The 144,179-nt window shown below is 47.7% G+C and overlaps 1 protein-coding gene across 2 annotated transcripts; it reads left to right on the plus strand.

Moving 5' to 3' along the window:
- The first annotated feature begins 32,985 nt into the window (after positions 1-32,985).
- On the plus strand, positions 32,986-117,968 carry LOC119969044 (T-cell immunoreceptor with Ig and ITIM domains-like). 2 transcript variants are annotated; one of them, XM_038802204.1, is made up of 6 exons: positions 32,986-33,125; positions 65,592-65,915; positions 107,498-107,527; positions 107,988-108,097; positions 115,917-117,218; positions 117,387-117,968. In XM_038802204.1, the coding sequence occupies exons 1-5, from the start codon at positions 33,086-33,088 to the stop codon at positions 116,070-116,072; spliced, it is 660 nt and encodes a 219-aa protein (XP_038658132.1). In that variant the 5' UTR covers positions 32,986-33,085; the 3' UTR covers positions 116,073-117,218; positions 117,387-117,968. The 2 variants fall into 2 exon arrangements, with proteins under 2 accessions (XP_038658132.1, XP_038658134.1); XM_038802206.1 differs by lacking the exon at positions 107,498-107,527.
- The last annotated feature ends 26,211 nt before the right edge of the window (positions 117,969-144,179 follow it).

A 144,179-nucleotide genomic window follows, 5' to 3' on the forward strand; every position in this document is an offset into this window, starting at 1 on the left:
ACCCTTGTGTGGATCAGGCATGCTATTTTGGAGTTGTGTGACCGGGGGTCACTCTCGTCATTGCGGACAAGTCTGTAGGAATTGTCCCTGTGCCATTGTGTAGCGTCGAGTGTGTTGTCGGGGTAGTCGGGGTCGGGTGGTGGTTCTGGGTTTTTGAGGTAAGTGAGTTCCATGGGGTCACTGGAGTCGGGGTCGTAGTTGGTGCAGTGTGGGCTGTATGGCTGTGTGGTGTCGCTGTCTTCAGAGTCAGTGTCTGTCCTACTGTCTCTGCTGTGGCAGCTTGTGGGCGTGTCGGGGCGTGGTCTGTGGTGGTCTGTGGGCGGAGTCGTGGGCGAGTCCGTTGATGAACTGGTCTGTGAGGGGGATGGTGGAAAAGTGTCTCTGGTGGGCGGGGTGAAGTGTTCTGCTGCGTCTAGCAGGACATGGTGAGCATGGTTGGCCTGTGTTCCATAAGCCTTTAACTGGTTTATATGGAACCACGCGGTCTTCCCATTAGGATACTTTATCCTGTAAACGGAGGGGCTAATTTTGTCCGAAATTGAGTAGGGGCCGGAATATTTTGGAGCCAAAAAACTGCTGGGGTTATAAACAGATAACATTACCTGTTGCCCAACCTGGAATTCTGTGGTGTGTACGGTCTTATTGAAACAGGCAGTCCGTTGCTGTCGGCGTTTCCCTAGCTGGACTGCGGCTGCGAGCTGTGCAGACCTCACAGTCTCAACTAGTTCTTTAACTGCCTTTTCATGTGTGAGGGCCGTCACTTCGGGGCTTGTCATGTCCAGTCCTAAAAGGAATTCTGTACCTTTCATAGGGCGTCCGGTCATGAGTGTATGTGGTGTGTATCCTGTAGATGTGGAGACAGTGTTCCTTATGAACATAAGTGCAAAGGGGAGCACTGAATCCCATGTGGAATTGTTCTGTTGAACCATTTTCCTAAGGGTAGTTTTTAGGGTCCGATTCATGCGCTCCACAATCCCGCTGGACTGTGGATGATACGCAATGTGGAAGTTCTGTTTGATTCCGAATATTGTCAGGACGTTCCTCATGACCCGTCCTGTAAAGTGAGATCCCTGGTCCGAATCGATACTTCGGGGTAAACCCCATCTCGTGAAGATGTGGTGGGTCAGGATCTTTGCAGCTGTCTTAGCTGTGTTTGTTCGCGAGGGAAATGCCTCTACCCATTTGGTAAAGGTATCTATCACCACCAGAACGTATTTATAGCCATTCCGACAAGGGGGCAATGGACCTATAAAGTCGATCTGGAGGTTTGTCCAAGGGCCGTTAACTGGGCGAGTATGCCGAAGTTGTGCCTTCTTAGAATACCGCTCCGGGTTATTCTGAGCACAAATCAGGCAATTCTCAATGTAGTGCGTTACATCATTCCTGAGATCAGGCCACCAACAGAGTTGCCTGAGGTGCCTCGTTGTTGCATCAATTCCCTGATGCCCGTGTCCGTCATGGAACAAGGCAATCATCTGATTCCTGTCCTGCTGTGGGACCACATAAAGTCGGTCCTTAATGATCACACCCTCATGTGTGGTCAGTGCGTGTTTAAAGTGCTCGTAAGCAGGCACAAAGTTTCCCTTGAAAACCTCCCTGAGGTCTCCGTCCTGTTTTTGTGCTGCCACGAGATCTTTAATATCAGTCTGTGAGACTTGGACTGCGCTCACAGGGGCGCTAGCTGGTGCGCTAGCTGGGGGGGTCCATAAGTGTCCTCTCCTGGAACCTGCCTTAGCCAATGCGTCGGCCTTTACATTCCCAGGGGGTGATGACCTATGGTGACTTCGAACTTTTATAATGCCGAAGGTCCTGTCCTTCGCTTTCTCTAGGATATGCTGGAGTAAGGGGGCTGATGGAAGGGGTTTTCCGTCTGCGGAGACAAAACCTCGTGTCCTCCACAGGGGCAGAAAATCGGTCAGACTGTTACAGACATATAAGCTGTCTGAATATATGTCTGCTGGGCTGGGGAAAGAATCGGGGTGGTCCACTATGTACGCTATGGCTGCTAGCTCTGCTGCCTGCGCGCCTAAGTGACCTGGTAACTTAAGAGCGATTTCTTCGAGAGCGCGACCCTGCGCGTCCTCTACATAGATGCCGCATCCTGTGATACGCTCACCATTTAAAACTGTGGAGGAACCGTCTACATAAATCCTCAAGGGTCCACACGTGTCTGTGGGCTGGGGGCTTTGTTTCGGGTTCCCTATCTTCCTGGGGGGTGTTTTTGCTATAAAGGGTCCTGTGTTATGCAGGGGAGCTACAATTTCACAGTCATGGGGCTGTCCGGGGTATTGGAGGTTGTCTGCTAAGTATGTGTGTGTGCGTGTCCGTTTCACTGTAATGTCCCGTCCTTGTAAAAGTAGGGTCCACCTAGCTGCCCTAATCTGGCTAACTGAACCGTCCTTCAGTCGACCGTCTAGTAGTAGCTGTGTGGGTGTGTGTTCGGTCAGAATAGTAATGGGGTTGAGTCCGGTGATGTATGAGAAATACTGCACTGCCCAGAAGACAGCAAGGAGGTGCCTCTCACAGGCCGAAAATCCTTGTTCTACCGGGTCTAACAGTCGGGAGGCATAAGCCACTGGTCTTAGCTGCTCGTGCCGTTCCTGAAGCAACACGGCCGAGAGGGTCAGATCGGTGCTCGCTACCTCTATTGCGAAAGGGGAAAGTGGGTCGGGGACTAGCAGCGCGGGTGCTGCACTAAGGGCTCGTTTCAACTCTTCCACAGCGCCTGTATGCTGCGGAAGCCATTCCCAGGGGGCTCCTTTCTTAAGGAGGTCTGAAAGTGGGGCGGCTTTTGTCGCGAATCCGTCGATGTGGTTCCGACAATAGCCAACCAGTCCTAAAAACGACCGGAGGGCTGATACATTCTGGGGAAGGGGCAATTTGACGATCGAATCAATTCTTTTGAATTCGATCTCGCGTTTGCCGTGCGTGATGACTGATCCCAAATACATCACTTTACTTTCCAATATTTGGGCCTTTTTCGGGTTAACTTTACAGCCAATTTCAGTTAAGAGTTCCAGGAGTTCGGCCAGAAGCGAAATGTGCTCTGCCTTTGTGTCTGTCTGCAGTAGTAGGTCGTCTACATACTGTACCAGACATTCGGGTCGGGAAAATTTTTCTAATCCACTTGCCAGCTGTCGGTGGAAAATGGAGGGGGAATTGTGGAATCCTTGTGGGAGGCATGTCCACGTGTACTGCTGCGTTTTAAAAGTGAATGCGAATTTGTATTGGCACGCTTTTGCCAATGGTATTGACCAGAATCCATTACTGATGTCCAATACCGTGAAGTACTTGGCGTTGAGACCCTGCTTGAGCATGGTCTCGGGACTAGTAGCTACCGTTGGGGCTACTGCGGGGGTTACTTTGTTGAGTTCCCGATAATCGATGGTCAGACGCCATGATCCATCGGGCATCCTCACTGGCCAAATAGGGGCATTGTTGGTGGAGGCTACCGTTCTCAGTACACCTTGGTCCAACAAGCTGCCTATAACTTTTTCTATTTCCACCTCTGCTTCAAGGGGAAATCTATATTGCTTTTGCGGTCGGGGGTCCTGTCCGGTAACATGAACTTGTCCAGTCATTCTGCCACAGTCATGACGGTGACTTGCAAATGCTGTCCTGTGTTTGTTTAGTAGGGCCTTAATTTGTCTGTCGGTGTGGAGTGTAGTCAGGTCGAATGAGTACTCTCCCACTGCGCTAATCCGATTAGCGTAGTCTCCTACTGTGAGGGTGGCTGGGGCTCTGTCTGATCTCGCCATTCGCCAGACACACTGGTTCACTGGGTCGAACGACAAGCTGTGAGCGTTCATAAAATCTATCCCCAGGATGTGCTCTGCTGTCCGGGGAAGATTTACTAGAACTACGGGGTGCCTTGTGCTAATGTTCCCTAGCTGGATCGCTACGGGTGCTGTGATATGTCCCTGCTGCGAGTGTCCGGTGAACCCGCTAAGTGTGATGGTGGAGGTGGTCGGCCACGTGTCTGCGTGTGCCGTGGTTGTGGAGTTAATGGTGGTGCGGGAGCCTCCTGTGTCCCACAGTAACTCTATGGGCTTCCCTTTGACTTTTGCCGTGACTACGGGCCTCCCTGATGAGTCCCATAGTGTGTCACAGACCCAAGTGGGGGAGCCCGAACACCGTCAGTTCGTCTCGTCCACATTGGTGGGTCCTGACTGTACTGCTACATTGTGGATGGGTTTTGCTTTGTTGCGGTTCAGAGTGCCTGTCTGCTGGCCTCTCTGAGATCGCTGGGGTGCATTACACTCTTTTGCCCAATGCCCTAACTGTCCACAGTTATAGCATTCCTGTCCTTTCTGTTGAGGGCTGCTCTTGCCTTCGTTTACCCATGCGGGCTTCTGGTGCTCTCTGACTGCTTGGATATCTGCAGCAGCCTGAGCCTCTTCTGGGGATCTAACCTTTGCTTTTGCCTGAAGCGATTGCTCCCAAGCGCGGGACAATCTTTTGAGGACCCATTTTTCGTTATGGGCCTCTTCTGAGGGGTCGTAATTATTGCAAGCGCTCTGTCCTGCTTCTGTTGCGTGTGAGATAATTGTGCGCGTCCACTTAACCATGTTTTCACGGGTTAAATGCGCTCTATCTAGCTGTCCGAAAACTGCGCTGAAGTGAATCCACAGCCTTCCTGCGAATGCTGTGGGGTGTTCGGATCTCTTCTGCCTGCACTTATTCAATCCTTCTACGGGGTCACCTCTATTGTACCCGATGGCATCTAAAATGGCAGTGTGCATCTCCTCTAGGCTGCCTCCTGCCACGTTTTGTGGGTCGGGGAGGGCTGCCACTACACTCTGGTCTAAGCTCAGCACGGTGAGCTTAACCTGCTCTCTCTCATCCAGGCCGTACATGGTAGCCTGCTGTTTTACTTTCGCAAAGAACTGGTGGGGGTCTGCGGTGGGGAGGAACGGAGTGATCTTTTCACAAGCGTCCCTTAGCTGGGTTACTGTTAACGGGGTGGTGTAAGTTATGTCTGGGGCGCCTTCTGATTCGGCTTTCCTCTGTGTGGTTACGGGATTCATGGGTGCGGTTATGATCTGAGCTGTGGGGGGTTGGGGTGCCTGTCGTTTCTGCTGAGCTGCTGGCGCACATGTTCCCTGAACATAACGCTGCGCTGTCTCGCTTAATTCCTGCCAATCTGGGGCGTTTTCCCCATCTAACTGAGCTCCAAAGGTGCTTTGGAAGCCATTCTGCACCGAAAGCAGAGATTGCAGTTCCGCAATCTGTTTTCTGCATTTCGCGTGGTCAACTGTGCTTTGTCTTTGTTCGGTCGTTGCAGCGTGGAGTGCTCTCAAAGCTGCTTTGAGATCCGAACATTGCCTCTGCAATGCCTCCACCTGCTTCTCCGATTCCTGTCTTATCAGAACGGCACGTTGCACGTCCTGATAGGCTTTCTCATACTGGGTCTGGGAACTGTTCAGATGAGCTAGACAAGACTGGTGAGCCCTCTTGGCATCATCCACCTCTCTATCCTTCTCTGCCAACTTCCCTTTTAATTCCAGGTTTTCTTTCTCGATGTCCCTGACATCGACCTTACTCATTCGGTTCCTTTCCTCTAAATCTGTCCGGAGCGTCCTGATGACCTCCTCTGCGCCTCGCAACTGTGCCAAGCAGGACACAATCACCATCGGCTTGCGTGCTTTACTTAAACTCTTTTTGTGTATCTGAGAGAGGTTCTCCCACCAAGTATGACCTATACTTCCGGGACCTGTCTCCTCATTTGCACAAAACTCTTTCCAAAGGGGCCATCCCTTTCCTTGTAAATATTTGCGGAGTTCCAGCTCCCACGTGGGACACTGGCCTACCCTGCTACTGCTGCTGGTCGCTGCGACCACAAACTTTGCTGGATCCATCAGACGTTCCATTGCCTGCATGGCCATTTCCTCTGACTCTCTTTTTATAATTTGGAACAGGGGGTTGCTGGGGTGGTGTTTTGAGAAAAGGGTACGGCTTACGCTATTTTCCGATTACAAAACTACCGAAAGTTTGTCGCAACAAAAAGCTTTCAGTTTTACCTTACAGCCCTGTTAGTACGCATGCACTAAAACACACTTCCGAATTTCGCTTATTATTTTGAACACCTTGAATACTTGTGATCTCTTTCTTTCTCTGCAATTTGGAGTTCTGATTCAAATTTCAGGGTCCTGGACACTGTGGTGTTTCCACTTACAACAGGGTCCCGGCGGAGTCGCCACTAAATGTTGCACGTTTTACTATGGGCGTAAAACGCGTTTATTGGAGTGTATTAACACGCCTCCGAGTTCGACGTGTGCTTAACACTGCTAGGCTCTGTTCTATGTAATTATTTAAGCTCTGGAGTCGCCAGCTGCCGTATAGGCAACGTCACAAGTATTCCAAGGTCAAATTCAAAGTAATAAAGACGATACACCGATTAGTCAAGTTCAAACGATCAATATTTATTATACAGTTAATAATAAATACTCATGCACACACACTAAGAGACTAAGCTACAACTAAACATAAGCAAACAGAATACTTATCTAACAGGAACAGGCAAGGTCAGAGAACGAGGCCTTCGTCCTGGTTTTGTCTGCAGCCTTCAGCAAGCGTTCTGGCACTTGGGAGTCTAGCGGGCTTGGATCGCGTAGCGAGCGTTGAACTTACGGTTTTCGGCGGCTGGTGCTCAACGGCTGGAGTCAGGATACCAGGTGTCAGTCGAGGCCGGAGCACAGGTTTAACAGACCGGACAACACGAGGTCCCTATCTTTTATAGGGGTTCCGTTGTCCTTCCCTCTTCTCGGGCGGGCTCTACCTATTGGATCAATTTCTTATCGATACTGGATTAGTTCCCCAATGCGAGGGGGTCTCCGTGATGGAGGGGGCGTTTCTTATGTCCTTTTGTTTGGAGGTTTCTGGTGCCTCGATGTCTGGGTCTTGATTGGAATGTGTCCATTCAGAACCAAATGTATCTATTGTGTGGGTGTTCAAGTCTGATGGCCTCATTAGCATGCAAAGCGTTTTGCCATTTGCACCTAGCTAAGGTCTCTTCACCTGAGCCCAAACTGGTTTCTGCTACTGCAGAATGCAAACTGCTCTTTGCAGACTGCTGTTCTGGCTGAACTGTCTGTTTCTCAGCAGCCTTCCATTTTAGTTTGGCTCAGTGTCCATTTTGCGTGGCCAGCATGGCTACACAGGCAGCATGTATAGGCGGTCGAGTATAGCGAGGGCTTCGGTGTACGAGTCGGTACTATCGAGTTGCGTAGAGATGCGATGGCTGACCCGTGCGTGCAGGAGACTGAGTTTCTGCTCTTCTGTAGTAGCGGAGGTAGTCGACGCAGCCAGGTAGGCCTTGAAGCACCGAAGCCAGTGCAGAAAGATTTCCTTCGCTTCTGCGGCCTGCGGATCGAGTTCTAGTCGATCAGGTTTGAGGGCTGATTCCATGGTGGTTTTTCTGGGGAAGGGGGCCACCGCACTAGCGGGAAAGCTAGCGCCAAGGGTATGCAGCACAGCAGGGAAGCGGCGCACCCCCAACAGGGAGGACAGCCCCAGGCAGTGGAGTGGGGGGGAAACACACAACAAGGACCATGGAGCAAATGGGGATAGGAGCAGGGGGAAGGGGGACAAAAGGGGGGAACACGGGAAGAGGGGGAGATAAGCGGGGGGGGGGAAGGGAGGGAGCGGGGGACAGCACAAGGAAGGGGGACAAATAGGACTAAAGCAAGAGCAGCAATAAGGCTACAAAGGGCCACAACCAGGGGCCTTCTTCGAGGCAATGTCCAAAGTGGTAGGGGTGAGGGTGGAGCTGTGCCCGAAAGTGGCGGTCTTCGGGGTATCTGACCAGGCAGATCTCTTCATGGGGAGGAGGGCACACACCCTTGCCTTTGCCTTCCTGATCACCTGCTGTAGAATCCTGCTCAGCTCGCAGCCAGTAGCACCACCCAAAGCTGCAGACAGGTGTCCAACCTATTAGAATTTCTCCAAATTGAGAAAATCAAATTCACCATCCGAGGGTCGGATAATGGCTTCTTCAGAACATGGGAGCCATTCACCCAACTGTTCCAGGACCTGTTTATGGCCAACAAGCAAATAAAGTAGCCAAGAGCCAGAGAAAGTAGCCAAAACATGAGAAAAGAGAAGGAAGGAGGGAAAGACCCCAGGGGTGGGAAACAGTGCAAAAGAGGGTAGCTAAACTCAACAGCAAAGAAAGGTGATCTTCAGGGACTGAGAGGGAGAGAGGTGGAGGGGGGGAGAGGAGGGGGGCAGGGAGGGGGGGGAAGAAGGAAGCTACAGGGGGCAAAGAACAATAGAGCGTTAAGGGGGGGGAGTAAGACGGGGGAACACAAACTGGAAGGAGAGGACATGAAATGACAAAGACCATGACAAACACAGCAACAGAGAGTAAGACAGTACAGGAGGAAGAAACGACGAACGGTTGAAGCAGAAGCAAACGCTCAACAATATCGAAAACTGACCGGGAAAAGCAAGGAACATCAGGCCACCCAGATCTATTTTGTATCACTGGTGTTGTATGTACTCCCTTTGTTAAAAAAACGGAAGAAAAAGAAGGGGGTAGGAGGCTCTCCCCCCCCCCCAACCCCAGACACATATACAGGTAGACTGCAATTGTCTCTCCATTACCTCGATGTATATACACTTCCCCAGTTTTTACTTCCCCACACCTTGGTTTTTTACTTTTAATTTAAGTGATTTTGCTAACTGTACAGCGTTGTTTTTATCTTGTTTGTATTACTATGTTCGAAAAACCCAATAAAAAACATTTATAAAAGAAAAACAATTAATCAAAGAGCTGGCTCATTTTAAAGCTTCAAAGAATTCAGATGATAATCTTCTGTATAAACTGTCTATAAGTATATCGAAATAGCATATTCTCAGTTCAGTTACTAATGAGTACGAACGAGTCCAAACTACAGACGTACCGTAAATGATAATCTCACTTAGAAATTTACTCATGATTGCTGTTTCAAAATGGAGATATCATTGCTACAGTTTGAGCTGCTGATCTCAGACCACAGTATAACGGAACATTCACCTCAGCTATGCCTAATCTTGGAAGCATTTCATTTGCACTAGAAAATTGTTCTGTTTCCCAGCACTAACATCAATAAAACTGATGACTACAAAGGACAATTGTGAGAGTCTTCTTGTATATTTCATTTATTCACTTTCTTTTAATTTAGTATTTTTTATTCATGCATCGATAATCAGGATGTGCCTTTCAGCAGAAGAGCGCTTGCCAGGACAGTGTGTTCCTAGGTCTTGAATTTTGAAGCGGACAAACCGACTCGTCAGCACCAAGTAAAGCTTTGGAATCGGTTTTGATAGAGGCATAGAATCATAGAATTCCTACAGTGCAGAAGGAGACCATTTGGCCGATCGGGCCTGCGCTGACCCTCTAGATAGCACGCTATCTAGGCCCACTCCCCATCATATCCCCGTAATCCAGTTACCATACCTAACTTTTTTTTTCATTTTTTGGAAGAAGTTGGTTCAATTGGCTAACTGGCAGGTTCAGTGTTCTGCCTGACAACAGTCAGCGATTGGTTCCTGCCAGGTGGTTTCCTTGAAGAAAACCTGCTAGAAGCTCTACCCTTGAAGGAAGAGGAGCTGTGTTTTCTCCCTCTCTGCTGCTGGTTGCTTATAGTCTTTATGAGTCTGCAATGAAGATCATTACAATCTGAAGGAAAAGAAAGTACAACACCAGGTTAAAGTCCAACAGGTTTGTTTCAAACACGAGCTTTCGGAGCACTGCTCCTTCCTCAGGTTGTTATTTCGCTCCCCTTTCACCACCCTTCCCTTCTGTGTTGTTTGTCTGTGTGTGTAGAGGGTGGGGCAAGTTAGAAAGTGAGTGTTGGGAATCAGACAGTAGATAGCCAGTTGTGCTTTTTGCCTATTATATTATGATTACTGTTAATAAAAGATTACTTGTGTTTAGATTGTGCAAACCTGGTCACTGTAGTCAATTTAACTCAACCAAAGCCACAGGTATTAATATAAAATCTAATTTCACCTGTATTGCCTGTATTACCTGTATCCAGGTAAAGGGGCTGGATTTGACAACGCACTAGCCCAGGGGGTCACGTCACAACAATGGAAGAAATATGTATCTGAAGAATACAAAGTAATTGTGAAATGGCAACTGGTTCACACAACATTGCTGATATTAAGGCCATTTAAAATGCTGCACTTTGGAATCAATTTATTCAGTAACTTAGAATTGGATTTTACACTCCCCCACCAGCTGTTCCAAAAGCACAGAGGGCACATAAAATCCAGCAGGTAATCTTCAGGCCATCTCTCAATAGCCAGCTAATGGGCACTTAAGGGCTTCGCCTTACCCTAAATGTATTTAAGTCCAGTAGGGACGCCAACACCAGTTTGGAAGCCTGACAGCTTTAGCTGAGTGGCCTAGTGTAAGGTGAGCAAGCAACCTCCTTTGTGGGCTTTCTAGATCCAACGAAGACAACTCACGCCCATACCACCACCTGCTGTTATTCCCCCACCCCCAGCGTATCTGTAGCCCTTTAATCCCAGCCGCTTGAAACCAGCCCCAATCCGCTCATCCATTTAACCAAGACACCCAACTCAGGACTTACCTGGGCTCCTTGGTGCAATGGGACTGAATGTAATGGCTACCACTTCCAGCTCGGCTGCTGGGGTTACAGAGTTTCTAGCCATACAATTGGTTGGGCAGCCTGCGAAAGCGGGACTTCCAGCCAAAGTAATGATGAAAGTGTTGGCTTAAAGTAACTAACACTGTTCCCAGCATTAAATTGTACAGGACAACATTCAGCAGGTATGCCAGCCAGATTTGTGGCCATGCGCGGGAGGTGGGAAAAGTGTTCGAGGTGGTAGGTAGGCACTGTGGTGCCCGTAAAATTGAGCCCATGGTTTAGAGATTCTAAAAGATGGCGGTGGGCTTTTGGACATGTCTCCATAGAGCAGGGGGCCATGTTTGAACTCTTGATAGAGTTCAGATAGAGTAAATGAATAGAAACTGACCGAAGGTTCAGTAAACAAAGTACACAGATTTAAGGTGATTAGCAGAAAAAAACAGAGGTGGCCTGAGGAAAAACTACTTTGCACAATGGTGGTTAGGATTGGGAACATACTACCTAATAGGATGGTACATATAGATCCAAGAGCAGTCTTTTAAAAGAATTTAATAAATATTTGAATGAGAAAAATTGCAGGGTTGGGTGTATGTGTGTGCAATTGGAACTGACTGGATTAATCTTTGAAAAAAACATGCAAACTCAGTGGTATCCTACTGAACTGTACTGTTCTATGATTTATTAATTCAATGTTAATTGTATTTTCTTTTATTTCCTTTTCTTTTCATGTACTTAATAATCTGTTGAGCTGCTTGCAGAAAAATACTTTTCTCTATACCTTGGTACATGTGACAATAAACAAAAATCCAAAATCCAAATCCAATTCCTGACTGACCAAAACAAGATATTTACAATCCATGACAACATGCCCTGGTTATGCGCATTTGCTGTTATCCTCATTTGTTGCAGTAAATAAGATATTGTTGGGTATGTATTTGACAATAACATTTTCAAATAATTTGTGGAAACACTGCGGGAAAATGTCATTGTAAGAACGACTAGCACATATCATAACCACACTCTGAATAAGGCTGTGTCCAGTTATCTTACTGAGAGAACAACTATTGTTGGAGGTGAGAATTCAAATGGAGGCAGCAAAACAACACAAGAAAGCAGAAAGCAGAGCAAAATAAACAAGGATATCCAGAAAGCTAAAGGAAAATAAACCTTAAGAAACAGATCAGAGGAATGAGGGATAAAAGTGAATATGGTTGCCAAACAGGCAGATTTGAATTGTATGTACATAAATGTATCAAGTATTGTGAATACAATTGCTGATTTTGAGGCACAAATTAAGTACAGTTACAAATGTGGCTCAGGATAGAGTAGGAATGAAACCCAAATATTCTCTTAGAAAATATTCAGGAGATTTAGGAACTAAGTGAGGAGAGGTGGCAGATGCCATTACACCCCACTAGGAATTAGAGATGATGCTGAAGCATAGGAATAAATTTCTGCAGAGATTCTCCCATTCATTCATGTAAGAAGAGCCACAGGGAGGGTGCATGCGTGTATGTTTACACGCATGTCTAATTTAATTAAACTGAAGACAGTTGAAATGCAAGGGTTAGGACATCAAAGGTGTGGCTTGAATGGCATGAATTTGAAGTAAATATGGCAAAGCTGGGTTTTCTATAAGTAAATAAGCATTGGGTAGAAATTAGCATTAGGAGATAATGAAGAGTTCTTGGTTGCGATTTAATGGAAATGAAACAGAATCCCATGTCTCTGCTTCATTTCTGGTGAGGAACACCACACTGAGGTTGTGCATAATCCCATTTACAAATGGTTCCCTGGACCCCACACCGCCTTCGGACGCATCCCATCTTATAAGGACAAGGCACCCCTGGGCCTGCCAGGGTGGCACTGCCAGGGTGCCCAGGTGGCATCAAGGATGCCAGCGTAACAGCGGGCTCAGAGCCAGACCACCTAGGGACCCTCGATCGCTTCAGAGACACCTACAAGTGCCAGTACTCCTAGTCCATGTTTGTTGAAAAGTTTGTGTGAAACGCCACCAGCTCAGGGTCTCTGAGTTGAGGGTGTTCAATGCCGTGTGCTGGGTGGACCTGGCATAGATATATTCAAGTGAGATTAACCGCTCACTTGAATACACAAGGGAGATCTCATTTGATCTCACAAGGCATGACGCAGTCTGTAAATATCGCGAAAGGTGTCTCATGAGATTTACTGGCTCTTTTGAGCACCAAGTCAGGCACAGAAAGGCCAATAGACCATGCCCCTTGATTTCAATTGTTAAATTTCAAATGGAAGTAACAAGGGTTTACAATTTTCAATGATTTTCTAATAATAATAATCTTTATTGTCACAAGTAGGCTTACATTAACACTGCAATGAAGTTACTCTGAAAAGCCCCAAGTCGCCTGCTCAGGTACACAGAGGGAGAATTCAGAATATCCAATTCGCCTAAAAGCACGTCTTTCTGGACTTGTGGGTGGAAACTGGAGCACCCGGAGGAAACCCACGCAGACACAGGGAGAATGTGCAAACTCCATAGAACATAGAAAATAGAACAGTACAGCACAGAACAGGCCCTTCGGCCCTCGATTTTGTGCCGAGCTTTGTCCGAAACCAAGATCAAGCTATCCCACTCCCTGTCATTGTGGTGTGCTCCATGTGCCTATCCAATAACCGCTTGAAAGTTCCTAAAGTGTCCAAGTCCACTATCACAGCAGGCAGTCCATTCCACACCCTAACCACTCTCTTGAGTAAAGAACCTACCTCTGACATCCCTCCTATATCTCCCACCCTGAACCTTATAGTTATGCCCCCTTGTAATAGCTACATCCACCCAAGGAAATAGTCTCTGAACGTCCACTCTATCTATCCCCCTCATCATCTTATAAACCTCTATTAAGTCGCCTCTCATCCTCCTCTGCTCCAAAGAGAAAAGTACTAGCTCCCTCAGTCTTTCCTCATAAGACCGACCCTCCAAACCAGGCAGCATCCTGGTAAATCTCCTTTGCACCCTTTCCAATGCTTCCACATGCTTGCAGTTCTGGTCAAACTGCACACAATATTCCAAGTATGGTCTCACCAGGGTCATGTACAGTTGCAGCATAACCCCCCGGCTCTTAAACTCAAGCCCCCTGTTAATAAACGCTAACACACTATAAGCCTTCTTCACGGCACTATTCACTTGAGTGACAACCTTCAGAGATCTGGGGACATGAATCCCAAGATCTCTCTGTTCCTCAGAACCCTACCGTTGACCCTGTAATCCGCATTCAAATTTTTCCTACCAAAATGAATCACCTCACACTTATCAGGGTTAAACTCCATCTGCCATTTTTCGGCCCAGCTCTGCACAGATCCACACAGCTCCACACCGATAGTGACCCAAGCCGGGAATCGAACCTAAGACCCTGGAGCTGTGAAGCAACAGTGCTAACCACTGTGCTACTCACAGTAAGCAAGACAAGGTTATTACATTTCATTCAGACCAAAAGTGGGGCTATAGGGAGATACGAACAATTTTTATATTCAAGATGAAAAGGAAAAAGTATACTTAAGGAGAGGTGCTGAGAGCTTAGGGTAACACACTATCCTAGGAAAAGAGATATGAAGAGGTAAAGTGAGGCAGTTTTCCAGCCAAGCCAGAAGGCAGTTTTTCAGGAAGCTGTTTTAAATCAGCTACCCAGTTAACCCAGAAACGTCTTGGGGCTGCAAATAACAGTCTGGTGTCTGTAGTTTTGAATTTACACAGCAGAGTGGAATAACACAAGGATGAACGAGAAACAGCACAGATAGAGGCAGACCTGGCCAGTTACAACAATGGGAGACGGGAGAGGAGACTAAGGGTGCAATTTAATGGCCACGTTGTGCTTAAGCGAGAGCATGACAAGGCTGTTAAATCACGGGAAAGGCCAAAAACGAGAAACGCACTGGGTGCCAATCTGTTTGCGATCTAACCACCCTGCTCCCATTGGCGGAATCAATATCCCACCATAGCATGGCAAGAAACCAATAATTACCACTGAAGCCCAATCTCCAAACAATTAATGGGAGCGACACCCTATCCAACGGTCTCCCGTGATCGAACGGCCTCCTCTGCGAGTTGTCATGCGGGTGTCGATTAGTTTTTTTTTAAACATGTGAAGCTGATGGAAGGGCTGCTTTGGGGGCCCGAGAAGGTGAGTAGCCACCTTCCCTCACAGGCTAAGAGGCCAGGGGCACTGGAGTTGCTGCCCCGGTGCTTGGAGAGGGGTGGGCAGCCACCAGCGGCCAATCTCGGTCGGGGTAGTCTGCCATGGGGGAGGGGGATTGCGGAGCATGGGGGGAGACACGGGGGGAGATGCCCTTGGCCTTGGTTGGGTAGGGTTGGGAGGGTGTCAGTGCCTGCCAGTCCACCATGCCAACCCCTGGACCGTGTGGTCCTGTTCTGTGGGCAATCTAGCCTGTCTGCCCACTGACCAGCTATAACTCCATTGACCATGGAGACATCTGGCCATGCAGCTGAAGGCTATTGCTAATTGGGATTTGGCAATCATAGTTAAGTGACCACCTCACATTTCCCAAGTGGATTCCTGTGGTTAGGCGTGCCATGTAGCATGTGGGAGTTACTGCCTAGCATCCCAATCAGATCGTGTTGCCTGGACACTGTGCCTGAACACTGCAGGAAACAACATCATGAACACAGTGGCCAACATCTGAACACCAAGCGGCTGGGGCCCAGCACACCGCGGACATTTCACCAGCTGAAGGTAGGCGAGTGCACTGGGGAGGGGACCTGCACCCTGTCCAGGTAATGTTACATGCGAGTGTCTGGGGTACAAAATGTGGGGTCCAGCGAGCAGGGGCCTTCACTACGGCTGTGGATGTGGGCAGGGCGTGCCAGGTTGCGGGGAGGGTAGCAATGGGAGGGGGCTGGAGGATCCTGGAGTGGAAGACACATGCACCCTCCGCCAATTCCTTACAGATATTACACAGTCTGGATGTTATCTTGGACCCTGTAGAACTGGCCTAGTGGTGCTGCTGGCAGGGCAGCTGGTCAGACGCTGGACGAGACGGCAGCAGCAGCATCGACAGAGGAACAAGGCGGAGGCCCATGTGCAGAGCCCTGCCCACAATGGGCCATGGTGTACAGGCGTCGCTTGTCTTTTGAACAGGTGATGGACAGTGTGTGCCGCAGGAGGCTCTGCCTGAACAAGAGGATGGTGCGGCATCAGTGCCATGTCCTCACGGACTTGGCACTATGTAGAGGAGGATGGTACCTGTTATAACCTGCCTGCTTACCACTGGCTGGGGACTAATGGAAATCCCACAATCCTTTGGGAGTATGAGCTTCCCCAATGAGGGGGGCGGAGAAATCATTAGCAGATTCCCTGCATAAACAAAGTTGGACGAGAGTGAGCAGCAAGGGAAGTTGCTGCTGCTGTTGTATATATATGTTATCGCTGCTGTTGGTTATTATCAGGCCCATCCATTTTGCTGACTGGGCAGCACCAATTGCACCTGTAATGAAGCCAGATGCCACAGTTAGCTTGTGCAGCGACTATAAACTTACAGCGAATATGGCTTCCCGACTCGACCGATATTCAATGCCTTGCATAGAGGATCTCTGCGTGAAGCTTGCAGGCAGACACTCGTTCACGAAGTTAGATATGAGTCACACCTACACTGGAGTCCGTTTACATCGCACAAAGTCCGTCTTTCAGGCAAAGGAAGTAGTCTACCTGGGTTATTGGGTGGGCCGCGAAGGTTTGCACCCTGTTGCAGAGAAGATGCGTGCAATTCAACCGGCCCCCGTCCCGGCTGACACTTTGCATCTTCGTTCTATTTTCGGCCTCGTAAACTATGACGGGAAGTTCCTCCCCAATCTGGCAACTACGCTGGCCCTGTTGCACCTTCTGCTAAAGAAGAATCACACCTGGGTTTGGGGTCAGCCACAAGAAACTGATTTCCGGCGTGTAAAACAACAATTGTCGTCGCCTGGGTTACTAACCCACTATGATCCTGGAAAGCCTTTGCTCATCACATGTCCTACATCCCCGTATGGTACTGGGGCCGTCTGTCCCACCAGATGGAGAACGGGGCCGAGCGGCCAATAGCTTTCGCCTCGCGCACATTGACTGCAGCGGAAAAAAAAGTAAGCGCAGATCGAGAAGGAGGATCTGGAAGTGGTCTTTGCGGTAAAAAGCTTCCACCAGTACGTGTATGGCCACAACTTCACTATTGTGACTGATCATAAGCCTCTGCTGGGACTTTTACGAGAGGATAAGCCAATACCGCCCATTGCTTCTGCACGGATCCAGCGCTGGACTTTCTTTCTCGTTGCATACGAGTATTCTCTGGAGTACAAACCAGGAATCCAGATAGGGAATGCCGATCCACTGAGCTGATTGCCTTTATCGACCGGCCCCATGTCGACTACCACAACCGGTGAGGTGGTTGCAACCCTAAGTTTTATGGACACCTTACCTGTCACAACATCACAGATCCGTGAGTGGACCCAGACGGAGCCAGTCCTGTAAAAGGTTCAGCACATAGTCCTGTATGGTGGGCAGCATAGACAGCTCCCAGGCGAGTTGCAGGCATTTTCCTCCAAGCTGTCAGAATTTAGTGTGGAAGACGGTATCCTCTTGTGGGGGACGCGTGTGATTATCCCGGAAAAAGGACAGGAGCTGATACTGAGAGACTTGCACAATGGGCATCCAGGTGTGACCAAAATGAAAATGTTGGCCCGGAGTTATGTCTGGTGGCCAGGCCTCGACACCGACATTGAGAAGGTGGCCCAAAACTGCTCCATTTGCCAGGAGCATCAGAAGCTTCTGCCGGCCGCGCCCCTGGGAATGGGAATGGCCAGGACGGCCTTGGGCACGCTTACATGCGGATTTCGCTGGCCCTTTTCAAGGATCCATGTTCCTTCTATTAATTGATGCCCAGTCTAAATGGCTGGAAGTGCATAAGATGGTAGGCACAACGTCGTGCGCAACAATCGAGAAGATGCGTTTCTCTTTCAGTACGCATGACCTCCCCGAGGTGCTGGTCACGGACGACGGCAGTCCGTTCACAAGTGAGTTTGCAAGGTTGATGAAGATGAACGGCATACGCCATATCCGCACTGCCCCATACCACCCGGCTTCAAATGGGTTGGCGGAGCGCACACTGCAGACATTCAAACGAGGCCTAAAGAAGCAGTCTTCCGGGTCAATGGATACGAGACTGGCTCGTTTTTTGTTTTCAAATAGGACCACCCCACATGCGGTGACTGGGGTAGCTCCCGCAGAATTCCTAATGGGCCGAAGACTTCGCACCCGCCTTAGCATGGTTTTCCCCGACATTGGCGCAAAAGTACGCCGCACACAAGAACGGCAGGGACATGGTTTTTCTCGGCATCGGCCGATTCGGCAGTTTGCACCTGGTGTTCATTCGAAATTTTACTGCTGGTGCCCAGTAGGTCCCTGGCATTATCTTTCGCTGAACGGGCCCTATCTCTTACCAGGTGCAAGCCCAGGGTCGTCTCCAGCGCAAGCATGTAGACTACGTTCGGTCCAGAAGACCATCCATTCCAAATATTCACTACCCCAGGAGCTCAATTCTACAGCCACAGCGACCAGGCACAGTGGAGAGTATTCCTCACAATCTTCCTCTGATGCTGCACTCAAAGCCTGCGCAGGTCGTTGCAGAACCGCGTGGAGATAGAGACGCCGAGATGACGGAGGCTGCAGACTCTGACTCCGAGATGGAGACACAGGATGCCTCAGAGGGGGAATCCTCGGGCCCACGGGCCGTGAATGTACAACCGTTACGCCGTTCATCACGGAAGCGCCGTTCTCTATCTCGTTACACGCCACCCAATCCAGCACCTCATGCAAATAGTGTCCGGCTTGTGGCAAAACGGGTCCGACGCCCTCCTTCGGTGGATTCCTTGGACTTTGGGGGAGAGGGTTGTTATAACTGTCATAATAACCACTCATGTATATCATGAGATGCAGACAGGCAGTAATTGACACACAGGATAACCAATGAACACACACGACATAGAACAATCAATCACCAGACAGGTCACCACCACTATAAAGCCCACTCTCTCTCACAGGACACGGCTAGGGAGATAGTCACAGTGCTCAGGCCAATGAACATCATCACCATGTGATAGAGAGCTAGTCTGGTCAAGCCAGTAGGAGGTTATCAGTTAGGTTAATAGAGTGTCAACCCACAGCAGATTATGTACAGCAATCGACAGGTTCAGTAAAACAGTGTTGGACCATCTCCTGTGTTGGAAGCCTGTTTTTCGTTTTACTGCATCCAGTTGCAGTCGATGATAGACCAGCACAGATAACACATCAATAATCTACCTGCTTATCACTGGCTGGGGACTAATGACAATCATAGAATTTACAATGCAAAAGGAGGCCATTCAGCCCATCGAGTCTGCACCGGCTCTTGGAAAGAGCACTCTACCCAAGCCCATACCTCCATCCTATCCCCATAACCCAGTAACCCCACCTAACACTAAGGACAATTTGGACCCTAAGGGCAATTTAGCCTGGCCAATCCACCTAACCTGCACATCTTTGGTCTGTGGGAGGAAACCGGAGGACCCGGAGGAAACCCACGCAGACACGGGGAGAACGTGCACATTCCACACAGACAGTGACCCAAGCCGGCATTCGAACCTGGGACCCTGGAGCTGTGAAGCATTTGTGCTAACCACTATGCTACCGTGCTGCCCTTTGGGAGTATGAGCTTCCCCAATGAGGGGGGCGGAGAAATCATTAGCAGATTCCCTGCATAAATAAAGCTGCCCAGTTTGGAACCGGCTGGAGGAGAGTGAGCAGCAAGGGAAATTGCTGCTGCTGCTGTTGTATATATATGTTATTGTAAATAAATGTTATTTCTTTCTATCCTTCAACTCGTGCTGGATTCTTCGTGGCCCTCACAAAAGTACCCACTCCTTGTGGCCGTCAAGGTTACCAGAGCTCTGAATGACTACGTCTCAGGATCATTCGAGTGGGGACTTGTGCAGCATCTCCAAAGATGCAGCCTGCAAGTGTATCCGTGAAATCGCGGATGCCCTGTTTGCCCTGGAAGAAAACTATATAAACTTCAACATGGACCAGATCCAACAAAATGCCTGGGCAGAGGATTCTCCACCATCGATGGGATGCCCCAAGTCCAGGGACTAATAGATAACACGCATGTGGCCTTGCGCTCACCGAGCAGTCTGGGAGTGCTCTACATCAACAGGAAGGGGTTCAACTCCCTGAACATCCAGCTCGTATGCGACCACCACATGAGTGTGCATGACAGCTACATCCTGGAGCAGTCGGACATCCCTGGTGTCTTTGAGGACCACCCAAGGATGGCCAGTTGACTCTTGGGGGATAAGGGTTACCCGCTTAGGAGCTGGAAAATGGCACCAGTACAGAGGATGGTGACCGATGCAGAGATCGGATACAACAAGGTCCATGCAGCCACTCGGGCTCTCATTGGGCGGTGCATCAGACTCATCAAAATGCGGTTCCGAAGTCTTGATTGCTCTGATGTGGCATTACTGTACCCCTCGCCTCCCAGAGGATTGCCCGTTTTCTGCTGGTCTGCAGTACCGCCCACAACCTGGCACAGCAGTGGGACGATGTTCTGGAGGTGGGGGAATATGTGGACATCTCTGAGGTGGCTCTGGACCAGGATGGGCTGGAGGACCAGCCCAGGGAGGACACGTAGGACTAGCCGGAGGATTGAGTGCAGGCGGCAGTGCCGACGGCCCAGCAAGCCCGGGGAGCCATGGAGAACCACATCCTCGTCTGCTTCACATAGAACGTTGCCTCATCCGCCATTCCCCCTCTCTCCAACCACCCCCTCCTGCCTTCCCCCTCCTCCCCTTCTCCATCTTCACCCCCACCCTCCCCATTTCACACCCTCTCACAGTCTGTGCAACATCAATCCAGGATGATGGGACTGTTGGCACTGTCAGCGGGTTACGGTTGAGGGCAGGAGGGTGGTGCTAACTGGCAGAGTGTTGAGCGCTGATGCTCATCATTCACTCCCACTCCTGCCTGTCTGCTATGTGCCCGCTCACACTCATCACCTGCATGTGGTATGCCGGGGACACAGCAAGGGGGAGGAAGAGGCCGGAGGCGGGTTGGCATCCTCTGGGGGCTCTGGGGCCGGAGGGCCCCACTTGCAGGCGGCACATGATCTCCGTGCTGACCTATTTGGGTGCTGACTGAGAGATGTGCCTTTGTCAGTGGAGTGGAGCTTGGGGAAGCTGATGGCCACCTTCGCCACTCCATAGGTTGGCACCCAGAGCCCCCTTTTCCCAGTCAGTGCCCATGGGGCCTGGGGTTCACCTTGGGATGGAAGGACAGCAAGATTGAGCCCTGGCTACCCCTGCATTATCTAGCTCTATTAGCCCTGGTGGTTCCCCAATGTCTACAGCATGGTTTTGATGTCATTGGTGATGCTCCTCAGTGACTGGGACATGGCCTGCAGTGCTTCGTCTTGAACAACCTGAGACTGGGACATGCCCCACAATGCCTCATCAGGGTCCACCTGGTACTGAGTGACGTTCCCCAGCCACTGGGACAAACTGTTGAGGTGCTCAACCATGCCGTCACCGACTGAGCCACACCTTGGACACCACCCATGCTGCCAGCGTCGTACACCAGGCTCTCCACTGCGGTTGCCACCCTAGCAGTGTTGACCTCGGTGCCACGCATTGCCGGCGACATCTCCCACACCCATAGTCTCTGGGACTCCTCCATTCGGCTGTGGAACGGCTGGAAGATCACTGGCATCCCCTTCTGAATCTCATGGCCGCACCCTGTGATCTACATCAGCTTCAGGTAAGCCTGTTCCAGAGGCTCAGCATCTGACTGGGACCCAGCTAGGTCTGGAATCGAGAAGACCTCAGACTGCTGTTTCATCTGGGGTTCCTGACTCAGCAACTGTGTGGTGCTCAGCAGAATGTGCCCCAGAAGCCTGACCACTACCGTTGCCCGCCGAGGTGTTGTTCTCTGTGCTGGAACCCTTTCTGCGCTGTGAATTATAAAGGCAGAACCCAGAAACTTTGCCAAAAGTTTTTCCCTCTCTCTCCGCGCGTTTTTCCTGTTGTTGTGAAACTGATCTGAAATCGCAGAGGCTGAAGCTGAAATAGACAAATCCAGACACATCTCCCACCCCGGGATCCCAGCATTTCCCTCTGCATTCTAACCAGGCAATATTCCTGGGTTTAGGCAGATTGCAATATACTCACCAAAGCCCTGCTCTCAGCCAGAGGATGGACGGGACTCCCTCTCTCTGTCTCTCTCTCTCTGTCTGTCCCCACAATCTCCCCCTCTCTCTCTCTCTCTCTCTCAAACAAAGACAAGGCAGCTTGGAGGAAGGGGAGCCTTGAGGAAGATCTGTTGATGCCCCCATCCAATGGATGCCCGGGGCCAACGCACCGTCGCCCCCCGCCCTGCACGCCGCTGCCCCCTACCCCATCCCCCTACCCCCCACCCCTACCCACCCCCACCCACCCCTACCCCCCCACCCCTACCCCCCCACCCCTACCCCTACCCCCCACCCCTACCCCCCACCACCCCTACCCCCCACCCCTACACCCCCACACCCCCACACCCCCCACCCCCCCACCCCTATATCCCCCCACCCCCCCCACCCCTACCCCTACCCCCCCACCCCTACATCCCCCCCACCACCACCCCACAAACGCCGGTACTCTCCCCCCCCCCCCACCACCACCCCACAAACACCGGTACTCTCTCCCCCCACACCACCACCCCACAAACGCCGGTACTCTCTCCCCCTCCACCACCACCCCACAAACGCCGGTACTCTCTCCCCCCCCCACACTCGATGTAGGGTAGGTAACTGAACGGCGTCAACCATTAATGATGGTTGACGCCGTTATAAACCTACTGTGATTTTCGCCGACGTGACCTGTGGCCACGTCGGCGGGACTTCGGCCCATCCGGGCCGGAGATTTGTTGACAGTAAAAATTAAATGACATCCCGCCGGCGCCAGCTGTTCTCAGAGGCTACCGGCAGGATTTGCACAACGCCGGTTTTTGGCCGCTCGGAAAATTCAAAACCCGGCGGGAGCGGGAATAACGCCGCCGCCGGCCGATTCTCCGACCCTGCGTGGGGTCGGAGAATTTCGCCCCAGATCAGCTACATTTTCCTCCAAATCATTTATTTATACTACGAACAACAAATGTCCCAGCACTGATCCCTGCAGAGCACCACTAGTCACAGCCTTCCATTCAGAAAAGCACCCTTCCACCACTATCTGTCTTCTATGACCAAGCCAGTTCTGTATCCATCTTGTCAGCTCACCTCTGATCCTTTTGTACCTGACTGCCATGCAGGACCTTGTGAAACGTTTTATTGAAGTCCATGTAGACAGTATCTACTGCCCTTCCTTCATCAATTGTCTTCATCACTTCCTCAAAAAATCCAATCAAGCTAGTGACACACAGGCCAGGATTCTCCGAGCCTCCGTGACAAAATGGCACTCGTTCCGGGGGCAGAGAATGGGCCCTCAGACCCGCGATCGGGTCCGACGGCGGATGCAATTCTCCAGCGATCGGAGAATCGTCGCGCGCGCGCAGTCATTGCAGCGCCGGTCGGAGGCCATTGAATGAGGCCCCCGTGACGATTCTCCACGCTCAACTAGCCGAGTTCCCGCTGGCATGGTTCACGTATGGTTCCACCCAGCCAGAGCTCGGCGTCGCGGCTGTGGTGGCCGTCCTGGTGGGCGGGGGGGGAATCAGTCTCGGGGGGGGCCTCCACGAAGATCAGGCCTGCGATCAGGGGCCACCGATCGGCAGGCATGCGTGATCTGGGGGGGACCTATCTATCTCTGCGCCGTCCTGCTGTGTGGCTCCGCAATATTGCGCGACGTCGACGCGCAAACGGCCGCCACGCACATGCTGCTGACCGCTGGCAGCTGGCAGCAGGAGCAGCGCAGAGCACTCTGGCACCGTGCTGGCCCCCTGTGGGCTACAAAATTGCTGGGCCAAGAGGCCTGTTGATGCCGGCGTGAAACACTCCAGTGTTTATGCTAGCGTCGACACATAGCCGCGTTTTTCGAGAACCCCGGCACGACCTCCCCTTCACAAACCCATGCTGCCTATAAGTCCATTGAAGAACATAAGAATTAGGAGCAGAAGTCGGCCGTTTGGCCACTCAAGTTTGCTCCGCCATTCAATAAGATCATGGCTGATCTTTTGTGGGCTCAGCTCCACTTACCCACCCGCTCACCGTAACCTTTTATTCCTTTACTGTTCAAAAATCTGTCTACCTTTGCCTTAAAAACATTTAATGAGGTAGCCTTAACTGCTTCACTGGGCAGGGAATTCCACAGATTCACAACCCTTTGGGTGAAGAAGTTCCTCCTCAACTCAGTCCTAAATCTGCTCCCACGTATTTTGAGGCTATGCCCCTAGTTCTAGTTTCACCCACCAGTGGAAACAACCTCCCTGCTTCTATCCTATTTATTCCCTCATAATTTTATATGTTTCCATAAGATACCCCTCATTCATCTAAATTCCAATAAATATAGTCCCAGTCTACATCGTCTCTCCTCATAAACTAATTCTCTCCACTCCGGAATCAACCTAGTGAATCTCTTCTGCACAGCCTCCAGTGCCAGGACATCCTTCTTCAAGTAAGGAGACCAAACTGTCCACATTATTCCAAATGTGAGTTTCCAAATGTGAGTAAATCCGAAGAATCTTTTCCAATAATTTCCCTACCACTTATGTAAGGCTCACCCACCTATAATTTCCTGGATTATCCCTGCTACCCTCAAACAAAAGAACAACATTGGCTATTCTCCCTGCCACCCAAGAGACCATCTTGGAGGGGAGCTTCGAAGAGACCACCATCGACGTGTCACAGCTATCATCTCAGCCATGGTCGATGCTGGTAGAAGATATCTTCTACCAGCAGAGATACCCACCTCAGTGGCCAACATTTGTAGACAAGCTTCTGAGACACAATCTGGTGAGCGCACATAGTTGCTAATGCACATCAGGTGGAGGCATGAAAATCTTGAGGAGTCAGCAGTCAGAGGTCTGCTGGATCCCAGAACTTAGCTGAGTCCCAATCAGATGTTGAGCCCCTGAACAAAGTTATCCCAGAGCTGAAACAGATGCGAGGACACAGCCGTGATATTTATGAGGACATGTGAGCGACATTCCAGCCAGTGTATAGCTGATTGCAGGAGTCCTAAAGGTACCGGCACAGGAGATGATGCCAGCAATGCGTGGCACCAAGGCCAACATTGCTAGGCTGGCAACCGCAGTGGAAAGCCTGGAGTACGACATTAGCACCTTGAGTGGATAAGTCCAAGGCATGGCTCAGTTTGTGACGACCATGGCTGAGGGCCTCGACATCATGTCCCAGTCACTGAGGGACATGGCCCCAACGCAGGTGGACATGCCGAGGCACTGCAGAGCATGTTCCAGTCGCTGAGAGATGTGTCCAAGACACAGGTGGACATTGCCGGGGCACTGTGTGACCCAATCATTGAGGAGCATCGCTGAGGGGGTCGATACCATGGTGCAGACAATGTGGAGGTGCCAGGACTGACCAAGCCAGATGACGCAGAGGCCTCTAGAGCTCACTCCATCTGCCCCTCCATCCCATAGAGATCCCCAGGTCCTTACGGACGCCATCAGGGAGGAGGAAGCATTGGAAGCCAACCCAGGGCCTGCCATCAAGGACACAGTGGCGGTCTCCAGTTCTTCCAAGTCCCTCTCTCCTGAACCAACGCATCTCAAGGGCAGCAGGAAAGACAGGATGGCACAGCAACGCTTGTGACACAGGTAAGTCGGCCAAGGCCCTGCCGCTCCAGGCCCTCCAGAAGAAGTCCGCCAAGGCTATCAAAGGTCACAGAGCACAGAAAGCAGCAGGCTACCTCCACCTCTGATGTGCAATCTGGGGATGCACTGGGGAGGCGTAACAGTTGACCACGAAAGATCAAGAAGAGAGAGGACTATGGAGTGGGCACTAGGGTGAGGGAGGTCACTATCTGTAGCTAGGGGGAATGGAAATGTCCAATGTTCACTATTAAAACATGTTACACCTGATACATGTGAAGCCTCTTTCAATGTTAATCTTCACAGCGGGCCTGCCTGCACCCCCACCCCCTGATGCCCTCCCTCCCCCTGGGCACAGTGGTCCAAGATCAAGCGCCCCGATGCGACCCCGTTCAGAGGATGGGTGTGAATGCATTCTCAAGAGTAAGGCAAGAGTCAGACTTGACATTAGATGAGGAGTACCTGAACTTACCTCACAGTGAGTTATCATCACTGGCTTGTATATCAATCCACTGATAGTGCTGACACAGGTCCATCAACCTGAAGTGATGTCACACAGACCCTGGGAGGGTGGAACAGGGTAATCAGGGGGTTGGGAGGATAGATCAGGAAATGGAGGTGGAAGGAGGGGAATGGGGGAAGGAAAGGAATGAGGGGAAAGGGGGAGGGAGGGGAATTGGGGGGGAGGAGGGTAAGTGGGCGAGGGCCTTGCTGGTCCTCCTGGTAGGCCGGTCTCTTGCCTCCACCTGTCCTCCACCTTCCGACTCCTCCTGAGGCTCTCCCTGTCATGATATGCAGGCACACACACACACACACACATAATGATATACAGACAAGCAGCTAATGGACACAGAGAACAGGACATGACCATAAGCAGGCAGGACACTCAGGGGTGGGATCTGACTATAAAAGACCCAAAGCACTCACATTCCGCCTCTTTCCACTGATGAACATCTAGAGAGTCAGTCAAGGTGTTGTTACAATCTCACACCCCCACCACGTGGCTAAGAGCTAGTCTGGTTCAATCAGACAGAGCAACCACACTTAAGTTAGAAGAGAGTCAAACTCACAGAGAACTGTGCTAACTGCTATTAGTCCAATAAACCTGATTGAACTAACTTCAAAGTCTGGAGTTTCTTTCTGATCTAGTCTGCATCCAGTTGCAGCCAGTGTTAGACCAGTGTACCTAACACGACACTCCCCGGGCTCATCACCCTCCCCCATCCTGGTCTGCCTGTCCCTCCTCCTCCTCCTCCAGCAAGTTGCCCTGCTGCTTTGCCGGTTGTGAAATTTCAGAGCCGTTGGCAATGATCTTTTCGTCCTCACTGTCAACAGAGGTGGTACCAGGGGATTGGAGAGTGGCGAATGTTGTGTCCCTGTTCAAAAAAGGGAATACGGATAACCCTGGGAATTACAGGCCAGTTAGTCTTACTTCGATGGTAGGCAAAGTCATAGAAAGGGTACTGAGGGATAGGATTTCTGAGCATTTGGAAAGACACGGCTTGATTATGGATAGTCAGCACGGATTTGTGAGGGGTAGGTCTTGCCTTACAAGTCTTATTGAATTCTTTGAGGCGGTGACCAAGCACGTGGATGAAGGTAAAGCAGTGGATGTGGTGTACATGGATTTCAGTAAGGCATTTGATAAGGTTCCCCAGGGTAAGCTTGTGCAGAAAGTAAGGAGGCATGGGATAGTGGGAAATTTGGCCAGTTGGATAACGAACTGGCTAACCGTTAGAAGTCAGAGAGTGGTGGTGGATGTCAAATATTCAGCCTGGAGCCCAGTTACCAGTGGCGTACCGCAGGGATCAGTTCTGGGTCCTCTGCTGTTTGTGATTTTCATTAATGACTTGGATGAGGGAGTTGAAGGGTGGGTCAGTAAATTTGCCGACGATACGAAGATTGGTGGAGTTGTGGATAGCGAGGAGGGCTGTTGTCGGCTGCAAAGAGACATAGATAGGATGCAGTGCTGGGCTGAGAAGTGGCAGATGGAGTTTAACCCTAAAAAGTGTGAGGTTGTCCATTTTGGAAGGACAAATATGAATGCGGAATACAGGGTTAAATGTAGGGTTCTTGGCAATGTGGAGGAGCAGACAGATCTTGGGGTCTATGTTCAAAGATCTTTGAAAGTTGTCACTCAAGTGTATAGAGCTGTGAAGAAGGCCTATGGTGTGCTGGCGTTCATTAGCAGAGGGATTGAATTTAAGAGCTGTGAGGTGATGATGAAGCTGTACAAAACCTTGGTAAGGCCACATTTGAGTACTGTGTGCAGTTCTGGTCGCCTCATTTTAGGAAGGATGTGGAAGCTTTGGAAAAGGTGCGAAAGAGATTTACCAGGACGTTGCCTGGAATGGAGAGTAGGTCTTATGAGGAAAGGTTGAGGGTGCTTGGCCTTTTCTTATTAGAATGGAGAAGGATGAGGGGCAACTTGATAGAGGTTTATAAGATGATCAGGGGAATAGATAGAGTAGACAGTCAGAGACTTTTTCCCCAGGTGGGACAAACTATTACAAGGGGACATAAATTTAAAGTGAATGGTGGGAGATATAGGGGGGTTGTCAGAGGTAGGTTCTTTACCCAGAGAGTAGTGGGGGCATGGAATGCACTGCCTGTGGAAGTAGTTGAGTCGGAAACAATAGGGACCTTCAAGCGGCTATTGGATAGGTACATGGATTACGGTAGAATGATGGGGTGTAGATTAATTTGTTCTTAATCTAGGACAAAAGTTCGGCACAACATCGTGGGCCGAAGGGCCTGTTCTGTGCTGTATTTTTCTATGTTCTATGTTCTATGAACTGCACAGCAGATCACCACAAAGCAGGTGTCCCCCTGGGAGCTGTATTGCAGTGCACCATCAGAAGAGTCCAGGCATCAGAACCGCATTTTGAGCAGTCTGTGGTGCTGACTCTTCTAGAGGTTAGGCAAAGTTTTCAAGCTCCAAGGTTTGATTGAAATGCAATGCAACAATCATTGTCTGAGACATAGCAGGTGTACCCATGAGAATCTACTTGAGTAATATTTTATTGACAAAAACTGGCAACATTAACAATTTGAAAATCAACTACGTAACATTCCACATATCACACTAACCAGTAAACAACAAGGAAATGTCATCGCTCCATATTGTTACCAATACAAAGCTGTATCAGCTCATTTTCACAAAAAAGAACACACTCATGATATGATCCCTCACAGGTTCCTCAACAGAAACAGAGGGTAAGACTGAGAATGTTTTATCATGTCCAGAGGTTTGTCATAGAAATGATCTGTTCATCAATGCATTACTTGTTGATTGTTCCACGTATCAATGCTATTCTCCATCCATGTGCAGGCCCTCCCACACAACCCAATCTCACCGGAACCAAATCCTGGCATTCATATATTGTACTGGCGCTCATGGTGCAGTTGAACGTCCTTGACTTCCAGCGTGTGTAACCCGTGGTGAAGTGCCATTTACATGCAGCACTCACCACACCAGCAACAAAAGCATCAGCAATTTGCAAAAGCATTTCTTCAAAGTCTGCAGCAGGTTGCACATTTGGATCAATGCCACGTGACAGGTCCCGCAGTGTTTTCTTGCTGCAAACCTTATTGCCTTCTGGATTCATTCTTCTCCCTGAGCCTGGTGTTCCAGGTACAGAAAAAGAAAGAAACAGCAGCCTGTAGGAATTTGCAGCTACAGCAGCAGCAAACACAACCTGCACATATTTTAGGTTATTGACAGTATCAAAATACAAAAGACAATACAATGAGGACACCAATCACTTAGCACCCAGAACACACTCCCAACCCCCTCTCCCCACAACACCCCTCCCCCGACATCAGCGGAAAGGCTCACCAGTCCAGCCCACCAAAAAAGGCCACTCCAACATGGAGCACATGGAGGAGAGAGAGAAAACCATTCCACCCTACCCAAGAGGGGCAGAGTTCATCCCAGAACAGGTCCAGCACTTATAAACCAATGTGGAGCACATTATAAACCAAACCAAATATAGAGCAACCACCGAAGGAAAACACAAAACAGGCAGGAAGACAATGAAGACACCAACCGCACACAAGGACAAATGCCAAAGCAAAAATCAAATAACCAATGTCACCAGCTGCCGAGTCGCTTGATGGCGCTCTCCCCACCCCCGATGTAGGTCTGATACCGAGGCCTGTGCGTTGTGTGGGGGGGGGGGGGGCAGGGGGGCACCCACAGGCCCCAGTATCAGCACTACATCGGGGGAGAGCGCCATCAAGTGACTCAAACAACCGGAAAAGGACACTGACACAGGTTCAGCTTAAGAAGGAGAAAGAACACCCCAGCCCCAGCAGCATGTGCTGAAGGAGAACACAAAACAGGCAGGAATATAATGAGGACTCAAGCTGCACACCAAAGCCAAAAAGAATAGAATACCGTCAGCTTTCCACACGCCTACATTGGTGGATAGGCACCCAGTGCATGTACAGGAAAGCTGGTGTGTAAATGCCAGTGTATGTATAAACCATAGTGTGTGTGCATCAAGAGTATCGGCGTGAATGACTACGCGTGCTTACCAGCTAGAGTGCACGCGCATTGGAATGAGCAGCACAGATGATCAGAAAAGGTCATGCCGACACAGGGCATAGCGGAAGAAGGAGAGAGAACACACCACCCCCCTCCCCCCCCCCCCCCCCCCCCACCCCCCACCGTTTTCTAGCACTGATAATTTTCCGGGATCCAAGCAGTAAAAAGCAAGAGGAGTCGCAGCACATAAGCACACTGACGCCAGGTAAAAGAGAAATACACGACCAATGGTGCATAAGTGACTCATTATATAGATTGGAGAGGTTAGGGCTGTTCTCCTTGGAAAGGAAAAATCTGAGAGGAGACTTGATAGAGATGTTCAAAATCCTGAGGGGGCTGGATAGAGTGGATAAGTAGATAAGAAGCCCACTCGGAAAAGGATCAAGAACGAGAGGCAGATTTAAAGTGATTTGCAAAAGAAACAAATGTGACTTGAGACAATCTTAAGGCTCAAGTCTGGAATGCACTGCCTAGAGGTGTGGTGGAGACAGATTCAATCAAAGCATTCAAGAGGGCATTGGATGATTATTTAAACAGAAACAATGTACAGGGTTATGGGGAAGCGGAATGGCACTAAGTCATGATGCTTGTTTGGAGAGCCGGTGCAGACATAATGGGCCAAATGGCTTCTTCTGCATCTTAATAATTTATGCTATGTAAATGAGCTACTAACAAAAGCCCTCTTGTTTCCACTGGGCAGATTGGGTTAAAATCAGGGATGATATGTCAACAGCCAAACTCCCCCCAACAAACACTGAAACATGCACATTTTCCCTAAACCCTAAGGAACAACACTCTAAGTTACCAGAAACTTTCCAAAAGGTTTACCTTTTGCCAAGGTCTGGAAGAGATCTTGCGCCTGAAGACTGTCAAAACGTTGTCTGCATTAGCAGCCTAATCTAACGGATTATAGAATTAGCAACTTTCCGGGATCCAAGCAGTAAAAATCCAATTATTCTGGGAACTTTTATCCCATCCACAGTGAGAATTTCTTAACAGCATGGTTTCTCAGTGGGGCTATGGTTCTTTGCCGTTGTACTGGAAAAGGATGGGGAACAACAGGAGATGATTTGATTTGATTTCACTTTTAAAAAGGCCAATCTGTTTTAGAAAGCTGTGACGGTAGGTATGGGTGTGCCCATGGCTGCTGGGACAGTAGACAGCGGTTTGGTGGTTTCCTGCTCTAACCGACCATAGAATGCATTGAGTTCATTGGGAAGGGGTGTGCAACTGCCAGGAATTAACAGGTCATAGAATTTACAGTGCGATAGGAGGAATTCAGCCCAACAGGTCTGTACCGGCCCTTGGAAAGAGCACCCCATCCTGTCCCCGTAACCTATTAACACCACCTAAACTTTTGGACACTAAGGGGTAATTTATGATGGCCACTCCACCTAACCTGCACTTATTTGGACTGTGGGAGGAAACGGGAGCACCCGGAGGAAACCCACGCAGACATGGGGAGAAAGTGCAAACTCCACACGGACAGTCACCCAAGGCCAGAATTGAACCTGGGACCCTGGAATTGTGAGGCAGCAGTGCTAACCACTGTGCCACCATGCCGCCCCATAGACTCATGGAAGCAACATAAATTCTGCAATGGAATTCTGTGTTAGATAAGTATACTGCTTTAAAGAGGCAATGTAGGAGCTGTAGCAGCGAATGCATGAGGGCCTACACCACAATCTTCTGCCTGTATGAGAAGGATATGGCCGTCACAACCTCAAGTAACACTTTCTGGTGTCTGGTCATTCCAGCTAGTCAAGTGGGTTGTCTGTGCAATATTAGCAGGGCTTTCAATCGAGCATGTTTTCTTCTGGAGATCATCCAGCGCATGGAGCGGAAATTCTATAAAACCCAGTTCAGGTTGCCCTGGGCCGAATATCCAGTGTACCTCAGGATTATCTGTCCTGTAAAGGGATAATTTGCAGCATCCAGACCAGTGCAACCTATAACTAGGCCGATCAATCTAGGTTCTGCTGTGTTATTGGGCCCATATTCTTCTTCAGCACATTACAAAACACATTCTCAGCATATCTACCTTCAAATGCATGTGTAAATGAAATGGCACCTGGCTTAAGAAGCTGCCTCATCTCACCCTCAGCAAACACATTCAACTTTGTGAAGTACAAAAATAACCCTGATACAGTTTTTGACAGAAGTTTTCCTCCAACCCAAATCAGAATCCATTGTTTCACATTTCATTGACAGGAAGATTTTGTTTTTTCGAGGTGAAATCGCACCACTTGATACTAACTTTCAGATACGCCAACACGCTCATATGTTAATATAATGCAGTGCAATGTGATCTAATTTGAATCATACTACCTAAAAGAATGCATTGCTCTCTATATTTAAACTGTGGGGAAAGAAAATCTGCAGGAGAAAACGGAAATGTTTTAGGCTCCATGGCACATTGAGTGTGGCACATCATATTTAAAGCAGGATTCGGTGACGATGCCACTGTCTATTAGAAATTCCAGAGGGCAGCACGGTGGTGCAGTTGGTTAGCCCTGTTGCCTCACGGCGCCGAGGTCCCAGGTTCGATCCCGGCTCTGGGTCACTGTCCGTGTGGAGTTTGCATATTCTCCCCGTGTTTGCGTGGGTTTCGCCCCCACAACTCAAAGATGTGTAAGGTTGAACATGCTAAATTGCCCCTTAATTGGAAAAAGTGAATTGGGTATTCTAAATTTATTTTTTTAAAATAAATATAAATACCTTCCACTCTTCTAAGAGGGATTACCCATCACCATGCCTCATAGCACCACCCAGCACCCCAGGCAACCACCTCAAGATGAATTTATACCCAAGGGAAAAGCAGAAATATTTAAGGTGAAGCTGATATTTACAGTCTTAAAAAAAAACGTTACTCAGGGAATACTGCATGAGATTAATTATGATGAATTATAATTCAAACAAAATAGGTATCTGGACTTTGACATCTTAACTGAAGAAAAAGTAAACTCAGTTGAGGTCAGGCCAGAATGTACGGGTACAAATGTAAGGTTAGGGATATTTTGAACAGCCAGCGCATACGAGTCTGTGGTTTCTCTTTAATCAGAGCTTCCTGTTATTGCTGTTGTTTTACCTTTTAAGAACCAGGCAATTCCTCTGCCAGAATAATTCTGAGACAGTTGTTCAGAAACATCATGATAAGAACAGTTGTCGTTTATCTATTGATTGTGACGGGTAAGTCTGTCATTCTTACTGTTGGGGGATATTTTTTAAAGTGGCAAAGGAATCATTTAGCCCAAAATGAACAAATAATTCTGTGAAACCAGTCAGAACAGGACGTCTGAATTCAGGAACTCCTCATAGATTGAAAGTAACGAGCATATGGATTGCCATACAAAGGGTTTTATAAATGTAAGAGCCAACTCCAAAACGCGGTTTGTGGAAACTATTTAGAAAGCATGTTACAGCAGTGAGATGCAAGTTTATATGGTTTCTGTAAATGGGGATTATTGCGTGTGCAGCAAGAGGTATGTTTAAATGCAAGTATGCCATGCCATGATATTATCAACAAATATTATAATCAGGGCCAAGTGAATTAACTTCCATTTGACAAAGGTTCCTGAGATCTAAGAAAAATCCTTTCAGAATTTGAAGGCTTGATTTATTCATTAGTTTTGATCACCCAGTCATATGATGCAATCTGTGATTTACATTGCAATCTATGCCATTTTATGGCTCATTTTTCCCATAATCCAAAATTTCCTGGAAAAGTAACCTGAAGAAGCAGATCAATGGCTGACTTGAAGTCATTGAATTCTGAATTTCAAATCCTTTCACTATATGGAAGTGAATTGTGTGAGTTGTTGTTGTATTCCATTTTCAGCAACAGTCTAAATGACCAATTTTTAAAATCATATATTTAGAAGATGACATTCATCATTTAAGCTCCCAGGGAGTTAAATTGTACCTTCTTTAATCAGTTTCTTGGACAGGAAACAAAGGTTCAAAGATCCAATGTGACAGATCTATGTCCTGCCGCCATGATGCCATATGAGCTCAGGCAAGAACAGATATGCCTGTAAACACTTTATAGGCATTAGTTTGTTTGAATATGGCAATAAGGGATCTTTTGCTCATCAGAGACTGCTCTAGTGGGACATAGAACATAGAACAGTACAGCACAGAACAGGCCCTTCGGCCCTCGATGTTGTGCCGAGCAATGATCACCCTACTTAAACCCACGTAACCCGTATACCCGTAACCCAACAATCCCCCCATTAACCTTACACTACGGGCAATTTAGCATGGCCAATCCACCTAACCCGCACATCTTTGGACTGTGGGAGGAAACCGGAGCACCCAGAGGAAACCCACGCACACACGGGGAGGACGTGCAGACTTCACACAGACAGTGACCCAGCCGGGAATCGAACCTGGGACCCTGGAGCTGTGAAGCATTGATGCTAACCACCATGCTACCGACAGTCCATTCTTTCCCAGAATCTCAAGATTTAGGAACTGCTCACCTTCCACAATTTTCTCTTTCCATGTGTACTAGCCTTTAAACCTCATATATAGAGTGATCTGATGATTAAATTACATATTTTGTCTTCTCCCCAATTCGAGACCAAATCTTTTAAATCTTGTTAATATCCTCATCCCCTAGATTCCTTCATAAAAAATACCTAATTATTATTATACACCAACCAACCTTTATAAGGTGTTAAGTGCAAAAAAGCAAGTGCATACAAGAGCAATCATACAGTCACATATATTTATATATCTGTTTAAGGGTGGCACGGTGGCGCAGTGGTTAACCCTGCTGCCTCACGGCGCCGAGGACCTGGGTTCGATCCCGGCTCCGAATCACTGTCTGTGTGGAGTTTACACATTCTCCCCGTGTCTGCGTGGGTCTCACCCCCACAACCCAAAGATGTGCAGGGTAGGTGGACTGGCCATGCTAAATTGCCCTTTAATTGGAAAAAAAAGAGAATTGGGTACTCTAAATTGTTATTTTTTAAAATTCTGTATCAGTTTCACGTGTGCATCTAGCCAGAGGTGGACATACAAAGATACCCACAGCATTACAGTGCGAAGCCCCGGGCAATTGGGGGGCCAATTATGAAGCATTCAATGAGGTGAGGCAGAGGCACTGGCTACAGGCCATCGATGGGAGCAGCAGGGTGACTCTCAACCTCCAGGCCAGGGCTGGGGGGGGGGGGGGGGGGGGGGGGGGGGGGGGGGGGGGGGGAGATCAAACAAAAAGAACATAAGCCACCAAGCCAGAAAGCCAGCAGCAGCAAAGAGGCAGACAGTCAGCCAGGAGTACACACAGTCATCGAAGGTCCAAGCTCGAGGCCAAGCCACCTAAGCGAGAGCCAAGTGGTGAGCAGAGCAGCAGTTGGGAGGCGCAAAGAAGGCCAGGCAAACACCGGTGTCATGTCTCAGGAAATCAGGGAGCAGCTACCAATGGGGGTGGGGTGACTCGGCCAGAGCCAGGAGTCAGCCTGGCAGCTGGGTAGAGAGTGAGAGGGCTGGGCTGGGCAGCAACTGGGCTGGGCAGCAATAGCAAGATTTTGGGTTTCTGTGCCTTGCATTGTTTGAGTTGAGGATGGGTAGTATCAGGGCGACATTGACGAGATCAGGGTTGGGCTCGACATCATTATGGCAGAGTTTGATGCCATTGGGGGAAGGACCTTATATCATTGGTAGCGGGCCACCATACTACCAAGGGACGGTGCGTGACATGGGGCCCCTACAAGGTGGGGAGCGTAGGGCCCCAAAGCTGTAAGTCCATCTCTGCATTTAGCTTTTCTGCTTAACTGCTTAACGCATGTTGGGTTGTGCACTACTCTTGTTTAATGTATGGTGTGTGCTTGCAAAGTGTGCTTCTGTTAAGACATAAACTGTTTACTTGCAATTCTGCATTAATCACAGTCTACCTCAATGAAAAATGTGAGAAAACAAATTAAGCACATTCGAGACCAAATCTCATTTAAGGAAGCATTCAATCAAAACACAATATGGTGTTAATTTGCCTGTCTCAAACGTGTGAAGAAGAAAAAAGAATATTCTAGGTTTGGTTTATTTCGTAATTCAATATTTTAATGCGTAGCTAAATGTTGTCAGTTAAAACAAATTTATAGTACAGGTGCATTTATGCCTTTTTCACATATGTATGACTGTTTCCTGCATGCACAGATTTGTTTCCCTCTTTTTACTTTTTTGACTATACCTATTATTGAAGTATAGTTTGCACTTCAGCTCCATGCTCCTGATCTATGGGCATCCGATGTGGAGAGGAGCAGGGAAGGAGGCGGACCTCCTTGTGAACCTGCTCCTGGCCTGGTGAAACTGGCCATTAACAGGTCCAGGTAGCGGGCGACCGAGGGGTCACCTAGCCTGACTATCCTTCTTTGGTGGCTTCATTTGCATCCAGGTTTCTCTGCAGAGGAAGCATGTGGTGCCCACAGGCACCATCAAGGCCTACCATGCCCAGTGGCACCACGAGGTCTGGGGTGCTTGACTGATCCTTTTAGACACCTTTTGGTTTAAGTTTTTAAGTTTCATTTGTTCTTGGTTTTTGTTTAAGGCAGTGCCTCTTTAAGGAATGGCCCCTTTTACTTGTCCCTCAATTTGTTGACTTAGTTTAATTTGATGAACCTAAAATAGTTCAAAAGTGTAAAGAAAAATTAAAGGATATTCTAGGTTTTTTTTATCCCACAATTCAATATTTTAATGGGTTAATAGTTGCCATTTGAAAGGTGTTTACAGTACAGGTGTATTAATGTATTTTTCACATATATAAGACTGTTTCCTGCATGCACAGGTTTGTTTCATTAATGTGTACATAGATCTGTACATGTTCATACCCAAGTAATGGCCAATAGTTCAGTATAGCACTAAGGGAATGCTGCATCGTCTGTACCTTTCAGATGAAGTATTGAATAGAGGTCTTGTCTGTGACTGCCTGTATTTTGGGTGGGCATTAAACATGAGAACATTGGAACTGCTGGTTGAAAAAGATCTGTTCACATTATACCATCCTGGAATTAGCAAGAAACAATTACAATGGAGTTGCTAACTAATAATCAATTCCTATCAGATAATCTACAACAGACCCAGAAATGAGCAAAGAATAATAATAATCTTTATTGTCACAAGTAGGTTTACATTAACACTGCAATGAAGTTACTGTGAAAAGCCCCTAGTCACCACATTCCGTCGCCTGTTCGGGTACACAGAGGGATCATTCAGGATGTCCAATTCACCTAACAGCACGTCTTTCGGGACTTGTGGGAGAAAACCAGAGCACCCGGAGGAAACCCAAGCAGACACAGGGAGAACACGCAGACTCCACACAGACAGTGACCCAAGCCGGGAATCGAACCAGGGACCCTGGAGCTGTGAAGCAACAGTGCTACCCACTGTGCTACCGTACTATCCAATGGTGGAGAGCATTGGGAACCACAGGTCCAAAATCACTGTTCCTCCCAGGCAAGAACTTTTAACTCCAGAAATGAATGAAACAATGCCCGATCTTGCTCTCTGGTTCCTTGAATGACTACTGTCACCTTCTAAACTGACCATACATCATAGCGAAACAGAAGAGAACAAAAAGTTCATCCCATAATCAACACTACTAAATCATCACATAATCAACACCACTAAAACAACTGAATTGTCTCATTGTTTATTGGATATTATTGGTGCAGAATGATTGAAGTGGCTGAATGTCAAAATAATTAATTGCGTGTGAAGCAGAAGATGTTTTGATACAATAAATGTCGACAAAGTATTCCAAGTATTATTATTATTGTACAAAGAATGACAGAAGTAGCATATCAGGAGAGGGATTCTCCGACCTCCCGCCGAGTCGGAGAATCGCCGGGGGGGGGGGGGGGGGGAGCGGCGTGAATCCCGCCCCACCGCTCCGACACCGGCTGCCAAGTTCTCCAGCACCGGTTTTTGGGTGGGGGCAAGGATTCTAATACTGATTTTAACATTACAAACAATTAAACATTCTACTGCTACTCATAGAAACATTACAATAAACATTTGCAATCCGAGGCATAATCCGGTACTAATTGTCCATTAGTGCAAATAGCCATCTTGGTGGGTCTGTCTGTGATTCGAGCGTGGGCCCTACATTTTGCTGCTGCACAACCTTTGCTTTCCCTCGCGGCAGGTGGAGCAAGCCTCAGGTATCAGGGGCATAAAACATTAATGTTGCTTGGGATGTCCTGTGTGTTGATCCCAATGACGAATGCGATGAGGTAGATTCCGGGCTGCATCTTCACCATTGTCCGTCGTTGTCCTATTTCTGTTGTTAGCATGTCCAATATTTGCTGCATCTATGTTTAAATGAGTTTAAACTATATGTGGCGCCCTCTCCCCCCTTTTTTTGTAAATCCACGAGTCATGGCGTGGTCGGAAACAATCTTATTTTAACTGGCCTGCAAAATCAGGATGGCCTGTTTTATTTTGCAGCAATAACTTGATTTACTTGAGAATAACTCAATTTACTTGAGAAAGGACGTACTGGCGCTGGAGGGTGTGCAGAGGAGATTCACTAGGTTAATCCCAGAGCTGAAGGGGTTGGATTATGAGGAGAGGTTGAGTAGACTAGGACTGTACTCGTTGGAATTTAGAAGGATGAGGGGGGATCTTATAGAAACATTTAAAATTATGAAGGGAATAGATAGGATAGATACGGGCAGGTTGTTTCCACTGGCGGGTGACAGCAGAACTAGGGGGCATAGCCTCAAAATAAGGGGAAGTAGATTTAGGACTGAGTTTAGGAGGAACTTCTTCACCCAAAGGGTTGTGAATCTATGGAATTCCTTGCCCAGTGAAGCAGTTGAGGCTCCTTCATTACATGTTTTTAAGGTAAAGATAGATAGTTTTTTGAAGAATAAAGGGATTAAGGGTTATGGTGTTCGGGCCGGAAAGTGGAGCTGAGTCCACAAAAGATCAGCCATGATCTAATTGAATGGCGGAGCAGGCTCGAGGGGCCAGATGGCCTACTCCTGCTCCTAGTTCTTATGTTCTTATGTTCTAATCACAAGGCCTGGGGTTTAAATGGCATGTGGAGTCCGTCTAGTGTGACTGGCGAAAGTTGGTATTGGAGCGTGCTTTGGGACGTGGGCTAGGTAGGGTATCCCTGCCATGAGGGACTTGCATGTTTTAAGGCGAACCATAAGATAGTAACTTTGTCATAGCACTCCTGCACTGGCTGCACCTCTTGAAAAGTGACAAAATGAATCAGCTGTGTGGGCCGTTTCTTTTGGAGCTTTGGCAGTACTGGTGGGTACAGCAAGGGATATGCCTGCTACACGAACGGATATTTGTCTGCCAGACCGTATGGAACTGAACACAAGTCATGTCCAAGGTGAAGTGGGGGAGTCTTCATTCTGTTCACAAAGAAAGGGAGAAACAAAACAAAACTAGGGGAGTGGTGGACACATTGGTCCCGTATTGGCAGTGAGCCAGCGGATTGAGTTCATCAAGATTTGAGGAAGTAGATGGCTGGTGATAGATGTGGCATATTGTGCCATGAAGAATTAAAATTCTACACTTGATGATCTTAAAATATAGAAAACGCGGGCAGCGCGGTGGCACAGTGGTTAGCACTGCCGCCTCACGGCGCCGAGGTCCCGGTTCAATCCCGGCCCTGGGTCACTGTCCATGTGGAGTTTGCACATTCTCCCCGTGTCTGTGTGGGTTTCGCCCCCACAACCCAAAGATGTGCAGGGTAGGTGGATTGGCCAAGCTGAATCGCCCCTTAATTGGAAAAAAAGAATTGGGTACTGTAATTTTTTTTTTAAATATTAAATAATCAACAACATAATCATAAGGAAGTAACGTCCAGGATTGGAGAAAAATTGCAGTTTAAATGGCAGGATAAAGACACCATCCACCTTGCATGAGAAGATAAAGGATAAGCCAAGTTCAGTGAGCACTCTTCTGGATCTCTCAAGGATTCCATCAATCAGAGCACGAGACACCACCACTTCCATCATGCTATCTAAATTGCCCCTTAATTGGAAAAAATTAATTGGGTATACCAAATTTATTTTTTTTAATTTAGAAAACTGCCTCGGAGAATCCAAGAAAAATAACATTTTAGCAAGGCTGCCTTGACCTGGTTATCAGACCTGGTTACTCCTACTAGTGATAACTGCTGTCCATCAGAAATTCTTGTACCATGCAGTTGCTTGTAAGTAGGCTGAATCTCACCTTCTGGAGCAGCTTAAATATCCACACTCAACATCACATTCTGCAAATCACCCAACAGAGACTCATCATCTGAATCATTTATCTCATAGGGCTCCATCAAAGTTTGCAGATGATACCAAGTTGGGTGGGAGGGTGAACTGTGACGAGATGCAGTGATCCTACAGTATGGTCTGGGCAGGTTGGGCGAGTGGGAAAATCAATGGCAGATGCAGTATAATGTGGATAAGTGTGAGGTTATTCACTTTGGGAGCAAAAACAGGAAGGCAGATTACTACCTGAATGGCTGTAAATTGGGAAAGGGGAGTGTGCAGTGGGACCTGGGTGCTCTTGTTCACCAGTCGCTGAAGATAAGCATGCAGGTGCAGCAGGCGGTAAAGAAGGCTAATGGTATGTTGGCCTTCATTGCGAGAGGTTTCAAGTACAGGAGCAGGGATGTGTTGGTGCAATTGTACAGGGCCTTGATGAGGCCACACTTGGAGTATTGTGTGCAGTTCTGGTCTCCTTTTCTGAGGAAGGATGTTCTTGCTCTCGAGGGAGTTTAGCGAAGATTACCAGGCTGATTTTAGGAATGGCGGCACTGTCATATGAGCAGAGATTGACGAGATTGGGATTGTTCTTGCTGGAGTTCAGAAGAATGAGGGAGAATCTCATAGAGACGTATAAAATTCTAACAGGACTAGACAGGATAGATGCAGGGAAGATGTTCCCGATGATGGGTGTGTCCAGAACCAGGGGTCACAGTCTAAGGATTCAGGGTCAGCCATTTCGGACAGAGATGAGGAAACATTTATTCACACAAAGAGTGGTGTGCCTGTGGAATTCATTACCACAGGAAGTAGTTGCTGCTAAAACATTGAATATATTCAAGAGGCGACTAGATATAACACTTGTGGCGAATGGGATCAAAGGTTATGGGGAGAAAGCAGGATTAGGCTATTGAGTTGGATGATCAGCCATGATCGTGATCAATGGCGGAGCAGGCTCAAAGGGCCAAAAGGCCTCTTCCTGCTCCTATCTTCTATGTATCTATGCATCTATTCACCTGGTTTCCAGACTCGTATCTGTTCATTGGGCCACACAGTGGGATTTGTAGCGGTATTCGGGAGGTCGCTGTCCTCATCCCCTATCTTAATTAGTCTACGGGTCCAATCCCTTACCCAGGAAGGGGATGCGCTGTGGGGTGTAATCATCAAAGTGGTCCGGAGTTGTTTAGTCAAATCTGGGCTGTTAAGCTTGGGGCGAGTGGGGATTATGCTTACAGCGAATCGATAATGTTGTGAAGCCTGGTGTGTAGCATTTTGCGCAGTCTTCCAGGGTGCACAGGTTTCTTGCTCTGTCCTGGTCGATTAGTGCACCTAAGGGCACTTTAGGTGTGGAAGGGGCTTTTGGCTGTGGCAGGGAAGTGATATCAGAGTCATTTTCCGCTATCCCTTGTCTAAGATTGTGGAAGTGATTACTCTGAGCTCCATGTACTTTTAGCTGGTTCACATGAAACTATCCCGACTTCCCGTAAGCGAACAAGATCTTATTTACTGAGGGACTTATTTTTTCTTTGATGATGTACTTGCCTGAATATTTTGGGGACAAGAAAGAACTGGGATTGTAAAGGGCTATCATTATCTGCTGTCCAACCGCGTATTCTTCGGGGTGTAACTTCCTATCAAAATATGCCTTGCATTGTTTATTTCTTGCTCCTGATCGGACACCCGCAGTTAACTGGGCAGCTTTAATGTTCTCGGTGATCTGCTGAACAGCCTTCTCATGCATGAGCCCTGTGGTAGCTGGCTCCATTAAATCAAGCTCTTATAAATATTCAACTCCCTTCATGGGCCGGCCAGTCATTAATGTGTGGGGGGTGAATCCAGTCGAGGTGGAGACAGTATCATGCATCATCATGAAGGCACTGTATCCACGGTTGTGTTATTTTGCTGCACAGTTTTCCTGATGATCCCTTTTAGCATTCGGTTTATTTGGTGATGTGAAAGTGTTGTTGATGCCAAGCATAGCAATGACGTTCTGCATCACCCGCACGGTGAAATGTATCGCTTGGCCAGACTCTATGCTGCGGGGAAGACTCCATTGTGTAAGTACCTGTTTGGCTAGTATTTTGGCAGTGGCCTTAGCTATATTGGATCTAGTGGGGAATGCCTCAAACCATTTGGTGAAGGTATCTATTATTACCAGAACATACTTATACCCGTTCCTACAAAGTGGAAGTGGGCCAATGTAATCAACCTGGAGATTTGTCCAGGGGCCTTCTACTGGGCGTGTGTGCCTTAGCTCTCCTTTCCTGGCGTGTCTATCGGGGTTATTCTGGGTGCAAATTAGGCAATTTTGAATATAGTGAGTGACATCGCCGAGCAGTTCCGGCCACCAACATAATTCTTTTGATCAGTCAGTTGTTGTCTCTGCGCCCTGATGTTCCTACCCATCATGGAACTGGTAGAGGAGCTGGTTTCTATCTTGGGTGGGGGCTACATATGTGCCTCTCTTCAGAATTGAGCCATCATGAAATTATATTCTATCCTTCCATTTCTCGTATGAGGCTGGGTAGACTCCGTCTAAAATCTGTTTTAGGGAATCGTCAGTGCGCTATCCTTGGACCAGGCCGGCTGTATTGGTTTGGCAGACGGCCAAAGCGTTTACTTTCTCTCCTACGGGTGGTTGCCAAAAGCATCTGGTACAGACGCCGGCTTTGACTAATGCGTCAGCCTTACAGTTGCCAGGTGGGGAGGTCCTGTGGTGGCTCTTAACTTTAGCGATCCCATATCTATGCCCATCGGTGGCCTTCAGGATATATTTTAAATAGGGGCTGATGGTAGGGGATTCCCATCTTCAGAGATGAAACTTCTAACTTCCCAAATTGGGAGGATCACGTTTGAGCTGTTGCACATGTACATAGTAACGGAATAAATGTTGGCAGTGGTGGGAAACAAATCTGGGTGGCTGACTACGCATGCGACTGCTGCTAGTTCGGCGGCTTGGGCACTCAGGTGTCTGGGTAATTTGAGGGCAAGTTCTATTAGTACCCTCCATATATATTCCACATCCTGTGATTCTGATCCCACCCTCTATTGTGGATGAGCTATCTACATATATCTTTAGTGCTGTGTCTAGTTGCCCGGAGGCAGTCTGCTTTGTCCCTGACCGTGCCTCCTGTTGTTTTGGGATAAACGGACCCGTGGGGTCCTTTGTGTCTATGATTGGCACTCAGGTGGGTCTCCCCCATAATGCAGATTATCTGTCAAGATCTTTGACACTTTGGTTTATTTTATGGTGATGTCACTGCCCTGTAATAGTGGCGTCCAGCGTGCGGCACGGACCTGGCTTACCAAGCCATCTCTAAGTCGGATATCCAGGAAAAGCTGGGTTGAGGTGTGTTCAGTGAGGACAGTGATGGGACTTAATCTGGTAATGTACTCAAAATGCTGCACAGCCCAAAATACCACGAGCAGGTGCCGTTCGCATCCTGAGAAGCCCTATTCGACTATACCCGGGAGGCGTAGGCAACTGGACCTAATCTACCGTGTCGCTCCTGCATTAGTATTGCCGAATGCATGAGGTCAGAGGCTGCAACCTGTAAGGCGAATGGCAGATTTGGGTCTGAGACTAGTAGGGCTGGTGCTGTGGCGAGGGCACGCTTTAAATCAGTTACTGCAGCTGTGTGCTGTGCAGTACATTTCCAAGTGATGTCTTTCTTTAGTAAGTCAGACATTGGGACTGCTTTGGTGTCAAAGTCATCTATATGGTTCCGACAGTACCTTACCAGACCTAGGAAAGATCGGAGGGCACTCACATCCCTGGGTATTGGTAGCTACATTATGGAATCTATTCTTTTCTGTTTGATCTCCCTCTTCCCATATGTGATGACTGTACCTAGGTACAGACTTTTGATTGCCTGACTTGGGCCTTTTGCAGGTTGATTTTATAACTTATTGAGTGGAGCAGTGTGAGCAATGTTACATGCTCCTCTTTGGTGTTGGTCTGCAACAGTACGTCATGAGAATCAGGGGAGAATTGTTCTAATCTAATTGTCTGTGAAAAATGGAAGGGGAATTATGGAAACCCTGTGGTAGGCAAGTCCAAGTGTATTGTTGGCCTTGGAAAGTGAAAGCAAACTTGTACTGGCAGTACCAATTTAACGGGATGGACCAAAAACTATTGCTGATATCCAGCACTGTAAAAAACTTTGCCTGTACCCCAAGTTTCATCATGGTGACGGGATTGTAGCTACGGTGGGGGCTGTGAGTGGGGTAACCTTGTTTAACACCCTATAATCTATCATTTAGCGCCACTATCCATCTGGCTTTTTCACAGGCCATATCGGTGCATTGTTTGTTGATGTGACTGGTCCCAACACCCCCTGCTGTAAAAGGCTGTCAATCACTTTGGCTATCTCTTATCTCCGCCTGTCTGGGGAAACGGTATTGTTTCTGTGGTTTCAAATCTGGCCTCTCAATGAGAACCTCTCCAGCTATCTGGCCACAATCAATGGTGGATGCTCCTGAACTGCCTGCTCCCAGACTCTAGCTAGCAAGAACCCATGCTTAATTGTGTGTGGGCTCTGCAGGGTCAAAATTAATGCAGGCTCTCTTGCCTTCCTCAGTAGCGTGTGAGACTAAGGTCCTAGCCCATACAGAGGAATCGGCTTCATCGAATCTGGAGCATTCTAAATCCCCGTATACGCCCTTAAATCGGATTCACAAACAACCGGCAAAGGCGGTCGGGCGTTCCCCTTTTCTTTCATTGCATTTATTTAGCCCGTCTACGGGAACCCCTTTATTGTATCCCACTGCAGTTAATATTGCCTCCTTCATCTCATCCAGGCCACCCTCCCTGACGTTTTGAGGGGCTGGCAGGGCCGATCGTACAGACTTGATTAAGCACATAACAATTAACTTTATCTGCTCCCCTTCATCTAGCCCGTGCATTATCTTTTGCTGCCTAACATCCTCAAAGAAGCTGTGTGGGTCAGCAGTTGGCTCAAATGTTGTACTTTTATTGGAAATGTCGGCCAATTGTACCACTGCAAACGGGGTTGTGTGGGTGACAGCCGGGCCTGAGGCATCCTCTACCCGTCATTCGGTTGTCACTAGGTGCATGGATACTGGAGATGGATCCAAGGCGCAGTGGATATGACTTGCTCTCGGAAGGATGGTGGCGCAGGGGGTAGTGCCTCCTTTGGGAAAGACCTCGGTTCTGCACTCTCTGCCTCCTCTTCCTCTACTGTCCCAAAGGTAGACATAAAACCGTATTGAACCAAGTGTAGGGATTTTAATCGTGTAATTTATCACTGGCACTCAGAGTAATAAGCGGTTGCTAGTCTATGCTCTTTGCTAGCTTGATGGAGCGCTTTTATTGCCACCTGCAGATTGGTGCACTTGGTTTCTAATCGAGTCACCATGTGCTCAGCTTCACCTTTGGCCAAGACAGCGCGTTGGGTGTCTTGGTAGGCTTTCTCATATTGGGTCTGAAAACTACCCAGATGTACTAAGCTAGCTTGATTGGCTTGTTTTAAATCATTTATCTATCTGCCCTTGTTTGCTTCTGTTTGCTCCATCCTCTCCTACTGCTGTTCCTTTAGTCACTTTTCCCTCCTTTAGTTTCCTAACCATTTCCTCTTTCAGCTTCTTTATTTCTTTCTCCCTTTCTCTAGCTTTTCAATGTCTTCCTCCTTTTGTTTCTTTTAACTTTTAAATCTCTTCCTCCAGTTTCTCCTTTAGTTTCCGAATTTCTTCCTCTTCCTCGTCCCGCAACTGCTTTGATTTTTCTAACTCCTTGCGAATGATGTTTAATAACCACTCAGTTCCTACTAGCTGTCCTAAGCAGCTCACGATGGCCGTTGCCCACTCATATTTGGCTGCTCGCTTTCCCTGAGCCTTCATTAAATCATCCCAGTATTTCTTTCCTAAGACTTCGGTTCCCGTTTCAGAATTCACATAACATTCTGCCCATAGGGACCACCCTTTCTGCTATATGTATTCTCGTATCTTTTCTTTCCATATGGGACAATTCTCTACCTGCACAATATCTCCTGTCATTCTGTCCTCAAGCACAAGGGATAGGGAGTTGATTGGACTGCGGGTACGGCTTATTGCTTTGTTCTTGTCCTGATCCCTCTAATGTTAAACTTATGAAGTTTACCGGGCTCAATTCTCCGCAAATGCGGAGAGTCGTAAAGGCTGCAGTGAAACCAGCCGTGTTTCACGGCAGCCTCCGCGCCCCCTCCCGGGACCCGATTCACCCCCCCCCCCGGTCGGGGCTAGCATTGCGGCCCCGGGAAGACCGGCAGCGCGGGCTTAGCGAACGTTCGCTAAGCCCGGCCGCCAAGACTCACGGCGGCATATGCGTCAAACCCGCGCATGCGCGGTCCGTCATGCCCCTCAGCCGCCCCGCGGACTGATCCTGTGGGGACAAAGAGTGCGCGGGAATCGGACCCGCTGCCCGCGATCGGTGGGCACCGATCGCGGGCCCATGCCACCCTTGGCACGGCCATGGTGCGGCCGTGCCAATCGGTGGCATGGTTGTGCAGAACAGCACTTTGCGGCCGTTTTCACGAACTGTGATAGCAGGTGTGTTTAAATTCGTGAAAACGGCCGTAAAGGCCTGGGAAATCGACCCATCGGATAGGGAGGAATCGCTGCTCACCGTAAAAAAACGGCGAGCAGCGATTCGTGTCGTGGGGCGGCCGTGGGGAGGGGGGGAGGTCGGGAAGGCAATTCTCTGACCCGTCGTGGGGGGCGTAGAATCGCGCCCACCCTATCCACACTGGTAGTAACAATACATGCAATACACTGGGCGCGATTCTCCGCTCCCCACGCCGGGTGGGAGAATCGCGGGAGGGCCGCTCTGGCACCCCCTGCGATTCTCCCACCCCCCCAAGTTTTTCCTGGCCACCGGCGATTCTCCGGCCCGGATGGGCCGAGTGGCCTGACGACCCCGACGGGTTCACGCCGGCAGCAACCACACCTGGACATCGGCGACAGGTAAGTGTGGGGCTTGTGGGGGGCGGAGAGAGGATCGAGGACCACGGGCGTGCTCTTGAGGTGACTGGCCCGCGATCGGTGCCCACCGATTGTCAGGCTGGCGTCTCTAAGAGACGCACTCTTTCCCCTCTGCCGCCCTGCAAGATCAAGCCGCCACGTCTTGCGGGGCAGCGGAGGGGAAGACGGCAACCGCACATGCGCGGGTTGGAGCCGGAGACGTCACTTAGGCGCCGCCGGCCGCGTCATTCTCGGCGCGCTGCTTTGACGCATTTTTAATATTCCAGGAATAATGTCAGTAATAATGACCATGAAACTACTAATTGGCACAAAAAAATGATATGATTCATTTGTTCTCCCCGTGTCTGCACGGGTTTCGTCTGGGTGCTCCAGTTTCCTCCCGCGGTCCGGGGATGTTCAGGTTGGGTGGATTGGCCATGGTAAATTGCCCTTGGTGTCCAGGAGCGGTTGGGTGAGGTTGCTGGGTTGCGGTCATGGGATGGAGGCGTGGGCTTAAGTGGGGTGCTCTTTCCAAGGGCCGCAGACTTGGTGGGCCGAATGGGCTCCTTCTGCATTAGAAATTCTATGATTCTATGATTCACTAATATCCTTCAGGGGAGGAAATATGATTTCCTGATCCACTGTAGCATATATATGACCCAGATCCACACCAATATGATTGACTCTTAACTGATCTCAGAGACAGCCGAGGCTAGTCACTCAGTTGTTTGGAATGAGCGATAAGTGCCAGTCTTCAGAAACAACCACATCCCATGATTGAATTAAAGAAAATAATTGGAGGAATATCTGGTTATTTCTTTAGATACACAGGAACAGAAATAGACCATTCAGCCCATCAAGCCTGTTCCACCATTCAATACACTCATGGCTGATTAGACACTTCAATGCCTTTTACACACTCAATCCCCATAATTCTTTACATTCCTGTTAATCAGAAATCGATCAATCTCTGCCTTAAACATACACAATGACCGAGCGTCCACAGCCTCTGGGATAGAGAATTCCAAACCCTCTGCGTCAAGGAATTTCTCCTCATCTCGCTCCTCAGTGGCATCCCCCTTATTCTGAAATTGTGCGCCCTTCACGAGGATATCGTCCACTGAGTTCACACTGCTCAGGAATGTTGGGCTGAAATTTAAGCTCTCTGTGGTCAGGTGAGCAGGGAAAAAGAGCTGTAAAATTTGACTGCATGCCATGGGTGCCCACCTGCCCCTCCTCGCTTCAATTTCACCAGCTGGGAGGCATCAGTAGGCCCGCCCACCCATGGATACATTTAGGCCCTTAAGTGGCCAATTAGTGGCCTCTTTAAATATTCGTCCCACGGATACTGGGGTTTAACCAGTAGGGGACGAAGATAGATAGATTTTTGTTTGATAAGGTAATAAGATGGCATTTGGCAAAGAGAGGAAGGTTAAACTGCAGATCAGTCATGATCCGATTGAATAGCAAAGCAGAATGCAGTATGCTAACAAGTCGACTCCTGTTTCTCATGGTCCCAACCAAGGGAAACACCTTACCTGCATCCGACCTGTCTATTCCTTTAAGTATTTTGTAGGTTTCAATGAGAACACCTCTCATTCTTCAAAACTTTTGAGAATACAGACCCAGTTTGTCCAAACTTTCGTTAAAATGGCTTGGATCTGTTGTTTACCTCTCAACTGAACTTTTTCTTCTTGACCCAGTATTTTTGAAGCGCTTAAGCAGAAAATAGAAAAAATGATTGCATTTATCCGACTTGGGCAATAGTCTATATAATAGGCTCCAACTTGCCAAAAAAAAACAAAGTCACCAAGCGAGCACGTTTAGCCATGTGTTTCCTGGCACTCGCCGTGCCGAGAAACACATAGCTGTTCAACGCGACTCACTTTGAAAAAGGGGCCTGAAGGGGGAACGCGTGGCTGAGATCGCAGATAGCCCCGTTTTTTACAATGGGGACTTTCGCTCTACGGAACTCCCTGTGTAGCTAGAGAGGCTGCCAAAAGAATCCCGACCACCCCGCAAGGCAAAAAGAGAGGGCCCACCAACTCCCCCCCACCCACCCCCGCAACACCCATCCAAGCAGCCCCGGCCCAACTGCGCGTGATCATGCAGAAAGCCTTGGTTGTGCCAACCTGTCATCTTGAGAGTGCCACTGCCAGGCCGCTAGTGCCAGGCTGCCACTCAGGTGGCACTGCCAGGCTGCTAATGCCAGGCTGCCACTTCCAATAGGTTGTGGCACCAGCAGTTCCAGAGCATCAACCTGCCCAAAGGGCATGCAGCTGGGAGCCTCCGATACCCTTGGAGACCCCTATGAGTGTCATTCCATCTGTTCCCAGTTGTGGGGACCAGTGCCAAATGGTACTCGCCTGAGGTCCCCGAGGCAAAGGGGTTGAATCCCAAAGCCTGAGGTACCTTGGGAATCTGCATATTAGAGAAAGGCTTACTGCCTCATTATAATATGCAGATTTGCAAAAACATGATCCCGCCCATTGTGGTCAGGACCCTTGCAACGTCTTGCAAGATTGCATTGAATTTCCCGAGGCGTTGTGAGCGGGTTGATCCCGGGACCTGAATGTCCTGGCTTTCAATGGGCACGTTATTCCGCGGCAAGCTGCTTTTCCGGCGCAGCATGGCTGGAGGATCGCACAGTATATCAATTTCAGTGTGTATTTTAATTATAAAAACATATTATCAGGAGGGGAGTTGCCAAAATATCCAATCAACACTTTTATTCAGAGATCTAACCAATTTAAAACATAATGGATTTTTAAAAAAAATTAATTAGTTCATACAATTTTAACAGATAGTCTTAGAGATTAACTGAAATTTTGTTTCTAATTTCAAAACGTGTGAGCAACAAAGCTACAATACAAAGAGATTTCTCTGACTCAACCACAAGAATTCAAGATCTTTCCATCTACAGTCAGAACAACTTTGCCACAAGCCAATACGATTCACAATAAATTGAAACAATGGCACACTGGGGTACATCAGCATCAAGCGCTATCAGTAACCATAGCAACTCACATTCACCAACAGGCAGTGAGCACTCTGTGGCATCAGTATTGGAGACAAACCAAATTGGTACCACACAGCTAACACAATGAAATAAAGAAAATGCTGCCTCTCAGTATCAGTGCTCATGCTGCCTATCACTAAGACAACCATAGAATCAAACACTGTACTTCCCTCTATGAAACACAGTATACAGGGCCAAACAACCACAGCAAATGATACGTTTATTTAATGTTCTTAATAAAGCATGAACTTCTGGTAGCGGCATGTAGGAGGAGGTTGTGCACTAGGTAGCTTCCACCAGGGCACTTGTTTTTTGGCCATTTTTGCCCTATTCCCGGGGTTTTTTTGGTGGACAAGTTCTACCCATATGAAAGTAGAAGGAACCTGGAAGGATGTCAAAAAAGGTTGGAAGTAAGAAGTCTGCAAGTGGAAATTCTTAGACAGGCTCGGAGGTTTCGTGTGGCACCTCAGCAGGGAAGATGGCGATGGCGATGGCGATTCCTGCGAATGCAGCCCCCTCGATCATGGCAGACATGCTAACTGGGGTACTAGCAACTGAATTTGATAAGCATTTCGAGAGGCAATGGAGAGGGATGTTTGAAACCCTCCATAAATCGATTGAGGAGGTGTTGGGTCCTGTGCGAGAAAGGTTGAAGAGAACTTTAGAAGCTGTGAAGGAGCATGGTGAGGTTTGAAGGGGATAGAGATAGCTCTGTCAAGGCACAGCGACCAAAATGCCTGGAGGCCGAAATGTCATTGGTGTCAGAAAAAATAAGTGAGGTTGAAGCTGAGTAACCTGGAGAACCAGTTGAGGATATAAAACCTCACAGTCATGGGGTTGCCGGTGAGTGTGGAGGACCCAAATACCACAGCATATTTCTCGCAGATGTTCGGTAAGATGATGGGGGAGGGTGGACTGGCATCTCCTACAGAGCTGGACAGGGCCCATTGAACACTCCGGCAACGCATGGAGTGGGATCAGGTTAAATGGGCTTTGTGGGACTTTACTAGTCGTTGATGGGAAGGGTTTTGGGGGTATTTTGTACTTTATATATATTTGTTGTTATTTCTTTGTTCTTGGGATGGGATGGGAGTGTTTTGCATAAGTTGCATGGTGTGGGATGGGGGGGGGGGGGGGGGGGGGGGGGGTACCTGTTCTGAGGAGTACTGTTAAAGGCAGTAGTTTTGGAAATATATGGCTCCCAGTGGGATTTTCACCTTTGCCGGGGTGTTGAATTTTGTTTTACGTTTTGCAGCCGGGCGAGTAGGGGTGTCTCTTTCTCTTTCTTCTGTCCTGGGTAGTGGCTTCTTCATTAGCAGTAAATTTTTAACTGGCGAATGGGAGCGAGTTGGGAGGAGGGGCTGTAGCCTGTTGGACCTGTTTTTTCTGGTTCAAAGAACATCGCATTTTTGTTTTGTTGGGGTTGGTTAGTCAGGGGTATTGTTCTTTGGTATGCAATAAACAGCTATAATAGAGTGGGGTCTGGTTTCAGGGGAGGGTGATGGGTGGGGGGAAGCGTTACTTTTCGGATGGTGGGATTTATATTGTTTCACTTTATGGGTGAGTTTGGTGATCATCTTGAGTGGGCCTTGGGCCTACATCCTTTGGGCAGGCAATTGATAATCCTTCACGGTGGAAAATGCTGATTCTGGGTCGAGAGGGGCTGAGAGGCCCCCTATTCGGATGGTCATCTGGAACATTTGGGGGAAGGGAGTCCCAGTAAAAAGGTTGAGAGTTTTCTCGCACCTAAAGAATCTGAGGGTTAATGTGGTGTTTATGCAGGAGACTCATTTGCCGGTGAGGGGGCCAGACTAGATTGCAAAATTGGTGGGTGAGCCAGGTCTTTCAATCGGGTTTCCTATGGAATTTCACAAGAAGATTGCTGATCAGTTGGTCCTGTTGCTGGCAGGCATGTTTAATGATTATTTTTCCCTGTGGACCCTGCTGTTTACATACTCGCAAGCGTCTATTTCCCTTCTGTTGAAGAAGGGTAAAAACCCCACGGAGTGTGGGTCATACCGGCCTATTTTACAGTTAAATGGGAACACCGAATACTGGCTAAGGTGTTGGTGGTGATGCTGGAGCCCTATCTCCCTGAGGTGATTGTGAAGGATTAGAAAAGCTTTGATATGGGGCGGCAATTGTCAGCCAATATTTGACAGCACTGAATGTTGTTCTATCCCCGTCTGTTGGGCCTGAGCCGGAGTTTATTGTGTCTTTGGATGCCAAGAAGGCATTTAATAGGATGAAGTGGGGGTGCCCTTTTTGAAGTTCAGGAGAGATTCGGTATAGGGCCAAAATTGATTTTGTTATTGAATAAGGCCCCCTCACCTAGGGATCGCACCAGCGCTTTGAGCGAGTAGTACTGCCAAGTGAATAGGGGAACAAGACAGGAACGTCCAATGTCCACCCTCCTATTTGCATTAGCGATTCAACCGATAGCTATTGCTTTAAAGGCTTTGGGTAAGTGGAGGGGAAAAAAGAGGCGAGGGGTGGAACATAGAGTGTCCCTATATGCTGATGATCTGCTTTATGTTGTGGACTGGTCCCACTATGGGTGAAATAATGGAGCTACTGTGGAGCTTTGGTACTTTTTGGGATACAAATTAAATTTGGAAAAGAGCGAGCTCTTTCCGGTTAATCCCCAGGAACGGGAGCCAACTTGCCTGGCTAGCTTCCATTTGAAGGATAGGGATATAATTCAGGCAGCACTTTACGTTTGGATCCATTTCAAGAATGACCCCTATTTGTGTAAATCCCCTATTCAAGATTTCGAAACTGGATGCCAGGTTTGGGGTCTGTGGAGGGAAGGGGCTTGAGAGATTCAGGAATTGACTTGTGGAGGATAGGTTGGGTAACTTGAAGGAATTGTCGGTGAAGTTTGGGCTTTTAGGGCCGAACACGTTGAGGTACCTCCAGATAAGGAATTTTGTACGAGGGGCCTGCCCGACATTTCCCGTGGCACCACCGGCGATTCTGATGGAGAGGATTCTTTCGCTAGTGGGATCAGACAAGGGTAGCACGTCCATCACTTAGCAGATTCTGTCGGAGGATTGGGACAATAAGACCATAAGACATAGGAGCAGAATTAGATCACTCGGCCCATCGATTCTGCTCCGCCATTCAATCATGGCTGGTATTTTTCTCATCCCCATTCTCCTGCTTTCTCCCCTTAACCTCTGATCCCCTTCTTGATCAAAAACCTGTCTATCTCTGTCTTAACGACACTCAGTCATTTGGCCTCCACAGCTTTCTGCGGCAAAGAGTTCCACAGATTCACCACCCTCTGGCTGAAGAAATTCCTCCCCATCACTATTTTAAAGGATCGTCCCTTTAGTCTGAGATTGTGTTCACTGCTTCTAGTTTTTCCTACAATTGGAAACATTCTTTCCACGTCCACTTTATCCAGGCCACGCAATATCCTGTAAGTTTCAATAATATGCACCCTCATCCTTCTAAACTCCAACGAGTACAGACCCAGAGTCCTCAACTATTCCTCATACGACAAGCTCTTCATTCCAGTAGAAGAGGTGAAGGCGAAGTGGGAGAGAGAGTTGAGATCTATACTGGATGCTGCGATGTGGAGCGAGGCCCTTCATAGAGTGAACTTCATGTCTTCATGTGCACAGCTTGGTCTGATCCAACTTAAGGTGGTGTATTGGGCACACATGACCAAAGCTAAGATGAGTGGCTTCTTTCCGAAGGTAGAGTACAGGAAAGAGCAGTGTTCCAGGGGGCTGGCTAATCACACACACATGAATTGGTCTTGTTCTAATAAGCTGATACGCTTTTGGGTCTCCTTCTTTAGCACCATGTCAGCGATTCTGAATGTTGATCTGGAGCCTTGTCTTCAGGTGGGCATTTGTGGAGTGTCAGACTTGCCAGGGCTGCAAACGGGGGCCGAAGATAAAATCTGTTGTTATAGAGGTCTTCTGCTCTGCCCAGTACCTCGATATGGCAGGGTGACCAAATGGAATTCTTTTACCTGGGGGGGAAAGTCAAGTACACCATTAGGGATCTCTTTGTGGATGAGGTGGCTATGGATAGTTGGGTTTTTGATATATTGGTTTAGTATAAAATCTGCTGTGTGTAATGTGGGTTTGGTTCGAAAATATATTGAAAATGGAAAGTTTTTAATAAAAATATATATTTTGGAAGTTCTTAATAAAGCATTGTGAAGTTAAAATACATACATTGTAGAAAAATACTGCAACATATTTATTGGGCTGGGTTCTCCACTTCATGACTCCGGAAATGCGATGACGATCAAGCATAGTGCCAGAATCGAGTTTTGCGCCCAATGACAAGTTCAGCGCCATGCTCCGGTCCCATCTCGTGGCAAAATTGAAGTTGGCACCCCCTACCAGCGGGCCCATGCAAAACCATCATTTATATGGATTTAAATCTATCACGAGCAATGCTTCTCCCCTCTTAGGCAGAAGTCACGGGTGCGCAAATTAATACAAGTATTTACAAGTGGCACCTTGGTGCCATAGCTGCTGAGGGAGAGCAAGAAGGTGAGATTATTTTAAAGAAGTGTCCAAACGTGTTGGGTTTTCTGTGGGGTGGCAGTCTGGGACAGGGGATTCGCAGGGAGCGACTTGTTTACAGGTCCGTAGACTCGTGGTTCCCCCCCTCGGGATCATGGTGGCACGGCTCAGACTGCCATTGCTACAGTATGTGTTTAGTGCCACATCTTTGACGCCACTTACAGGCCCTTGGCTGTTCACTCTGCTGACTTCTCACTGTGTCCTGTAAATGTTCATGAAGGGCACGATCCAATGGCCACGGTGTGCCCAAATGCAGCTCACCGTGGTGCAACGTGGCCGATAGAAGTCTGGAGACCCCATTCACGGGATTTACCTGGCACGCAACGCCTCACAAAATCTCACGCGGGATCACTCCATTGTGGGCGGGATCACTCTTTCACAAATCAGCATATTAATGCGAGGGAGCTCGCAGACTTTAATGTACAGATCCCGGAGTCATCCGAGGCGAGGATAACTCTCTGTTACCTCGGAGACCTCGGGTGAACGCCATTCAGCACTGGTCTCCAGAAACAGGGATCAGATGGAACAGTATCAGTGGGGGTTTCCCAGGGGAAACGGAGGCCCCAGGTGCATGCCCTTTGGGCAGGATGGTACCCTGGAACTGCTGGTGCCACCCAGGTAGCCTGGCACACTGGTAATGCCACCTGGGTGCTACCTGGGTGTACTCTATGGGACTCTGTTTCCTTTTAGTTGAATCACGCCCTGGGCCTATGGTCACTTGGGTGCTCACCCATCAGTGGCATACCAGGCACTGGCACTCCTCAGTACACTCCTCAGACGCCTTGCCCACTGCAGGGGAAGCAGGGGAATAGCAGAGCTCACTCCAAATAATGGGGAATGGCTGAGGGGTGGGGTGGTGGGGAAATGTGCAGGATGGTAGCACTGGCTCATTAGGGAGTGCCCATCATCAATAGGAAGGGCTTCCACTCCCTGAATGTGCAGTTAGTGTGTGACCACCAGTTGCACATCATGCACGTCTGCACTCAATACCCTGGCAGTGTGCACAATGCTTCCATCCTGGCGCGCCCGTTGGTTCCTGGCTCCTTTGAGGCACTTCCTCAGGTGAGAGGTAGCCCTTGGCGCTAAGGATTACCCGCTGATGTCTTGGCTAATGACGCCTCTCCGGAGGGCCCAGACTAACGCGGAGGTCCATTATAATGACACACATGCAGCAACCAGGAGAGTCATTGAGCAGTGCATCTGCACCCTCAAGATGCGCTTCCAATGCCTGTCCCACTCTGTTGGGGCTCTCCAATATAGCTCCAGGAGGATCTCTAACATCGTGCTGGCCTGCTGTATCCTGCACAACATAGAACAGCAGTGGAGGGACATGCTGGAGGAGGAGGAAGAACACCAAGCCGCATCTGATAAGGAAGATGAGGAGGATTTCCAGGAAAAATTGGGTGCGGAGCCGGGCTAGCAGGCAGGCCACCGAACATGTGTTCCAGGGCCCCCGCACATGGGACGACCTCATTGCATCATGATTTGCCAACGAAGAGGCCTGGCCACTAGCATCTCTGTCACCCTGTCCCACCTCTCCATTCACCCCACCCCACCCTACCAAGTTGTACCCCTTTCCCCATAGCCACTCACACCGTCCCCGTCCCTCCTGTCTTCACAGCATCATCCCTGTCCCTCCTCCCTTCACTGCGCCTTCCCTGTCCCACTGGCCTTCACTCTATCCCACAACCCCAGCTCCCATTCCCTTTTTCAAGGGTCCTCGCAGCATCACTACAGGCTGTTGGCCCTGAACAGGCAGTATCAGCAGGTCTTGTCTGCAGGACGGAGGATGATGACAACTCGCTCTGAGATGAATTCCGTTCTCCACATTTTTTGACAAAGTCTGACTCCTGCCTTTAGGATCACCATCTACTGTCTGCCTCGGTGTTTCCCTGCATATGTGTGGGCCATTCCATCTCACGGGACCATATATCCTTTGGTGGGGAGGGGAGGGTGGGGGTAGTGGGGTGTCGGGGGGGGGGGGTGGTTTCTGGAGATGGTGAGCGGTGACGGGTCACTCACTGGGTAAGCTGTCCTATAAGGTGGCCTCACACTTCTGGCCTGCCACCTCTCCAAGTGTGACCCCATTTGGGATGCTCATGTATTCTGGGGGCACTGCCCCGTGCCACCCTCATACACCACCCAGCCCAACTACCCCCACCCTCCCACAACCTTCACCCGGCACACCCCTACACTCAGCCCATCCCTAACATCCTTCAGACAGAGGACTGAGGTAGGTTGGAACCTTGGTGAAAAAAGTGTTTACTGGTGACAATATACATTGTTGTGCCCTGACCCCTAACTATCTCCTATGTGCTGCACCCATGGTGTCCAACTTTCTAATTATATGTAGCCTACCACTCCTTCTATGTGTTACCACAGACAGCACATCAGACTCAGAGGCGGCCTGCTGAGTTTCCCGCCCTCTGACCTGATATATTTTTGGTGGATGTCCTTTGGAGAGCCTGGGCCTGAATGTGTCCGGCCAATGTTTGAGTATCACAGGTGACGAAGTGCCACCCTGTTCTGAGGTGAGGTGTTCCAGCAATGGCATGGGTGTTTTCCCTGCCTCCTCCTGCAGGATAGTCGATGGCCCTCGGCTACTCCATGGGACGGAGGTGAGATCGAAGTGAGCTTCGAAGGCTCCACCCTCACTTGGTGCTGCCAGTCTTGGAGGTCTGCTCTCATCTCAGCCATGGTCTCGATGCCTCAACCATGGAACAATGAGACTAGGACACATCCCTCAGCGAATGAAACATGTCCCTCACTGTTTTGGTCCTGTCGCTAACTGCCTCTGATATGCCCCGCTGTGACTGTGATATGTCCGTCTGTGACTGGCCAAGGTCAGTCAGCATCTGGCAAATGCCCTTAGCCATGTCCCTTTGTGAAAGGGCCAAGTTCTGAAGCGCAACAACAATGTCCATATGGGCCCAGGACATGTCTGCCTGTGATTGGGACCCCCTGTCCTGCACCACAGCCATCGACTGCACAGTGTGCCAAAGCCTTGGAAGTCTTGATTCATGGTTCTGACGGCTTGCCCCAGGCCTCTCACTACGGACACCACCCAGTCAGTGTTCACCTGGGAATCACACATTGTCGGCACCATCTCCTATGTCTGAAGGTGGTTAGACTCCTCCAGCTGCACCTGCAGGCACTGGAAAGTTGCTGACAACCCCGCTGATAAATCCTGTCTCTGTGTCTGCACCTGTATCTGCGATGGGATCACAATTTCCAGAAGCACGATACCTGTCCCGTCTACTGCTGTTTCCTGACCGCCCGCTACCTCAGGTGTCCCTGTCTCCACCTGATGTGCTGCAGCATGTGTAAAGTGTGCACCAAAAGGTGACCCAGGAGCCTCTTCGCTAAAATATCCCACAGAGGTGATAGTTTCTGCGATGGTGGAGGCCTGTAGGGGAGTTATGTAAGAAGTGAGGGATAGGAGTGATTGCAGGGCACAGAGCCGATGACTCACCTAGGCTACCTGAAGGAGGCCATTCATCTTCTTTCGGCTCTGGGTTCCAATCCTTCTGATGAGGCTGGCAGCACCGAGCACCGCTGTCACCTCCTCCCAGGCCTTGTTTATGATGGATTGGATTGGATTTGTTTATTGTCACGTGCACAGAGGTACAGTGAAAAGTATTTTTCTGCGAGAAGCTCAAATAGATCACTTGCTACATGAAAAGAAAATACATGATAAGGCAACACAAGGTACACAATGTAAATACATCGACACCGGCATCTGGTGAAGCAAACAGGAGTGTAGTATTAATCAGGTCAGTCCATAAGAGGGTTGTATAGGAGTCTGATAATAGTGGGGAAGAAGCTGCTTTTGAAACTGTTTGTGCGTGTTCTCAGACTTTTGTATCTCTTGCCCGATGAAAAAAGTTGGAAGTTCAGGAGTAAACCAGGTGGTAAGGGTCTTTGATTATGCTGCCCGCTTCCCCAAGGCAGCGGGAGGTGTAGATAGAGACAATGGATGGGAGGCGGGTTGTGTGATGGTCTGGGCAGTGATCACGACTCTCTGATGTTTATTGCAGTCTTGGACCGAGCCATACCAGTCTGTGATGCAACCAGATAGGATGCTTTCTATGGGACATCTGTAAAATTTGGTAAGAGTTAGTGTGGACATGCCGAATTTCCTTAGTTACCTGAGGAAGTATAGGTGCTGTTGTGCTTTCTTGGTGGTAGCGTCGACGTGAGTGGTTCAGGACAGATTTTTGGTGATGTGCACACCTAAGAATTTGAAGCTGTCAACCATCTCCACCTCGGCCCTGTTGATGCAAACAGGGGTGGGTACAGTACTTTGCTTCTTGAAGTCAATGACCAGCTCTTTAGTTTTGCTGGCATTGAGGGAGAGCTTGTTGTAGTTACACCACTCCACCAGGTTCTGAATCTCCCTCCTGTATTCTGACACATCGTTGTTTGAGATTGAACCCACTATTCTTGTGTCGTCAGCAAACGTGGAGATGGAGTTGGAACCAAATTATGCCACGCATTTGTGTGTATATAGGGAGGATAGTAGGGGTCTAAGTACACAGTCTTGTGTGGCCCCGGTATTGAGGACTATCATGGAGGAGGTGTTGTTGTTTGTTCTTACTGATTGTAGTCTATGGATTAGAAAGTCGAGAATCCAGTTGCAGAGAGGAGCCAAATCCTAGGTTTTGGAGCTTTGATATGAGCTTGGCTGGAATTATGGAGTTGAAGGCGGAGCTGGAGTCAATAAATAGGAGTCTGATGTAGAGGTCCTTGTTGTCGAGATGCTCCAGGGAGGAGTGTAGGGCAAGGGAGATAGCGTGCTGTGGACCGGTTGCGGCGGTATGCAAATTGCAGTGGATCTAGGCAACCTGGGAGTATGGAGTTGATGTGCTTCATGGCCAACCTCTCGAAGCACTTCATTACGAGTGAAGTCAGGGCCACCGGACGGTAGTCATTGAGGCACGTTGCCTGGTTCTTCTTTGGCACTGGTATGATGGTGGTATTCTTGAAGCAGGTGGGGACGTCAGAGCGGAGTAGGGACATGTTGAAGATGTCCACGAATACATCTGCCAGCTGGTCCACACAGGCTCTGATTGCACAACCAGGGACCCAGTCCGGACCTGTTGTCTTCTGAGGGTTCACTTTCAGGAAGGCCAATCTGACTTCAGAAGCTGTAATGGTGCGTATGGGTTTGTCCGGGGCTGCTGGGGCAGACGACAGCGGATTGATGGTTTCCTGCTCGAGCCAAGCATAGAATGCATTGAGTTCATCGGGGAGAGATGTGCTCCTGCTGGATATGCTGCTTGGCTTTGCTTTGTAGCCAATTATGTTGCTTAGGCCTTGCCACAACCAACAAGAGTCTTTAACGCTAGTCTGTGACTCTAGCTTGGTCTGATATTGTCTGTTGGCATCCTGGATTACTTTGTGGAGGTCGTACCTGGATTTCTTGCATAGATTTGGCAGGCTTGAGTATCCTGTGCACCCTGGGGAAGAGGGTGCCCCGCCTCTCCTCCACTGCATCCAGCATTCTCTCAAGCTCAGTGTCAGTGAACCTCGGAGCCGATCTCCGTGGAGCCATCCTCTTGGTTGGAATAAGTGTGTGTGGGGAATGGAGTGCTTCGGAGCAGCTCCAACTTGTCAGGCTCTTCAGTGCCAATTCCAACCCGAGCAAATCAGACACTAGCAGGAATGGGAATTCACATGGGCAGAGTGCTGTCCCATTTGCATAATCTTTTTTTTCTTTTTAAACTTAAAGCACTAAATTCTTTTTTTCCCTATTAAGGGCCAATTTAGCATGGCCAATTCATCTACCCTGCACATCTTTTGGGTTGTGGGGTTAGATTCAAGTAAACACAGGGAGAATGTGCAAACTCCACATAGACAGTGACCCAGAGCCAGGATCAAACCCAAGTCCTCACCGCCGTGAGGCAGCAGTGCTAACAATGGCGCCACCATGCCACCCCTCATTTGCATATCCTGAATCAATTCCCGCAGTATTTCAGTCTCAGCATCAACACTTAGTCTCCCAAAGGCAGAACACGTTTGTCACATACAGGAGATTTGTATCAAGCCTCTATTAGTATTGAATAACAATTTTGCCCTTCAGAATTTACTAACTGGCATTGGCTGTCCTGCCAGTCACCCACCTTCACTCCAATAGGAGCCCAGTAGTATGGTCATACAAGTAGCTGGTTCCAAAGGCTTGATTGTTCTTTCCAGCAGTTCCTAATGTCTTGTGAAAGTCCAAAACCTTGTTGGACCCTTATAATGCAAATAACAGAGCAGAGGGAGAGCAGTGACTCTCTATATTTGGAGCTTCCATTCTGGGACCCAGTGCTTGCAAACCCCCTTTCAATCCTCACTGTGGATCCTGACGACGGGTGGTGTGCTGTCTTCACGGTTAACCAGTCTTGCATCCGATTTAAATTGGACACTGGCGCATCTGCAAACCTCATATGACAGGGAGTGGGATAGCTTGATCTTGGTTTCGAACAATGCTCAGCACAACATTGAGGACCAAAGGGCCTGTTCTGTGCTGTACTGTTCAATGCAGTGACAGCCGGTACGCCCAATGAGATGAAGCATATTGTTTCATGGATGCTGACCAGGCTACGATATCTATAAGGAAAAATGCTTACATAAATATAGATGGAATATCTAATTCAGAAATAGCACCTCTGACAGCGCAGAACCATCTCACTACTGCATTAGTGTGTAAGAAATGTGTGTTCAAGTCTCTGGACTGGGACTTGAACCCACAACTTTTTGATTCATGCTATCAACTGAGGCATGGCCAAAATACACAAATAAAGTTTCTTTGTGCTTTATTGTTAATGCATGCAAGGCTCTCAACTCTATGTATGGCACAAAGTTTCCACATGACCTCATTAGACATCCATCTGGATGTGTGCAGTTTGCAACAGCAATCACAAGACAGTGATCAGAAGTGATGATGTTTTTTCTTTCTAACTCTAATCTGCAAAAGTCAAATTCAGTGCAGACCCCAATTGCTCCTTAGTTTTGACCAACTCTTTCAGCACACAGTGGGTATTGAAATCAGGATTTTCTGACTTACTGGTGAGCTGTGTCATCACATTGATTCAATAAATAAATGCCAATTTCCAATTCCATATCCTGTCTATAGTCAACTACAGCCTGAGTATCAGCAGGATTCAATGGCGGCAACTCACCTCTCTGTCTCAAGATCATTGGTTTAATCCCAGGATTTGAGAAGACATATTCTGGACTGACATTTCAGTCAATGGTTGAAGGTGCTCTATCCTGAAGGAGGTGTTAATGGAAGCCGCATCTGTCTCTTCAGATTGATATGTGAAAAGAAATCAGGGGCGAAATTCTCCGACCCCCAGCAGGGTTGGAGAATCGCCTGGGGCCGCCTAAAATCCCGCCCCCGCCGTGGCAGAGATTCTCCGCCACCCGGGAAGTGGCAGTGGCGGAATCTCGCCACTCCGATCGGAGAGGCCCCTGCGGTGATTCTCAGGCCCGGATGGGCCGAAGTCCTGCCGCTGGGAGGCCTCTCCCGCCACCGAGGTTTGAACCACCTCTGGAACGGCGGGATCAGCAGCGCAAGCGGGCCCCGGGGTCCTGGGGGGGGGCGCGGGGCGATCGAACCCCAGAGGGTGCCCCCACGGTGGCCTGGCCCGTGATCGGGGCCCCCCGCTCAGACTCCGGGCCAGTGCCCTGGGTGCACTATTTTCTTCCACGGCCGCCATGGCCTTCGCCATGGCAGAAGCGGAAGAGAACCCCACATCGCGCCGCTGACGTCACTGCCGGCACATGCGCCGACCGGCGAAAGCCTTTCCGCCAGCCCCGCTGCCGGGGGCGCCGGTTTTTTGCGCCAGTCTTCTGGTGCAAACCGCTCTGGCGCGGGGCTGGCCCCCAAAGGTGGGGAGAATTCCCGACCTTTGGGGAGGCCCAACCCCCGAGTGGTTGGCGCTACTCCCGTACTCCGGCACCCTCCGTCACGCCGGGTAGGGGAGAATGCCGCCCCAGTTCTCCCGTCAATTCGATTCACTTTTCCCAATGGCAGTACGTCCACCTCTGTGGGGTTCCAAGGGGCATTGGTTGGTTACAATGGGAAATCCCATTGACAAGATAGAATCCTGTTGCCAGCGAACGACATGCCGCCTAGAAACCCATAGCTGGGGGGCTGGATAATTCCATATAATGGGTTAAACCCACGTAGGGAGAATAGGGGTGCGATTCTCTGCCCCCCATGCCAGGTGGGAGAATAGCGGGAGGGCCTCCCGACATTATTCATGCCCTCCCGCTATTCTCCCCCCCCCCCACACCCGACCCACGCCATGAATCGCCGCTCGCCGTTTTTTACGCAAATGCGAAGAATCGTAAAGGCTGCCGTGGGACAGGCCGTGACACACGGCAGCCTTCACGGCCACTTCTGGGGCCGTTTCTCCCCCCCCCCCCCCCCCCCGGGCGAGGCTAGGAGCACGGCCCCGTGCGTCACGGCGGCGCGGCCTTGATGACGGTCGTCAAGGCCGCATGTCAAGCCCCGTCACGGCCCCGTGCGTCACGGCGGCTGATGCGGCCGATGACGTCAGCCACACATGCGCAGTTGGCGTCTTTCTCCTCAGCCGCCCGGCAAGACGTGGCAGCTTGATCTTGCCTGGCGGCGGAGGGGAAAGAGTGTGTCTGTTTTGGACGCTGGCCCGACGATCGGTGGGCACCGATCGCGGCCTTTCTCCTCCCGAGCACAGTCGTGGTGCTCCCGTGCCAATCGGGCCTCTAGATGCCCCAAATGGGCATCTGGTGCCCGTTTCACGACGGCAGCGAGCAGTAAAAAACGGCGAGCGGTGATTCGTGGCGTGGGTCAGGCGTGGGGTGGGAGAATAGCGGGAGGGCGTGAAAAATGTGGGGAGGCCCTCCCGCTATTCTCCCACCCGGCGTGGGGGGCGGAGAATCGCGCCTTAGGTTTTGCAGAACAGAGGCTAAACTTCCTGTTCCAGTGGTAATTTTTCTTAAAGAGCAGTAAATTCTCCTAGTGACTTAACCAACTTTCATTGTACACCCAAACCACTAAAGCAGATTTTCACATCATTAGTCTTTGTGGGAACTAGAGTGTGGAAATTAGCTGATGCATTTACACAGGAGAGATATTTCCTTGGAACTGCTCCCACTCCACTGTAATGGTTTAGAAAATCATAGAACTATTGATGCACATAAAGAGGTCATTGGACCCATTGACTACATATCGGTAGAACAATTTAGCTCCCCAACTCCCACTCCCCAACCCTTTTCCCATGGGCCTACATTTATTTTCCATCTCAAGTACAATTCTCTTTTGAATTCCACAATTGAAACTCCATCTATCACAACCTCAGACAGTGCTCTCCAGATCCGAACCACCTATTGTGTAAATAAAAAATATATTTTGTGTGCTTTAAGTCATTGGCCTCTGACTACAAACCCTTCCACCAATGGAAACAGTTCCTCACTATTAACTCTGGCTTGATCCCTCATGGTTTTAAACACCTCGATCACATGACTGATAGGTTATTCACATGACTGCATTCTCTTATCACTGGAATCATTCTTATATTTTTGTTGTGCACTCGCTCTAAAGTCTTCATATCCTTCCCAAAGTGAGATGTCCAGAATTGGACAATTACTCCAGCTTGAGCCAAACCAATGTTCTAAAAAGGTTCATCATAGATTTGTTGCTTATATACTCTATGTTCAATTTAGCCCAAGATCATAGAAGTTACAGGGCAGAAGGAGGCCATTCGGCCCATCGAGTCTGCACTGGCCCTTGGAAAGGGTACCCTACCCAAGCCCACCCATCCACCCTATCCCCATAACTCAATAACCCCACCCAACCTTTTTGGACACTAAAGGTAATTTATCAAGTCCAATCCACTTAACCAGCACATCTTTGGACTATGGGAGGAAACCGGAGCACCCATAGGAAACCTACGCACACACGGGGAGAACGTGCAGACTTCACACAACTGCTTTCTCATCCTGGTCCACCTCCTTCACTGATTGGCACAAATAGGAAAATAAGAATAGGAGTACGCCATTCAGCCCCTTAACACTGCTCCAATGTGCAATGAGATCATGGTTGATCTGTGCTCTCACTCCATTTACCTGCCTTTGGCCCATATCCCTTTATATCTTTGCTTAACAAAATGTATCTATTTTAGATTTAAAATTAACAACTGATCTGGCATCAATTGCCATTTGTGGATGAGAGTTCCAAACCTCTACCACCCTTTGCATGAAGAAGTGCTTCATAACATCTCTCCTGAATGGCAATTTTTAGACTATGCCCCTGATTCTAGAATCTCCAACCAGTGGAAATAGTTTATCTTTATCCACCCTGTCTTTTCCGGGTAATATCTTGAAGACTTCGATCAGGTCACCCTTTAACCGTCTAAATTCTAGAGAAAATAGCCTAATTTGTGTAATTTCTCCTCATAACTTAACCCCTGAAGTCCAGTTATCATTCTTGTAAACCTACGTAGCACTCTCTCCAAGGACAAACTTTCCTTCCTAAGGTGTGGTGACCACAATACTGCAAGTGAGGTCCAACAAGTTTTATACCCCAAGGTCCCTCCAGCATTGTACCCATTTGTTTTTATTGTCTCTCCTCTCAACTTTGCTGGCTGTACATGATGGAAACACCTGTTTGGGCAAATAAATAGGTTTTCGGCAATGTTGCTGCAAAGGAGTAGAAACAATTCTGAGGAAATGCACAGCCCTAACAGTCAATCACGATTACTGTTCAAAAGTACATTCCTGGTTATGTGACAGACAATATCTGATGATGTGAGAGGGATTTATATATGTACAATTATTTCTGCTACATCAGTACCCATTCTAATTGTGTCTGGGTTTATTATGATAAATATCATTACAAAGTGAATCAATAATATGTTCATTCTCTTTCTCTGCTTAGGTGTCCAAACAATAAATCATATAACTAAAGAGAATGTAACCATTGTGAAAGGTGATTCAGTTACCTTACGTTGTGACTCCTCTGAAGAAAATGGCACGATCGTATTGGTTGAATGGAGTAAATACAGGAACAAAACAAAACTTGCCGTTTGCCATTCACCCAGTACTCATCATTTTGATCAGCGAATAAGAATGGAAGTTAAGGATCAACATTCCACAATCACAATCCAAGAAACTATTCAATCAGACACAGGCTGGTATTTCTGCACATTCCAAACCTTTCCAAATGGAAAACAGGAGAACCAAATATATTTGGATGTAAAAGGTAAAGAAACATTTTGGAAAATTTCTTATGTTTATAACCTCTGGATGATATGAAGCATTGCAATAATGAAGCATTTCGTAATGCGAAAAGCAAGAAGTTATATGACTGGCTATTTTTTGGGTTAGTTTACATACAAAAGAAAGTTTGTTAAAACTGTGTGGTTTGTGCTAATATTCAAAGAAATTTAGCTTGCAGCCTTCTATGTCTAGCGGGTATATCTTACAAGATTGCAATTACTAGTCTTGGAAAGACATTTACCCAGGCTTGCTATTCTGTGTTTTCATTGGAGGCAAAATGTCTCTCTGTTGTAACACTGAAATAGAAGAGGACTGATTTGTTCTGCTGTGTTGGTGATGGGGTATTCCAAATATAAAGGAACTCAGTGAGCCAAGTTTGATATTGAGATGGTAAACCAAGATGCATTTAATTCAGGTCAATACAGGAGCCTGACAGTAAAAGCAAAGCCTGAAGCCAGAAAACTCCTCATAAACCTGGGAGACAGGAATGAGGGGCAGATTCTAGGAGAAGGGCCCTGCACAGAAGGCCATACCTGTAATTCATGGAGGAATTTTCATACCTGCATTAATTTCACCCAGGAGGCTGTTACTGAGCTATGTCATTCTGCACTGTCACCACAGCCCTTACTCTATGCACAATTGGTTTACTCCAGGCTCCAGTAGATAGCATCCGCAACTTAAATTTATATAACATCTTGAAAATAAGAAACAGGCCCCAAGGCCCTGCTGCAGGACCCTATAAAACAAAATAAAACACAGATCCACTAAAGAGACATTAGGGTAGATTACCAGAAACTTGGTCAAAGAGGTGGATTTTAAGGAGTGTCTTAAAAGAGGAGACAATGGTAGAAAGGAGGAAAGGATTAGGGAGGGAATTCCAGAGCTTAGGTTTAAGGCAGTTGAAGGTTCAGTGCTTGGTGGAGTGATTAAAATCAGGGATATTCAAAAGGCCAGGATTAGATGAGTATCTCTCGGAGGGCTGTGGGGTTGGAGATTTCAGAGATAGGGAGGAGCAAGACCAAGTAGTGTTTGGAAAACCAGGATGAGAATAAATTTGAGTTTTCAAAATGCTTGACCAGGAACCAGTTAGGACAGCTAGTACAGGTGGTGGGTGAACAGGTTTTCATGTGGGTTAGAAAACAGGTAGCAGAGTTTGGGATGACCTCAGGCTTATGGAGGGTCAAATGTGGAAGACAAGGCAGCAGTGCAGTAGAATGGTTCTGTCTAGACATAAGAAAGGCATGGATGAGGATTTCAGCAATGGATGAGCAGGGCAATGTTACAGAGGTGGAAATAAGCTTTCTTAGCGATGGCGCAGATGGCATGGATATTTGGAAGGAAGCTCATCCTGGGGTCAAATATGACACCAGGGTATGAGCAGTCTGGTTCAGCCAGAAAATAGTTGCCAAGCAGAGGAATAAAATTAGTGACGAGAGTGTAGAGTTTGTGACAGGGACCAAAGCCAATGGTTTTAGTTTTCCCAATATATAATCAGAGGAAATTTCTATTCATCCAGTACTGGAGGCCGGTTGAGAGAGGCGATGGTGAAGTAGAGCTGGGTGACATTCATGTACATGTGGAAACGGTCCTGTTTTTGGAGAAGTGAAGTCTCACCCAACTGCATGATAGTGGAGAGGGATTGGAGGAGAATGGTGTAATCAACTATGTCAAAGGCTGCTAACAGGTTGAGAAGGACGATGGGGAATAGTTTAACTTTTGGTACTGTGACAGGGGCAAAGTCTGATTGGAGGGATCCCGTGTTGGCTGGACATGGATTTGGGAGGTGACAACACATTCAAGGACTTTAGAGAGAAAAATAATTTTGGAGGTGAAGCAGTAGTTTGCAATTATAGATGTGTGAAGGATTGTTTTTGTGTAGGGGTGACAATGGCAAAATTGAGGTAAAGGGAGGAAACCTGAGGAAAGATACCAGTTAACAATAATGGCTAAAATCGGAACCAGGGATGGAAGTTGGATTAATAGTAGTTTGGCTGGGATTCAGTCGAGAGAGCAGGTGATGTATGTCTTGGACAAGATGAGCTCAGAGAGGGCATGGCGGGAGATAGGAGAGAAGCTAGAGAAAGGTACAAGTTCAGAATTAAGGTGGGTTAAATCTCAGAAAAAGTTTAGGATTGTGGGTTAGGGAAAGTGAGGGAAGTGACATAGTCTGTAGATCGGATGACCTTGATCTTATTGATCTTTGAGCATCTCCCACTTGTTGGGGGTGAGGGTGGGGGAGACAAGGGAGAGGGGCTTAATTAGATAGTTTGCAGTAGAGATAAAAAGCTTGGGGTTTTCTTAGCATTTTTAAATGATCCTGAGATGGTGAGCAGTTTTTAAAGGTGAGAGTAGGGACTGATAGTGTTTTGTGTAGTCCAACCAGATCTGGCAGTGGATGGCTAAACCAGTCATCCACCAGATCTTTTCAAGTCTGCATCCTTTGGACTTAAGGGAATGGAGATGAGGGCTGGACCTCAAGGAAAGTCAGTGTGAGAGAAAGAGTCCTGTTTTGAATAAGGATAAGCGTGTCTAAGGTGGAGATGACTGTGTGATTGAGAAGAAAGGTAGCTGAAGAAATGTGTGTCAAATGGAGGGCTAAAGGCTGGAGAGTTTGAAAGGGAAGCAAAGGTATTTACAGATTACTTTTCACTCCTGTATCAAGGATGTCACCGAGGCTTTTTACACCAGGCGATACACGTACATCAATCTGCCCATGGAAAGAGCGAAGAACAATAAAAATGAATTAATCCTCTGCAATACCCAAGATGGAACAGATTCCATCAACATTGCCTTGCATGCTCCCTATAAGAGCCTGGTGTCTCTAATAATGGAAAGGAACACCACTCCCTGAGTGTGTACTTTGTTTGTGACCCCAAGTAGCAGATCATGCATGTTCCTGGCACACATCATGGTTCATTTATCCAGTCTTAGCAGTTTGAAGGCAAGTTCTTTGGGATGGGAATTAATAATAATCGCTTATTGTCACAAGTAGGCTTCAGTGATGTTACTGTGAAAAGCCCCTAGTCGCCACATTCCGACACCTGTTCGGGGAGGCCGGTGCGGGAAATGAACCCGCGCTGCTGGCACTGTTCTGCATTACAAGCCAGCTGTTTTGCCCACTGAGCTAAACCAGAATTAGAGATTATTATGCTACAGGGAGTATGATTAAAAGTTTGTGGAATTGGGAGAGCAGATCTAATCCTCCTAGTTCCATTGAAACCTTTTTACCTGATTGTGGCTGTTGCTTCGGCCACAACTGTTGCTTAAGAAATCAATCATGCCCACCTCCTATAATGTTTATTAGACTGCAAGGAAGCTAAAAACAAGGGGCCGATTCTCCCAAATGGAGCTCAAGTGTTCGCGCCGTCGTGAGGGGGTGGGGAGCGGGGGAGAGGCCGATTGGTGGGCCCCGATCGCGGGCCAGACCCCATCTGAGCCCGGGGACGGAGCCCCCCTCCCCGCCCCCCACTCCGCCCCCTGATACCTTTACCAATGTAAGGATATCTAAACTGGAGGAGCATACCAGTGTTATATTGTCCCCTCACACAATTCACCCCTCCCTCTTCCAGATAACTCAATAATGCAGAAGAGCAAGGAGTAATCGATAGTAAAACACATAAATTAGAAGAGAGTGGAATGAGAAGGGATCTAACCAGGATAAAATGGAACACTAGTTGAAAACAATTGATGATCTTTAAAGAGATACATCAGATACAGGTTAGGTACATTCCAACAGTGGCAAAGAATATAGAAAGGAAAGCAGGTGCCCATGGATGATGTGAGGGAGGTAGGGAATATGATGAAACAAAAAAAATAGTATATGATGCCTATCAGGGAAATTCTTCAAGTAAGAAGTCCAGGCCAAATACAATAGGTTGAAAGGGAAGTGAAGAGGATTTTTTTTTTAAATCTTTCACCGGAGTTTGGGCTTCACTGGCTGGGCCAACAATTATTGCCCATCCCAAATTTCCCTAAAGAAAATGATTGTGAGCCACCTTCTTGAACCATTAGAGGCCATGTGGTGAGTACATCCACAGGGAATTCCAGGATTTTGGCATGATGACAGTGAATTTTGATATAGTTCCAAGTCAGGATAGTATGTGGTTTGAAGTAGGGCTTGCAGGTGCTGGTGTTCCTATGCATCTAATGCTGTTGTCCTTCAAGGTTGTAGGGTTGGAAGGATCCTTGGTGAGTTGTTGCAGTGCATCTTATAGATGGTACAAATGGTTGCCACTGTTTGTCAGTGGTGAAGGGAATAAATATTTATGGAATGGATGCCAATCAAGAAGGCTACTTTGTCCTGGATGGTGTCAAGCTTTCTGAGTGTTGTTGGAGCTGCACTCACCCAGGCAAGTGGAGAGTATTCCATCATGTTCCTGACTTGAGCCTTGTGAATGGTGGACAGGCTTTTGGGACTCAAGAGATGAGTTACTTGGCACAGAATTCCCTGCCTCTGACCTGCTCATGTAGCCACAGTATTTATATACTTCAAGTTCAGTTTCGGGTCAATGGTAACCCCCAGAATGTTGATAATGGAGGTTCAGCAATGGTAACACCATTGAATGTCAAGGGGTGGTGGTTAGATTCTCTCTTGTCAGAGATGGTCATTTTCTGGCAATTGTGTGGAATGAATGTTACTTGCTGGAATACTGTTCCAGGCTTACTGCATATGGATATAAGAATGGCAAAGAGAGAATATGGGAATAAAATGACAGTCAACAGAAAAGGAAACCCCAAAATGGTAAGTGGATGGGGAAAGATGGCATGGCTTCTCTTAGGGACAAAGAGGTTGTGTCAGTTTTTACCAAGGAAGAGCAAACTGACAAAATATCAGTAGAAGCAGAGACAGTGAAAGTAGTGGGGTGAAATTTGTGGGGATAGAGGAAAGGTTGGTTACACTTACAGATACATCCGCTGAATCAGGTGGCTTCCATCCCAGATTACTAAAGGAGGTGGGGTTGGAGTTAATGGAAGGGCTTATCATACTCTTCCAATCTTTCATAGATATGGAAGAGGTGCCAGAGAATTGGAGAGTGGAAAATGTGACACCCTTATTCATGGAAAGGTCCAACAACACTCCCAGCAACTAGAGGGCAATAAGATTAACGTCATTAGTGGGTAAAGTTTTGGAAACAATAATCAGGGAAAACAATCAAAAGACACTTGGCGAGGTTTGATGTCATTAATGATAGCTAACACAGATTTGTAAAAGACAGATCATGCTTCATGAATCTAATTGAGTATTTTGATGATGGAACAGAGGAGGTTGATGAAGGAATATGGTGGATATTGTCCACATGTATATGAAGAAAGCATTTGATAAAGGACCACATAAAAGGTTGGTTAACAAAATAGAGATAAGTGTATTTGGTAGCACAGAACAGAGTATTGCTGAAAAAAGAGACTTTTTTGTCAAAGCTTTTTGTTTTGCACTCACCAGGACAAATTCACAAGAATGCCAATGTGAGGAAGCAACACATTTATATTGTATGAGAAGAGAGTGTTGATTGGTTGGCAAGTGATCTCTGATTGGTAAAGGCATTACCATGGAGAATACACCCATTGATGGCAACTGACAGTTAACTGACAAGCATTGTTTGCATTTTAAATCAGACAGCTTGACTCTGATTGGTCAATGTATTGCCCTTAAGAATGAACTAGCAACTGGCAAAGAAAGGGATTCTCCCACAATGCTCTGCCCCGATAGGCCAAGTTCTTGACTGCACGGGATGTGGTCGCAGCCATGCGGGAACCCAGCATGGCAGCTGCGGAATGTGTCCAGCAGTGCCACACTTGGCCGGGATCTGTGCTGATGACCGGTGGGGCTTCTGCGAGGGCTGGAGGGACTGGTTGGGGGGTGACCGGGGGGGTGGGCTGTGGGGTCGCGGATGGCAGGTCGGGTCCGCGCACAGCCTGCACCATATTGATAGAATAACTGCTGCAGGTCGCCAGCCATGCGCATGCGCGGCCAAGGACCTGGCAATTCTCCGGTCATTTTTGGTGTGGGAGCCAGGAGTTTCACCCAGCACCGGTGCTAGCTTCTCACTCCTCCCGGAATTGGTGAGGGTTTCTCGCAGATTTTTTGGCCGTAAAAGACCGCACAAGCTCCTCTAGCATCAGCACTTAGCTGCTGATAAGGAGAATCCAGCCCCATGTGTTTCCATTAGCTGATGGAACAAGGACTAGGCAATACATGTTTAATGTTTTGGGTGCAAGGGGGACATGAGGAAAAACATTTTTACACATGGGTGGGTCTGGTGGAAGCTGGGACAATCGATGATTTTGAAAGGAGGTTGGATGGGAACTGGAAGGGAATAAACTACAGAGCTGATGATTGAGGGGAGAAATATGGTTGACTTGATTGCTCCAGGGAGACCCAGCATAGGCCTGATGAACCAACTGACCTCCTCCTGTGTCATGAATGATTCTAGGATGCTAAAGTCCATTTAGTATACTAAATTTAGCTAATTGGCTCATCAGATTTAGAAAGCCCCCAGATCACCAGAATTTTCAATTCGTAGCTATTTTCTGCATCGTACCATGACTATATGTGTGCATAGAGGATTTTGATTTCAACAGTTCTCTTTCATATGTCAACATTAGTTTCCTGTTCTCATGGTTGGATGCTTTACAGCCATAACCACAACTTTAGCAACAGAGCTAAAGGCTACTTTTTCTATTCTCTTTTAGAAGAGGTACAGTTGATATTTGTCTTGGACAGTCATTGAGGTCAATGGCAAAGAAAATCAGACAGAGCGTAAAATGGAAACCACTCAAGAATTACACCTCTCTCTGGGTTTCAAAATATTTGCTTGCCCATTCTTTTTCCCAATTTCAAAAGGAATTGATGTAGCTCATGTAGCTCCATGTAGCTCCATGTAAATTCAGTTACCATCCGAATGTAAAAAGACATATTGGAGGCTGCTCTTAATGCAGCGCGCGTGTGTGTGTGTGCTTGTGCCTGCACATGTGCATGTAATGCAGTAAAGGTATTTATTGAGGAATTTTGGGTGGGAGTCATTTCCGTTGCTAGTGTCCCATTAAAAGACTTCCCCAAAGTTCCCATGTGTCCTCACTGGCCTTGTGGGCATTAGTCAGTGTGAGAACACATAGTGTAAAGACTGCAAATTTCCTGAGTTTGCATCACTAATTCATTTGGGGTAATATCAACAGAGACTTAGAAGATCAGCTGATCAAGGCAGAAGTGAGAAGTTGCTGAGATGGAACATTGTGTCTGGGAGAGAGGCAATTGGTATGTTGGTGACTTTTGGGAAAAAGGAAGATAGGACAGGATGAAGCAACAGCCATTAGTGAATGTGCCGTATCTGCTTTCTCATTGTCCCCATTCGCAATGAAGCACAAAAATATTCCCTAGCTCCACCTACCCCTCCTTCGCTTTATCATCATTTCCTCCTCTGCCACCCTTCACTGCATAGATCTGCCAGCAAAGAGGATAAGGTAAAAGAATATGTGAGCATTACCCTTTTGAAAATGAAGAGACAGAGAAAGAGGGTCGTGTTCTACCTGTGTGCTACTTCAGAGGGATCCCAAGAGAACGGTGTAGATGTACAATTGCTCACCTGGCGTTGGCAGACTGTTGCTGATTTATCCATCACCCACAGCAAGAGCTGTCGGGTCTGAGAGGTTTAATGGTGGCCTGTCTTTGGCATGCATTGTGTTTCTATTTGTCTTGCAAGAATATAGAGAGAATGAGATTAGGGGTAGCTGTGGGGTTGAAAGCTGTAACAATTTGATGCTGCTAAGGCAGAGGAAGGGGTTTAAACATGTTCATGTAAATAATTGGTGTGACGGGATCAGCCATTCTACAAGGTGTTGAAATAGAGCTGCCCGAGACAAGAATATAGAGTGGATGGTTAGTTATGGCAGATTTTCTTCAAGAAGGTGAAGGGTGTGCTGGTGCCCAGGATGGGTAAGGAAGAGAAGAGTCTGCCCAGTATGTTACCATGCCAGCTTCAGTAACGTCCTTAAACCCTCACAAGCCTGGTGGTAAGGATATTGATGCTTTCAGAGTTAATAACCTCTCTCCTCTCTGTCCAGATAGCATGAATAGCTTGTAACTTACACTCAGAATTCTGTGCTTTTTGCTTTCGATTTCCTCAGAGGACTTGGAGGTCTCAATTCCTGAAGTTCTGAGCTCTTCTGTGGTTTGGTGTCCTGCCCCATCCAGGTGGTGTCACCACTTTCTCCAAGTGTAGTAAAAGTGCTGCCGTAGATGAAGTTACTCTGGAGTGAATTGAAAGAACCAATCAATGGTTTTTTTACATATTTACCTTCAAGTCTATTGTCTCCAAATAGTTCAATAGCTTCCATCAATTTTACCCCACTGGCTGCTCTATTGAGAGTACAATTGACCCACACCAGGCCATCAGGCCATAAACATCTTGGCTGGAATACCAAACTCCACATGAATTCACGCGCAGCACTGTACGCTTCCCAAGTACAGACCAATGCAGAGCTGCTGGCTTGGAGTGTCCTAAAACAGTTCAAATAGCAGCAATACAAATAATACACGGAAGATTTGTTGCTTTTCTCTGTAAAGCTCTTAATACACTCGTATTTGAGTAATCATATAAAATCCAAATGGGATAAAATTGAATAAGAAGCCCTCCCAAGTTTTCATAATCTTGTCTACTTCCTTCATCCAGCTGTCGTGAGTTTGGTACTTCAACAACAGTTGATCATTTGGAATAGATGACATCTCAAGTGACCTTCTAAAAAAAAGAGGACAATGAATTCTTCCCAAAAATGAATGATTTTTCACCTAATCATATTTATTCATATTGGCTTATGAATATGAACAAAACCTAATATTTTTGAAATGCCGTTGAGGTGATTAAAACAAGTAATAGTCCGGATTTGGCACCCCCATTTGCCGCAGGCGTAAATCTCGCAAAAGCCGAGTAATGGAATTAGCCCGAAATTTGAATATCATTAACGTGCCTTCTCACATTAACGTGCCTTCTCACAGCGACTTCCCCCCCCCCCCCCCCCCCCATTGAAAAGTCTGCCCCGGGCAGCTTGACATCATGTGTGAGTTACAACTGTTTTCTAAAAATGGGGAACTGGCGAGCCCACTTCGAAGGGGAACTCGGAGGTGAGCGCACAGTTTGCCACTAGCCACCAATGTTGACCGGGGGGGGAGGATGTGGGGCAGCTATGGGACTCGCGCTTCTGGAAGGGGTGGGTCGCACTTCGGTGAGGGTTTACTGTCGGAGTCTGTGGGTGGGGGTTGGGGTTTGTGGGGGAGAAGGCCTCAGAGACCAGCCCAAGAACGGGTCGCCAGGAGGGTTGGGTGGAGGCCTCAGAGGCCTGTCCAAAAGTGGTGCACGGGTGAGAGGTAAGGTGGTCGGAATCCTTAAAGGCCAGTCCAAGAGTGGGCACTGAGCTGGCCTTAGAGGCCAGTCTCAGAGCGGGGCACGGGAGCTGACACTTCTGTGGGGCTCAGTGCCCAGGAAATTGGTGGGGGCAGGTGGATGGGAGTTGGTGTTGCATCGGCATGATACGGAAAGCACAGGGGCTGCAGTGGGGAGGTTGGGGACGAAGGCACCGGGCTGCAGTGTGTGCGTGGGGTGGGGTGCTTGGGGTGAAGGCACCAGGGTTGCAGTGGGGGGGAGAGGACGTTAGGGGCAAAAACACTGAGGCTGCAATGGGGGGGGGGGGGGGGGGGGGGAGCTTGGAGTGAAGGCACCATGTCTGCTGAGGGGGGAGGGAGGTTGGGGGTAAAGGCGCCGGGGTTGCAGTGTGGGGGGAGTGGGGGGAGGGGGGGGGGCTTGGGGTGAAGGCGCCAGGGCAACAGTGTGGGGAGAGGACGTTGGGGGCAAAAACACTGAGGCTGCAGTGTGGGGGGGGGGGGGGGTGCTTGGAGTGAAGGCACCATGGCTGCTGTGGGGGGTAAAGGCACCGGGGTTGCAGTGTGGAGGGAGGGGGGGGGGGGGGGCTTTGGGTGAAGGTGCCAGGGCAGCAGTGTGGGGAGAGGACATTGGGGGCAAAAACACTGAGGCTGCAGTGTGGGGGGGGCGGGGCGGTTTGGAGTGAAGGCACCATGGCTGCTGTGGGGGGAGGGAGGCTTGGGGTGAAGGCACCGGTCCTGCTGTGGGTGGGTGGGAAATAGGGGAGAAGGCACTGGGATTGCTGTTGGGGGGGGGGGGGGCGGTTGGAAAATGGGGGCAAGGGCACCAGGGCTGCAGTAGGAGGAATGGGGGCAAACACACCATGGCTGCACGGGGGGAAGTGGGGATAGTTCATTAGCAGAGTTAGTATTGGGAGGTGGAGCAGGTGGGGGGGGGGGGGGGGGGGTTGAGAGGAGCATTGGCCTTTATCATAGAAGTGGGAATAGTTTGGTCTTTGAAGGGGGGAAGCACTCATTGATGAGAAGGGAAGGAAGCCACAAAGTTCAACCATAATGAGACTGAAAATATACGCTGATGGGCTTCTGCCTTGTCAAAGTCCCTGGAACTGGGATAGGAGGCCTGAGCTGGTGGGTTGGGTGGCTATCCAGTCGACAAGGCTAGAGAGTGGTGAATATATTGTCACATGTACCGAGGTACAGTGAAAAGCATTGTTCTGCATACAGTCCAGGCAGTTTGTTCCATGAAAAACACAGGACATACGATAAATACACAAAGTAAATACATAAACATCGACATCAGGAGAAACATATAGAATGTAGTGCGACTCAGTAGAGAAGATATGTGAAGAGTTCAGATCAGTCCACAAGAGAGTTATTCAGGACTCTGGTAACAACAGGGAAGAAGCTGTTTTTGAACCTGTTAGTACGTGTTCTCAGACTTTTGTAGCTTCTGCCCGATGGAAGAAGTTGTAAGAGAGAGTAACCTGGGTGGGAGGGGTCTTTGATCATCCTGCCCGCTTTCTCAAGGAAGTGGGTGTAGACAGAGTCAATAGATGGGAGGTGGGTTCATGTGATGGACTGGGCAGTGTTCACAACTCTCTGTAGTTTCTTACGGTCTTGGGCTGAGCAGTAGCTTTGTGCAGCCAGATAGGATGCTTTCTATGTTGCATCTGTAAAAGTCGGTCAGAGCCAGTGTGGACATGCCGAATGTCCTTAGTTTCCTGAGGAAGTATTGGTGCTGTTGCACTTTCTTGGTCGTAGTGTTGATGTGGGTGGACCAGGACAGATTATTGGTGATGTGCACATCTTGGAATTTGAAGCTGTCAACCATCTCCACCTCGGTACCATTGGTGCAGACAGGGGTGTGTGTGATACTTCACTTCCTGATGTCAACGACCAGCTCTTTTGTTTTGCTGATGTTGTGGGAGAGATTTTTGCCGCTACACCACGCCACTGGGTTCTCCAGCTTCTTCCTGTACTTGGACTCATCATTGTTTGAGATCGACCCACGATGGTCGTGTCATCACAAACTTGTAGATGGAGTTGGAGCCAAATTTTGCCACGCAGTTGTGTGTGTATAGGGAGTATAGTAGGGGGCTAAGTACGCAGCTTTGCAGGGGCCCTGGTATTGAAGACTATCATGGAGGAGATGTTGTTGTTTAACCTTACTGATTGTGGTCTATGGGGTGGGCTGTTGCCAGAGATTTTACTCGGCTTTGCTTTGTGACCCGTTATGTTGCATGAGCCTTGCCACGACAGTCCGTGTCGTTAGTCTGTGACTCTATCTTAGTCTGGTATTGTCTCTTGGCGTCCCTGATGGCTTTGCAGAGAACGTACATGGATTTCTTGCCAGGGCTGCCTGTTTTGAACACCTCAGACCTGGATTTCAGTAGGGAGTGAATCTCCGGGTTAAACCATGGTTTCTGGTTGGGGACCGCAGTAACTATACCGTGTTTGGCACGCAATCTCCTACATATTTACTGATGAAGTCTGTGGTGCTGGTGGCATACTCATTTAGGTTGTTTTAACTGTATATTGTAGAACATGTTAGAAGTGCAAACCGGTTCTCAGGATTAAATTAAGTCTTGTTCTTTGCATGCTGCAATCAAAGATTATATCAGCACATGATAAGATTGTGACCTAATGAAAGAGGTAATCTGATAAAGCTTTCCGCAAACTTGCACAATTCTTTTAAAGCAACTACCATTGCTACAAATGTTCAAGCCCTCTTTCAGAAAGCAAAATAAATGGGGAGAATATTTTCACATTAGTACAGCATGGGTTTTATTAAAAGGGTTTTATGTCCTTTCTGAATTATTGAATGTTCATTTAAACATTTAGTATGAACATGTGTTTCTGGTTTAGCGTAATGATTGCAACCCTCATCGTTTATGTTATAAGAGGCGCAGTATTCAAATCACAACCTGTAAAGGTTAACTAAAGTTAGACAAGTTTCTTGGTAATCTGTACCCATACTATAGTAACTTTGCTCCACCGGTTAGGTACAAACATTTATTTACACAACGTGCTATTTACAGAGTAGTGCAACTACAATGCTGCCTGTCTGCCTCCTGGACCGAATTGAGCAAAAGCCCATATTCTGCTCGGGTGATCGAACACACTAGTTATTGATTGGACAAGAGGGTCACATGACGCTTCTGAAGATCACCCCTTAAAGGCGCTCCCCTCTAAGTTCCTTACCCTACAGAATGATAGTTAACTTATTGTGGTAGTCACCACTGTTTGTATAATACGTGTATTTGAGGTAATACGATAAGACTCTTGTACTACAGGTACAGGGTAGATCCCTGCCTGCTGGTTCCGCCCAGTAGGCGGAGTATAAATGTGTGTGCACACCGAGCAGCTACTATTTCTAGTCGTAGCTGCAGGAGGCAACGCATCTCTGCTTAATAAAGCCTCAATTACTTTCTACTCTTGTCTCTCGTAATTGATAGCGCATCAATTTATTAAGCAGAGATATTACAGCGAAGGAACTACGCATCGAGCCAGATCGGCAGCAGCTGCATCCTCAGGCAGACAACGCCGGTGTCAACACTTAGTTTCTGAAATGGAGAAGCCTGCCCGTATTCTCTCTTATGTGATGCAGCAACAACTTGAAATTAAAATTGATAAAAAGTGATGAAAAAATTGGTTCAAAATTTAAATATATGTATCTAAATATATGTTACTCAGACCTCATGTTGCAAAATGTTAATTCCACAAAAATCATGGCAACACCACATCAAAGTAAAACAGTAACCACTCAGATGAGGGAATACAGAACAATGGTGTGGTAGTCACCACTGATTGTATAATAGAGGTAATACGGTAAGGCCCCTGTCCTATAGGGACGGGGGTAGATCTCTGCCTGCTGGCTCCGCCCAGTAGGCAGAGTATAAATGTGTGTGCATACCGAGCTGCTCCCATTCTGATAGCAGTTGCAGGAGGCCACACATCTCTGCTTAATAAAGCCTTGATTACCCTCGTCTCATCATAATTGATAGTGCATTAATTTATTAAGCAGAGATATTACAGCGAAGGAACTATGCATCAAGCTAGATCGGCAGCAGCTGCACCCTCAAGCAGACAACGCTGCGTCGGCCTTCGACCACTGGCTAGCTTGCTTCGAAAGCTACCTCAGATCAGTGACTGAACAGTCCTCGGACACACTGAAGCTTCAGATCCTATACTCACGGTGAGCTCCGAGATTTTTCCCCTTATCCGGGATGCGCCCACTTACCCTGAAGCTATGGAGCTTCTGAAAGGACACTATATCCAGCCGATCAACAAACTCTATGCCAGGCACCTCCTATCCATGAGGCAGCAACTCCCCAGTGAGTCATTAGATGATTTTTGGCGTGCCCTGCACATCCTGGCAAGTAACTGCGATTGCGTGGCAGTTCGGCCGTGGAACATACAGAACTCTTAATCAGGGACGCTTTTGTTACGGGCATCCAGTTGGCATACATCTGCCAGCGCCTAATAGAAGGGGGTACCCTCGACCTCGCGCCGACCAGGCAACTCGTGAACTCACTAACGGTAGCCTGCCGTAATGTACAGTCGTACGCCCCCAACCGCACGGCATACACACCCAACCACACAGCGCCCTCCTGGACATCGTGGGCCCCACTAGCGACCGCCCTCAGCCAACCCCAAGCCTGCGCCGCGTGGCAGCCAGCTAACCCCGGGGGGCCCAAGTGCTATTTCTGCAGGCAGACAAAGCACCTCCGACAGCGCTGCCCAGCACGGAGCGTAACCTGCAAGGCCTGCGGAAAGAAGGGATATTTCGCTTCCGTGTGCCAGGCCCGGTCGATCGCCGCTGTACCTCCCACGTGCGACCCACGGGCGCTGCCATTTTCATCCCTGCAGAACACATGCGGCCCGCGGGCACCGCAATCTTCCTCTCAGCAGACCACGTGCGGCCCGTGGGCACTACCGTCTTCGGTACCATTTTGAACGGCGCCTCAGGACCCCAGCTCGTCGGGGACTTCATCGGGCCGTTCATCGCCTGCCAACACCAACCGCAACTCACCTCCATAACGCTCAACCAGTCCCGGCCGCACAACCTCGCAACCGCGACGATGACGGTGAAAGTCGATGGGCACAAGACGTCCTGCCTTCTTGACTCCTGGGAGCACGGAAAGCTTCATCCACCTCTCCACGGTAAGGCACTGTCCCTCGTGGTATACCCCGTTACCCAGAGAATCTCCCCGGCCTCTGGATCCCATTCCGTGGAAACTGCATCATCACCCTCAGCGCCCAGGGCGTAGAGTTCAACAACGTCCGACTCTACGTCCTCCCCAACCTCTGCACTGCCCTGTTACTCGCCCTGGACTTCCAGTGCAACCTCCAAAGCCTAACTCTAAAATTCGGCGGACCCCTACCACCCCTCACCGTATGCGGCCTCAGGACCCTTAAGGTCGATCAACCTTCCCTGTTTGCAAACCTCATCCCGGATTGCAAACCCATCGCCACCAGGAGCAGATGGTACAGTGCCCAGGACAGAACCTTCATCAGGTTGGAGGTCCAGCGGCTGCTGCGGGAAGGCATTATTGAGGCCAGCAACAGTCCCTGGAGAGCCCAAGTGGTAGTGGTAAAGACTGGGGAGAAACAGAGGATGGTCATTGACGACAGTCAGACCATCAATCGGTACACGCAGCTTGACGCGTACCCCCTCCCACCCATATCTGATATGATCAATCAGATTGCACAGTACCGGGTCTTTTCGACAGTGGACCTGAAATCGCCTACCATCCACTCCCCATCCGCCAGGCGGACCGAAAGTACACTGCGTTTGAAGCAGACGGCCGCCTTTACCACTTCCTTAGGGTCCCCTTCGGCGTCACTAACGGGGTCTCGGTCTTCCAACGTGAGATGGACCGAATGGTTGACCGGTACGGGCTGCGGGCCACCTTCCCGTACCTAGATAACATCACCATCTGTGGCCACAACCAGCAGGACCGCGACGCTAACCTTTTCAAATTTCTCCACACCGCCAAACTCCTGAACCTCACGTATAACAAGGAGAAGTGCGTGTTCAGCACCAACCGCTTAGCCATCCTTGGCTATGTTGTGCAAAATGGAGTTCTAGGGCACGACCCCGACCGCATGTGCCCCCTCATGGAACTCCCACTGCCCCAAGGCCCTGAAACGATGCCTGGGGTTTTTCTCCTATTATGCCCTGTGGGTCCCGAACTAAGCAGACAAGGCCCACCCACTCATTCACTCCACAGTTTTCTCCCTGATGGCTGAGGTCTGCGAGGCCTTCAACCGCATCAAGGCTGACATCACCAAGGCCACGATGCACACGGTCGACGAGACCCTCCCTTTTCAGGTCAAGAGCGATGCATCGGACGTCGCTCTGGCCACCACCCTCAACCAGGCAGGCAGACCCGTGGCATTCTTTTCCCGCACCCTCCATGCCTCCAAAATTCAGCACTCCTCTGTCGAAAAGGAGGCCCAAGCCATCGTAGAAGCGGTGCGGCTTTGGAGGCATTACGTGGCAGGCAGGAGATTAACTCTCCTCACTGACCAACGGTCGGTTGCCTTCATGTTGAATAATACACAGCGGGGCAAAATGAAAAATGATAAAATCTTAAGTTGGAGGATCGAGCTCTCCACCTACAATTACGTGATTTTGTATCGCCCCGGTAAGTTCAACGAGCCACCCGATGCACTATCCCGAGGTACTATTTCTAGTCGTAGCTGCAGGAGGCAACACATCTCTGCTTAATAAAGCATCAGTTACACTCTACTCTCCTCTCACCGTAATCGATAGTGCATCACTTATACAGTTCCCCATAATTTACAACAATGAATATAATCAGTCCTTCAAAAGCTCAGTCTCGCTCTGGTTCCTCATAGAGCGGCACAACTCCACTGACTGCGGAGCTTCTGATTGGGTACTTTCTGTCAGAACTGTTAGACTAGGTCTCACTTCTAGTATTGGTGTTCTAACCTCCTCTCTTTCAGTCGGAACAATACTCACGCCTGACACCGGCTGATTAGAAATTTCACTTCTCCTGCAACCAACAACTCCTCCAGCTGGCAACAACGCATCAGGCTATAACGCTGGCACCGGGAGTGACTTTCGGCCATGAAAATGGTCCACATGATTCCTCACAATCCTGCTTTGTAAAAGTCACTTTGTGAGATAATGGTCCTGTCTTGGCTACAACAATTCCTGGAACCCAGCTTGGACCACTCCCAAAATATCTCACATAATCTAGTCATCAATTTCAAATGATCTTACAACTTTAGTTGCATCATGGTTCCTCTTTTGGTTGCACAGTTTTGCCTCTACCCACCCTGCCAAATTTGGAAATACAAGGCTTAGCCTGGTTCTTAAATGTCAACCCATCAATAGTTCCACAGGAGAAAAAGCTGTGCTCGCGTATAGGGTGGTCCTGTATGTGAAAAGGAACCAAGCTATTTTTGTTTGCAAAGATGCAGCTGATTGTTTTTTTTTTAAACTGACCTCAAAAGTCTAAACTGCCCTCTCAACCAGTCCATTGGCTGAGGGATGATACGATGCAGTTCTGATGTGCTTAATGCAATTTGAAGAGATGAAACATTGAAATTTGGCACTTGTATAAGCCGTTCCATTATCTGATATGAGTACTTCAGGTAATCGATGGAGTGCGAAGCACTGGCAAAGCTCCTTGACTGTGGCATGTGTGGTTGTGGACCCTATCTCAAATACTTCCAGTCGTTTGGACTGGGCATCTACCAATCATAAAATATCATGCCCAAAAATGGTCCTGCATGATTTATATGGGCTCGCACCCATGGCTGACCTGGCCGTTCCCAAGCATACAACAGGGCTACAGGGCTGCAGCAGGTAACGTCTGCTGTAACTGTTACTGATCGCAGTGCTTCACTAATTCCTCAATATCGACCTCAATGCCTGGCCATCAAACATAACTTCTGGCAAGCATCTTCATTTTCAATACGTCTGAATAGGCATTATGGAACTTTGCAAGGAGCATTTCCCTCCCTGGTACAGGGATGGTTACACTCACTCCCCGTAGTATCCTCCCAGCTTAGCTCATCTTTCCTAATGTGGTATGGCTTCATGTCTTCACAAATCATCTCATCTGATATTTTGGACCTTATCTTTGATAACAGCCAGTCTCTGCTGGTCCAAATCTTTTTTTGTTGTGCTGAGTGTTTGGGAAATTCATTCCCATCATGATTTCTTGCGGTATTAAGGGGTGCGGTGTACTCTCTGGTAGTGGAAGGGCATCGGCGTTGAATATTTGTGTTCCAGGTCGGCGTTCAAATGTTTATTCAATAGGCCGATAAGATCAAAGCCCAGCGTTGAATCCTGGCTGATGCAATTGGGGGAATACCCTTGTTGTCTTTGAGCAGACCCAACAATGGTTTATGGTCCAGTAAAATGCCTTCTGTTGAATGAAAGGAATGAATGAAATGAAAATGAATGAATAAAATGAAATGAACTGAAATTCGCTTATTGTCACAAGTAGGCTTCAAATGAAGTTACTGTGAAAAGCCCCTAGTCGCCACATTCCGGTGCCTGTTCGGGGAGGCTGGTACGGAAATCGAACCGTGCTGCTGGCCTGCCTTGGTCTGCTTTAAAAGCCAGCGATTTAGCCCTGTGTGCTCAACCAGCTCTTTTATTGGTGGAATATTCTCAGATACTGTCGCCCTTTTTCGACCTGTAAATAACCTTTCTCAGCTCCTGAAGGGGTTCTCAGATCCATCATCCATTCTGTGAGACAAAACTGTCCCAACACCTTTTGAGGAGGCGTGAGACGTTAGCACTAACGCCGTAGATGGGTCAAAATGTACCAGTAGCCACGGTGAACATAATAGTTGCTTGAAGTTAATAAATGTTTCTCTCTGGTGCTTTCCAGAACCATCTCTGATATTTCTTCACATAAAGGGGCCAATAGTGTTGGCAGATTTGGAAGGAAACGCTCGTAATAATTAACCGTCCACAGGAATTATTTAAACTCCGAGGCCCCAAGCCCCCTTACAGCATCTCCTCCCTTCCAGACTCCCACCCGTCACACACCCCACCCCCACACCACATCCCAGAGGCCCCTACTTACCTGTCCTGCACTCCCTCATTCTTTAAACCCCACCATCCTCCTTTCATTGACATGGCCCCCCTCAGGTCCTTGCTCTTGGCACTCACACTTTGCACCTGGACAGGGCTCCAGACAGCTTGACAGTGCTAGGGTGGCAGTGCCAAGATGCCAACTGGGCAGTGCCAAGGTGCCCACATTCCAGGGGGAGGGTCAGGGAGACACCCTGCACTACCCCTGGCTACCCAGGGGTCTCCAATGGCCCGGAGGACCCCCTGCGTGCCATTCCACCTGATCCATGTTCTTGTGGGCCAGCACTGATCGGCACCCAGATGCAGCCTCACTGGGGAGGCCGGAGAATCATGGGAGGCTGGTGTATCCCAGGTGACTGGTCTTAAATAGGTTTAAGACCTACTTCCGCGAGAGACGTATGGTCATGCCCATTTTGGGCGTGAGTTCAGGGACTTGGGTGAATCCCGCAAGATGCAAGAGACTGCCCGAAGCCCACATGAGGGCTCTCCCTAGTTTCTCTGGTCGGGTTGTGCCCTTGTCCGAGCGCAATCCACGCCCACAGTAATTATATGGACAATCCAGTTGGGTTTTTTGTCCATTAATAATCATGAAAAACACTGCATTTTGAAAATAAGTAAAGCAAATTTGTGAGGAAAGTAAACTGCATTGGTAAGAGATTTTCAACAACTTTTAATTGGTTAATTTTGCACTTTGCCAGGAAGATTCTAATTTTAGCTGCACTTGCTAATTACCACATGACATATTACTAATTTCTTGAAAAGTAGAATTTTTGCGTAATTTCTAACCCCAACCAAAAATCAAGCTATCCCTCCGGCAGATGATTGTAAGAAAGTCCATGTGTTGACTTATCACTAATATTGCTCCTCAGTTGGCCCATTAGCAGATTCCAATCTGGGACAGGAAGAAATACAGGAAGTGGATTTTACTTCCTCAATCCTCATTATATTGTTTCATCCATGTGAGTAGGTAAAGTTCACCCCAAGGTTTAGCTTAGGTGAAAGATTTTGTGCATTTCTTACGGGAATTGTGTGAACATTTTGATTTTCAGGTTATTTAGAGGATGGTATCAAAAGAGATCTATTCTATAAATGTGGCTTAGGTAATTCCTTTTTGATTAAAAATATTGTCAATATATTTATTCATAGAGGAGCATTTCAGCTCATTGCCAGGTCTTTGCTTGAGCAATTCATTTCTAATCCTACTGCAATGTTTTTTGCTTTTTATTTGTTGTCAGGATGTGGGTGATTCTGCCAGTGCCGATTATTGCCCAGACAGTGTGGGGGTTTGATTTGTCTGGCCCGCTGACGTGAGATTGAAATCACATATAGGTCAGACTGGTCTGAAGAACATTGTTGAAATAGTTGGGTTTTTCCATTCAGAAAGCAACTTTTTTTAACTTGGCAACATGGTAGCACAGTGGTTAGAACATAGAACATAGAACAGTACAGCACAGGACAGGCCCTTTGGCCCTGTTAGCACTGTTGCTTCACAGCATCAGGGACCCATGTTTGATTCCCGGCTTGGGACATTGTCTGTATGGAGTCTGCACATTCTCCCTGTGTCTGTGTGGGTTTTCTTCGGGTGCTCCGGTTTCCTCCCACTAATTCCAAAAGATGTGCTTGTTCGGTTAATTGGACATTCTGAATTCTCCCTCCGTGTACCCGAACAGACGCCGGAATGTGGCGACTAGGGGCTTTTCACAGTAACTTAATTGCGCTGTTAATGTAAGCCCTCTTGTGACACTAATAAAGATTATTTATTGTTAACTTCCTCTTTAATGCGCCCACAATCTTCACTGACCCCCTGATGTACTGGTTCTTAATTTTGTCCTTTCTCATTACTGCTCACATCCATCTCAATATCTGCAGTTCCTCTCTCCTAGATGTTGCCCAAATTTCTGCATTATACAATAAGGTCAGTGTCACAACTGTCTTGCAGATTCCTCCTTTCAGTTTCAGCAATGCATTTTTAGCAATAGTTTGCACCAGGTTTTGCCTGCCCATACCAGTTTTATTGGAGGTGGGCACTGTACAAATTTGGTGCTCCCATCTCATTTGTCTAATCGCAGCCAAATAGGATTCCTTGCTGCTGACTGCCTCTTTGAACTGTTGGCAGTCTGCACGGAACAAGGGCCAGAACCGTGTTGTGCGGAGATCACATGGTACAGTCATTCTGCCCCTTTGAAAGGTAATCTGCACTGAATAAGGCTGCTGCAAGTCAAAACGTGGAAAATGCAACAGCAGGGCAGAGAGAGGATTCCAGAATTATGGATGTAGCCATAGAGAAAGGAAAAGGGAGAGATACCATGGTTCTATATGGGGCCAAGACCCTAGGAACCATCTCAGAAAGGAGTGGGAGTAGATACATAGATACATAGAACATAAAGTGCAGAAGGAGGCCATTCGGCCCATCGAGTCTGCACCAACCCACTTAAGCCCTCACTTCCACCCTATCCTTATAATCCAATAACCCCTCCTTCCCTCTTTGGACACTCAGGATAATTTAGCTTGGCCAATCCACCTAACCTGGTGGTCAGCAAGATCTATTCCCAGAGTGTGGACCTTAGGACCTAGCAGCAGTGCCATCTACAGGAAGTCTACTAATCTCACATGGGTAATCCATTAGTGAATCCATCTTCACGTAACATCTCCTACCCACCACATTACCAGCCTCTCATGTTGCTCAATGCCATAATCCCCAACTCTTGCTCAGCAGCATTCCCTGGAACTCGGAACTTATACTTAACATCCAGAACTAGATTCACCCTCTCACGCCTAATTATGGGGCCAGCTTCAAACCCACTGTTCACAGATTCCAGCTATTCAGCTTTGGTAGACACATCACCTAAACATAGTGCCACACAATTACTGCATTCTACCCTACTGAATTGGCTGGACAACTGGTTCGTGATGCAGAGAGAGGTCAACAGCGTGGGTTTGATTCCTATACTGGCTGAGGTTATTCCTGAATGTTCTGCCTTATCAACCTTGCCCCTTGCCTGACGTGTGGTGATCCTCAGGTTAAATAACCACTAGTCAGTCTACCCCCTCAAAAGGGAAAGCAGCCTATGGTTATCTGGGACTATGGTGACATTACCCTCTCCTAGAAGACAAAATGACACTATATTGGAGTTTAGAACGGCCGTCAGGCAGGAACATACTATCATACTTAGTAATGGTGCATGTCGCAGATTCTGACCCAGCTGTTGGGAAATCGGAATATCACTAGAGGGCAGCACTGGCGGGTATAAAAGCCAGACGCAAGCAGCTCTCTCGCTCTTAGTGATTAGACTCTGAAAAGAGCAGGAGCATTGATGTAGCTCAGGGTGACTCATGTGGTCAGACATAGCTACTGTATATAAACTTTGTAACCTTTCTACTGGTATTGATCCTAAAGTAAAGAACTCACGCAGTTGTTAATTTAGTTACTCAAAGGGCAGCATGGTGGCGCAGTGGGTTAGCCCTGCTGCCTCACGGCTTTGAGGTCCCAGGTTCGATCCCGGCTCTGGGTCACTGTGCGTGTGGAGTTTGCAAATTCTCCCCGTGTTTGCGTGGGTTTCGTCCCCACAACCCAAAGATGTGCAGGGTAGGTGGATTGGCCACGCTAAATTGCCCCTTAATTCAAAAAAATTAATTGGGTACTCTAAATTTATTTTTAAAAACTTAGTTACTCAATAAACCTTTCAATACCTCTGGACGACTTTGAGTCTTCTTCATCAAGGTACAGAAAGCCTCTTCAGCAACTGGACTGAGTAACGCATGTTACGCACAGTAGTGCTACCAAACACACAACAGTAAGGTAACAAAAGATGGTACCAGGCTGGCTTTAAACGAACAATATTAGCTAGATTAAGTTAGAAGAAAAAAAGACAGAAACTAAAGTACCAACTGTTCGACTGTGGAAGACTTCGCAGCATTTGGATCCTCGACGACCAACTGATTTGATGGAACACGTTCAAGCTCCACGGCATCTGAAAACTATCGATAATTTAAATAGTAACTGGACAATGTTTAAACAACAGTTCCAAATATGCATGGCAGCTACTGACTTAAACACAGCCTCAGACGAGAGAAAGATTGTGCTGCTACTCGCAATGGTAGGGCAGCCAGTTGTAGACATTTATACCTCCTTCAATTACATAGAAAACAAAGACAAAACTAAATTTAAAGTGATACTCGCAAAATTTGAAGAATGCAGTCTAATGAAATCCTGGAAAGATTTAACCTACGTAACAGGTTCCAGAGAAACGGTGAGACAATCTCTAATTTTCCTCCAGATCTCTGATCAATAGGACAAGGCTGTAATTATGCTAATTTAACAGACTCTATCATCAGAGATCAATTAATCTATGGACTCTCCGATGAACACTTAAGGGAATCACTAATTCAACAAAATGATTTAACCCTAAAAACCACCATAGCAAAGTGCACAGCGCAAGAACAAAAGAAACAACAGTACCTTGAGTTGCAGCAGAAAAAAAAAGGGGACATATTCCTCCACGAGGTGGAAGAAGTCAAAATGGTGTCCTCTCCTCACAGGCATCTTCTTCCTGGCACTGGCTCCAATTCAAATCTGTACGCGCATGCGCACATTCAAGAGAGACGTGACCCAGTGAAATCCAGTTCGCAAAATACCACACTCAGCCAGAGGAGCGATTCGTGCATGTGCAATCGATGCCTATGCATGACGTCATGAACGTTATGACATGCTACTGCTGTGGCAATGCCCACTTAAAAGGAAAATGTCCTGCACAATGGAAAAGATGTTTAACGTGTTCCAAACTGAATCATTTTGCCTTCAGTGTAAGTCAACAGCAAAATATCACTCTCCAACACTGAAACATGCAAACTTCAAGGTTCACACAGTTGACGCAATAGAAAACTAAACACCCGAAGAAAATTTTTCCGATCACAAAGATTTCCACTCTTGGGAGAACACATACTTCGCCGGAATAGATTCGGCAGAGGAGCTTCAAGCGGCGACCACGAACCCTCGACAAATTAATGCCATTGACTCCAACAGTGAATGGAACGCGATGGTGCAAGTGAACAACTTCCCAATTACGTTCAAGCTTGACACGGGAGCACCCGCAAACTTGGTGACAAGCAAAGATATCACATCCATCCCTGGAAGACACAAGATGATACCTGCTGCATGCAAGTTAAAAGACTACAATGGCAACCAGATCACCTCAAGAGGATCATGCCATCTATGAGTAGTCTACAAGAGGGTCACAAAACGACGACAGTTCAAGATCATGGATGACAAAAAGACATCGATGTTAGGTGCTCAAGCCTGCAAGGACTTGCGTCTGGTCCAGAGAATATTCATGCACATGAATGACAGATAACGACTAGACGATGACATCCAGTTGCTGCTCAGCGAATATCCTGATGTATTTTGTGGCAAGGGTACACTACCTTACAAATACAAAATCCTGCTCAAGGAAGATGCAAAACCTGTCATTCATCTGCCTAGAAGGGTACCAGCTCCTTTGTGTGAAAGGCTAGAATCAGAGCTCCTGTGGTTACAATCTCAAGAATCACACAGCTGACTGACTGGGTCAGCTCGTTGGTGTGTGTCAGGAAGCCATCAGGTGATCTCAGAATCTGTTTAGATCCCAAAGATCTGAACAAGAGCATTCGCAGGGAACACTACCCTATCCCCAAGCGAGAGGAGATAACATGTGAAATGGCAAACGCTCACATCTTCACCAAGCTGGATGCGTCGCAAGGCTTCTGGCAAATGCAGCTTGAGGATTCCAGTAGATTGTTGTGTACGTTCAACACGCCATTTGGACGATACTACTGTAACCGCATGCCTTTCGGGATCATCTCTGCCTCCGAATTCTTTCACAGAGACATGGAGCAGATAACAGAGGGCATTGAAGGTGTTAGAGTATATGTCGATGACATTATCATATAGTCAACGACAGAAGAAGACCACATTGCTCGACTAAGACAAGTCTTCTAAAGAATTCACAAGTTTGGGTTGAAACTCAACCAATCCAAGTGTACCTGCGCACACTCACCTCTGACTTTCTTGGGTGGCACTATATGAGCGCAAGGTTTGAGGCCGGATAATGAAAAGATTTCTGCAATCCAGAAAATGCAGCAGCCAAGAGACAAGAAAGCTGTGCTCAGATTTCTTGGATTCATTAACTTCTTCGGCAAGTTTATACCAAACTTATCAACAAGGACATCAGCATTACGAAACGTGATAAGGAAGGACACAGAGTTTGACTGGACTCCACACCACCAAGAAGAGTGGGTGGATCTTAAGCACCAATTGATGACAGCTCCAACTCTGACTTTCTTCGACCCACGAAACCCACAAAGATGTCCACCAATGCCAGTTAAGGTGGAATCGGTGCAGTACTTCTCCAACAGGATAATCAATCAGACTGGGTCCCAGTTGCATACGCGTCTAGAATGATGACTGCCACAGAGTGCAGGTAGGCACAGATAGAGAAGGAGTGTCTGGGGCTGATCACAGGTAGAACAGAATTTCACCACTATGTGTATGGGTTTCCCACGTTCCTCGTAGAGACTGATCATAGACTGCTGGTCAACATTACTGATAAAAACCTCAATGATATGACTCCTCGCCCACAGTGCATGATGATGCAGTTGAGGTGTGACTTCACACTGGTCTACACTCCTGGAAAAGACCTCATCACAGCCGACACACTATCCAGATCCATTGACACGGACAGCTCACCTCCTGCGCCCATTGATGATGTAAAAGCTCAAGCACAGTTGTGCAGAGAAACTCTCCCGGCATCTGACGAGAAGCTGCAGCAAATTCGTCTGGCAACACGAGAAGATGCGACCTTGCTCCAGGTCATGCATAAACTTCAGCATGGCTGGCCCATAGGACGGTGCCCGCAGTTCCAAAATATCAAAACTGAACTGTCAGTAGTGGATGGGTTAATACTGAGAAATGACAGAGTCGCCATTCCACTAATGCTCAGGTCAGATATGCTCCGCAGGATTCACAAGGGATATCTTGGAATCGAAAAATGCAAAAGAAGAGCAAGGCAATCTGTGTACTGGCCTGGGATCAATGATGACATTGCAAACATGATATTCACATGTGACACGTGTCAAAAACATCAACCAGCACAATGTAAGAAGCCACTCCAGCAGCATGAGATGACTATGTCACCGTGGATTAAAGTTGGCATAGATTTGTTTCATTCTATGGGTCGAAACTATGTTCTTATCATAGACTATTACTCCAACTTTCCGGAAGTAATGAAACTCCCAGATCTCACTTCTGCATCAGTAATCAAAGCCTGCAAGGAAACATTCTCGAAGCATGGTATTCCACAAACAGTTATGTCCGATAATGGTCCTTGCTTTGCGAGCTGGGAGTGGACTGAATTCTCCAATCAATATAACTTTAACCACGTGACATTAAGTGACCCATCAAATGGCAAAGTTGAGAAAGGTGTGCACATTATCAAACAACTCATAAGCAAGGCCACTGACTTGCATTCCGACATTTACCTGGCTCTATACAGATCCTCACCATTAAGCTCAGGGCTATCACCAGCTCAAATGCTTTTCAATCGAGATGTGAGAACAACATTACCAGCATTACACTTCAACAATCCGGTTCACTGACAAGTGCTTGACAAGCTACGACACGTCACAAACAAAAGAAGCACTATGATCAGCATTGAAAACCGCTGCAATCATTAGCAGTCAATGACATGGTTCGACTGCGACACCCAGGTGGAGGATGGTCCAATGCCGCAACAGTGATACGACATGCAGCGCCACGATCATACATTGTAAAGTCCGACGAAGGTGTGCTGTTCAGATGCAATCAATGAGACCTGCTAAAGGTTCCACTTCCCGAACCTGTCTTTCCGACATTGAATCTACATGACTCACTCACTCGACAACACTTGACACCATCAGCCGGTGAACAGACGGACATTAAAACCTCAGTGTCTCCATGCCCACTCAGGAGATCAACTCGAATCAGACGCACACCCAACCATTTGAACCTGTGAACATTGGACTGATTTACTCATTGATTTCTGTAATGCATTTGCACACTGCATCAACTATGTTTGTTCCATTTTCTTAACAACACACTGAAAATATGTAACAAAAAACAAAAAAAGGAGGGATGTAGTGATCTTTGAATGGGCATGTACATAAGGGGTTAATGGGAAATCGGAAGATCACTAGAGAGCATCATCAGTGTCAAGTTGAAGAGATCATTTTTTTGCCTGCCTTGAATATCTCAGTGAATTTGCTGGGCTTCTCGAAGACCATTCGAAAAGTTATCAATATTGTGGCTCATGGAAGGTCAACTTTTTAACACACAGAACTTACACCGACTTCATCATTATAATGGCAGAGCAGCTCAGAATCCAATTCACTAATGAAATGAAATATGCTCAATTCTATTCCACAATAGTTGATTCAACACCAGATGTGAGCCATGTGGATCAATTAACAATAATTTTAAGGTACATGACCAGCAATGGTGAAGTTGTAAAGCAATTTCTTGGTTTTGTCCAGCTACATTCTCACACTTCTGAGTGTCTGGAGTCAACGATTTTGGAAATCATTACAAATTGCCGTTTGGACATCAGACATTGTCGTAGGCAGAGCTTTGAAAATGCCACAAATATGTCAGGAAAATATTCAGGTCTACAATCAAAACAGAACAATGCAAGCACCTGTGCATTCATCCCATGTTCCAGTCATTGAAATTCATCTGCAACATTGCAGCTGAATTCTGTGAGGCAGCTGTACCATATTTTTGACTTTGTTCAAAAATTGTGTGCCTATTTTTCGGTTTCCACTCATCGATGGAATATGTTGCAACTACGTCTGGAGCAGGCACAGGGAAAACATTTGATGGTCAAAAGAATTTGTGACACCAGATGGGAGGTCCACTCATGTAGATACTGTTTTGGCATTGAAACTGAACTTTGCTGATATAAAGGAAACCTTATCAGACATAACTGCATCAAATTGAGAAAAAAACATGTGTGAAAGCTGAAGTAAAATCCTTAGCAGAGAAGTTTGAAAAGTTTGATATTGTTATTTTTACTGCAGTGTGGAACAGTTTACTTCAGATACTTAATGGCATCAGAAAATCACTGTAAAATGTTTATTAGAGTCACAAGTAGGCTTACATTAACACTGCAATAAAGTTACTGTGAAAATCCCCTAGTCGGCACACTCCGGCACCTGTTCAGGTACACTGAGGAAGAATTCAGAATGTCCAATTCACCTAACAAGCACATCTTTTTCGGAACTTGTGGGAGGAAACCGGAGCACCATGAGGAAACCCACGCAGACGCGGGGAGAATGTGCAGATCCCACACAGACAGTGATCCAAGCGGGAACAGAACCTGGGACCCTGGCACTGTGAAGCAACAATGCTAACCACTGTGTTGCGGTGCCGCAATTTGACAAGGTCAGCAATATTGATGATTAAAAGCCTATCTTTACAAGATTTTACCTACGATGATGTAATTGATGATTTTTTGAAGAAAAAATGTGGAAGAAAAGCTATCTAAATTGCCATCTAAATTGGGATGAAGCAAGAAAATCTTAAAAACTCTTCCATATTCTCTTGTTTAAATTCTGTTTTGCAGAAGGGACCATTTTCTGTCTTGGTTCTGATATAATGGCTGCTGGTCACATGCAGATAGTTCTAACCGCTATCCCCCATCATTCTCAAGACTGGTCTTCAGAAAGTCTCTTCTCGAATAAGAAGATTCTGGAATCCTGCCGGACAAAGCCATTGAGTGCCTGGACTTGCACTCAATGGACTCCACTTGATTGGAGTATTTTCTCCTACACTGGACTTTATTCTGTTCTGCACTGGTCTGTGCTGCAGTTATGTCATCGGCTGATTTCTCCACCGTATTGCTTATCAGCCAGTTCCATGTTTGCTCACCTCAAGACACAATATCGCAATATTGACCATCTTTACATCAGGGTCCATAGCTTTCGTAGCATCCAATGCCTTCAGCTGCTTCTTGATATCACACAGAGTAAATCAAATTATCTGACGACTGGCATTTGTGAGGATCGTGACCTCAGGAGGAGGCTAAGATGGATCATTCAATAAGTCCTGGTTGAAGATGGTTGCAAATGCCTCATCCATGTCTTTTTGCGGAGCTTTGATCTGATCTGTGGGTCGTGGGGTCATTTAGTGCTGTCTTCATTGCTGCCAGTGTTTTGCATGCAAATAGTCCTGTGTTGTAGCTTCAGCAGGTTAGCAACTCACTTTTAGATATGCATGGTGCCACTGCAGGCATGCTCTTCTCCCTTCATTGAGCCAAGATTGCTTATCTAGCTTGATGATATTGGTAACATGAGGGTATGTCAGGCCATGAAGTTATATGTTGTTACACAATTCTGCTGCTGCTGATGCCCCACAGTGCCTTCTGTACAACAAATAAAATATACCAGGCAGGATTTAAATTTTTAAAACCTGGTAATGTCAGAAATTAATGAAGTACACCAAAATAAAAAGTTGAATTTAAAAATAACAAAAAAAGTATGAAGTTTCATGAAGGTGACTGATTGTACTATGTGGCTCACTTGCCACTCGGTTCACCACATATGAAAACAGAGAAACCACACACCTTTCCCCACTTCCTTCTGTAATAACACTATTTATATTTTTGACAATGCTCTCCGATGGAAATTGGAGCATACGGTAAACTTTACATGCAACATCAGAGAATGATACAGCGCAGAAAAGCCATTCGGCCTACCATGCCTGTATTGGGTCTTTGCTATAGATACACAATTAGCCTCACTCCTCTGCAGTTTCAACTCAACCTTACCAATCTATTTTCACTTGCAGGTTTTGCGTCTCTAATTTGTGCAGCAAGTGTAATGCACAGCGACATGATGTTATCTTAGCTGTATTTCAAAGGACGATGCATTAAAGAAATTGGAGGCATTTTGGGCGGGTGATGGACATAGAGGAAGGGCAGCAAACAGATTCAATAATGCATCGCTAGAATTACTACTGTTTACAGTCAGTGTTACAAATATCAATGGGTAATACACAAGTGAAAAACTATGGGCGTAATTCACCTGAAAAATGACCAAGGGCGTGATTCTCCGGCCTTGTTACCCTCTCGTTCAAGCAAAGCGAGGCCGGTGAATAGCGGGAGAGGCCAAAAATTAGATCCGCGCCAGGTGCCAAACAGTTTGCGATGCAACCGGTCCGCTCCCATAGGCGAAATCGGGATCTCACCGTAGCATGGTGAGAAACCAATTATCACCACTTAAGCCCTATTCCCATATAATTAATGAGAGCCACCCATATCCAATGGCCTCCCGTCAAGTGGTCACGCTGGCACCGATTAGTACTCCTTTATAAAAACGTGAACCTGGCGGAAGGGCTTGTGTGGGGAATCGAGGAGGGGAGTAGCCATCTTTGCTCACAGGCAAAAAGCCTGTGGGCACTGGGCGTGCCGACACTGTGCTTGGCGGGTGTGAGGTTCCTCAGTTGGGGGTGGGGGACCCTCCACAAGGGTGGGCCGCCATGGGAGTGTGGGGGTAATAGGTGCTGTGGGGAAACCGGGGGGCTCGCGGCACCACCATGCTAACCCTGGATCATGTTTACTCACTCCGGGGGCAACCCTTGTTCATGCCCATCTGCCCCAACGCCCACCAATACGCACAGACCAAAGATGCTCAGCAAAGCGATCACCCAGTCTGCGATTGGTCTATCCGATATAGAGGAGACCACATTAGGAGCAGCGAATGCAATAGACCAGATTGAAAGAGGTAAAAGTGAAACGCTGCTTAACCTGGAATGAGAGGGCAGCAGGGTGGCCTAGTGGTTAGCACAGCTGCCTCACGGCGCTGAGGTCCCAGGTTCGATCCCGGCTCTGGGTCACTGTCCGTGTGGAGTTTGCACATTCTCCCCGTGTCTGCGTGGGTTTTGCCCCCACAACCCAAAGAGGTGCAGAGTAGGTGGATTGGCCATGCTAAATTGCCCCTTAATTGGAAAAAATAATTGGGTAATCTAAATTTTTTTTTAAAAACCTGGAATGAGTGTTTTGGGCATGGAAGAGGTAAATGGGCAGGTATTACACCTTCTGCGATTGCATGGCAAGGTGCCATGGGTGATGGGAGAGGTACTGGGTATGGTGGAGGAGTGGATTAGATTGTCTCGGAGGGAACGGTCTCTGCGGAATGCTGGCAGAGGGAGTGATGGGAAGATGTGTTTGGTGGTGGCATCACGCTGGAGCTGGCGAAAATGGCAGAGGATTATGCTTTGCATATGGAGGCTGGTGGGATGAAATATGAGAACGAGGGGGACTCTATCCTTGTTCTGGGAGGGAGTGGAGGGGGCGAGGGTAGTGGCGCAGGAAATGGACTACACACTGTTGAGGGCCCTTTCCACAACTGTCGGTGGGAAATCACGGTCGAGGAAGAAGGAACACATTTTCGAAGCACCATTTTGGAAAGTGGCATCGTCGGAACAAATGCGACAGAGTTGAAGGAGTTGAGAGAAAGGGATGGATTCCTTACAGGGTGTAGGGTGCGAAGAGCTGTAGTCCAGATAGCTGTGGGAGTCAGTGGGCTTGCAGTGGATATTAGTGGATAGTCTATTGCCGGAAATGGAGACAGAAAGATCAAGGATGGGAAGGTAAGTGTCTGAGATTGTCCAGGTGAAAGTGATGGAGGGGTGGAAACTGGAAGCGAAGTTGATGATTTTTTCCAGGTCCGGGCGAGAGCATGAAGTGGCACCAAAATAGTCATCAATGTATCGGTAAAGGAGTTGTGGCAGGGGGCCCGGATAGGCCTGGAACAAGGAATGTTCCACATATCCCATAAAAAGGCAAGGGTAGCTAGGACCCATGTGGGTACCCAATGCTACACCTTTGATTTGGAGAAAGTGAGATGAGTTAAAGGAGAAGTTGTTGAGAGATAGAACGAGTTCAGCCAAGTGGAGGAGAGTGGTGGTGGATGGGAATTGTCCGGGTCTCTTTTCGAGAAAGAAGTGAAGAGCTCTCAGGCCACCCGGGTGTGGGATGGAGGTGTAGAGGGATTGCACATCCATGGTGAATAGAATGTGGTAAGGGCCCGCGAACTGGAAGCTGTCAATATGACGCAGGGCATCAGGGGAATCCCGGATGTAGGTGGGGATTCCTCTGGTACCATGTGTTGTTCTCTGCCTTGCTCTATCTGGACGGCTTCGATGTGTAGTGTTGATCAGAGAACGAGTCTTGGAAATCAACGAAACTATTTTATTAAACACCCTAAGAAACAAACAGTTGATTGATCACACATAAACTATACTCACTATACTCATCTACATCTAACTGATTAACAGATTAAACTACTCTCTTGCTCTCTCACTATCCTCAGTCTTCCTAGCCAGTTCATGCTTCTGCCACCCAGTCCAACCTTCTGTCCCACAAGGCTCACATTCATCCCTTATATACTTCTATGATTAGCTCCCTCTACTGGCTGTCTGTATACATTTCATTAACCGTTACATTACCTTCATACAAGATAATACCACAATGACATCTGCATCTTGAGTGCTGATGTCCAAGGCGTGGCTCAATCTGTAACGACCATGACTGAGGGCCTCGACATCATGTCCCATTCACTGAGGGACATTGCTGGGACTCTCCGGTGCGTGGCTGAGTCACTGAGGACCATCGCTGAGGGTGTTGACACCATGGTGCAGACAATGGAGAGCCTCCAGGGCTGGCAGTGGCAAATGATTCAGAGACTTCTGGAGCTCTCTCCAGCTGCCCCCCTCTCCCAGGGAGTCCCCCACATCCCTCAGGGCACCCTCAGGGAGGAGGAATCTATGGAGCCCACCCTGGGGCCTTCCTCCAAGGAGACTAAGGTAGTCTCCAGTACATTTGAATTCCCCCCCCCCCCCCCCTACCTGACACCGTCACATCTCAAGGCCAGCGGATAGAACAGGGTGGCACGGCGATGCCCGTAACACTGCTAAGTCGGCCAGGATACTCCAGCTCTAGGCCCTCAAGATGAGGACCTCTGAGGGCATCAAAGGGCACAGGGCATGGAAAGCAACAGGCTGCCTCCAACTCTGATGTGTATTCTAGGGACACACCTAGACATAGCATTAGCGCACAAAAGATCACAAAGGGTAAGCAGCACTGAATGGCACTGGTGGGGTCATGATCCATAACTAGGGGGAATGGAAATCTGTCACTTTAAAATGTTCACTATTAAAAAAAATGTCATGCCTGATACATGAGAAGCCTCTGTCACTTTAATCTTCACAGCGGCCCATCGCCTGTTCCCCCTGCCCCCGGTAAACCCAACCCCACCACCCATCTTGGCACAGTGGGTCCAAGATTAAAAACCCCCGGTGCAGACTCTGTCATGAGGATGTGTGTTAGCGTGCTGTCATCAGAAAGACAGGAGGCAGACTTAATCAGAAGTTTGGGGTTCTTATCCCTCTATTCTCATCCTATTCATGTATTTGTTAAGACGCCCCTTAAATGTCACTATCGGCCCTGCTTCCAACACCTCCTCCAGCAGCGAGTTTCAGGCACCACGTCCCTCTGTGTAAAAAAACATACCCTCACACATCTCCTCTAAACGTTGTCCCTCGCACCTTAAACCAATGTCACCCATTGACTCTTCCACCCTGGGTAAAAGCTTCTGACTATCCACTCTGTCCTTGCTCCTCATAATTTAGTAGACTTCCAGTGAGAACAAACCAAGTTTCTCCAACCTCTCCTCATAGCTAATGCCCTCCATACCAGGCAACAGCCTGGTAAATCATTTTTGTACCCTCTCCAAAGCTGGTTGCCCGGGCATGCAGAGCATCCATCACCTCCTGGATGCACCCATAGGCGTTGACTGTGAAATGCCACACAGGTCCTCACTCAAACCCTGGAATGACACAGTGGTGTAGAAAGTTAGATGCAGTGACATTCACGGCCACGAGCAAATATCATCCTCCACCACGGGGTGTCACATCCATGAAGGCGTGGCACTGGTGCCTCTCTGTCTCTCTGTTGAGATGCAGTCTTCAGAGGTATATGCTGTCCATCAGCTCATTGAATGACCAGGAACTCCTACACGTTCTGGAACATCGCCGGACTCCCATTATGGTCCCCTCTTCAGCCTGAGGGAGTGGCCAGCCCCCTGCACATGTGGTGCCGCCTCCACCTTCCGTTCCTTTTACTGACTTCTTCAGCCTGGCTGCGACAAGCACAACAAGAGCAGCTTCCGTGCGATCGACCCCAGCAATCATTTTTGTATCTGTAAGGAATTGGAGAAGGAGAGAGATGAGAGATGGACAATCAATTCGGCCTTCCGTCCCAGGACCTTCACATCTCCCAAGCTTCATCCACCCTCACTATGACTGTTCTGCCATCTCTCAGAGTGCCATTGCTCTACACACTCACTTCCAGACAGATCAGGTATGCTTAGACCCCAGACCTCTGCCAGCTACGTTAGGGAGGTTGTGCTCAGCTGTCCTCCGCTCATCCAGGCACTTACTCTTTGGCCATGTGATGGTCCTCAGTGGTGAAGCCCAGCTCTTTAGTGTTTGATTGTTGGCAGCTGCCTCTCTGGTGATGGTGCTCCGAGAGTACACGCACACTGTTCAGGCATCAAGGGTCACAGGACATGCAGTCCACTAATCATCCTCTCAGACAGGGCACTTGTTCCTTCAAGGAGGTACTTGAAATTTCAGGGGTGTGAAGTGCTATTACAACTAACAAGGCTAAACCCCCTTTGAGACAGCCTTCAGTGTGAAGCTCGAGACGGTTCACTGTCAAAGGAGGTGAAACTGACTTTCATGGGAGAAGCTGCAACATGGCTCTGTCCTGGGAAAGTATGGGAGGACAGACAGACTGCAGCTAGGGTTGCCCCTGCTATGAGTTCCACAATATTTAAAGATGGCTTGAAGGCCCTCTGCCCTCTTGCAGATGGTGCAGTAGTTGGCCAGGCCTCTCCTTCTTACGGTCAAGTTCTTCGAGAGCTGCTAAGATGTTCTGCTGGGAGGGCCGGCTAAGAGAGTTAACTGAACTTGGGACCTGTCTTTTATAGGTCCCAGGGGCTTCGCGCCCTTTTTGGGTGGACCCCGAGCTTACTTCCAATCGATTGGATCCCATACCAATCGATTGGTTTGAATTCCCCAATACTGGGGCTGTTTCTCGATCGCTGGGCGGTTCTTTCTGGCTTGTTTGTCTCCTTTGTTTCGGACTCCCGTTGGGGCCGAGGAGTCTGACTTGCTATTGAGTGTCTTAAATGTAGCTAATTGTTGTAGCTATTGTTCCCGGGGATTGCTCATCAATATGTATAACTGCTGGTTTCATTGCTGTCTGCTTTCTTTGCAGGCAGAATACACAGGAACTCTGCAAAACTGCTTGTTTGGTTAGACTGTCCATTTTTCCCTGCTGTCTTTGTGTTTCTCCATTTTGTGTGGGGAAGTGGCCAACTTAGGTGGCTACACTAGACACTACTACAAGGGGGCATTACACAACCCATATACAAGGACAGGGCACACATGCTCTGGCTCTTTCCACAGGTGACATTTAAGAGAGTGGACAGGGGCAGATCAGAAGCATCAAGAAACCAAAGGTGATTCAGGTGAACCAGAAAGGGCTCCAGACGGGCAGCATTGACAAGTCAAAGATGATTCAAGTGAACCGGACATGACTCCAGACAGGGAGCGCCGAGGAATCAGAGATGGCACGCTCAATGAAACAGCAGATGCCACAAAGGACACTGACACAATTAACTTTGTGAAGGACTCAAATTCTCCACTCGGTGTGTCATTGAGCGCAACAAACACAACAACAAAACCTACAAAAACAACAACAATGGAACAACAACTGGTATGACATGGCACAACTCTGCCCATGAAGGACAATGTTACTGCTCAGCTCAGAACAATAGCGAGAGTGCAAACATACCTTGGCATGTCAAAGCATCTTACCAATTCACGTTTGCTACACTACGGACAAGCAAACCAGCTTTCAGGAAAGATGTCATCAAGAATTGCTATCACAAGAATTTTAAAAAAGAGTCCCCCTCAGACAATGAAATGATTTGACCATTTGAACACCTCCTGATGACTTCTTGGTTATGTAAACACCAGGCCACTGACGGCGTTCACAAAGGAATGACAACATCAACATCGACACTTCCATAACAGCACAAGAAGGCTATTCGACTGTGTAAATTCATGAACTTTGGACTCATAACTATTATTTGGTATTGTATAATCCTCAATCTCATCATAACTATTATTTGGTATTGTATAATCCTCAATGTCATCATAACTATTCTTTGATCTTGTATAGTCATCACAGTCATCATAACTTGTACATGTCATCACTTATTTATCTGTTTTTGTTCAATTTTTCTTTAACACTGTACAGAAAATATGTAACACGGAAAAAGGGGGGATGTGGTGATGTGTATCACTGTAAATACACAAGGGATTAATGTAAATACACTACGACTAAGTAAACGCTAGAGGGAGCACCAGAGACATCATGACATGCAGACATACAGCTAATGAACACATAGAATAGGACACGACCAATGGGCAGTCAAGACACCCAGGTGACACTACCACAAGGGGGCATTACACAACCCATATATAAGGACAGGGCACACATGCTCTATCTCTTTCCACAGGCAACACTTAGAGAGTAGAAGAGGGGCAGATCAGAAGCATTACACCCACCACATGGCTTAGAGCAGACTGGTTAGTTAGACTGAATTACTATAGCAAGATTAGCAGGAGAGTCGAACTCATAGAGGACTGTGCTAATGGTTCAATAAATCACATTGAACTTACTTCAAAGTCTGGAGTATCTTTTGGTCAAAGCTGCATCGATTTGCAGCCTGTGTTATCCCAAAGTCCATAACACAACAGGGTCCTTACGGGCGTCAAGTGGGAACCTGTCCAGAATCTCACAGTTCTCGGTGCACAGGTGCATCCGTGGTATCACGGAAGTCCTATACGCCCGGTCGCCACAATACATTGAATTCAATGTGCACCGAACCCACCAGGTTGTCCCGGCAGCGGGATTCGCTGTCATCACCGAGATGCCCCATGTCCTTGGGTTGATCGACGGGATGCATGTCACCCTATGAGCACTATGACATGGTACAACTCTGCCCATGAAGGACAATGTTACTGCTCAGCTCAGAACAATGACGAGAGTGCAAACATACCATGGCATGTCACAGCATCTTACCAATTCACGTTCTTTGCAAACCGAAAGTGGTTCCACGCGTTGAACGTGCAGATGGTGTGTGACCATGATCTGCACATCATGCACATCTGTGCTGAATACCCGGGTAGTGCGCACGACGCCTTCATCCTGGCACACTCGAAGGTTCCTGACCCCTTTGAGGCATACCCACAGCTATGGGGTTAGTTCCTGTGCAACAGGAGTATCCACTGCAGTCGTAGCTGATGGCGCCTATCCGGAGGCCACAGACTGACGCGGAGATCCGTTACAACGATGCCCATTCAGCAACCAGGAACATGGTCGAGCGGTGCTTCGGTATCCTGAAGATGCGGTTCAGGTGCCTGGACCACTCTGGAGTAGTGAGAGGAGGGTCTCCCATATCGGGATGTTTTGCTGCGTCCTCAACAACATCACGCAGCAGAGAGACGGCGTGCTGGAGGAGGGGGGCTGAATGCCAGGCCTCATCTGATGAGGAGGATATGGACGAGGGTGAGGATGGGTAGGACATGGGGCCCAGAAGGTCGCACAATGTGTGTGCCAAGCTGACGTGCACGGGATGCTCTACTTGCCTCCAGGTTCACCGACTAGAGGGACTGGCCAGCCGCATGGGAATCCCATTCCACCCCCTCCTGCCGACTATCCCCTCACATGAACACCCTCACTGGGTAACCTCCCCCTCCCCTTACAAAGCCCTCCATAATTCATACCTGCCTCATTACAGAGTGCAGGCCCTGGGTTGGAAGTAACAGCAGGTCTGGCCCACAGGATGGAGGAAGATAATAACCCGCTCTGGCATGAGCTCTGGTGCTCCACATTATTCGACAATGTCTGACTCCTGCCCACTTTTCACTGTTCACCTGGGTGATCCCTGCATGCAAACTGGCAATTCTATCACACGGTCCCATCGCATCCCTGAGGTGGAGGAGGTTAGGCCCGGGGGGGGGGGGGGGGGGGGGGTTGTGGGATGGGGGCTGGATGGAGGGAAGGCATAGGATTCTGGAACAGCGAGCACTGGCTGAGACGCCGGTCCCTGGGCCAAGCCACCCCAATGTCCACCAACCCCGCCCTCCACCCTGTGTCCCACCCACCCATCCCATGCCTCACACACTTCCGACAGAGCACCGAAGCGAGTTGTAACATTGTGCACAGGTGTTTAATGTGATCTAATATATACAGAATTATGCCCAAACTCCATCACTATATTGTGCCTTGCAACTTAACTGGTGACTACATTTCTGACCTTATGGACCCGACTGCTACTCCTAGGTGGATCTCCAGACGGTATATAAGGAGTGCAGACGGCCTGCTGCAACTCCCGCCCTGTGACCTGGATCCCCTTTGGCGGCCATCTTCTGGGGCGACCGGGCCTGGATGGGTTCGGGTGTCCCAGGTGCCGTGGTGCAGCCCTGTTCTACCTGCTGCCCATCAGGTGTGCCTGGGACAGGGGTGTGTGAGTCCTTGCAGGAGTCACCGGCCCGGGCCCCAACACCTCCTCCTTCCTCAGGGTGCCCGACGGCCTCTGGAATACTCCATGGGATGGGAGTGCAGGCGGAGCTAACCCCTGAGGCTCCCCCTCCACCTGGCACAGTCAGTTGAGAAGGCCCATGCCCGCCGCGACTAGGGTCACAATGCTCACAGCCTTGGAGCACAGGGAGTGGACCACCTACCTCTGGGATTACGCCACATCATGCTGCGACTCTGCCAACACCTTCTGGATCACTGCCACATCAGCCAGTGACTGCGCCACCTCCCTTTGTGTCTGATGCTAACATTCTCAGTCATGGCCTGCTGTAACTGGGCCTTGCTCAGGAGCGCTGCTGCAATTTCCAGGTGACACATGAACATGGCTGGCTGTGATATGGCAGCCCTGTCCTGGGCCTCGGCCATCACCCACACAGAATGCCCCAGGCCTTGGACATCCTGAACCATGGCCGAAACATTCGCCTCCAAGGCATCCACCACAGATGCCACCCATGCGGTGTTGGCCTGGGTGGCATCCATGGTTGGCACCACCTCCTGCTCCTGCACATAGTTTGACTCCTCCCACTGCACCTCCAGGTACAAAATGGTTCCCAACACCCTCCCCCACCCATATAGTTCCTGGCTTTCTGACTGCATCTCTACTATAGATGGGACAGCCCTTTCCAGAAGCCCAAACCTATCTGGACAGCAGTTAGTCCCTGGGTTTGGACCGCCCTCCGACTATCCGGCCCCTCGGGAGTTACTACCTCCACCTGATGTTCCACAGCACGTGTGTGGCAGATAGTGCCCCACGAGTCTCTTCACTAAAGTGCCTAATCGAAGTGAGGGTCTCTGGAATGATAGAGGGTGTTCGATACAGCTGCAGCAGAAATTCAGTGTCGTCCCCGGACTGGTGCTCCTGGGTGTCTCCGGCTACAGGTCAAGGGCTCCTGCCCATGTTGGTGTCCCCCTCCTCTTCGAGTTGAGGTTGTTGTTGGGGTTGGACCGTGGGTTGGGGTGATGGGTGGTGGTGGAGGGGGTTGTGAGGCGGGGGGTTATGGGAGTGGTGGGTATGGTAGAGGGGCAGTTTTGGGGGGTAAGGAGATGGTGGTGGGGTCGTGGGGGAATGTGGGTGTGATGCAGCGGTTCATGTGCGGGGGTATATTGGAGTGGAGGGATGGTGGAGGGGCAGTGTGGGTGAGGTGTGGGGGGTGGTGGTGGAGGGGGCCGTGGGTGGGGGGGGGGGTAGTGCTGGGGTGGTTTAGGGAGCCCTGTGCGGTGGTTGGGTGGTGGAGGGGGCAGTGTGGGGGGAGGGGTATGAGGGGCTGGTAGTGAAGGGGGCAGTGGTGGGGTGTGGAGGGGTGGTGGTGTGTGTGGGGGTGGTGACACACATGCCATGGGGAACTGCAACTCAGCGAGGTCTCACTTGCTCGACCAATGCTGACCGGGCTTACCGACCAGATCTAATGCCAGCTGCTCTGCTATGGTGATGGGCCGCAGGTCCGGCAGTCACCCCCCAGTGTTCCCCCTCTCTCAGCAGTTCTGTGCCGCCTTCCCTTGAGGTGGGGGGGGGGGGAGCTGGCACTGAAGGTAGATGGAGAGACAGAAAATGCACGCTGTTCGACAGTCGGATGCATGCAGCACAGGGGATGCTCGCCCTGTCCACTCTGAAGAGGTTGTGCAGTTTCTTGAGGCACTATTTGCCGGTCCTGGCAGTGTTGCCCACAGGGCTCATGACCTCTCCCACCTGCACTCAGGACCGGTGCACGGCAGCGTGTGGGTACCGCCTCTACACCCCGTAGTACCGGGTAGCCCGCCTCTCCTCCACTGCGTCACGCAGAGTCTCCAGCTCAGCATCGGTGAACCGTGGTGCCTCTTTCCCTGCTGCTATCTTGTTGGCTGGGTGTGTGAGGGGAGCGGAGTGCTTATGTGCGGCTTCAGCTTTTCAGCCTCCCGAGTGTCAATCCCGAATCCGGCGAAGCAGACAGCTTTTTCCATTGGAAATCGGTCGTTTTCCACATGGCGCTGGAGCTAGTCCCTCAACGGTCGCTGGATTGATCTGCGATCTGCACCAATTTTGCTGTCATAGAATGTCACCGATTCAGTCCCAGCATCAATACTTAGTTTCTGGAATGGAGAATCCCGCCCCTTAACTTTTACTTTTATTTAGAAAACGTGGAGGAACAAAGTCACAGGATCGCTAATTAGTTTCAACCACAAGTATTTTTTTTGATCAAACGTGAAAAGTTTGATTATGATACAGTGCTCCCCTCTTAGAGTCACACATTTGTACAGTTTCCAAAAAATAACACCACACTTTGAAGCCAAATGGCCCTTGTCAGTCAACCAATCTTCCATGGATTTCTCTCACAATCCTCCCCGATGACACATGCTTTAAAGTCTTCTTTCAAACAATACTCTCCACCTCCCATTTGCATCAAAACTGCACCAAGGTTTTCCAACTATCCTGTCAAACAAGCTTCCAGTCCATTTTTTAACAAGTAATCCAGCACCAGGTTTTCCACCTCTCTTTCAAGTTTCCTTTGTCTTAATACTTTTACACAAACACAGGTGCTCAGTCCCCAACAGAATACTATTACTTCAAATACTGGAAACAGGGACACCAAACCTTATGATTGCTTCAGGTATGTGGCATGTCTGTAGCCAACCACATCAGTTCTTCTCTATCCAAGTCTGACTTTGACTTTCATAAGCAGTATCCTGCTCCAAAGGCACTTCCTCTTTGGTTTTCTTTACTTCAATATTCCTGAAACTTCATTGCCATTCTCTGGTTTCTAGAACTAACTGTCCTTTAGTTTCCCTGGAGCTTGTCTTTGTGCACCAGACTCCATTGTATAGTGTTTCTGCTTCTAGCAGAGCTGTGGATGCTGCCTTCTCTCTCACTGCCTATCTCCAACTGGAATAGATCCAGCAAAAACTTAACCTAAAATCGTTCCTGCCCTCAAGGTGTCCCTGGTTAATTTCTCCCAGGTTGTTTACTTTTCACACCATAACCCTCTCTAAGCACAATCAAACCATATTTTGAAATAAATTTTTTTTTAAATACAGAACATAAATCTATCTATAAGTTTACCCTTCCTCACACAACAAAGCCAAATTAAAACACGTAAAAAAATGTTATTTCTAATATTTAACAATACACAGCGATAGGGTCCCAGGTTCGATTCTTGGCTTGGGTCTCTTTCTGTGCGGAGTCTGAATGTTCTCCGTGTGACTGTGTGGGTTTCCTCCGGGTGCTTCGGTTTCCTCCCACAAGTAATTTGGACATTCGGAATTCTCTCTCAGTGTACCCGAACAGATGGCAGAATGTGCTGGCTTGGGGCTTGTCACAGTAACTTCATTGCAGTATTAATGCAAGCCTGCAATAAAGATTATTATTATTAAATCTCATAAACTATCTGTTTCCCTGACAGGGTCAAATTTATCACAAGGTCAACCATCCCGTGAGTATACACAGTAGTTCTAAATGTGTCAGATTTTTAATACGCAATACTTTCAATTCAATGCACATGTTCCAAGTAAGATTTCTATCGTTAGAAACAGATGAACATATAAAATATAATTTGACTTAACTGACAATTTGCTTTTACGTGTCCCACCACAGAATTAAAATCTGGCATAGTGACACAATTGAATATATTAATTGAATGATCAATAAGATCAGCCATGGTCTCATTGAATGACGGAGCAGGCTTGAAGGCCAACTCCTACTCCTGGTTCTTATGTTCTTATCTTTACCTTGGATTTTCTGAAGTTATATCAGGAAATACCTATTTATACCTGAACACAAGCTTCATTAGTTGCATTAATTAACAACAGTGTATTATATTATTATGCAAATTTGGAATTGGTTAACTTCCTAGCTATATTCAGTGTAAAGAAACATGATTTATGTCTTTCTAGATGCAAACGAATACACCGAGTTCTCCAGGCTACCAGTATATGTTAGCAGTGGTGTGGTTCTGGCAGTTCTAGCCATTGGAATCATTTTTATTTTGCTACGCTTCGTCCATGTAAGTAACAGGAATTTACTATATTTAAACACAAATTCACTTGATAATTTAGACTACATTAAGTAATTTAATAAACATACGATAATAAATATACACTTTATTTAATTTGTTGCCCTCAAATAATTTTTACATTTATCCAATGAATGTGTCGTTGTTGAACTGAATTATGCTTATTCACACATTTTCTTATATATTCAATTCTTCCATTTATTAGAAAGCACACTATTTAAAAAGAACAAACCCTTAAAATTAGACTATCATTTGGGGATTGAAAAGCCCAGATTAGTTGTGCATCCCATTCAAGATAATGAACTTTATTAAACAATAACAGCCATTTATACAGCATCTTTAACTTCATGAAATGTTCCAAGGAGCATTCTCAAACTATACCAAGCCACATCAGGAGATATTAGATTAGATGACCAAAGGCTTGATCAAGGATGTGGGTTTTAAGGGATGTCTTAAATGAGGGAAGCATGCTGGAGAGGTGGGGTGGTTAGGGAGGGAATTCCAAAACTTGTGTCTAAGCAACTGAAGGAACAGCCTCCAATTGTGGAGTTTTTTAGCATTGGAAATGCAGAAGAGGCTAGAATTAGAGGAACAGAGGATTATGGGGCTGAAAGAGATTACGGAGATGAAACATGGAAAATAGGAAGAGGACTGGGCCATTCGTCCCTTTGAGCCTGCTCTGCCATTCATGATGATCATGGCTCATCATCCAACTCAGTGACCTGTTCCCACATACATGGCGGAATTTGCCAGCCGCTTTCGCCAGCGGGATATTCCGTCTCACTGACGGTGCACGGGTTTCCCAGCGATGAGGGGTGCAGTCAACGGGAAACCCTGTTGACAGTGTTGGGACCAGAAAATCCCACTGGCGGGTCGCCTATGCCACTGGAAAACATGCGGCAGGTTGCTCGGTAAATCCCGCCCTCAATATTTTCTGTGGCAGAGAATTCCACAGGCTCACTACTCTCTAAGTGAAGGATTTTCTCCTCATCTCAGTCCCAAATGGTCGACCCCATAACCTCAGGCTGTGACCCCTGGTTCTGGATGTCCATGCCATTGGAAAGGTGATCAATGCAAAGGCTGGTAATTGCAGGTTCTGTTGAAAATTTCACACTCTTAGGTTTGACCATAGTTGTCTCAAATACACCAGCTTGCTTGTGTATCTATCCTGTCTACACTTGTTAGAATTTTATATGTTTTTATGAGAGTCCCTTCATCCTCTTAAACTCCAGCAAATACAGTCCTCTCCGACCCAACACCCACCAGAGGTGGGGGGGGGGGCTAGTTTTAGAAGTACCAGTGAGGGCAAAGAGAGAAGATGGGGAATAGGGAAAGGAAAGTGAGAGGAGGCTTGAGTGTTGACAATGAACAAACAAATGGTCGCCTCCCAAAGGGCAAGGAAGAGATAAGGGCAGGGTTAAAGTGTATGTTTGTAAATGCACGGAGTATAATGAACAAAATTGGGAAACTGGAAGCAAAAATTGCTCTAGGGACATATGACATAGTAGCATTGACAAAATCAAGCCAGAACAGAACTGGGTACTTAATATCCCGGGTTACAAGGTTTTTAGTTGGAACAGGGTAGGTACAAAGGGAGGAGATGTAGCAGTCTTGGTCAAAGATAGTATTATTGTTCTTGAACCAGATGCAGTTCCTGAATTAGAATCTATATGGTTGGAGGTGAGAAACAGGAAGGGAGCAGTGACCTAGTTTGGTATTTACTATAGACCTCCAAATAGTTGGGAGGAGGGGAAGAGAGTATTTGTAGGCAGATCATGGAAACCTGCAGGGAAAGTAGGGTTGCGATATTTGGGGATTTCAATTACTTTAAGGTAGACTGGGAAGCGGGTAGAGTGTGGGGCACAGAAGTGGAGAAACTCCTACAGTGTGTGCAGGAGAACTTTCGGGAACAGTACATTGCCAGTCCTACCAGGGAGCAAGCTGTGCTGGATCTGGTCCAAGGAAATAAGACCATAAGACAGAGGAGCAGAATTAGGCCACTTGGCCCATCAGGTTTGCTCCACCATTCAATCATGGCTGATATTTTTCTCATCCCCATTCTCCTGCCTTCTCCCCATAACCCCTAATCCCCTTTTTAATCAAGAACCTATCTATCTCTGTCTTAAAGACACAGAGATTTGGCCTCCACAGCCTTCTGAGGCAAAGAGTTCCAGATTCACCACCCTCTGGCTGAAGAAATTCCTCCTCATCTCTGTTTTAAAGGATCGTTCCTTTAATCTGAGATTGTGTCCTCTGGTTCCAGGTTTTCCTACAAGTGGAAACATCCTCTCCATGTCCACTCTATCCAGGCTTCACAGTATCATGTAAGTTTCAATATGATCCCTCCTCATCTTTCTAAACTCCAACGAGTACAGACCCAGAGTCCTCAACGACAAGCTCTTCATTACAGGGATCATTCTTGTGAACCTCCTCTGGACTCTTTCCAAGGCCAGCAAATCCTTCCTTGGATACGGGGCCCAAAACTGCTCACAATACTCCAAATGGGGTCTGACCAGAGCCTTACATAGCCTCAGAAGTACATACCTGGTCTTGTATTCTAGCCCACTCGACATGAATGTTAACATTGCATTTGCCTTCCTAACTGCCGACTGAACCTGCACGTTAACCTTAAGAGAATCGTGAACAAGGTCTTCCAAGTCCCTTTGTGCTTCTGATTTCCTAAGCATCTCCCCATTTAGAAAATAGTCTACGCCTCCATTTCTCCTTCCAAACTGCATAACCTCACAATTTTCCACATTGTATTCCATCTGCCACTTCTTTGGCCACACTCCTGGCCTGTCCAAGTCCTTCTGCAGCCCACTTGCTTCCTCAATACTAACTGTCCCTCTACAGATCTTTGTGTTATCTGTAAAACTAGCAACAGTGCCTTCAGTTCCTTCTTCCAGGTCATTAATGTAAATTGTGAAAAGTTGTGGTCCCAGCACCAACCCTTGAGGCACACCGCCACACCACTAGTCACCGGCTGCCAACCTGAAAAATACCCCTTTATCCCCACTCTCTGCCTTCTGCCAGTCAGCCAATCCTCTATCCATGCAGGATCTTACCCTTAACACCATGGGCTCTTAACTTATTTAACAGTCTCCTGTGCAGCACCTTGTCAAAGACCTTCTGGAAATCTAAATGAATCACGTCCACTGGTTCTCCTTGTTCTAACTTCCTTGTTACTTCCTCAAAGAACTCGAACAGATTTGTCAGATATGATCTCCCTTTGACAAAGCCGTGCTGACTCAGTCCTATTTTATCATGCACTTCCAAGTACTTTGCGATCTCATCTTTAATAATGGACTCTAAATTCTTACCAATGACCGATGTCAGGCTAACTGGCCTATAATTTCCCGTCTTCTACCTCCCTCCCTTCTTAAACAGTGGTGTTACATTAACCACTTTCCAGTCCTCTGGGACCCTTCCTTCCTCCAGTGATCCCTGAAAGATCACCTCTAATATCTCCGCAATCTCCTCAGCTATCTCTTTTAGAACCCTGGGGTGCAGTCCATCCTTATCCATCTTCAGACCTTTCAGTTTCCCCAGAACCTTCTCATTTAGTGATGGTCACTGCACTCACCTCTGCGCCCTGATTCTCCTGGAGCTCTGGCATCCCACTGGTATCTTCCACCGTGAAGACTGATGTAAAGTAACTATTCAGTTCCTCTGCCATTTCTTTGTTTCCTATTATTACTTCTCCAGCCACATTTTCCAGTGGTTCAATGTCTATTTTTGTCTCTCTCTTACCTTTTATATATTGAAAAAAACTCTTCCTATCTTCCTTTATATTATTAGCTAACTTGCACTCATATTTCATCTTCTCCCCCGCTTATTGTTTTTTTAGTTGTCCTCTGCTCACTTTTAAAGACTTCCCAATCCTCTGGCTTCCTACTAATCCTTGCCACCTTGTATGCTTTTTCTTTCGCTTTTATGCTGTCCTTGACTTTCCTCATCAGCCATTGGTGCCTTGTCCTCCCCTTAGCATGGGGAGGCAGGGCAGGCAGAGAACGTCAGAGTGAGACAGCCATTGCGAAGTAGTGATCATAATATAATACAATTCAATATTAAGTTGTAAAAGGATAAGAATCAGTCACAGATTAAGATCCCAGACTGGAAAAGGGCAAATTTTACGGATCTAAAAGTTGAACTAGAGCAGGTTGATTGGAAGAGCATTTAGGTGAATAAAACAGTGGATGAAAAATGGGAGACTTTCAAAGAAGAAATGAATAGGGTGCAAGCTAGGTATGTACCCATGAGAAATAAATATGGGGTATCCAAAGCTAGGGTACTGTGGATGACTAAGGATATTGATGATAAAATAAGGAAGAAAAAAGAAGCATGTGATGCATGCCAGAATAATAATAGCAATAGAAATCAGGAAGAGTATCTCAAATGCAGGAGAGAGGCTAAGGCTGGAATAAGGAAGGCTGAGAAGAAGCATGAGAAAGGATTACAGGCTGTGCTAAAACAAATAGCAAAATGTTCTTCAAGTATATTAATAGTAAAAGATTAGTGAAGGACAGAGTTTGGCCCATAAGGGACAAGCAAGGGTAAACTGCTCACTGAAGCAGAGGGTATGGCAGTGGTACTAAATAAGTACTTTGCTTCTGCCTTTACCAAATTGGAAGATGGTGACAATGACCCAGTTGAAAATTTGGATGTTGAGCAACTGAGCAGTATAGGTTAGATAAAGAAAAGGTGATAAAAAGGCGGCAGCACTTCAGGTAGGGAAGTCGGCAGGCCCTGATGGGATGCATCCTAGATTGCTGAGAGAGGTAAGGGAGCATATTGTGGTGCCATTGACAGAAATTTTCCAGGCCTCTCTGAACACAGGATAAATCCCGGGGACTGGAAGATTGCAAAAGTGACGCCGTTGTTTAAGAAAGAGGCAAAGGATAACCCAGGAAACTACAGATCTGTCAGCTTGACATCAATAGTGGGAAAACTGATGGAGGCCATAATACAGGATGAGATAAACATACAATTAAAGAAAAATAAGTTACTACTAGGCAGTCAACATGGCTTTGTCAAGGGCGCGTCATGTCTGACAAATTTAATTGAGTTCTTTGACGAGGTGACACAGACAGTGAATGAAGGTAGTGCCATGCATGTTGTATATTTGGACTTTCAGAAAGCATTTGATACAGTGCCACATGGCAGGTTATTAGCAAATTAAAAATAATTGGGATTGATGGGTCCTTGGCAGCATGGATTAGAAGTTGACAAAGAGATAGGAAACAGAGGGCAGGTATAGTTGGGCATTTCCCAGACTGGAGACAAGTTGAAAGTGGTGTACCCTAGGGTTTAGTGTTGGGACCCTTGCTTTTTCTGATGTACATAAATGATTTAAAAATTGATGTTGAGGGAAAAATCTCTAAGTCTGCAGAAGATACTAAGCTAGGGAAAATAGAGAATTATGAGCATGATGCTGAGTGACTTCAGAGGGACATTAACAAGTTGGCCAAATGGGCAGACACCTGGCAGATACAGCAAAATGTGAGGTAATGCATTTTGTCAGAAGAAACAAGGGGGGACAATATAGGCTCAATGGTACAACTCTGAGGGGAGTACAGGGGCAGAGGGACCTCGGGGTTCAAGTGCATAATTCTCTGAAGGTGGCCAGGCAAGTTGAAACAGTTGTTAAGAAGGCTTATAGCATCCTTGGGTTTATAAATAGAGGCATAGAGTATAAAAGCAAGGAAGTGATGCTACACCTCGACAAATCATTGGTCAGACCACATTTGAAGTTTTGTGTTCAGTTCTAGGCACCTTATTTAAGGAAAGATGTTAAAGCCTTCGAGAGAGTGCAGAGGAGAGTTATTAGAATGAGGAATTTTAGATACAAGGAAAGATTGAAGAAATTGGGCTTTTCCTTCTTGGAGCGGAGACGATTAAGAGGCGACCTTATTGAGGTGTTTAAAATTGTGAACAATTTTGACAGGGTAAACAAGTCAGTTCCAGACTCTGTTTCCACTCGTTGGTCTGACAGTGACTAGGGGGTCACAATTTCAAGATGGTCAACAAGAGAGCAAGGAATGAGATGAGGAGAAATGTCTTTATTCAGAGAGTTTGGGGGGTTTGGAATGTGCTGTCTGGGAGAATGGATTCCGTAGGAGGGTTCAAAAGAGAGCTGGATATATATTTGAAAGTGATGAATTGAGAGGGCTACGGAGATAGGACTAGGGAATTGAACTAGCTAGGTTGCTCTTTTGGGAGCCAGTGCAGAAACGATGGGCTGAATGGCCTCCTTCTGTGCTGTAAATAACAAAACTCTCCTTGTGTGTCAGTCCTCCATCTCGGAAACCAGCTTGGTAAACCTTTGCTACACTCCCTCATAGTAAGAACACCTTTTCTCGGATAAGGAGACCAAAAATGCACACAATATTCTAGGCGTGGTCTCACCAAGGCCCTGCATGACCGCAACAAATCATCCCTGCTCCTGTACTCAAGTCTTCTCGCTATGAAGGCCAACATATCATTTGTCTTCTTCACCGGCGGTTGCACCTACAGTAACAGGCAAGGCCATGGAGGGATTTTAATGCCAGAATGTTAATATTAAAGTTAAGTTATTGTTTGATCAGGAACCAATGTTGATCAGCGAGCATAGAGATGATAGGGCAATTGTACTTGATGCAAGTTAAGACACAAATGGTAGAGTTTTTGATGATGTCAACTTTATGGAGGGTAGAATGTGGCAGATCAGCCTGAACTGATTGAAATAGTTGAGTTCAGAGCGAATAAAGGTAAGAATGAGGGTTTCAGCACCAGATGAACTGAGACAGGGACAAAGTCTTGGGATATTATGGAGGGAGAAATAGGCTGTCTTAGTGATGGCACAAATATGAACTTGAACCTCCTCTCACGATCAAATGTGACAGCAAAGTTGTGAACAGGCTGGCGTGATCTTTGACTATTGCCAATGAAGGGGTTGGAGTCAGTAATTGGGGATCTAAGTTTGGAGCTGAGACTGAAAACAATGGCTTCAATCTTCCCAATATATAGTTGCAGGAAATTTCTGCTCATCCAGCGCTGGATGTTGGATGAGCAGTCCGAAATTTAAGAAATGGTGGAAGAGTTGAGAAAGATGGTGGTGAGGTTTTGGGAGCATAAACATGAATACTAACAATGCTTTTGGATGATGTCACTGACGATCGACATGTAGATGAGAAATAGATGGGGACCAAAAATAGATCCTTGGGTACACTAGAGGTAAGAGTGCGGGGAGAGGAAAAGAAGCCATTGCAATGATTCAATGGCTGCAATTAGATAGATAAGCATGGAACCACTTGAGGGTAATCCCACGCAGCTAAACAACAGCAGAGAATCATTGGAGGAAAATGGTGTGCTCAGTTGCGTTGAAGACTGCAATCAGGTCAAGAAAGACAAGGCAAGAAAATTTACCTTCGTGACAGTCACGTGGGATGTTATTTGTGACCTTGGTAAGAGCAGTTTCAGTAGTGCAACAGGGGATGTCGTTTCAATGCCAGTTACACTATCACATCACACTTTATTGGAGGTGGGGAGGATGGAAACATAGATAAAAAGAATAGAATATTCAGTTCCCTGAGCCTTTTCATATATTCAATTGGATCATGCGAAAAGCATTCAGATCTAATTTTTGAATGCTTCAACTGATCCACCAGCCACAGCCTTTTTGGAGAAAGAGCATTCTAGCTTTCTACATCCCTTGCGTGTTCCTAAAATTTGTTTGTAGAAAGGTGACTTCTTACATCAAAAAACCTTGATTGAGATATCAGCTCGTGTTTTCCTTGTCTGACATTCCTTTCATGTTAAAATTGTTTTGCAGCAGCGGAAGTCTAGAGTCAACTTACCAAACCAAATCAATATAATCCTGAAAAACCCGTCCGACACCGATGATCAGGACAACAAACAGCAGCTGAGAAGGCCAATGGTAACCAGCAGTGATGGTGAAGACACTGGCGATAACTATATGAGTGTTTAATTCCAGTGATCGTCTTGCAATTAGCCTATAAACTAAAAGTTCATGTGTTTTCAAAAGGCTAGGCTATTTCGCATAACTTTTCATTGTTCATTGCTGACTTTTCATTGTTCATTGCTGAAGATGCACATCGTGTAGTGCTGAAGAATAATACTCAAATAAAGGAAAAACTTAGATTTCCAGAAAATGCAATGTGTAAAAAAAAATGAGTCAGCTGGCATTGTATTGCACTTAAGCTTTCAAAATATTTTGTGATTCAGCAATGTTGTTTGGGATATTTTCATATGCAAAAGCATTGCAATTGAGTCAAAAAGCTGTTGTCCACCACCCCTTGAGGTATTTGTGGGTAACTTCCAGAACTATGTACATCATAGACTGATGCAAACACTTGAGTGGCAGGGAAATTATTTACAATAAATTAACCAATTCAGATAAATTAAGACTATGCAACAAATATTAAAGATTAAACATTTATTGTCTTGCTTCAGAAAATAGATAAATGTGTCAAAATTGTTGAGAGATGCTGTTTTCGGTTCCATAATTTTTATTTGTATTTTTATTCGGTCTTGAAGTTAGTACGCCCAGATTTCCTGCCCGTCTCTGGTCTGGAACTGGACTTGTTTAGCCTAAACGTACCATGTGTTTTTTTCCCCCTGGGCTACAAATATCTAACTTTGACTCAATCCAACTCCAACAAGATCTTGCTCTGCCAAAGAGAGAGCACATTAAACATGGCTGCAGGTTTGAGGGGTTTGGTGTAATATGCAATCATGCAGCATATTTAATGAATTTACAAATTAACGCACAGACCTGTGCCCAGTCACCTCAATCAAATACGGGGTCTGTCATAAAACACACCATAATGCAGAAAAGCTGCATGGAAACAATTGAATTACAAGATAATGTGATATGATTTGCTTTATTATTAATGCAGCATGTAAACACTTTCCATACTTAGTTCTTGATGAGTTTTACTACACCTTACTGTCTTAATGTAAATGGTTGGGAAGAAGGCTCAAAGGTTCCAAGAATTCATAATCTGGCTCAGATTATTATAACTAATTTCTTCGACAATGGCAAAAAGTCCAATGGAGGGCAGCACGGTGGCCAGTGGGTTAGCCCTGCAGCCTCACGGCGCCGAAGTCCCAGGTTCGACAATGGCAAAAAGTCCAATGGAGGGCAGCACGGTGGCCAGTGGGTTAGCCCTGCAGCCTCACGGCGCCGAAGTCCCAGGTTCGACAATGGCAAAAAGTCCAATGGAGGGCAGCACGGTGGCCAGTGGGTTAGCCCTGCAGCCTCACGGCGCCGAAGTCCCAGGTTCGATCCCACCTCTGGGGGGTGGGGTCTGTGTGGCGTTTGCACATTCTCCCCATGTTTGCGTGGGTTTACCCCCACAACCCAAAGATGTGCAGGCTAGGTAGATTGGCAACGCTAAATTGCCCCTTAATTGGAAAAAATAAATTGGGTACACTGAATTTTTTTTAAAATCCAATGGAGAGATACTGATAATTCTTGTCAAACAGCTGCACGTCTAGTTTCCTTTGAGACCATGAAGCCTGTTTTATACATTTCAGGTCTGCATTCTTACTGCACAGAAAAGATAGGTTTTTTTTTCCATTTTCAGTGGCTACAACAAAGTGCATTACGAGGACGAGTTAAGATCCAAAGACGATCAAAATGTAGGAAACGTTCACCATATTGTCTTTTCTCTGAATTGCTATATGTTTGGGTGAATCTGCTGAAGTCTGACAAGTCTACAACTTTTAGCACAGTTACACTTCCCATAAATGTTTGTATTGTTGTCAAAAGTTTTGTATGTGCTTTTTAATTGGTGGTGTGACCAAATGATCAATGTGAAGTACTTTAGGTGGCATGCTTCAATAAAAGATATGAAATGATTGCTGTGCAGTACTCATCGTTTCCCATAAATAAACAAGATTAACATTGTATTCAGCTAATACGCTGTTATATTAAAACATTCTAATGCAATTAACGTTTAAAAAGCCTGTTAGTCTACTTTATTTAATGCAGATGAATTAACTGTTTGAAAATGCCCCAGTCCACACATTTTGGGCGGGATTCTCCGACCCCCCCCCCACTCTTCCGCCGGATCGGAGAATCGGCGAAGGGCGGTGTGAATCCCGCCCCTGCCGGCTGCTGAATTCTCCAGCGCCGGAGATTTGGCAGGGGCGGGAATGGTGCCGCGCCATCAGTGGCCGCTGGCAGTGGCTCCCACCCGGCGATTCTCCGGCCCGCGATGGGCCGAGTGGCCCATTTTTTTTTTTTTGCAAGTCCTGCCGGCGTAAATTAGAGTAGGTTCTTACTGGCGGAACCTGGCGGGTGGCCTCCGGGCTCCTTGGGGGGATCTGGCCCGGGAGCTGTCCCCACGGTGGCCTGCCCCACGATCGGGGCCCACCAATCCGCAGGCGGGCCTGTGCTATGGGGGCACTCTATTGTTCCGCGTCGGCCGCCGTGATCCTCCGCGATGGCTGACGCGGAGAAGATCCCCGATGCGCATGCGCTGGGATGACGCCAGCACACGCTGGTGCTCCCGCGCATGCGCCAACTCGCACCGGCCACCGGAGGCCCTTCGGCGCCGGTTGGCGTGGCGCCAAGCCCCTTCCCCGCCGGCCGGTGCGGTGCAAACCACTCCAGTGCCGGCCTAGCCCCCGAAGGTGCGGAGGATTCCGCATCTTTGGGGCGGCCCGATGCCAGAGTGGTCCTCGGCGCCGGGACCCCCCGCCCCGCCGGGTAGGGGAGAATCCCGCCCTTTGTTCCTCAGAACGTTACTTCAAAAGGCGGACGCAATAAAAAGTGAAACTTCCATGGGTCAGCACAGTAGTTAACACTTTTGCCTCACAACTCTTCGGGCCCCGGGTTCAATTCCAGCCTTGGGTGACTGCATGGAGTTTTCACGTTCTCCTCGTGTCTGCGTGGGTTTCCTCCGGGTGCTTTGGTTTCCACCCACAGTCCTAAGATATATATGTTAAGTGAATTGGCCATGCTCAATTGCCCTTTTGTGTCCAAATATGTGCAGGTTAGGTAGGATTACGGGGATAGGACAGGGGTGTAGGCCTGAGTAGGGTGCTGTTACAGAGGGTTGGTGCAGACCTAATGGACTGAATGGCCTCCTTCTGCACTGTAGGGATTCTATGGGTTCTAATTCTCAATTATCAAAACAACAGAGAAATCATTCTATAATGCTGTACAAAACAAAATGCGTCGATAAAATGACTGCTTCACAGAGATTCAATTTAAATAAATATGGCAGAGCCCGTAATTTATAGTGACATACAATAATGAAAATGATTACATAATCTGTGCCACAACTAGCATTTGAAATCCTGTAAAAAATGACAGCTTGCCTGTTCCACTGTTCTTAATCAATATTAAACGTAGCTGCTACCAGATCTAGGGCTCTGTAAATAATCCCCAGATTGGAACTGGAGTAATTTCTTGTGTGAGAATGACACTGTCCTGCTCTCCGAGACAGATACTGTGCTGTTCTAATTTTCTTTTTGACTTAATCTGCATCTGAATTTGCTGGGTGAGTTTCAGAAAGGAGGTGATAGCTGATTAATACTATCGGTCCCATCACTAGAATCTGAATCCCAGACATTTTCCCAAGATATTTTCTTAATCTGTTCGCCGGCGTCATGCCACGATCAAAATGCAACGGTGGAGATTGCTCGCCATCTGTTAAACGCAGGCTTACTACTAACTCGGCGTTGGCTGATGAACGAGACCTTGGATCCTGTTGACTTGCAAATAATCATTGTTTCATTTAATCTTGTGCTGTCTCCATTCTAGAAGCAGTAAAAGGGAACAGAAACAAATAAAAATGCCTCGAGGAGGACATCCAACTCCCTTCCATATGGGACAACGTCAGAGTGGCCTTCATTTTTTTCAACCATAAAGGTTCAATATTATGTAACCTAGGAAAGCCTATCTAATTAGTTATGGTTAAAATCATAGTTAAGTTTCATTCATGTACGTCAAGATAATCAGAATTTTCCTGACACCACAGCCACAGAAAGGGTAGGAAGTGGTGAGTGCATAATGTCTTAAAAGAGCAGTTGACAATTAGCTTGCTGCCTGCACAAAGGTGAGGTTTGGAACAAGTGATAAAACTGACAATTAAAATTCTGTAGGAAGAGAGGTAGGTTAGAGAGGTTACTAGAGAGGCTGAAATCTCCCACCCAACGTCATCTGAAGAAAGCATGCAAAGAGATGGCCAGTCAATTTATTGCTGTCTCCAATCCACACCCGCGGGAATGTAAATGAGAAAGATATTCTTTGATCTGAAGATGACCATCAAAACTGGACTGATGAATGGAAAGTCTGTACTACACATCACTGTTTCCACCAGCTGAAACTTGATAACTGCCAATAGAAAAGGTTTTGTCTACTTCAGTGGACTTATGTATGTTTTGTTGCTGGCTCCTCAAACTGCTCTTCAGCCATTGTCACGATGACATGTGCATGTGTGATATTAATCTTTAATTCCATAGGCTGGTCAAATATTTATTGGACTTCTTTATAAGACTGTTTGAACAAATAAGCAAAGACACTAACTTAAAATGGCGACCACATGTCAACTGACATGACAAGTTGGCCAATTTCTGGAAGGTTCCAATGTGGATTAAAATCAACACTTCCCAAGACAACTTCCTATGGAATTTCAGATCTGCTGCGTCAAGAACTACCTCAAAAGATGAACTGCAACTGTCAGGCTCATACCATTTATATTTCTATAAAGCTACATTTCAAGTGGAGACAAAAGACCTACCAGGACAATGGATATTTCGAGGGCATTCTTCCTGTATCTTCAAGATGGAGTGTGGTATATTCAGGAGTTAATGGCTGGAACATTAAAGAAACAAATCACCGAGGCCATAACAATAACCAAGGGCGAGATTCTCCCAAAACGGGAGAAATCGTAAAGCTGCCGTAAAACCCGGGCGGGTTTTACGGCAGCGCGCCCCTTCCCGACCGGGGACCGATTCTGGTCCCCGGTCAGGGCTAGCAGCCCGACGCCGTAGGCTCCGGCAAGACGGGCTTAACGAAAATCGTTAAGCCCGCTTGCCGGAGTTAGCGCCGGCTGACGCGTCATATGACGTCAGCCGCGCATGCGCAGTTTGGAAGACTCCAACCGCGCATGCGCGGGTGACGTCATCGCGTTTTTGCGTGAAACCCGCGCATGCGCGGTCCGGGTTGCCCCTCAGCCGCCCCGCGAATGGATACTGCGGGGCGGCGGAAGGACAAGTAGTGCGCGGGCATCGGGCCCGCTGCCCGCGATCGGTGCCCACCGATCGCGGGCCCATGGCACCCTTGGCACGGCCGTGGTACTGCCGTGCCAATCGGTGCCATGGTTATAAAAAGCGAGTTTGTGACGCCGTTTTTACAAACGGCAAGACCAGGTGTGTTTGCCGTTCGTAAAAACGGCGGAAAGGGCTGGGACTTCGGCCCATCTAACAGCTGAGAATCGCTGCCGGCCGTAAAAAAACGGCGGCAGCGATTCGGGTCGGGACTTCGGCGGGGGGGTGGGAGAATAGCGGGAGGGCGGCAAAAATGTCGGGAAGGCCCTCCCGCTATTCTCCCACCCATCGTGGGGGGCGGAGAATTTCGCCCCAAGGTCTGTCAACAAATGAGCTGATCAATTACCTTCTGAAATCACAACGGGAAGAGAGGCCATGTGACCAGAATAACCGTGATGACTAAGGGAGTTTCACAATAACTTCATTGCAGTGTTAGTGTAAGCCTACTTGTGACACTAATAAAGATTGTTATTTTTGAAATGTATTTTGTTACAACACCCAAACTGCTTTAAAAAAGAGAATCTGGAAGACATCTATCAACGGAGCAGTAAAATCTCTCTTCCTTCTCTCTCAAATTCAAGATGCTGCATGGACTCTCCGGTCCTCAGACAGGTATTTCCCAGTGATGGGAGTCAACACGCTGTTCGCTGACAATGAGATTCACTGCTCCCTCCGCTGTCCATGGGAATTCCAATTTATGCCACCCCACATCTGCAAAACCACAGGTGGGGGTGCTCTGTAGTGGGCCTAGAGAATCCTGCTGCCAGCGAATGGCAAGAGAATTCCAGCCCCTACATCTGACACATTTTGGAAGTCACTACAGAGGTAGTCAAATTCCATTTGTTTTCAACTGCTTTTCAAAATCAGGTTCAGCTTCATTCGGCTGCAAAGCTCACATTGAGAAATGTGTTTAGGGCTGAGATCACAGCCAGTGATGGAAGCAACACTGTGTTTGAAGATGTGACGAAAGACATGCAACATTGCAGAAAATGAGAAAGACATTGGAGGAAAAACATTAACACCAAAAATATTGTACAGCAAGCCCAAGGAACAATATGAAAGTTGCCAAGCACCAGTTTCAAATGGGTGAACAGTGGAGTCAGGTTTTTTTTTGCCAGAAAAGGCAGGGACTTAATCATGTCACCTATTTATAGAAATGTTGATAAAACTACATGATGGCTGACACATTGCCTCAAAGTAAACGAAGAGTAGGGTAGTATTTAAGAAAAAACATATAATGTGGCAAAGATTAGTGGTAAACCAGAGGATTGGAAAAGTAAAAAAAAAAACAACAGTAGATGACCAAAAAATAATGAAGAGGGAGAAGATAAACTATGATGATAAACGAGCAAGTATCATAAAAACAGACAACAAGAGTTTGATTAAATATATAAAAAGAGAGGGTCAAAGTGAACTTCGGCCCCTTAGAGAATAAGAATGGGGAATTAATAATGGGGAACCAGGAAATGGCAGACGAGTTACACAAATACTTTGCATCGGTCTTCAGATTGGAAGACACTAATAACATTCCAAAAATAAATAATCCACCAAGGGGAAGAAGGGATTGGATTGGATTGGATTTGTTTATTGTCACGTGTACCGAGGTACAGTGAAAAGTATTTTTCTGCAAGCAGCTCAACAGATCAATCAGTACATGGGAAGAAAAGGGAATTGAACAGAATTCAAGAAAATACATGAGAATACATGATAGGGCAACACAAGATATACAATGTAACTACATAAGCATTGGCATCGGATGAAGCAGACAGGGTGTAGTGTTAATGAGGACAGTCCATAAAAGGGTAATTTAGGAGTCTGGTGACAGTGGGGAAGAAGCTGTTTTTGAGTCTGTTCGTCCGTGTTCTCAGACTTCTGAATCTCCTGCCCGATGGAAGAAGTTGGAAAAGTGAGTAAGCCGGGTGGGAGGGATCCTTGATTATGCTGCCTGCTTTCCCCCGGCAGCGGGAGGTGTAGATGGAATCAATGGATGGGAGGCAGGTTCGTGTGATGGACTGGGCGGTATTCACGACTCTCTGAAGTTCCTTGCGGTCCTGGGCCGAGCAGTTGCCATACCAGGCTGTGATGCAGCCCGAGAGGATGCTCTCTATAGTGCATCTGTAAAAGTTGGTAAGGGTTAATGTGGACATGCCAAATTTCCTTAGTTTCCTGAGGAAGTAAAGGCGCTGTTGTGCTTTCTTGGTGATAGCGTCGACATGAGTGGACCAGGATAGATTTTTGGTGATGTGCACCCCTAGGAATTTGAAACTGCTCACCATCTCTACCTCGGCTCCGTTGATGCTGACAGGGGTGTGTACAGTACTATGCTTCCTGAAGTCGATGACCAGCTCTTTAGTTTTGCTGGCATTAAGGGAGAGATTGTTGTCGTTGCACCACTCCACTAAGTTCTCTATCTCCCTCCTGTATTCAGACTCGTCGTTGTTCGAGATTCGGCCCACTATGGTCGTATCGTCAGCAAACTTGTAGATGGAGTTGGAACCAAGTTTTGCCATGCAGTCGTGTGTGTACAGGGAGTAGAGTAGGGGGCTAAGTGCGCAGCCTTGCGGGGCACCGGTGTTGAGGACTATTGTGGAGGAGGTGTTGGTGTTCATTCTTACTGACTGTGGTCTGTTGGTCAGAAAGTCAAGGATCCAGTTGCAGAGTGGAGAGCCAAGTCCTAGGTTTTGGAGCTTTGATATGAGCTTGGCTGGGATTATGGTGTTGAAGGCGGAGCTGTAGTCAATAAATAAGAGTCTGATGTAGGAGTCCTTTTTTCGAGATGCTCTAGGGATGAGTGTAGGGCCAGGGAAATGGCATCTGATGTGGACCGGTTGCGACGGTATGCGAATTGAAGTGGGTCAAGGTGTTCCGGGAGTATGGAGGTGATGCGCTTGATGATCAGCCTCTCAAAGCACTTCATTACAACTGACGTCAGGGCCACCGGGCGGTAGTCATTGAGGCACGTTGCCTGGTTCTTCTTTGGTACCGGTATGATGGTGGTCTTCTTGAAGCAGGTGGGGACCTCGGAGTGGAGTAGGGATAGGTTAAAGATGTCTGTGAAAACCTCTGCCAGCTGGTCCGCGCAGGTTCTGAGTGCACGACCAGGGATCCCGTCCGGGCCCATCGCCTTCCGTGGGTTCACTTTCAGGAAGGCCGATCTGACTTCGGAAACTGTGATGGTGGGTGTGGGTGAATTATGGGTTGCTGGGGCACTCGATAACGGGTTGTTGGTTACCTGCTCAAACCGAGCATAGAATGCGTTAAGTTCATCGGGGAGGGGTGCACTGCTGCCAGAGATACTGCTCGGCTTCGCTTTGTAGCCCGTTATGTTGCTTAGTCCTTGCCACAACCGCCGAGAGTCTGTCTGTGACTCTAACTTAGTTTGATATTCTCTCTTGGCATCTCGGATGGCTTTGCGGAGGTCGTACCTGGATTTCTTGTATAGGACAGGGTCGTCTGCCTTGAACGCCTCAGATCTGTCCTTCAGTAGGGAGTCAATCTCGCGGTTGAGCCATGGTTTCCGGTTGGGGAACGTACGTACTGCTTTCTTTGGCACGCAGTCGTCCACACATTTGCTGATGAAGTCTGTGACGGTGGTGACATACTCATTTAAGTTAGTCGCTGAGTTCTTAAATATGGACCAGGGAGGTGGAAATAAATATAACAAGAATCACTTTTTCATTCAAAAAAGTAGGGAGGTGAAACAACAATAACTATAGGCCAGTTAGCTTAACTTCTGCCATTGGGAAAATGTTAGAGTACATTATAAAGAAAGTAAGAGCAGAGCATTTAGAAATGTATAATACAATCAAGCAGAGTCAGTATGGCTTCATGAAGCGAAAAATAATGCCTGACAAATTTCTCAGAATTCTTTGAGGTGGTAACGAGTATGATAGATGCAAGGGAACCTAACAATGCAATATACTTATACTTGAATTTCCAAAAAGTGTTTGATAAGGTACAGCACAAAAGGCTACTTAATAAGATAAGAGCACATTATGTTGGGGGTATGGATAGAGGATTGACTAACTGATGGAAGGTTGGAATACATTACAGGATAGCAACCTGTAACTAGTAGAATGCCACAGGGATCAGTACTGGGGCCACAATTATTTCCAAAAAATATCTTGACAAGGTTGAGGGAAGTGATTGCACTATTGCTAGTTTTGCGGATCACACAAAAATAGGTTGGAAAGCAAATGGTGAGGATGATACAAAGTGTCTACAGAGGAATATAGACAGGTTATGTGAATGGGCAAAAACTTGGCAAATGGAATATAATGAAGAGAAATGTGAAGTTATGCACCTTTGTAGGAAGAATAAAGGAGTTGAATATTATTTAAATGGAGGAGGGCTGCAGAAAACTGCAGCAGGAAGGGATTTAGGGGTCCTCATGCATAAATCACCAAAAGCTAGCATGCAAGTTCAACAGGTTATTGGGGAGGCAAATGGAATGTTGGCCTTTATTTCAATAAAAATAGGGGCAGTCCTGCGAAAACTATACAAGGCGCTAGTTCGACCACACCTGGAATACTGTGAACAGTTTTGGTTTGCTTATCTAAGGAAAAGATATACCAGCATTGGAAGCAGTCTAGAGAAGGTTCATGAGGTTATTCCCCGGGTATGGAGGGATTTTCTTGTCAGGAGAGGTTGAGTGGATTTGGTCTATACTCATTGGAGTTTGGAAGAATGAACGATGACTTTATTGAGACATTTAGGATTCTCAGGGGGTTTAAAAGGGTAGATGCTGAAAGGATTATTCCTCTTGTTGGTGAGTCTAGGGCCAGGGGGCATGATCTCAGAATAAGGGGCCATCTATTTAAGACAGAGGTGAGGAATTTCTTCTCTCAGAGGGTAGTAAATCTGAGGAGTTCTTTATCTCAAAGAGCTGTGGAGGTTGGGTCATTAATTATGTTCAAAGCTGGCTGAGGTAGATTTTAATCAGTAAGGGAATCAAGGGTTATGAGAATAAAGCCGGAATATGGAATTGAGGATTTTATCAGATCAGCTGTGATTTCATTGAATGGTGGAGCAGACTCGATGAATCAACTGGCCTACTTCTGCTCCCACGTTTTATGGTCTAAAACTTGCTACTGAATTATGGGAAACAGAGGACTTTTAAATAATCTATATGTGTATTTTTAAATATTAGAAATAGGATATAGCTTTAAGCTAGTTTAATGTTCTGTTTCTTGTCATAATATACACCAGTATATCATGGTGCAGACACACACAGATGGACACACACAGGGACCAATCAACATGTACAAACACCGCAGCCAATCACCAGTTAGAATACACACACTATAAAGGCAGAGGGCACCACGGTTCCCACTCATTCTGGGTGCTGCCTCTGAGTGTAACAAAAACTCATCCAGCCCAGCGACTTACAACACGTGCTGAGAGAATCAACTGGTTCAGACAAGGCTTAGGTCTCCAGTTTAAGTTAGCATCATTTAGACCCACAGTCATTGTGTGTTAGTTGGTAGAAGTAGTTAATAAAATTGAGTTGAACCTTCATCAGTGTTGGAAGTGTCTGTTAATCTCTCAAGTCCACACTAGCCAACACTTCATTTCTGTGTAAGAAAAGGTTAAAACTTTAGTTGGATTCATGTTAAACAATGGTGTTTGCATGTATGAGTGTCTGCATTGTCATTAGAGAGAATTTACGACCTGAAAGTTAACAAGTGAAGAAAGACAGGAGGGGCCATTTTAAGTTAGAGGGACCTTTTGAGTTTACATGTAAGCTGGACTGAGGAGCAGCTGGACAGGACCAGGGAGCTGCAAAAGGCATATTTTCCAAAAGAACACCAGATGCTAAAGAACAGATAGTTCTCGAATCCTCTTGGGATGATTGAATAACTGCCAATGTGACAGCCCGATTTAAAAAGGGAGGGAGGCAAAAAGCAGATAACTATAGGCCGATTAGCTTAACATCTACTGTGAGGAAAATGTTTGAATCAATTGTAAAGAAAGTAATAGTGGCACATTGGGAAAATCATAATCCAATCAGAGTCAGCATGACTTCATGAAAGGAAAATCGTGTCTGACAAATATATCTGTATTAGAGTTTTCTGAGGAAGCCTCAACCAGAGTGGATAGAGGGCAACCAGTAGATGTCTGGAATTGCGGCTTGCAGAAGGCATTTGTCAAAGTACCTCACAAAAGGTTAAGTCATAAGAGGTTTAGGTAGGTGAGGTGTTTGAGGTAGTATATTGGCATGGATAGAAAATTGGCTAATGAGCAGGAAACAGCGAGTGGGCATAAGGGCTTCTTTTTCAGGTTGGCGAACAGTAACCAGTCGGACCCCATAAGGATCAGTGCTAGCACTACAACTGTTTACAATATATATTATTGTCTTGGAGCAAGAAAGCGAATGTACTATAGCCAAATTAGCATTTGACACAAAAATAGGTGGAAAGGCAAGTCGTCAGGGATACAAACAGTTTGCAAAGAGATATTGATAGGTTAAGTAAATGGCAAAAAAGTTGGCAAATAGAGTATACTGTGGGAAAATGTGAAGAGTATTATTTGAATGGAGATAATCTGCAGAAAGCTATAACACAAAGGGATTAGGGGTACTTGTGCAAGAAATTCAGAAAGCTAGCACACAGGTGCAGCAGGTAATCAGGAAGGCTAATGGATTGTTGGCCCTTATTTCAAAGAGGTTGGAGTATGAGTAGGAAGTCTTGCTGTAACTGCACAAGGTACTTGTGAGACCACATCTGGGATACTGTGAGCAGTTTTGGCCCCCTTATTTAAGGAAATATATTCGGCAGGATTCTCTGTTCCTGAGACTAAGTGTTGGATTCTCCGATTTTGAGGCTATGTCCGGAGCATGTGTCCAGTCTTATGGCCAAAAAATCGGCGCCGCCCCCGCACCAATGCTCCACCCATTGGGGGGGCTAGCAGCCGCACCACGTAAAGCCCCAGCTTTACCTGCAGATACGGATGGAGAATTGCCGGGTCAGTGGCCACTGACATGCACAGTGGTGAGTGCGCCGTACAACATGGCGCTGGCTGCACGCGGCCCCGGCCTGCAAGACAGTGCCCCCTTGTAGCCCCCTCGCCAGCCCCAGACCAGCCCCCACCAGCCCCCACAAAAACCCCCTCTGCCATTGGAACGGCTCCCCCGCCTCCCGACTGTGGCAACGCTGGACACAATCCGCAGCCACCATGTGAGGTCCCCGAAACCTGTGAGCACACACGCCCCACCCCGTCGGGAACTCGGCCCATCGGGTGCGCAGCATCGGGGGAGGGCCTCAGGTGGTGCCCTGAGGCCGTCCCAATGGCATGCGGAGTACTCAGCGATTACGCCATTTTTGAGGTGGCTGAGCATCTGAAAAATGGCACCGCCCCCGATTTCAGGGCAAAAACGGATTCTCCGGCAAATTGCAAAACGCGATTTCAGCAGCAGTAATCGGATAATCCAGTCCTTGTTGACGCAGGGGCAGATTTCTGCAACAGAAAAATTAGCACCGCACCTGGACCGATTCAACAACTATTGAGGGGCTAGCACCAGTGCCACGTGGAACATAATCGATTCTAATGAGAAACGGTGCCGGATTGGAGGCTGACAAGCTGTAGCCGCATATACACACTTCACTCCCCACACACACCATCCCAGCCAACAAGATGGCAGCGAGGAGGTCAGTGCCTGTTTCACAGACACCGAGCTGGAGATCCTCCTGGACGCATAGGAGGAGAGGTGGCCACCCTGTACCCTGGCTCGGGAATTAGGCTGCCAGCTGCCGCCTTTCGCTGTGCCTGGGCGCAGGTGGCAGAGACAGTTAGCGCCACCAGCAACATCATCCCTGACTTGCCTGCAGTGCCACAATAATATGCACAACATCCTTTGGCCAGCCAGGGTGAGTAGGCAGTACTGTGCCCCTGGCACTAACCCCGTCCCACACATCTGTAACCCAGCCCCTCCCTACCACCTGGACGGCGGCCGAACCCCCACCCTGCACGACATGCCGACACCCATACCAGCTGCCATGGCCACTGTAGCCACCAGCTACCCACCCCGTGGGTTGCATGTATCGGACTGTCTAACACTGTCATTTTCTGTGTGCTGACCAGCAATGCAGACAGCAGCACTCGACAAGAGACCAAATACCCCTGGAGCTCGAGTCCGGAAATGGACACAGATTTCCCATCACAGCTGTCTCCAACACCCTCCACCATCCCAGAGACACTCACCTCAGTGGGCAATTTAGTGAAGAGTGTCCTCGGACACCCTCTGGTGTGCACCACACAGCTGCTCTGGTACATCTGGTGAGGTAGGAACACCCGAGAGGGTGGACGGTCAAACAGCGGGCCGACCCCAGGAACCACATGCTGACCAGACCGGTTTCAGGCTTCTGCAAAGGACAATCCCAACGATCATGGAGATGCAGTCACAGAGCCAGGGGCTGCATGAGGGCTTTTTGGTGAGTATCCAGCACCTGCAGGTGGAGTTGGAGGAGTCCAACCACGTGCAGGAGCAGAAGCTAGTGCCAAACATGCCGGCCACCCAGGCTAACACCACGCTGGTGGCATCCACTGTGCGGGCATTGGGGGAGAGGGATTTGGCTATGTCCAAGGCCTGGGGCATTCTATGCAGGTGCTGGAAGAGGCCCTGGACAGGATTGCCACCTCACAGGCAGCCATGTGCCAGAGCCACCTGGAAACTGCAGCAGTTCCCCGTAGCATGGCCTAGTCACAGCTGGCCATGGCTGGGAACATCGGCGGCATTGCCCAAGCGCTGGCCAACGTGGCACAGACACAGAGGGAGATGGTGCAGTCACTGGCTGATGTATCACAAGCCCAGAAGGTGGTGGCACAGTCAATGGGTGATGTTGCGCCATCACAGACGGCGAAGGTCCACGCCATCTGCTCCATGGCCGCAAGCATGCAGACTCTGGTAGAGAACAGAGCGGGCCTCCAGAACAGGCAGCTCCAGGTGGCAGGGGAGCCTCAGGGGTTGGCTCCGCTCACACCCCCATCCCATGGAGTATTCTGGGGGCTACCGGGCACCCCGAGGGAGGAGGAGGTGATGGGGCCTGCGCCGGTGACTCCCGCAGGGGAGGTGCCGAAACAGCGCAGCACCTTGGCTTCCTCTCCACCTGTCCCTGGTGCATTTGCTAGGCAGTGGGCAGAACAGGACAGCACCACGCCACCTGGGACACCCGTGCAGCAGCCGGGCCCATCCAGACCCGGTTGCCCCAGATGACACTTGCCAAAGGGGACCCAGCTCCCTGGGAGGGAATCACAGCAGGCCGCCTCCACTCCTGATGCATCTTAAACATGTCAGAAATCGTTGTGTGCCAGGATGAAGGCATTGTGCACACTCTCCGGGTATCGGGCGCAGACGTGCATTTGGGATGGGGTTGTATTTGGGGTCAGGGGGGATACCAGACGGGCCGCCACATCACCAGGAGATCCTACAAGACACAAGACATGACGGATGATTGGATCGCAGGTTGAGGTGATGATTGTGGTGTGGGGGATGTGGGGGTGGTGGTGGAGTGGGGTGTGTGAAGATGGTGGAACCGCAGCTCAGTGGGGGCTCACTTGCTCGCCCACCGACCAGGTCCAGTGCCCGCTATTCTGCTGAGGTGAGAGGCTGCAGGTCCGGTGGTCACCCTCCAATCCTTTCTCTCTCCCGACGGTTGTGGGCTGCTTTCTCCTGACGGGGCACGGGGAGACTGAAAACACAGTGCTAGAAAGTCAGACGCATGCAGCACTAGGGGTGGGTAGCTGGTGGCCTTTGTAACCAGGGAACTTGGCCATGGCTGCCGATATGGGTGCTGGCAGGTGGTGCATGGCAAGAGAGTTACGGACGGGGGTTGGTGCCAGGGGCTGCCTACTCACCCTGGCTGCTCTGAGGAAGTTGTACAGTCTTTTACAGCACTGCTGTCTGGTCCTGGCGGTGTGGCCCACGCCACTCATGACATCTGCCACCTGCACCCCGGGGTACAGGGTAGCCCACCTCTCCTCCATGGTATCCAGGAGGGTCTGAAGTTCAGTATCCGTGATCCCGGTTGGCGCTCTTTGTGCTGCCATCTTGTTTGCTGGGATGAATGTGCGTGGAGAATGGAATGCTGACATGCAGCTGCAGTGTGGCAGCCTATTGAGTGTCAATCCCAACCTTGGCAAGTCTGACACCGTTTTTCATTGGAATTGATCGTGTTCCACGTGGCGCCGTTGCTAGCCCATTAATGGTTTATGAATTGCTCCGGGAGCAGCGTCAATTTTGCTGTCGTAGAAGTCTACCGATTCTGCCCCGCCATCAACACTTAGCTTCTGAAACAGAGAATCCTGCCCATGGTCTATTGAGCACGTTTTCCATTCTGGGACCCAACCGTCCAATAGCAACATCAACTTGGATCATAACAGTACCAAACTGATGTCATGCAACCTGAATCTGTTTCCTGCACAATGTGAGGTAATACTCCTCAGGTCCACTGGTGAGTCAATGAATATACGTACCTGTAGTTCAGAATAAGGTGTTTTTCATTACAAGTGTTCATGTCATTCTTTTTTTTAAGAAAAGTCTTAACTTTTTAAAAATTGGTTTTACTAAGCAGACAAACTGTGGGGCAACAAATTATATGGGAAGATGAGACAGCAACACTATTAAAGAGGAAATCAGTGTATTTGAATTGGTAGCATGAATAAGGATGGTCTGCATTCCAAGTGTATTAGATAACTGCCCACAAGTAGCCAATGTCAGCCTTGTCAAAGTTATTTAATCACAACAAAATGTTACTACATTTCAGCCTGCCATTTTTAAAATCGCCTCTTCTTTGAACAAACACAGATCAGTCAGTAATTCTGCTGTTTGCAAGTTTTCCAAAAGGTATGGCGAACATAACTTTTTTTTGAATGAAAGTAACTTTTATCAAGTAAATCATCAAAGTTAATAATTCTATAAAATGGACTGCATTTCCAATCATGACCATTTATACATATATGACAAACTCTGCGTAGTATTTATGAAATATTAAATACTTACAAAAACAAAGTTCAATTGAGGCAAAATGTGTTTTATTTGATTGGGTACTTTAAATACCTAAATATAAATTCTTAATTATTTTATCCCATTAAAAATGTAAGAGTCAGAGTGAATTGCCATGTTTTATTTTGTACCATCCATAGGCTCCAATCTTCATTAAGTGCATACTTCTGGAAATATCAGGCATGGCTGCTCACACTTAGCCAAGCGATTCAAGGTAACTAGAATTTTAATGGAACACTACACATAGGACATGACTTGGCGGTAGGAACTTGTTGTATAATGTGAATGTATTAAAACTTTTCTTTTTTGTCAATCTTGTTTTAAACTTGTTCATTTTGGTCAGAATGTAAACATGTATATAAAGGAGGGAACCACGTTTCTGACGTATATTTAATTTTTTGCCAAAATTAGTGAATGGAGAAAATAGATGACAAATTAGCTTGGTTTATGATTAATGAATGGAGAAAATAGATGAGAAATTAGCTTGGTTTATGATTTCACAAGAGGATTCTGATTGTGAACGTTTCTATAATTGAATATGGTAATGTAACACAGTAAAGGAAAATTTACAGCTTAAAGAAAGTGATAGAAATGATAGTCCTCCGACATTATTTTTTTGTTCCCTTTAAATTTTGTCCCCTTGTGCCACACAATATCTAGGAATGGAAAAAGTACATGATCTGGACAGGAGGCTCTTCTATTTTGAAAGTTGGAGTTCACGTAATTGAGGGCTTTACAATGTCAGATTCTCTTTCTATCTATTTGAGAACCAAGAGACATGGACAACCAGAATTGGGAATGGGAGACCAACTCGCGGCTGGGAATGAAGTGCACAATTGCAAGAACTACTGGGCCACAGGCATGGTTAACTGGCGTCTTCTTGTAATTACAGGCCGAGGTCACAAGAGTATTTCATAATGCCTGCAGAAAGAGCTCTACTCTTGCTCTGAAAATGCTTAGGTATACATATAAAGTGGGTTCACACTGTAATTACATTGGCTAGTTCTTGCGGTAGTCCAGGGGCTGGATTCTCCGTCCCGCCGTGCCACATTTCTGTTTCACCCCGCCGGCGGGATGTTCCGTTAACCTGGCTGGCCAATGGGATTTCCCATTGTGGGAAGCCCCAGACCATCAGGTAACCCCCGGGGGGCTGCGGCAAAATGGAGCATCCTGCCAGCAGAGAATCCAGCCCCAGTTGTTTTGTTGATGATAAAGCTCTCTCTTTAAACTTTTTGAGGACACCTTGTGGACTAGAAGGAGCAAGAGTGCCTCTCCGAGTCTTGGGCCTTCCCAGCCCCAGGTTGGACTTGCCATTTCCTCCCAGGAATGCTTTTTGGTCAACCCACATCACCCACCATGCCTTTGCTCTTACTCCTCAGTTTCTGCCACCAACACTGATTTCACTCCTACTAGTTTTGAGGAGCCAACTGAGTCACATGCTAATGAGGTCTTGATGTTTAAATATCCTGAGCTATGTATTCAACTTCCTGCAGGGTTTGCCTCACTTAAAATGCCTAAAGTCAAAATGATTCTAAACTATCACTATGCTGTGGCGGCACGGTGGCGCAGTGGTTATCACTGCTGCCTCACGGTGCCGCAGACCCGGGTTCAATCCTGGACCCGGGTCACTGCCCATGCAGAGTTTGCACATTCTCCCAGTTTCTGTGTGGGTCTCACCCCGACAACCCAAATATGTGAAGGGTAGGTGGATTGGTCACGCTAAAATTGTCCCTTAATTGGAAAATTGAAAACATATCACTACCCTCAATGATGAGGGAGCCCAGCTCATCAGTTCAAAGGACAAGGGGTGGGATTCTCTGTCGGGGGGATCCTCCGCTTCACCGGCAGCGCACTCATGCCCGCGGATTTATTGATGCTGTGGGTGGCCACAATGGAAAGCCCCATTGACCGGCTGCCGGTACGAAGAATCCCTTTGCCGGCGGGGGGGGCGCCACGCCAGAAAACGGGTGTGGTGGGATGGTGAAACCCGCCCAAGGATTTGCAACCAAGTTCAGCCAGAAATAGCAATTAGTGATTACATAGAACAGTACAGCACAGAACAGGCCCTTCGGCCCTCGATGTTGTGCCGAGCAATGATCACCCTACCCAAACCCACGCAACCCAACAATCCCCCCATCAACCCTGCACTACGGGCAATCTAGCATGGCCAATCCACCCAACCCGCACATCTTTGGACTGTGGGAGGAAACCGGAGCACCCGGAGGAAACCCACGCACACACGGGGAGGACGTGCAGACTCCACACAGACAGTGACCCAGCCGGGAATCGAACCTGGGACCCTGGAGCTGTGAAGCATTGATGCTAACCACCATGCTACCGTGAGGCTACCGATGATCCACCTCGGTCCCCTACATCACAGATGCTAATATTCAGCCAATTCAATTCATTCCATGTGATAGCAAGAAACCACTAAAGGCACTGGATACTGAAAAGGCACTGACAAAATTCCAGCAAAATAGTACTGAAGACTTGGGCTCCAGAACCCAGCTGTGTCCCTAGTCAAACTGTTCCAGAACAGCTACAACACTGACATCTACCCGATAATGTGGAATATTGTCCCAGTTTGTCCTGTGCACAAAAAGCAGGACAAACTGAATCTTCCAATTATCGCCCCATCAGTCTACTGCTGATCATCAGCAAAGTGATGGGAAGTTTTGTTGATCTTGCTTTGAAGGGGCATTTGCTCAGCAATAACTTGCTCAGTTGGCACTCAGTTTAGGGTCAGCCAGGACCACTGAGCTCTTGACCTCATCATATTTTTTTTCGGACATGGACAAAGAGCTGAACAGAAGAGACAAAGTGAGAGTGACCATCATTGATATCAAGGCTGCATTTTACCCAATTTGACACCAAAAGTGCCCTGGTAAAACTAAAGTTAATAGGGATTAGGAGGAAAACTCTCCACTGGTTGGAGTTATACCTAGCACAATGGAAGATCGCTGTGGTTGATAGAGTCCAATCATTTCAGTCTCAGGACCCCTGCAAGAGTTCCTCAGGGTAGTGTCTGCTGCAATATGCCTTTAAGGGATATTAAGGCAACCTCACTAAAGGAAAATGTGTCATCTGATCCAATTTCATTTTTATGTTTTGTTTTGAGCAGAGCAGTCACATAGCTCTGATGATTGAAAGCTTTATACCTATATATATCTGTTCTCATAATAATAAGAAAATAATAATCTTTATTGTCACAAGTAGGCTTACATTAACACTGCAATTATGTTACTGTGAAAGCCCCCTAGTCGCCTCATTCCGGCGCCTGTTCGGGTACACAGAAGGAGAATTCAGGATGTTCAATTCATCTAACAAGGACGTCTTTCGGGACTGGTAGGAAGAAACTGGAGCACTCGGAGGAAAACCACGCAGACACAGAGAGAACATGCAGACTGCGCACAGACAGTGACCCAAGCCGGGAATCGTACCTCGGACCCTGGCACTGTGATGCAATGGTGCTAACCACTATGCTAACGTGCCGCCCATGTGCCTAGTCTTAATAAATGCACCCACACGCTAACCCAATACCTAACGAGTGATCGGTGCCTTGTGTCTACTTTCGTAAATACACTCAAGGTATTATATCACTTTTAATAACACAACAGAGTGATCAGTGGTGGTAAGATAGGTGGCATCAGGATTAAGTACAGGTGGAACATGATGAACAGCCATGAATTGTGCTACCAAAGAGAAAATGCTGAAAAATCTCAGCAGGTCTGGCAGCATCTGTCGGGAGAGAAAAGAGTTAACGTTTCGAGTCCAGATGACCCTTTGTCAAAGCTGATCGTGCTACATGGCATGAGAAATCCCTCTGCATTTTGAAATTGCAGCATGGAGAGTACTGAAAGGCAGTGGGTGACAATAAGGAAAAGCTTTGGAAGCACAGTGCCAAGCTAGTGCTCAAGAATAGACCTGGTAAACAGACAGATCTCTTGTGGTAAAGTTGCAGCAAAGATCTGCCAGTTCAGTGAGGGGGACAGCACACTGAGAGGATCATCGCCGGGTTAACCTAGACAGAAAAGGCAAGTGACCAGGGTATGGGCTGAATCAATAGCGAATGAGGGAAAGTCAAACAAGAAAAATGACATAAAGGTTGCACTTATTAACAAGTGGCTTCAGGAGTTGCAAAACACTAAACTGAATAAAAAGCAAATACGCCATTATTCTGTGATTAGTTCCTGACACAATTTTTCTTCACCAGCCGAACTTTGGAAAAGCTTGCGAAAGCAGGTACAATGACCCATTTTGGTATTGTCAATATATTAAAATAAATTCCCCAGTTTGAATTTGGAGGCAGCTGACCACCTGGCCGAATTCAAAATGTTTCAACAGTGTAAAGAGCAATGGTTCTTTGATTCAAATGTGCCTGACCCAGACACGCATGATATGTAAAGTTATCTAGTAATTGGAAATGAAGGACTCCGCAGGCTGAACACTTCAGGGTTAACATAGGAAAAGCTTAAAGATCCCCAAAAGATATGGGGCGCGATTCTCCCAAAACGGGAGAAATCGTAAAGCTGGCGTCAAACCCGGGCGGGTTTGACGCCCGGGTTTGACGCCAGCGCGCCCCTTCCCGACCGGGAACCGATTCTGGTCCCCGGTCAGGGCTAGCAGCCCGACGCCGTAGGCTCCGGCATGACGGGCTTAACGAATATCGTTAAGCCCGCTTGCTGGTGTTAGCGCTGGCTGACGCGTCATATGACGTCAGCCGCGCATGCGCGGTTTGGAAGACTCCAACCCGCGCATGCGCGGATGACGTCATCGCGTATTTGCGCGAAACCCGCGCATGCGCGGGCCGGGTTGCCCCTCAGCCGCCCCGCGAATGGATACTGCGGGGCGGCAGAAGGAGAAAGAGTGCGCGGGCATCGGGCCCGCTGCCCGCGATCGGTGCCCACCGATCGCGGGCCCATGGCACCCTTGGCACGGCCGTGGTACTGCCGTGCCAATCGGTGCCATGGTTATGAAAAGCGAGTTTGTGACGCCGTTTTTACGAACGGCCAGACCAGGTGTGTTTGCCATTCGTAAAAACGGCATAAAGGGCTGGGACTTCGGCCCATCGAACAGCTGTGAATCGCTGCCGGCCGTAAAAAAACGGCGGCAGCGATTCGGGTCGGGAGTTGGGCGGGGGGTGGGGGAGAATAGCGGGAGGGCGGGAAAAATGTCGGGAAGGCCCTCCCGCTATTCTCCGACCCGTCGTGGGGGTCGGAGAATTTCGCCCATGTTTTCTGGTGTAGCGTGCCCCTGCTGGCAGCAGAAGCCTCCGTCCCGGCAGCCAGCCAATGGGATTTCCCATGGTGGTCACCCCCACTCTGTCAGGTAATCCGTGGGTGTGAGTGCGGAATCGGAGGATCCCACCAATGAAGTATATTGGAAGACTGGTTCAGAATCAAGTTAAACATCAGTATGACACTGAGCCAACACTGCTAAGGTTGCAACCGCAGTGGAAAACCTGAAGGACGACATCTGCATCTTGAATGGTGGTGTCAAAGGTGTGGCTCAATCTGTGACGACCATGGCTGAGGGCCTCGACATCATGTACCAATTAATGAGGGACTTATCCCAGACACAGGTGGATATTGCCGGGCACTCCAGAGCGTGCCCCACTCACCGAGGACCATCGCTGAGGGCATCAACACCATGGTGCAGACAATGGGCAGCCTCCAGGACTGGCAAAGCCAGGTGGTTCAGAGGCTTCAGGAGCTCACTCCAGATGCTCCTCCATCCCATGGCGTCCCCAAGGGCCCTATGGCCACCGTCAGGGAAGAGGAACCGCTGGAGACCAACCCAGGGAGATTACAACGGACTCCAGTTCTTCTGATTCCCTCCCTCCTAACACCGGCGCATCGTATGGGAAGCGGGCAGAACAGGGTGGCATAGCGATGCCTCAGCACCGGTAAGTTGGCCAGGGCCCTCTGGCTCCAGGCTCTCAAGAGGATGTCCACCAAGGGCATCAAAAGGTCACAGGGCGCAAAGAGCAGTAGGCTGCCTCCAACTCCGATGTGCATCTTGGGGATGCACCTAGACGTAGCACCATGGAAGATTAAGAAGCATGAGGAGCACTGATTGGGCACTGCTGAGGTCACTGTCCATAGTTAGGGAGAATGGAAATCTGTCACATTAAAATGTTCACCATTAAACCATTTTACTCTTGAAACATGTGGAGCCTCTGTCATGTTAATCTTCACAGCAGGCCGCACCGCTCATCCCCACCTCCCACTCCCTCCCCACCAACACCCCCCACACTGGTACAGTTGTTCAAGATCAAAATCCCCAATGCAGACTCTGTTCAGAGGATAAGTGTGAGCACACTGTCAGCAGAAAGACAGGAGTCAGACTTTATCAGATTCTGAGGCGAACCAGAGCTTTCCTCACAGCATGTTATCATCTCTTTTTCATTGTATATTGACCCGCTGACAGTGGCGACACGCGCCCATCACCCTGGAGTGACGTTACACACTGGGGGGGGAAACAGGAAACAGGGGCCCACCCTTCCAATTTCTCATCCAAGTCATTTATAAAAACCACAAAGAACAGAGGTCCCAGAACAGGCAGTAATGACTCCCTCTGCTGTGCTGCTATGCAGTCTTCTCACTTCTAGACATCAGGAGCTGTGTATTATAGCCTTGTAAACAGGTCAGAAGCAGTTCCTTTTGCCATGCCTCTGATCGGGCGGTTTGGTGTATTCAGCGCTGGGATCGAGGACTGGAATCAATACACAGAGCGGATGCACTATTTCTTTAGTGCGAATAACATCAGGGAGAATCGCTGCCAGATAGTAACTTTGCTGACTGTTTGTGATGCCCATACATATGGGGTAATTCATAATCCTGCATACCCAGTGACGCCTGACACCCACACTTCCGACCAGCTTGTGATACTTGTGGGTCTGCATTTCAACCTGACGGCGTCTGTTATCGTTCAGCAGAAAACAGCAGAAAGATCCACGGATGTATCTGTCACTGACTTTGTGTCTCAGCTGATAAAAATTGCCGAATACTGTGAGTATGGTGCGGCTTTATTTGAGATGCAGCATGATCGTATGGTCTGCGGTATAAACAACATGGAGACGCAGCAAAAGCTCTTTGCTGAACCCTCCCTGAATCTGCTGTAGCTTTCCTTATCTCTTGGGAGCGCTGAGCGAGGCATTCAGGAATACAGGGGATGGAGGTGAATGCTGTAGGGCACAGTCCATCCTGCAGAGCTCCCCACACCCAGTCAGACTGCCAAAGAGATTCCGGCCTATGGTTGCAAACCAGGCCATTACGGTGGGAAACATCCCCGGATTTAGTGGAGGGTGATTTGGTTCCACGTGCAACGTGCAGCCGCCATCTTAGGTGCGACCGCCGACAACGAGGGTCCCAGCGATCCTGGCGGCCAGTAGGAGTAAGTGTCTGCTCGGAAATGGGCATTTCATCTAGATGAGCCAGAGGAAGAGGTTGCAACGCAGTTTAATTGTTCCCATTCGGATTCCAGTGCAGGTGAATGGCCATTTATTAAACATGGAGTTGGATACGGGGGGGTTGGTTTATACTTTGGCACGGAGCACCCTTTGACTCCATAAAACATGGTGTGCATTCTTTAATTGGCGGATACGGCGGCATGGTTGGCTACCTATGCAGGTTAGCAGTTGAACATTGTTGCGATGGCATTGATCTCTGTGGTTTAGGGACGGCAGTTAGGTCGCCTCCCTCTCATTGTCATTCAAGGGAACGGCCCTAGCCTATTAGGCCATGATTGGTTACACCATTTGTGCTTCGACTGGCAGCACATTCTTCTGGTGGCCTGTGCGAGGCAAGCAACCTGAAGTCTTCCAGCCAGTTTGGGGACCATAAAAAGGGCCATGGCCATGACCTAGGTTGACCCGGAGTATCTATTTCCAGCTGGCTGGTTCCCTACGCCTTGCTGGAGGTGGAGGAGACCGAATGTGACAGGTTGGAGAGTTTATTTGGCCATTATTTGGCCCGTACGCTTCATAGATTGGGCGAAACCAGTGGACCCTGTCATTGAAACCGGATAGAATAGTCTATTTGTTCAGGGATTATAAACTGACTGTCAATAATACTTCCAGCTGGAATGCTACCCTATGCCCTGTATTGTGGACCTGTATGCTAAGTTGGCTGGTGGATGCTCGTTCACAAAGTTAGATATGAGTAATGCATATTTACAGCTGGAACACAGCCAGTTCTCCCACAGTACCTTACGATAAATATGCACAGGAGACTCTATGAGTACACTTGGTTGCCATTTGGAGTGTCTTCTGCATGTGTGATCTTCCAGCAAGTCATGGAAAATCTCCTGTGGGGTTTGCCACGCACGCAGTGCATTTGGATGATGTATTGGTCACAGAGACTACCGACCAGGAACATTTGGAGATTCTTGAAGCAGTGTTGCAGCCCTTCGCAGAATATGGCATCTGCCTTTGCCATGTGAAGTGTGTGTTCTAGTGAAGGTGGTAGTTTACTTGGGGTATGGGTGGACCGGGACGGTTTGCATCCAGTTGCTGAGAAAGTACAGGCCGTTTGCATGGCTCTGCTCCGAAATACACCACAGAACTTTGTTTGGTTCAGCGGTTGGTTAATTGATATGGGAGATTTGTCCCGAACCTCATGGCCATAATGGGTCCTTTGCATCTGCTCCTTAAGAAGCACCAAGCCTGGGTGTGGAGAACTGCCTTGGAAGCAGCGTTTCCGCATGTCAAATGGCAGTTGTCGTCCTCAAGGGTGCTCGCCAACTATGATCATGCCAAGTCTTTGACCATCACATCCCCTTCTGGCACTGGGTCCGTCCTGGCTCATCGGATGCTGAATGGTCGGAAGCATTCGATTGCTTTTGCCTGTCATACACTAGCGACGGCCATAAGTAAAAATGTGCAGATTGAGAAGTGGTCTTTGGGTGAAAAAGTTTCATCAACCTGCCTACAGTCGCCATTTCTTCATTGCTACGGACCATAAACCCTTGCTTGGTCTTTTCCGCGAGGACAAGGCGATCCCGCCCATTGTATCTGCACAAATCCAGCACTGGGCCCTGTTCCTGGCTGCTTATGAGCAAACATTCAAACATCTGCCGGGTACCCACATTGCGCATGCCGACGCGTTGAGCCATCTTCCCTTGCCAGCCGATGCTGCAGCCCCCCCCGCCCCAGTCGGACAAAGTGGTCACCACATTGAATTTCATGGGCTCCTTGCGGGTCACTGCATCATGTGCTCAAGACTGGGCGCAGACAGACCCCAGTCTGGCTAAGGTATTGCATCTAGTGGTATATGATGGCCAGCATCGACAGCTGCTGAGTCAGTTACATACCTTCTCTATAAAGTTGCCTGAGCTGTGTGTGGAAGACAGTGTTCTCCTGTGGGGCAAGCAGGTTGTTATCCCGGTGAAGGGTCAGGAACTTGTATTGAAAGACCTTCGCAATGCGCAAATGTGTCAAATTTTGGACACAGGGTGTCCAGAATTATGATGTTGGCACGGATGTATGTGGTGGTCTAGCTTGGATACCATCATTGAGAAGATGACTCAACAGTGTTCTGCTTGCAGCGGCATCAAATGTTTCCTTTGGCCACATCCCTTCACCCCTGGGAGTGGGCGGGTTGGCCTTGGGCTTGAGTGCACACTGACATTTCTGGTCCGTTCTCAGCTCAATCTTTATTCTTTTAATAAATATCCTTCCAAGTGGTTGAAGGTCCACAGGATGGCGATGACCACCTCCTGTGTGACCACTGAGCAGTTGCATGTCTTTTTATCGACACATGGCATCCCTGAGGTCCTCGTCGTGGACAATGGTGCTTCCTTCACAAGTGAGGAGTTCTCTGAATTCATGAAGACCAACGGGATTTGACATGTACGTACTGGCCCATACCACTTGGCGTTGAACAATTTGTCAGATTGTGCCGTGCAGGCATTTAAGCAGGGGCTGCAGAAGCAGATTTCGGGTTTGATGGATACAAGACTGGCTCGTTTCCTCTTTTTCTATCAGATCACACCTCATGCAATGACTGGAGTGTCCTGACTGAACGTCTCATGGTCCGATGTCCTAGTACCCACCTTGGTTTGTTGTTTGTCGATATCAGCATGAAGATTTGCCATTACAAGGAATTTAAAGGGTGTTGCCCTGTTCAACGTTGACCGCACCGGCAATTCGCACCTGGCAACATAGTATTCATTTGCAACTTCATTGACGGTGCTCACTGGCACTGAGATTGTCTTTCGTCAGATGGGACCTGTCTCCTATCAGGTTCAAGTTCACGACTAGTTGCTGAAAAGACATCTGGATCACATTCATGATGACTGCCCCTTCGTAAGGACCCTTATGTGCAACCCGTTGTGGTGCCCCAAAGATGTCTTGACGCCAACATGCTGAACATTAGCGCTTCTGATTCCGATGTGGAAATACAGGCTTTGATGTCTCAGATGCGGATTCGACTGTACAGTATCCTCCAGAAAATGGCGTTGCCCATCACGGTATATGCTTTCGGACCCAGCGTCTAAAATGCATGATGCTGCGCCTGCACCAGCGAGAGTCCAGCTTCCTCTTCCTCCTCGCCCACTGCCGTTGGGGCTCCATAGGACTTCGGGGCGGGGAGGGATGTCATAATCCACCCCAGGGGACTTATGGGGAGGGGGTGATTGTCCTCCCCGTGCCCCTGCATAACATATCCTTATATTGTGTATAAGGTCGGCCAGTTCAGCATCGCTCTTTAAGTCCCGTTTGGGATCTCCCGGGATCTGTGTATTATAGTCTTGTAATAAATATTTGATACAATTCAGTGTGGACTCCCGAGCCTTCATAAAATAGGCAATGGCAATGATGATGAAAACTTAAATCAATCCACTTCCAGGTACTGCCACTGCCTCGAAGGAAAAGTGGAGGGTGCCAGAGGTTCACTGTGCTGTTGGTTATTGATTGTAAACATCAGGCAATTTGAGATTAGTTCTATAGACGGACTAATCCCTGGTCATCAGACTGACGACTGAATTCTTGCTTGACATTTAATTTTTCCCAATGTGACCTTGATGTATTTCTGGACAATTTTGAATTGACGTGTCTCAGGAATGACTAGCCTGTCATTAAAACATAAGATACCATCATTGATTGTGAGATGTTTTCGCTGTTCAAAATATTTGTGTGGTTTTGGATTGTTAGGAGTAGAATCTAGCTATTTCCTCTTTTATTTGGCTGCATTTGTCATCCTGCTGTTCTGCTTGTTTAATCTCTGATTGTCGCTTCTCAGTGACTGGTGAGTGGTGATGAGTGAAGTATGTGTTTTCATTTCCTCAATAAATGTAAATCTTCCAGTTTAAATCCTTCCACTGGCATTCTTGTTAGTCCCACCTGCTGTCATCTGGTACTTCCCTTGAATGTACCAAGTAACAGACTCATCATATCTCATTCGGCTGATACTGAAATGTTGAATTCTCGGTAGCATTTTCCCAATCTCCTTTAGATTTAGACGACAAAGCAATGGCTTGACTCTATTTCAATTTTAAACACCCCAACGTCTACTCAGAGAACTTCATGTGCAAACATGTTGCTGCTAATGCTTAATTCCCACCTGTCTCACACCTTTTCTCAGTGTCTGTGGGCGATCTTGAGGCATAATAAACTGGTTTTCTTTTACCATCTTTTTGAATTTGAAACAAAACTGCACTCAGAGTTGTAATGGGACAGCTGCTACAATTGTGGGAAATTCTGGAATGTAGTGTGTTAGAATTTCAGGTGAAATTTGAAGATTTTTCATCTTGTTAAAAGCGTTTTGCTGGTCCACATTCCATTATTGACCGTAT

The sequence above is a fragment of the Scyliorhinus canicula genome, chromosome 7 (genome assembly GCF_902713615.1).
Source record: "Scyliorhinus canicula chromosome 7, sScyCan1.1, whole genome shotgun sequence".
Lineage (NCBI taxonomy): Eukaryota > Metazoa > Chordata > Chondrichthyes > Carcharhiniformes > Scyliorhinidae > Scyliorhinus > Scyliorhinus canicula.

Bases quoted from the DNA above. Each gene is read 5' to 3' on its own strand.
- LOC119969044 (XM_038802204.1), top strand. From the start codon at position 33,086: ATGATAAGAACAGTTGTCGTTTATCTATTGATTGTGACGG. The intron at 65,916-107,497 runs GTAAAGAAACAT...TTTCCCTGACAG, and splicing joins AATATATTTGGATGTAAAAG to GGTCAAATTTATCACAAGGT. The intron at 107,528-107,987 runs GTGAGTATACAC...ATGTCTTTCTAG, and splicing joins ATCACAAGGTCAACCATCCC to ATGCAAACGAATACACCGAG.